The sequence below is a fragment of the Dermacentor albipictus genome, chromosome 2 (genome assembly GCF_038994185.2).
Source record: "Dermacentor albipictus isolate Rhodes 1998 colony chromosome 2, USDA_Dalb.pri_finalv2, whole genome shotgun sequence".
Taxonomy (NCBI): Eukaryota; Metazoa; Arthropoda; class Arachnida; order Ixodida; family Ixodidae; genus Dermacentor; species Dermacentor albipictus.
Genome location: NC_091822.1, coordinates 18,212,706 through 18,340,966, shown reverse-complemented (window position 1 = coordinate 18,340,966; position 128,261 = coordinate 18,212,706). Strand labels below are relative to the sequence as shown.

At 46.4% G+C, this 128,261-nt stretch overlaps 1 protein-coding gene across 2 annotated transcripts; it reads left to right on the top strand.

Annotated features, from left to right (window-relative positions):
• The first annotated feature begins 28,893 nt into the window (after positions 1-28,893).
• On the top strand, positions 28,894-101,843 carry LOC135918435 (uncharacterized). Of its 2 annotated transcripts, XM_065452077.2 has the most exons (7): positions 28,894-29,044; positions 45,725-45,960; positions 74,523-74,703; positions 95,432-95,569; positions 97,101-97,210; positions 99,711-99,869; positions 101,368-101,843. In XM_065452077.2, exons 1-7 carry the CDS (start codon positions 28,933-28,935, stop codon positions 101,452-101,454), a joined length of 1,023 nt encoding a protein of 340 aa, XP_065308149.2. In that variant the 5' UTR covers positions 28,894-28,932; the 3' UTR covers positions 101,455-101,843. The 2 variants fall into 2 exon arrangements, with proteins under 2 accessions (XP_065308149.2, XP_065308150.1); XM_065452078.2 differs by lacking the exon at positions 95,432-95,569.
• Positions 101,844-128,261: the final 26,418 nt, after the last annotated feature.

The following is a 128,261-nucleotide window of genomic DNA, read 5'->3' as shown; positions in this document are numbered from 1 at the left end:
AGCCTGCAGACTTTTACGCTCCACTTCCGTTTGATATTTAGGGGGTTCATCGCTGTATCTGCAATTATGCCTGCAGGCGACATAGTGCACCGGCGACCAAGTCACGCCTACTTGAGGCGCGCCCACCTTTGGGCGAGTGGAGCAAGGAGGCACCAAGCCACTAGTGGCGAGGGCGCGCTTCAGATGCTTTGCGCTTCACCTTGGCTGTGACTTGACAGAGAAATGTTTGCAAGTTAAAAAAAAAAAGAAACCGTCGTTTTTGTTTCGGTCGTGAGGCGCCCTTAAAATTGGTCAGAGGGTTGCTTGTTGCAACCGAATGTAGGGAAAACATGTTTTGCTATTACCACTTATATCTTTGCAACCGCACTATCCACGCGTCCTACTTTTATGTCGTCGTGTAGGGCAAAAACAATGCCGCGAAATGTATCTCGCTATGACTGTTGATGGTAATGCAATTAGCGTTCCAGCATTGTAGCGATGCACCGTATTTCTCAAGTCCTGCTTGTTAACATATGTGGTGGTAATTGTATTGAGACTTCCGTTGTCTCGGCCACGTGTGACATAATCTAAGATCTGTGCTTTGCTGTAGCAGTCGCTTGCTAAGTTCTCCTATGATCACGGCCGCGTGACGATGCTTGGATGACTACACGACTGACCACTCAGCCTCAGCGCCCTCCCTCATCCGCGCAGTTGTGCGGCAAGAATCTCGACTGTCCTGCTCTGTCTCCCGACCTGGTGCCACACCAGTGTCGACAGCCGTGCCCGGCAGGTACCTGTATTCTCCCCGATTACGCAACCCTGCTGAGAGGAGAACTGCTCACGACAAGCAGATGTGTTTACTTAGCCACCAAATTGGCCATGTAGCTCGCTACGGCGGCACCTCCAGGACGTCCGCGTGCTCGAGCTACTTGCGCCCCCTGCTCAACCTTATGCCGATACTCACCACTACTCGCCTCGCCCGATGTCTCCTGCCTCTGGCGTTCCTGTAGATGGCACTCGTCCCACTTATTCGCCGTAACATCAGCACCGTCGGTCCCCGTCGCTCCAGGCACGTGCTATTCGTCACCGACCATTTATGGACCTTCCCAGAGGAAAAACTAGACCGTGCAGCTTCCGGGGGTGGCGCTGCATTATATTATTTTCATCGCGCCAAAATCCTCGATTCACGCTCCCCACAAAAACAGAATTTACTTGATGTTCACGTACGGTGCTCCTTCGACGGCGTTAATTGATACCGCCGCCCAGCTGTCTATAATGAGTGCTAACCTTCGTCGTCGACTGCAGAAGGTTCTCACGCCTTCTACTACACAAGCAGTACGCATCGACGATGAAAGCAGTGTTGCCGTAATGTGTACTACCCGTATAAGCATCGCCGGCCACAATGTTCCCGCTAAAGTATTGATCAATTCCTCCCACGATCTTATCCTCGGACTAGACTTTCTTACGGTGCATTCCGCTCTGATCGACCATTCTGCTGGTACCCTTTGTATCGAACTCCCTAATCCCTCACATATTCGTGCCGAACCCCCGAACAATTTTACAAACGACCTTCGTCGGCCTGCCGCCTAAAACCTTGGCTTTCGTCAATTTACTGTCAGCTTTCCCTGTGCCCAATGGAGATCATGTCGTCAGACCTGTTCCTGGAGTCCTTTTGATGCGCATTATCACTGTACCAGCGGCACCCATGCATTACCAGTGGCACCCACGACGATAATGGAAGAGAGAATAATCTAGAGGAATTTGAAATCCCACAAGTAACGCCGGAAGAAGCAAAGAAAGCCTTGGGACCTATGCAATGGGGGAAGACAGCTGAGGAGGATCAGGTAAAAGCAGATTTGTTGAAGGATGGCGGGCAGATTGTTCTAGAAAACCGGTCACCCTGTATATACAACGCCTCATGACCTCGGGCCTACTGGAATCATGGAAGAACGCTAACATAATCCTAATCCATAAGAAAGGGGATGCCAAAGACTTGAAACACTGTAGACTGATCAGCTTACTGTCCGTTACCTACCAAGTATTTACTAAGGTAATCGCAAATAGAATCAGGAACACCTTAGACTTCTGTCAACCAAAGGACCAGGCAGGATTCCGTAAAGGTTACTCAACAATAGCCCATATTGACACTATCAATCAAGTGATAAAGAAAAGTGCGGAATATAAGTAGTCCTTATATACAGCTTTATTGATTACGAGAAAGCGTTTGACTCTGTCGAAACCTCAGCAGTCATGGCGGCATTACGGAATCAGGGTGAAGACGAGCCATATGTAAAAATACTGAATGATATCTATAGCGGCTCCACAGGCACCGCAGTCTTCGATAAAAAAAGCAACAAAATCCCAATAAGGAAAGGCGTCAGGCTGGGAGATACAATCTCTCCAATGCTATTCACAGCGTGTTTACAGGAGGTATTTGGAGACCTGGATTGGTAAGAATTTGGGATAAGAGTTAATGGAGAATACCTTAGTAACTTGCGATTCGCTGATGATATTGCCTTGCTTAGTAACCCAGGGGACCAATTACAATGCATGTTCACTGACCTGTAGAGGAAAAGCAGAAAGGTGGGTCTCAAAATTAATCTGCACAAAACTAAAGTAATGTTTAATAGTCTAGGGAGAGAACAGTATAGTTTACGATAGGTAGCGAGGCACAGGAAGTGGTAAGGGATTACATCTACTTAGGGCCTTTGCCACCGCAGATCCGGATCATGAGACTGAAGTAATCAGAAGAATAGGAATTGGCTCGGTTGCGTTTGGCAGGCATTCTGAGATCATGAACAGCAGGTTGCCATTATCCCTCAAGAGAAAAGTGTATAACAGCTGTGTCTTACTAGTGCTCACGTACGGGACAGAAACCTGGAAGCTTACGAAAGGGCTTCTACTTAAATTGAGGACGACGCAACGACCTACGGAAAGAAGAATGATGGGTGTAACGTCAAGGGATAAGAAAAGAACAGATTGGGTGAGGGAACAAACGCGAGTTAATGACATCTTAGTTGAATTCAAGAAAAAGAAATAGGCATGGGCAGGACATATAATGTAAGGAGGGATGATAGCCGATGGGCATTAACATTTACGGACTGGATTCCAAGGGAAATGAAGCGTAGCAAGGGGCGGCAGAAAGTTAGGTGGGCGGATGAGATTAAGAAGTTTGCAGGTACAACATGGCCACAATTAGTACATGACCGGGATAGTTGGAGAAGTACGAGAGAGGCCTTTGCCTTGTAGTGGGCGTAACCAGGCTGATGATGATGATGATCACTGTGTGCCACTCTGCCGTACCCGTTGCCGATAACCGGACATGTCACCCCGTCGTCGATTTTGGCCTGACAAAGTGAGTTCCACCCTAATTCATATCGGTTGCCACGCTGCGTGCTATAGCATATGAATACGTCACGCCTTTTTCAGTAGACATCCGCTCCTAGTTTTCAGCTCGTCCACAGGACACAATCTGCCTCGATGCAACATTTATTCCCGTGATTGCTGCGGACCTGTTACCTAAACAAGCAGCAGCTCTGCGCCGCCTTCTGGTTTGCTACCGCGAGATTCTCGACCTCAACAATCGACAATTTATTCAGAGTACAATTGTTTAGCATTAAATAAATACTGGTGATGATAGACCCATTAATCCCCGACCATATGGAGTTTCTGCATCTGAGCGTAAGGGTATTCAAATCATTGTTGAAACAAAGGCATTGTGGAACCCTCGTGGGGCCCTTGGCCGTCGCCCGTTCTGCTTGTTAAAAAGAAAGATGGCACATCACCTTTTCGACTAGGTTATCGTCATCTCAACCGAATTACGAAAAAGGACGTCTGCCCCTTGCCTCGCATTGACAAAACCCTCAATTGTCTCCACGGGGCGAATTACTTTGCATGACTAGCCCTTCGGTCTGGTTATGGGCAGATTTCTAGGGATGAAAAGGACCGAGAGAAGTCCGCGTTCATCACCGCTGATGGTCTTTATCAATCAGTGTTATGCCATTCGGTCTATGCAATGCCCCAGCAACATTTGAACGTGTGATGGACTGTTTGCGTCAACGATTCAAAGGGTCAACATGCCTTTGCTACCTAGAGGGGGTGCTCGTAGATTTCCATACATTTAAAAGAAACCTTGAACGCTTATCAGTTGTTCTTCATGTATTCCGCAAGGCGATGCTCCAATCACATTAACTGAGGTGTCACTTCGGTCGCTGGCAGATTACAGTGGTGGGCCACCTCGTCGACGCTTCCGGTATTGATCCAGACCGGGGCAAAATTTGTGGTTTCACGTCTTTTCCTACGCCTCATTCTGTCACAGATGTCCGAAGTTTTGTAGGCCTGTGCTCCTAATTGGGAAGGTTCCCCAAAGACTTCGCGCTATCACCCCACCACTTAATGACCTTATGAAGAAGGATGTGTCGTTTATGTGGGGCCCCGCTCAATCTGTCGCTTTGGCCCACCTCACCACCATTCTCACTACGCCACCTATACTGGCCCACTTTGAGCCACCATCTTCTAAAGAAATCCCTACAGATGTCAGTGGTCACGGGATCGGAGCCATCTTAGCCCAACGCCAACGGGGACAAGGGGTGCTATACCGTAAAAATATTCCAGCCTGTTTTTATTCCAATCTCCTAAAGTCATATTTGCGTAAACACTGACGCAAGCATCAGGCGCTAACCCCCATCGTTATTTGAAAAGCCCACTCAAACGCGGTCCTCGTGCATAGGAGGTCACTTTATTTTGCTTTCAAAGCAAATGGCATTGATTACACTGAGAAAATTTTCTGGTCGAATTGGGTTACAAGAGGCGAGGAGCATGCTCAAGTAGAGAAGGTTTCGACAGGGCCTAGCCAGCACAGTGAAAGTAGGTAAGCGGATGCAGAGGGTGGTGCCGCCGTCTGCAATTGGTCCGCTTTCCCTTACTTAGCTTGCGGTGGCTGGTCGAAGATCGCGATGGCGTGCAACGGAAGGTGAAAAATGCCACCAGAACGGATCCTCAGCAAACAATAGTTGGCAGAGAGATGTTGTTCTAATGCCGAAATGGCTTCATAACTAGGCACTGCCACACAAAAATTTCTATTACATGCAAATAGTCCACGCTCCCCCGCAGCTTCCAGTAGCCACTACTAGAACATTGGGCGGGCTGTCATCTTCTATATCTTTCGGAATGCGGTAGCCTCCGGCTATTAAAAAAATCACTTTTGTTCGGCATAATAATTTGTCTTTAACGCGTACACGTCACTTTGACGCGGTGAGTTTTCATGGTTTGTGACGTCACGTGACATACAGACGAAGTGGACGCAGCCCGAAATCGTTTCACCAATAGTATATAGGCTAAATGTCGAAAAAGAGGTCGAATTACAAATATAGATTTTTTTCCCGTTTGGTCTAACCATGCATGATCAGTGTACACACACCATATCAGATGAGGCGTTCTCGCAGTTGTGACGTCGCGTGACAGTCAGGCTAAGTGGGGGCGGCACGAATACATTTTGACCAATCGGGGCGGGCTTATAGCAGAAATGGAATAGAAAAGTTTGGAATAGCTTCACATTGCAGCTACCAAGGGCGCTATAACGTAGATCTGTTCCAAACTTTCTTATTCCAAATCCGCAATCAGCCCTCCGCTGTTGGTGGAAAACTTTTTTGGACCACCCGGAGTTCGCCTGTCTGTCACGCGACGTCGCGAAAACCGCGGTAGCTCCCCGTCTCTTATACCGTGTACACGCTGATTATGCATGATCGGACCGAACAAAAGAGAAATAGTTATTTCTCAATCGTCGCCTTTTTGCCATTAGCCCTCGGCCATTGGTCAAAAGATTTTGGGCTGCACCCACTTCACCTGGTTGTCACGTGACATCACAAAACCGCGAAAACTGACCGCGTCAAAGTGAATTTTCTTTATGAATAGCCGCAGGTCGCCCCATTCCGAGAAGAATAAAAGATGGTGCCACCGATCGCTCAGAAGCTGGCTATTTGCGCCTGCCAGAGAGAATGAATTTATTAGTGTATAATAACATTTTCTGCGTGGCCATGTAACGTTTTCGAGCACTTTCGGCGTCTTTGCGACTTCGCTTTGCGAACTCTTCCTTGCTAAGGATCCGTTTTAGCTGCATTCTTAACCTTCCGTTGCACGCCCCCGCGAATTTCGCCCAGCCACCGCAAGGTAAGTAAGGGAAAGCGGATGAATCGCCGGCGCCAGCGCCACCCTATTCATCCGGTTATCTACTTTCGGTGCGCTGGCCCGGCCCCATCGACACCGTCTCCACTGGAACGTGCTCCTCGCCTCCTGGCAGGCAATTAGAAACGAAAAACCACTCAATGTAGGCAATGTTACCCGTTTTGAAAGCAAAGAAAAGCGACCTATAAAATTAGAGAGCGTTTGATTTTGCTAATGAGGCAACGCTGCAGGTCACCGCCCGATGCTTGCGTCAGCCGCTACGCAAATTTGACGTCAGGAGATTGGAATAAAAACATATTGGAATAGTTTTGCATTATAGGGCTCCAAGAACGTGTTATCGTCTGCGCTAGCCGCCTCATCACGGGAGCGGACGTAACTACACAGCGCGAATGCCTGGCTCTCATTTGGGCAGTTTCTAAATTGTGCTCGCATTTGTATGAGATGCGCTTCTTGGTAATCACTGATCATCCCGCACTCTGCTGGCTTTCGTACCTCAAGGATCCTACCGGCCGGCTTGGTCGCTGGGCTCTGTGGTTGCAAGACTATTCCTATATAGAAGAGCAAAAGTCAGGCCGCCTACATCAAGGCACAGACTGTTTATCAGTTTATCCAGCGGACGAACCACCTGCCATTACACTGACACCGATACCGACGCTTGCGTTTTCTCGCCTTCTCAACTGCTCCCGGTCGACTACGAGTGCTTTGTTTCCGCACTCGCCGTGTCTAAGCCGCCACTAGCACTCTACTTTCCTCGTCACCCTTTCGACATACAGTTAAACCTGGATATAAGGAAGTCGGTATCCAATTTCTTCATCACCCTTTGGATATGCGGTTAAACCTCGATATAAGGAAGGGGTTAAAATCGGCAGTCTGGTGGAAATTTTGCATGGAATCGAACTTTTATGCAAACAAATACAGTCGCCGATTTATTTTTCTTACACGGAAAGGGGCCGCAGAATTCTCCAAATTATCGGGAAGTCGAAAAAACAAACTTGAGTGAGTAAACAATAAGTTTTGATAAAGTTGGCGACGAATGATACGGTTTCATGTCACGTACGCCAAACATATCTTCACAACAGCGGTGGGAATTAAGCGAAGCCAGCCCCGCTTTCACGTGCACTCTGCCCCCGCGGCTGATAGCACTGCGACGACGCTATCGGGCAGAGCGCCGGCAGCGGGGAGCAAGTGTTTCGTCTGCCTATCACTCCAATGGGTCACTAAAACTCGAGATTACGCAACCTGAAATATTAACTGCGCGGGAGACAGCTTAGAAGGTGCCACGCCTTCCGGCACGCCCACTCATTGCACACGCAGCAGATTTCCTCCAAAGGAGAGTGCGCGGCTGCGTATGCACTCAGCCGCGCTTCCAGCCATGCGCAGCCACGGCCAAGACGCGCGCCAACTTACACCCCTTACTTCAGTGCCTTGCAAGTGCGGGACACCCGCATGATCATGTTCTGAGGTTTCTTCGGAAAATTCTCGCGAATGTCATTCCAGTACACCTCTATCACCGTGTCAGCTAGGGGCTTCACTTGCCGCAATTTGGCCGTTCTCGCGAAGTCGCTGCTTTTTTGAAGGCAAACCACCCGGAGCCAGTCGTGCCAATGTCTGACCTACGTCCAATGCTACGGCTTCAGGATCGGACACACCCTCTTCCAATGGCCTGTTACCAGCTGCCAATGCTGCGATGTCTGTAGATATTGAGGAACTGTTCTATTATATCCCACACGATGACCTGTGTACAGCTGTACGGGATCTGATTGAAGAAAGAGGGGAAGTAGCTTTTATGAATGCATCCGCTTTGTCACTTGAGCCTTTTAAGGAACTTCTCACGTTTCGCCTGTCAACCACTGTAGTTTTCTTCAACAAGGATGTCTTCATTCACAGAAAGGGCATGTGCATCGGATCTAAGGTTGCTCCTGTACTATGTCCCATTTTTTAAATACAAGTTTGACAGTAATGCAATTCACAGGCTGCAGGACAAACGTATTGTGCGAAGTTTTAGGTCTGTTGATGATTTTTTAGTGCTTTTAAAGTTAAATTCTGATGATAGCCTTGTATCAAACGCGAGAAGAATTTTAACGTGTTTCGAGGAGTCCTCCCGGGACCTAAGGTTCACGTTCGAACTTTGCAAAGAAAACCTGACCATACCTTTAGATTTGAAAGTTAAATTTAAAAGTGAGAGTCATGCGTGTGGACGTTATTGCCCTAGGTTGAAACAATCGCTCCACGCGTACGAATCGACCCACTCCAATTTAATAAAACGTGGCATAGTTTCGTTGTGCTTGACGAATGCTCTTAACAAAAGTTGCATCCACTCATTGCGGGAGAGTTTTGAAGCCCGAGAAGGTTAGATTAATGTCGGCAGGGCACCCGGTCTTACTTTTGATGGCTGTGGCTGAATCCATGTTTAGAAAGTTCACAAAAAAGAAACCCCTGGAAACCGCGGACGTCAATGAGTCTTCAAAAAGAAGAAAGATCGTAGTGATGTCGCATTTGCATGGCTTGTCTCATAATCTTTAAAGGGGGACCACCAGGAATGGCGTCACACTAGTGTTTTCGGTGATGAGCAAACTGGTTAGGTTATGCAAAGGCATCACAGGGAAGAATAAAGATGGAAAAAAGCACACCACTTTTTTTTCACAAAAAGGGTGCATCTTCGGTCGTATATTGCATACCTCTCTTATGCGGACTGTCCAATATTGCGCAGACAAGTCTTGCTAATTTGCTAGCTACAGGTACGGGAGGGAACTTGCCATGGCATTGCAGAAAGCATGATTGCCAACCGATTTTTGATAGTGTATTGATTAGACCGTATTAGTTACATGTACGCAGAGACTTCACGCACGTAAACGTGAAAGCTCCACGTACCATACACGCACCGAGCCTGAAGCGCTTTTAGCTTGCGCACGCTAAAAGCGACCATGTATCGCCATCTATCGCCAGGTATAAACACTGCTGCAGCCATTGATATCCAAGACAAATCAAAACCAAGCCAATCGAGTTGGATTGGCGCGCAAAACACGTAAAAGTGTGTTCTCGCACCGATCGGAGCTTCGCAATGCCTAGAAGTTCTATACCGGATGTTGTCCTCGAAGGGGTGGTACTCCCTTACGTCTCGCAACAAATCCAAGTCGCTTTCAGAAAAACGAAGGCGCGGAGCTACCTTGTCGGGGTGTTCGGCTGCCATCTTGCAATGATGGTCTCGCTTGTTCGAGATCTCGCGAGACCGCCACGCGGGCCTGTCTACGTGCGCAACGAAAGCACGCAAACGTTTGCGTTAGTCTCACGTACGTCCATGAGCCTCATGCAAACACTTTGTGTTCTGCGCAGACGCACTGCTCACACGTAAGAGCTCTACGTACGCAAAGCCTTTACGTACGTGCAACTAAAACTGTCAATTGTAGGGAGAGAGCGCAGTAAACTGCAAAGAGAAATAAGCGAAGCATTCCACATCAAAAAGATAGGCGCGCATACATGTGTGAGCAAACCTTTCGTTCATACAAATGATAAAGAACTTCAATATTTAAATCATCATCATCATCAGCCTGGTTACGCCCACTGTAGGGCAGAGGCCTCTGCTATACTTCTCCAACTATACCCCGGTCATGTACTTTTTTTATTATAGAGCTTTACGTGCCAAAACCACTTTATGATTATGAGGCACGTCGTAGAGGAGGACTCCGGAAATTTTGACTACCTGGGGTTCTTTAACGCGCACCTAAATCTAAGTACACGGGTGTTTTCGCATTTCGCCCCCATCGAAATGCGGCCACCGTGGCGGGATTTGATCCCGCGACCTCGTGCTCAGCAGCCCAACACCATTGCCACTGAGCAACCACGGTGGGTCCGATAATGTACTAATTGTGGTAATGTTGTTCCTGCGAACTTCTTAATCTCATCCGCCCGCATAACTTTCTGCCGCCCCCTGCTACGCTTGCCTTCCCTTGGAATCCACTCCGTAACCGTTAATGACCAACGGTTATCTTCCCTTCTCATTACAAGTCCTGCCCATGCCCATTTCTTTTTCTTGATTTCAACTAAGATGTCATTAACTCGCGTTTGTTCCCTCACCCAATCTGCTCTTTTCTTATCCCTTAATGTTACACCCATCATTCTTCTTTCCATAGCTCGCTGCGTCGTCCCCAATTTAAGGAGAACCCTTTTCGTAAGCCTCCAGGTTTCTGCCCCGTACGTGAGTACTGGTAAGAAACAGCTTTTATACACTTTTCTCCTGAGAGATAATGGCAACTTGCTGTTCATGATCTGACAATGCCTGCCAAACGCACCCCAGCCCATTCTTAGGCTTATGATTATTTCAATCTCATGATCCGGATCGGCGGTCACCACCTGTCCGATGTAGATGTATTCCCTTACCACTTCGAGTGGCTCGCTACCAATTGTAAACTGCTCTTCTATTCCGACGCTGTTAAACATCACTTTAGTTTTCTGCAGATAAATTTTTATAGTCGCCCTTCTGCTTTGCCTCTCCAGGTCAGTGAGCATGCATTGCAATTGGCCCCCTGAGTTACTAAGGAAGGCAATGTCATCAGCGAATCGCAAGTCACTAAGGTATTCTCAATTAGCTTTTATCCCCAAATTTTCCGAATCCAGGTCTCTGAATACCTCCTGTAAAGACGCTGTGAATAGCATTGGAGGGATCGTATCTCTCTGCCTGACGCCTTTCTTTATTAGGATTTCGTTGCTTTCTTTATGGAGGACTACGCTGGCTGTGGAGCCACTATAGATATCTTTCAGTATTTTTACATACGGCTCGTCTACACCCTGATTCCGTAATACCTCCATGAATGCTGAGGTTCTCACTGAATCAAACGCTTGCTCGTAATCAATGAAAGCTATATATAAGGGTTGGTTATATTCCACACATTTTTCTATCACCTGATTGATAGTGTGAATATGGTCTATTGTTGAGTAGCCTTTACGGAATCCTGCCTGTTCCTTTAGTTGAGAAAAGTCTAAGGTGTTCTTGATTCTATTTGCGATTACCGTAGTAAGTATTGTGTAGGCAACGGACAGTAAGCTCATTGGTCTATAATCTTCCAAGCCTTTGGAACCCCCTTTCTTATCGATTAGGATTATGTTAGCGTTCTTCCATGATTCTGGCACGCTCGAAGTCATGAGTCATTGCGTATACAGGGCGGCCAGTTTTTCTAAAAGAATCTGTCCATCATCCTTCAACAAATCTGCTGTTACCTGATCCTCCCCAGCTGCCTTCCCCCTTTGCATATCTACCAAGGCTTTTTTTACTTCTTCCGGCGCTACTTGTGGGATTTCAAGTTCCTCCAGTATATTGTCCCTTCCATTATCGTCGTGGGTGCCACTGGTACTGTATAAATCTCTGTAGAACTCCTCAGCCACTTGAACTACCTAATCCGTATTAGTAATTATATTGCCGGCTTTGTCTTTTTACGCATACATCTCATACTTGTCAATTGCTAGTTTCTTCTTCACTGCTTTTAGGCTTCCTCCGTTCCTGAGAGCATGTTCAATTCTATCCATATTATGCTTCCTTATGTCATCTGTCTTGCGCTTGTTGATTAACTTGGAAAGTTCTGCCAGTTCTATTTTAGCTGTACGGTTAGAGTCTTTCATGCATTGGCGTTTCTTCATCAGATCTTTCGTCATTAAGGAGTGTGCAATGGAAATCGGTGGTAACTCCGTTAGACAGGATGATAGGAAGCAATAGCTTACTGGTATCCTGTCTAATGGAGTTACCACCGATTTCCATTGCGCACTCCTTAATGATGCCCATAAAATTGTAGTTCATGTCTTCAACACTGAGGTCCTCTTCCTGAGTTGAATCCGAATACCTGTTCTGTAGCTTGATCCTGAATTCCTCTATTTTCCCACTTACCGCTAATGAATTGATCGGCTTCTTATGTAGCAATTTCTGCCATTCCCTCCTCAAGTCTAGGCTTATTCGAGTTCTTACCATCCTATGGTCACTGCAGCGCACCTTGCCGAGCACGTCCACATCTTGTATGATGCCAGGGCTAGCGCAGAGTATAAAGTCTATTTCATTTCTAGTCTCGCCCTTCGGGCTATTCCACGTCCAGTTTCGGCTATCCCGCTTGCGGAAAAAGGTAGGAATTATCCGCACACTATTCTGTTCTGCAAACTCTACTAATAAATCTCCCCTGTTATTCCTAGAGCCTATGCCATATTCCCCACTGACTTGTCTTCAGCCTGCTTCTTGCCTATCCTGGCATTGAAGTCGCCCCTCAGTGTAGTGTATTTTGTTTTTAATTTACCCATTGCCGGTTCCACATCTTCATAGAAGCTTTGGACTTGCTGGTCATCATGACCGGATGTAGGGGCATAGACCTGTTTGACCTTCAATGTGTACCTCTTATTAGGTTTCACTACAAGACCTGCCACCCTCTCGTTAAAGCTCTAGAATTCCTGTATGTTACCAGCTATATCCTTATTAATCAGGAATCCGACTCCTAGTTCTCATCTCTCCGCTAAGCCCCGGTAGCACAGGACGTGCCCGCTTTTTAGCACTGTATATGCTTCTTTTGGCCTTCTAACTTGACTGAGCCCTATTATATCCCACTTACTGCCCTCCAATTCCTCCATTAGCACTGCTAGACTCGCCTCACTGGATAATATTCTAGCATTAAACTTTGCCAGTTTCAGATTCCAATGGCGGCCTGTCCGGAACCAGGGATTCTTATTACCCTCTGCTTCGTCGCCGGTCTGACCCCCGCCGTAGTCAGTTGCTTCGCAGCTGCTGGGGACTGAAGGCCGGGGTTCATATAGGAGGTTGTGGCCAAGTATTACACCAGGGTGGCCACTCGTGCTCTGGTGAGGGAGTGCGTTACCGGTTTTGGTCACCGGGATCAGGCCGCATTCCAGGCGTGTTTATGCAATTTTATGAATACGCGGGTTCTTTTAATCCGGTGGAAAATCGCGTTGCCCGGCATCGGGATTCGAACCACGGTCCTCCTGCACGCGAGGCGGATGCTCTACCCCTAAGTCACAGCTGCACTCCATCAATATTTAAATGGATCATCTTAATTCTACTGTTGTTGCCCTTGTCAGGAAGGGGTGTGACTTGGCTTTTGTGTACGCGTTCTTTTGTTGATATTTGACTACAAATCTTGGTATTGTTCTTGGGTGTATACGCGTGCGTGGCGGCGATTTGTGGAGTGTATTCCCAATAAACTTCAGTTGTAAGGCCAACGTTGTCCTGCCCGTTTCTTCTTACTTGTGCTTGCGTCCGTACTTGCTGGAAACCCTTATACGTTCACGAGGTTATGAAAACTGAATTACTTCGTAACAAAAATAATTATCAGAATATATCAAAAAGGATGCAATAAGGTCGCTTCGCATTTTGTAGCAGTTTAATCTAATAGACTGCGAATAAGTGACATTACTTCTTTGTCTTTTACATTCTGCTTGTTCTTTAACGAGTTCATCTCGCGGTGCTGTTCTCTTTATGTACACCCGGCCACAAAAGTTTACGAACCATGGGGCGTCAGAAAACGTTTAATTCCCGAACACCCTGTAGTAGTAGTCATTAAAACTGTATACTACACTGACGTTACCATATTCTTGTGGAAGCCCCGAATGCAAATACCAGGCTGCGTTGTGAAGTTGCCTAAATCTTCAGCTTTTTCTAAGATTTCATGTTCCGTAATATTTTGTGGCCTGGTGTACACTTGTATAAGCTTTTGTGGACTCCTTGCTTCCTGTGTAATGGGCGACCGTTACTCCAGTGTGATTTTCAGTGCTGGACGCCACAGATGGCACAGTCTTCGTATCCTTTAATTTCGTCTGTGTAGCGTGCTTTGCAATGTTTTCTACCCCTTCCTTTGCCTTTGTTATTGTTGCTTGCATAACAAATTCGAGATTTCGGGATAGCCAGCTCTGCTGTAACCTACCTTCCAATGTTCCTTTATCTAAAAGAAAGAAGGCATTGCATTTTAATAGAACAAACTCTGTTTCACTGTTTACAGTGACAAGGTCTCGGCATTCGTTGGTTTCTCCCCTTTAGCTGCCCTTAATTCAACTTCGTCGGTCCATCTGCCACTGCACTGGCTACTATACTTTCACTCCTCTCGAAAAAAAAAAAGAAAGCAACAAATTCAGTTCAGGAGCTCTGCGGGGCACTATTATTGCTTTTTCTACTTTGCTTAATCTGCGAGAAACTCAGTTCAGTGTTGCGTAACATGCACTTTGGCGTTCTCCGCAAAGCGGAGTTATAAATTAGAGTTTACCCTAAGTTTAACATCTCTGTTAGGATAGCAGCCGAGTGCAGGCACTGAAAGAACGTCTGAAATAAGACGCCTTCTATGTTTCGAACCTACGTGATTGCAAGAGAAGGACAAGGTTGAAACAGGTAATTTTTGAAATTCTGTCACACGAAAGGCTGCTGAACAAATAATATACAAAAGGTAAGTATTTTTCTGCATGATGATCCAGCGCACCATAATTACGGTAGCAAGTGCTTTTATGCTAAGCGGGTACACATTTGCACTATTGTAATCAAGGAGCCGTAAAAGTACCCTAACGAATAATGACGAATGTTTTTTGAGGAATAACAAGTATTTATTTATATCGTCGGCAACACAATTTCAAGCGCCCATTTTAGCCATTTAGCGCTAATTATGGGTGCGGTGGAGCAGCAGCCGTGCAGTCACTCAGAACCCCGATCCCGCTTTTTGTGCAGTTTATCGCTAGGTCTAGCACGTAGCCACAACGTATGGATCCAGCGATTACCGGCTGTCCATCACCAGCCTTGATGACGGTCCCGATCTTCAATAATGCGTCCTCATGTCATCAGTCCTGCTTTAACGGTGGCATCGCATCCATGGTGAGCAGGTCGACACTACAGCTGGTGACTGCGGGGATGCAGGAGGATATAAAGGCTCTGCAAATCCTACGCCCCTTCAATGGGCACGGTGGAGTGGCAGCCATGCAGTCGCACAAAAAACCTATCTTGGTTTTTGTGTAGGTTAGTAAAAACCCTCTTTCTATTGCAAGCGGACTAGAAACGTCTGCCTGCTGCTCCTACCGTGCCCAAGTGTGCTCTTTCAGTGCTTGTGCGAATGCGTATTTGTTCAAAGCCCTTATTGTGTTGCGGTGACATTGAAGTAAACCCTGCTCCTATTAACAAAGAAATACTAGATGCTAGCCCTAAAGATTCTGAAAAAGTTGACCACCGCCACCTTGAAGTCATAAAAGCTGTCGACGGCCTGAAGACAAAGCAAGAGGCCTTAGTACAAACCGTCGCTAACCTAACAGTAAGGTTATCCGCGGTTGAATCCTTCGTCGAATCATTCGACGGTTCTGCAGTTCTCCATGCTGCACCACGTCTAATCACCGAAGCTGTCAGAATGAAAGCCAGCTGCTCAGTTCTCGACTGGACGATCTTGAAGACAGGTCCATACGAGATAATCGATGGTTCTTTGCAATACCGGACTGCCCGACTAAAACAGGCTCAGTCAGAAGGCCTTCTTCAAGATGTTCTGCCTGTTCACCTTAAGATAAAAGTTTCCAACTTGGAAGTTTCTCGAGCGCGCAGGTTAGGGTTCTGCGCCGATAAAAAGAATCGACCAATTATCATCAAGTTTTCGTCGTCTAAAGTCAGGGAGGCAGTCTGGGCGCCGAAATATAAGCTGAAAAGGAGTGGTGTATCAGCTAGCGAAGATTATTGCAGAGCTACGCGAAACTCAAGAAGGAAACTAACAAAATTCGCAAAGGTAGCCGGGAAGCCGTACTCTCTTCGCATGAATAAAGTGATCATGGATAAGAAAACATACGTTTACTGCGCAGTAACTGAGAGGGTACGCGAGATTGCTTCACCGTGATTGGCACATACGCATGATAGCGTGGGCACTGTCACTCCACGTGCTGGCACTTCCAGTGCATTATAGCTGTCTCCGCCCAGACCCTGCGCCAAAGACGCCTCTATTTTTCTTTCAAATATATGGAGTATTCTGAATAAACGCGGTGAATTGTCTTCCGCTATTGATTCCTGCTCTGCTGATATTGTTGGTCTGACGGAGACTTGGCTTTCTGCAAAAATTAAAAATGAAGAAATTTTAGACTGTGAAAAGTGCTACAAATTTTACCGATGTGATCGTGATTACCGGTAAGCATCTTCACAGAAGACCACCAGGCGGTGCTCGGTTCTCCCGGCATCGCTACATAAAGGCCACCTTCATCTGCTGTCGACCAGTCTTGGCAGCAGCGGCAGTGCTTGCGCATCTGCTCACGCATTCGTTTCTACTTCTACAGGTTGGTTACGACAGCATCTGTCGTTTTTGTTATTCTCCTGTTACTGACGCTGCTGCCAAGAACTGTTTTATGCTACTTGTATCTTTGCATTAGGTTTTTCAGTGTTTTTTTTTAGTGTTGTTAGACATGCCCACCTGTGCTGAGCTCGCTAAAAGAATCGATGAACTGGAAACAAGACTTCTTAATCAATCGGATCATATGACTGATCGCATTGTTGAGAAGATTTTCGTTCACATGAAGACATCTGGCGTTGACGTGCTGGAGCTAAAAAAGCACGTGGACAGCCTTGAGTCTAGTGTTAAGTTTCTGAACGATCTGGTTGACAAGCTGCACGGTGAAAAGGCCTCACTCGTGGCAGAAAATAAAGCCCTCAAAATAGAAAACTGTTCACTTTCCCGCCGGGTCTCCGAGCTTGACCAGTACTCTCGCATTAACAACATCGAGATCAGGGGTATCCCTTGTACACAGGGCGAGGACTGTGTGGCAGTTTTGGAGACAGTGGGCAGGAAAATTGGTTGTCCCGTAACTTCTGCTGATATCGATGTTGTTCACCGAGTCGCTACTAAAGATAAGGGTAAGAAAAACTTAATTCCAAGATTCTGTTCTCGAACGAAAAAGAATGAGTTTATCGGCAAGGCACGAAAGGCAAGGCTCTGCCTGAATGACATCGGCAAATATGACAACAACTTTCCCATATTTGTTAATGACCACTTGTCACCACAAAATAAGGCACTCTTTTCCAAAGCACTAGTGCTAAAGAAAGCCAATAACTGGAAGCACCTGTGGACGGATAATTGTCAGATTAAGGCCAGAAAGACAAATGAAAGCCGTGTTTGTCGCATTGCTGATGAGTCCGACCTTTCTGTTTTCAACTAACTGCCTGTATTCTGACTCTTAATATCATTACCATCCACCATGGATTCTTACCTGTCAGCATCTGCGCTGAATAAATTCATGTCACGCGACTACCATTCAATTATTCACTTCAATGCTAGAAGTCTCCGCAAGCATTTTCATGATTTTGAGAACCTGTTTTCGACACTTAACAATACCTTTTCAATAATATGTGTGTCTGAAACCTGGCTTAGTAATGATGACAAGGACCTATTCTGCTTTAACTCATACACTTCTGAGTATTCTCACAGAGAAACTAGTAATCACGGTGGTTCAGCTATATTTGTCTCATCTAACATTCCATATAAACGACGGCCAGATTTGGAGTTGAATATTACTAACTGTGAATCTGTGTTTATTGAATTTGATTCCCCCGTCTTCAGTATAGGCAACAAGAACTTAGTGTTTGGCTGCATTTATCGCTCACCTTCTTCTTTAGTTACTCACTTCTGCAGCGCGCTTGATCTAACCATGGAAAAAATATCATACGCTAATTGTAATGCAATAATCATGGGCGATATCAACATTAACCTCTTAGATACCAATTCATCTAATTCTTCTAGTTATTCAAGCATCTTCCACAGTTTTGGATATGAATGTTTAATTTCCCTCCCTACTCGTTGTCCTAACGTTGCTGATGGTACCTTAATTGATCATGCATTATCGAACTTAACAGATCCACCTGAGGCTGGAATTGTTACCATCGATATTACCGATCACTATCCTATCGTTCTACGCCTGCGCAATCACTCAGCCTTATCTAACACGTCATTCTACAAAGTTATACTTGACAAAGAGATGTTTCTTGCAAGCGTAACTGAAACTGACTGGTCAGAAGTTATGTCGTCTAATGAACCTCAAAAATGTTTTTCGCAATTTTTAACCACACTTTCATCGCATTTCAACTCCCACTCTCATAAAATAAAATGCAGAAAAAAAGTATCATTGCCACAAAATCCATGGCTTACAGAGAGCCTTCTGAAAGCTATGCGGTCTCGTGAAAATTTATATAAAAAAACAAAGAAGCAACCTTTCAACACTAAACTACTTGCCCGTTACAAAAAATTTTCTAACTCTCTTTCTGCAAAGCTTAGAAATGCGAAGAGGAACTATAACGAACAAAAAATTATAGAATGTGGTAACAACAATAGGAAAAAGTGGGAAATAGTCAACACCTTTTTAAACCATAACTCTCAGAAAGTCATTTCGAGCATCATTCACAATGACATGGAATACATTAATCCGCTTGATATTGCAAATGCATTTTGTGATGCTTTCTTCAATAGCACTTCTGATTCTGATTCACGCTGCAACATGTCCTTTAAGCGCTTACCTCACTGATTTTTCCTTTTTCCAACAACACCTGATGAAGTAATCTTAGTAATTAAAACCCTTAAAGCCACTAGTGCTGGCCTAGATAATATTAATGCTTACCACATTAAAATGATCGCGGAACATATCGCTAACGTCCTCTCAGCTATCATTAACCTAATTTTTAAAACCGGTGTTTTTCCACGTGAACTCAAACGTGGTCGAGTCATTCCCATTTTCAAAAAAGGTGATCGCACGCTTACACGGAATTATAGACCCATTTGCATTCTTCCATTTTTTAATAAAGTTATTGAAAAACTTATCGAAAAACGTTTAACAAAATATTTAGACAAATTTAGTATTCTTTCCCCTTTTCAGTTCGGCTTTCGTTCAGGCTTTTCAACTAATCTGGCACTTATATCTCTTACTGATTATCTCAAAAAAGCAATTGATGAAGGTAAATTTGCAGCCTCTATATTCGTTGACCTATCCAAGGCCTTCGACTCAATTAATCACACAATTCTTTGTGCTAAACTTGAAGCCATCGGAATAACTGGTCCGCCTATACTTCTAATCCGCAGCTACTTACTAGATAGAAAACAAGTCGTTAATATTTCTGGGTACTACTCTAAAGAAGCTACTACTAACATTGGAGTACCACAGGGGTCCATATTAGGTCCTCTACTTTTCCTAATTTATATTAATGATCTGCCCAGTTGCCTCTCCTCATCGAAGTGTATTCTGTACGCAGACGATACTACTATATTTAGCTCTAACAATTGTATATCAACACTAACACGCGAGCTCAATGAAGATCTCGTGAAAATTTCCACATGGTGTGAACTTAATAATCTACAGATTAACCATAATAAGACCAATTTTGTCGTTTTTGCCTCACATCAGCGATCGCCGGAGCTCCTTCAGTCTATTTCAATCAACAATCACCTAATCAATGCAGTTGATCATTGCACCTATTTAGGTGTGGAATTTGACCGGCATCTCAAGTTTCACCTTCACATTGCTAATGTTAAAAAGAAAATGGCATACGGGATACGCGTTTTAATCAAAGCACGACCATATTTCTCATTTTCTACTCTCATGTCGCTTTATTATGCTTTTGTTCATTCTCATATTAACTATAACATTGAATCATGGGGAAACACTTATAACAGTCACCTAACTTCGTTGCAAGTCATTCAGAATCGAGCTATTCGGCTAATAACATTTTCACCTCGTAGCATTAGCGCAACTCGGCTGTTACATGCACATTATATTTTGAATGTGACTGACCTTGTTAAATATAACCTGGCCATATTTATTTTTAGGGCATTAAACAATGATATTCCAGTAACCATCATACCGAAGACATCCCTTACTAATACTAATAATACTAGATTTGCTGAAGATATTAACTTCATTTTGCCCTTATTTCGCACCAACTATGGTAAGCAATCACTACACTTTTCAGCATTATCTCTGTGGAATACATTACCATTCCCTTTAAAATTGTTCAAAGCTCACAGATTTCGTACTGAACTTAAGCATTTTCTTTTAACTTCCTCTGACTTTCCCATTTGAGTATAGTATGAGTTGTATTATTAACTTTCTCTTTGTCTCTTGATTTCCTTCCGGCTTATATATATGTGTATATATATATTATTTCACTTTCTTTCTTTTAGCTATTTTTTTCGCCTTTCGTTGACTAAGTCGAAGCCTTGTTTTTTGCTTAATACTTACATATGCTGCTTTTCTGTTCATTTATGCCTTGTCTCTTAAAACCTTTGTTTGTAAATTTTTCATGTTGCCATTGTTGTATGTATTATTAATTCTAGTCATCTTGCACAGGAGGTCCCATTTCAGTTTCTAACTACGGGACCTCCTTCTGTATATACATATGTTGTAATTATCATCATTTTGTCATGAATAAAAACTGATTCTGATTCTGATTCTGACCGGTCTTATGGTGGCATTCTGGTGGCGGTTGCCGATAGTCTTGCAGCGCATGTCATTCCAACTGAATCCTCAATTGAGCTTGTGTGTGTGCGCGTGCTCATTCATTCTCGCTAAATAACTGTTTGTGTCTGTTATCGGCCACCAACTGCATCGATGTCCATCCGTAATAAACTGCACGATGTTGTTAATCAGCTGTTCGTCATATACCCAAAATCGCGCCTCTTCATACTTGGCGGCTTCAATTTTTCTGACATCAGGTTGGAACGAGACTCGGTTTCCTTAAAGTAAGCTGAAAGCAAGAAATTTTTTACTTTTTGTCAGGACTTCAACTTAACTCAGCTCGTTCACCTTCCCACTCACATAACTGCCGCTTCCGCTAATATTCTAGACTTAATACTTACCACTACACCAGACTTAGCTTCCGACTTAACTCATTCGCCGGGAATTAGCGACCACCCTACTGTTTGCTTCACTCTGCACGCAGAGGTTTCCAACAAGAAAAATACTAGGGTCATCCAAGACTACGGTAAAGCAGACGTTTCTGGAATGAATAGGGAATTGCAGGTGTTGATCGATTTTTCGCTGGTTTAAAGCAGCGATCGGTTGAGGACAACTGCTTGCTTTATAAAAACAAACTCTTGTCTCATATCGGTCATTTTGTACCCAAAAGAAGTTTTATCAAGTGCTCGCTTTCCGTGGTATAGTAACACGTTAAAGCGCATGCGCAACATTAAAGAAGCGGATATTTCGACGCGCAAAACTAACAGGCAGAACAGGCCACTGGTCTTGCTATAAAAAATTTAACCGAGAATTCTGTACTGCGCTTTCAATAGCCAAGAAAGGCTTTTTTGACAATACTGTTCCTTTGCTACTACGTTCTAACCCCAGTAAATTGTGAAGCATAATTTCCACGTGGTAGTGACGGCTTTCGACAAAGCAACAAAACTGTGAATGGCGAAACTAACTTTCTTGGGCGAACCTGTGCCCAGCAAAAACAGGCTACACTCAATGCTCAACGAAAACAGTCAACGCAATCGACGATCGTAGAAAATCTGATTAGCGGGTCAATCGCGTCGGCTTTTATACATCAGTCGTGGAATGTTCTAGATTAATCCCTGAACCACACGTCTTCCAAAAAGTTCTACACTATTAACGGAACAGCGTTAAGGAGCTCGTGTCGCAGAAAAGCCGGTGTCATCGGTGTCGGCGGCGTTGGCCATTAGCGAAAAATCCCGGAAAGCAATCCACAAATAAAAAGAACTTGCAAGATGGGCTGGGTGGGAACCGAACAAGCGTCTGCGGAGTGTGAGACGGAGACGCTACCACTCAGCCATGAGATCAATGGTTCAAAGCGCGACAAAAGCGCCTCTAGTGAATGCGGTGTTGCCTTAGAAACGTGCCGTAGAAAGTTATACTACGGTGTATATCGGTAATTATGAGCATGTAAATTGCAGAAGTCGCCGTTAAACGAGTAGCGAAGTACGTTTCCGCTACATTTCTTCTGAGCTTGGCGCACACGCAGAGCCATCTTGCGGCAAACATAGAAGACCCCTCCTCGCTATGTACGGCGATGCCCCGACAGGTGGCGCGCCACTCACCCGCTTCTCCCCTTCGTCTCGTTTGAGCGCATTAGGGCCGTGCGGGGACCGGTGCGAGGATGACATAATACCCTTGTGTTTAATAAGTTTTCTCGCTCTCTCCCCTTCCAACTTCCAGCGTGCGTCACTCAAATCCTCGTGTTGAGGCGATGCGGCTCCTCTTACCGCTCACAGCGTGATTCCTAGGTGCAGGGTCCGATGGGCGATGCCTCTGACGTGATCGCTGCGCCCTAGTGCGTCTGGTGGGAAAGCGTCCCCTGCGATGTGTGCCGCGCTGCTGGCGGGAAGTCATGCATCTGCGTGGTGCTCCCAAGCGAGAAACAGGACGATCCTATCGAGGCATGAGCCCCATGATCGCGTCCGCCTTCAAGGCACTGCGCGGCTGCCCGTGCCGATCACGACGTTTGGCTCGCGTAGATTGTTTCTCCCTCCGAGACACCGAGTTGTTTGGTTCGTTCCGCTTGCTCAGGCGCCCGTATCGTCTTTGTGTGACTCAAGAGCATGCCGAGCAAATGAGTGGGCGGAGCGAACGGGTACGATAATGCTATCGCGTTCCACTCTCGAAGGCGAAGCTTAGGCCTCCTCCAATTTTTCTCGTCGTGCACACATACAATCAAATTACACAAGGTTCGGTGACAGACATCGGATGGAACCATCGATAACATTCCAGAAGCTTCCGATGCACGCAGGCGCTTCCTGCGCTGTGCTTTAACATTTGTTAGGCGCTGACACGTGGTCGCACGATAAAGATAGGCAAGTACACGTATCATGATTAAAGGTACTGAAAAGAGACACATTCAATTAATCCAACCTAATGTTCCAGAAGTTCAAAGTGAATGCTGCAATTTTCTTAACAATGTTTCTTACTCCTTTTCTTAGGAGCACCCCCACAGTATTTCCGCATATACCGAAAACCAATTTCTTACCAATGAATTCCGTCGCTATTGATGCAGTTGGTGTCGAAAAGCTGATTGTCAACTTAAACGTCTCTTCATCGGCTGGTCCAGATTGTATCTAATCAAGAATGCCGAAGTTCACAAAGTTTATTTTTCATTGATATTGTGAAAGCTTTTTGAACAGCCACAACAGATGCCTACACTCCCTTCGGATCCGAAGATAGGAAAGATGGTTCCTGCGCATAAATCTGGTGATGTACATTCCCCCAATAATTACCATCCCATATCATTGACACCCATTCCAGTAAAAATTCTACAACATATATTATACTCGCGCCTCATTGAATTCGGTTAGTCCAATCCCTTCTTCAGCATTTATCAGCATGGCTTCCGTAAAGCAGTTTCGTGCGAAACGCAATTGCTACGTTTTACCAACGACTTGTTAATTAAAGCGGATCAAGACTTTGATACTGATTCCATATATTTAGATTTTGCTAAAGCTTTTGACTCCATCTCACACGATCTACTTATGGTCAAGCTTAATCAACTTAACAAACACCCAAATGTACGTGTATGGATTAAGGAATTTCCCCCTAACCGTAATCAGAATGGTATGGCTAATTACTTTTCTTCATCTAATTCTGTCGTAACATCTGGTGTCCCGCAAGGGTTCATTTTGGCCCCTCTGCTTTTCTTGATTTATATAATGATCTTCCTACTTACCTTTCTTCCTTAACTGTCCGACTGTTTGCAGGTAACTGTGTAGTTTACTGGAAAATGACTAACCATGCCTAATATCTAAACCTGCATTGTGTTCTAGATAGCGTATTTGAATGGTGCAGTAAATGGCTCATGACATTTAATACAACTAAATATAAAAGTATGCAAGTTTCTCGCCACAGCACTAATCATTATCCGCGTGCTTACTCCGTCAACCATATTCCATTACCATCTGTTACCATCTCTAAATACCTTGGTATTCACATTTCTACTAATCTTTCGTATAATACGCGTGTCGAATATGTATCTAACAACACCACTCGAATCCTTGCTTATCTTCGTCGAAACATTTTTGATGTCCCATCGTTCCTGAAGTTAACATTTTACAAAACCTTGGTACGTTCTATATTAGAGTACGCATGTGCCATATGGTATCCTACTCAGACTACACACATTCAAACTCTTGAAGCCATTCAGAATCGCGCAGCACGCTTCAGCTTATGGAATCATTCACCTCATTCCAGTGTCACATCTATGAAGAAAACCCTAAACTTGCTTGACCTTAAGTCGCTCAGAAAGTCATTTCGCCTTAACTTTTTTCATAAAATGTATCATAACAACGATGATAAAGTCGTTCTGTTTCATCCACCTCATGATATATATTGAAGGACCGATCATCGCTTCAAGGTGGGTGCGACCTTTTTGTCGCACAAAACTGTGTAATGACTCTTTTGTTCCTAGAACAAGTGTCGCATGGAACCACCTTCCCTCCACAATCGCCAGCATAACTGATGACCACAAGTTCAAGATCAATGTACAAGATGCCGTGTAATATTTCTTTAATTTGTCTTGTTGGCTACACGTGTTGTCATTCCCCCCCCCCCTCCTTTCTGTAGTGCCTTTGGACCCTGAAAGTGTTTTAGTAAATAAGTAAATAAATAAGTAAATAAATAAATAAATAAGTAAATAAATAAATAAATAAATAAATAAATTATTGAGTGATGCTTGGCATAGCGTGGCAATTTGTTCAACCCTTAAGTATGAGTTCTTCCTGTATATTTCACTCTTAGGAATTTCCTGAGCTCAGGACGCAAGATAAGCGAGACATCAAAGTAAGTGTGGCAGTTACACACATATATTGTATTTGAGCCTCGAATAAAGGTTAGCGCTATTAAAGTTTGCTCGCGAGTTGCAGTTCATTCAACATCGGTCTTTCGACATGTCAGAACTATGAAACTTGCCATACTGCTGGTATTTGTCATGGCCATCAACGTTAACTGACCATAAATACAAGTGGATGTTATCGCCGCCTAATTATCACTTGTTAAAAAGAAAGAAAGTGATCCTAGCATTGGACACCAAGTTGTGCGTGAACATCTGCTCACCTTGAGGACGTTCGGGCTGACGACGCGAAGTGGAAATGACGTTCTTCGGGCGCCCTTCAGCGCTGCGTATAAGCCTTGAGTGGGGGTGCGTTTCAGTTGATAAAAAAGGGAAAAAATGTAGTTAGTGATGTGGAAGATAAGCACTTGGCTGGGGATTGTAAACTTTGCCCACAAATGCATATTTCTTTCCTACAGATCATGCGTGTCTGATGCGTGCAAGTGATAAGTGGCTATGCTGCACACAGAACAAAGTGCGCTTTTCAAGAACTTTTCACGAGAACTCATCCTCAAGCCTGTTTGCGGGGACGTAATTAATGTGAAGTGCTCATGTAGGCGCACTTAGTGTAGTACACGTGGACAATGTTACCGCTTGTCGTGGGCCGCCGTGCATAATCGTCCATTCAATTAGTCGGGAACGAGATGAAATGCAGATGTGATGATGACAAAGCATTATTACACCAGCGAAGTCGTTACGAGCGATATGAACACAATGCATTTAGGGTAGCAGTTCTCGAGGACCGGTTCATTGATGATATCGTGAACGTAAAAAAGGGGCCAAAATGCCTTGGCAGAACGTCAAGCAAACGTTACATAAAAAAGGATAACGTAGTCCCCCGTGCTGCAGAGCACCCTCGTCCTCCGGAACACTGTAAGCACTACCTTAGCTCGCCCGAGTGGTATTTATCGGTATCAACGGACGCCATCGCGAGCTATGCACTCAGCCCTAACGGCCTCGCATACCCCATTGATCGCCTATCCAGAGTTGACAGTCAGAAGCAGGCCTTACGACCCGCGCCCACAGCTAATTTGCCTCATCTGTGATAGCCACGTACAAGCTTTGCCTTTTAGCGAGCTGCCGTGAAGGAACACTAAAACACTGTACTTAATCACTAAAGGCTAATTTTAAATAAGGCAAGACTGGTACGCCTCTGCTACACTTTTGAATGAAGCACAGGAAGTGTTTTGGGGAAAAAGATCATTGGCAGGGGACAGAGAGAGTGAAGCACATTTTCGCTTGTGTCACTATTGTTGCCGCCCAAGTCAAGGCAGCGATGACGTTAACGCTGTGTGATCAGGAACTTGGTTACTGGTTTTGAATTTGAATCTTGTTCCTGCAGAGAAAGAAAATAATTGAATCATTTTACGTTCAGCAGTTCTCTTTCTCTCCTGAATTTAGCACAACTTTTTGCCTTTGATGAGCCGTAATGAGCCACGACCACATGTTTTCGAATGTGAGTGCCATCTGTGGAGCTATAACCCACACGATAGATGCTTTCGTTGCATGTAACAAGCTATCTATGGACCATTTAAAAGGGCACTTGACCTTTGTTATGGCTCGGAGCAACCTTTGGGTTGTAAAAGAAAAATCGACTCTGCAAAGTGAATGTCATGTTTTCGTGCAAATGAGCGCCAGGAGAGCGTTCATTCTTCCCTTATTCCGTCCTGTCCTCTTGCACAGCAAAGTGTGTGCCGCTAGTACTCATTGTTGCCCAATGACAAAGGAGTGGGTCTACAATAATTCTCCAGCAGCCCGCAGTTCACCGTCGGCAGTAGAGACGCGGCGTCTCGTCCGGTGGACTCGCCACACGGCGCCATGGCTACGGCGTCCAGCTGAGCGCACGCGTCACTCGCCTTCACATGGCGCCTGGCCCCGCTGGCGTCTCTGCACGCAGGGGCGAAGGACCTCGGCGAAACATCGCGGGATTGCTTTTCATTTACTTGCTTATTTCGTAGTAGCGCGGTGGGGTATTGATTCACTGAATGTTTTATTCCAGCCAACAGCGACTAGGAGCTGCAGTCCTCATGTTTTGTTCTTCGGTGGTGTTGCTCAGGGTTAAATGACATCCTGAAGATAGACATAAATGACTGTTTATTTGACAGAAAATACAAAGGAGCTACGTCTGAGAGGATGACAAAAGTTAGGAATACCTAAGTGCCAGTCCCCTTTCTCAGTACACAAAAGATGAAAGCAAACACTGTAAGCAAACTAGATAAAGTGAATACATGCACCGTAAATTAATTGGAAGGTGCATGTAATAACGGAAATGTTGAATGCTATGTGCAGCTCCAAAGTGAACAATAATTTTGGAAGTGACAACAAATACATGTTAACTTCTTTTTAACGATTCCTAGAGATGGTGATTCGTTTACAATAGTGTGCATGGCAGCATGATGATTGAGAAAATCTGCAACTATGAATGACTGCTTTTACATGCTGTAATTTGTCCGTATTGTGGTAGATTATGTGTCTCGTGTTATATTTGTGTCCTTTCGGAAGGTACTATCTTACAAGGTGACTTCGTTAAGCCTGATATCTCCAAATATTGTAATGGCTGTTTCCTTTCTTTGTTAATAAGATTTTGTACCCTTAATATGGTATTCTTATGAAAATAGAGGAGCAGAGTGACTTCCATAGGGCACCTTTTAAACTATACGTATCATGCATATCTTAAGGGTTAGTAACCGACCGACATTTCGATAGCCGTCTATCGATGTACTTGCCAAATGAAGTCCAATGTATTCGTTCACGTGGGACGACCTTGCAGTGGTCTACATCCGCTCATCGAAAACCTCTGTAGAGGTCAGAGCACGCCCAGGAAGGTGCTCTAGCTGTGTCTGTTGTGGTCTGACTAGCCATTGGTGACCAGTCATGTACGTGTGTGTGCGTGCTTTTGCTTGTACCGGGTTATGTCGGATAATACTCGTCGTGTTTGCAAATGATGATGGTGATGATCTCAAACTAACGGTGCACAAGGATATTCGCCAAGAATAGAGCGGCGCTGGCCACTCTAATTAGTTGAGTGTGCTTTTAAAGCTCAGTAAATAAAACGAAGCAGACAACAAAATAAGGAATATGATTGACGCCGACGTTAGTTGGCCGTAGGATTTGCCTTATTCCTTTGGGCAAATCGGAAAAGATGATCACAGCAGGATTCTGCACACAGTGCCTGTGTTAATTTCACACGTAATAAGAACATCACAAGTGAGAAGTGACTTACGCGCAGTTTCAGGTTCTACACTTTTGTATGAAGCTGGAATAAACTGACTGATCGATGGACACGGATAGTTGCGTACAGTGTCTCGCTTTGTCGTTTGATTTATTATCGATTTTGGGGAACCTGAAGGGTCTAGTGTATGGCGCAAAAATTATACTCTCCTAAGTTTGGATTACTCGATGAGCAACGAACCCCGCCCTTTCGCCAACGCCTTTGCTTGCACTGCTGCAAGATATATTGCGCCGTTGAGGCTCATGCACCAAACATGCCGTTAAGTGTGTTCACTTATTTTACCCTCAAGCAGCACATACCCACGATTGGTAAAAACATAGGCCATAAAGAATACAAACAGAAATAAACGGTAATAAAAAAGAAAAGAAATGCACAAATAATAGCAGAACTTGAGTGGTACGCAAGCAGAACGTCCTGCAATATGCCTAATAGGATGATTACAATGTTATGTTTTTTCGCATCATAGCTGAGATTTTGTTTCATTACTAATTGTTTTCCAGATGGGGAATCTGACTGCAATTACCGGATTCTCACTAGCTGTCTTGAACCTTTATTTCTTTAATTAATATTCAGTCTAAGGCACTCCCAATCGTGCCTTCTTCCCCACACGCTTTGCTCCCTCCGAATGACCGACATGTGATCTGCCCCACAAGGTGGGTGTGTGCGAACATGTCACTATCACCATCATTTACTCCTCGGAGCGAAGAAGAAGGCCCGACTGGGGACCGAGCAGTTCGCTATGATTTCGCCTCCTCGAGGGCGTTTTCTGCTTCATGTCGTCGTGGTGGTCTTGGTACCGAGCCCGGGCAACGGACAGCTGCATCCGAAAAATCCGACGATCTACAAGATGGGTGAGACGATGAACCCTTGAGTTATCCGTTTTGCACGGAACTTCTTAGGGTGCGATGAACAGCTCCAATAAATGAAGCGCTGGTCGTAGGAATTCAAGTTCCCTTTGGCTTTAGCTTTAGTTTTTGATGCCGAAAATGAGAAGGCTGCCGCAATTGTCACATTAAGGTGATGGATGACGTAGAGTGTGGCATTCTCGGTGTCTGAGGTTATGTGGCGTCTGTGGTTCCTCGCGGCGAGTGTCCCTGTATATGTTCCCAAAGGGCGCCGAGTAACTCACGCTTCCGGCATTTCGCTCCCACGCTAAGGACTAAAGTCACTCATTGGAATCGCAGTAGCCGAGTGTGGAACAGCGTCTATATGTTTCTGGTGCCATGCTATACTAATGTGAAGCGTTTTTGAGCACTTTAGGCACATTGAACCTCCCTGCCTGCCTGCCTTTGCCGAGGCTTGCGTTGCCTAGCCGAAAACGCCACGCTGTCAACCCGAAGACTGGGTTTTATTTCTCAGTGGCGCGCACTTAATCTTACATTTTCATGGTCCAGCTGTTGAACGACCGTGAACCGTGCATAGTTTGCTCCTCTCCCCAGAGAAAAGCGCAGTTGGCTGGGACAATAATACCGGCGCAATTTGGTGACATTCGCAATGTCGGTAGTTCTACGTAGGGGTATCACGGATGGGTAAATCTAGTAATACACTGCGGACGGTCTGCAGCTTATTTTGTAAGGTCTTTCGTTCATTGCAAAGAGCTTTCCTTGGTTTGGATTCCACAGTGCCTCGTAGAGAACCAAGTCACCAATTCGGTGTTCCCTTGATAGAAACTTTTTCTCGTATATGACCTTGTTCTTTCTGTGGTATGCGAGGCAATGACCAACTGCAGCCTCTCTTGCTTCTTCCAGATTTACGGGCTCGCTGTATACCATTAGTGGATAAGAAGGTATTCTATACAATAGAACAGAAGGTGAATGTCTCGTCACTCCTTGTGGCATGCCGTTGTATTCGTAAACGACCTGCTCTGGCGCTCTTTGGCCTTACCTGGCGCCACTAAACAACACATGTTCTTTCATGACCTCCGGAAAATGTTGAATTCATAGTTTTCGAGGCTCTTCAATAATTTTGCATTTCAGTCGAGTCACTATAGTTTTAGAATAGATAGCTGTTAGGCTAGTTGGTTTGACATGAGTTTTGCAAAGGAGAGCGCAAAAGCGTTCCTGAAGGAGACGAGGAGAGAAGAGATACTGTCTCCTGAGCGTCTTTCCTGTCTACGTCTCCTTTTTCCGCAGCTCTTCTCCGCTGTAGTTCATACCGTGTGTTCGTTCATACCGTTGCACGGTGGGTGCTAAGATAATGGTGCTGTGTTTGAAAAATTGTGTGAATTCGCCTGCACTGAATCCTGTTCCACGCTCAGAGTCAAATTTCTTCGGCTTTCCAGCAGCGAAGATGTTTGTCAGGCACAATATTATTATGACACAATTGACAGACGTTTAAGAGACGAGCCACCGCGAGAAGGATATTCTAGTGTCTCGGCTTTTGGCGTGAGCTAGTGTCTGGCTGCAGTGGTCGGCCTCCAGTGTAAATAGCGTGTAGAGGGTCTCTTTAGTCCGTGTCTTTTCACACGTCACATTTTCGTGGATGTTTGCGCTCCCCGTCCTCAGCACGGAGCTCCGTAGCGATCGGCACACCGAACTTGTCAACGTGCCTCCCGGTGACGAGAGCACATCAGCAATGGCTGACGCTCTGCTCCAATCATCACGGTTACCCATCATCGTGACCCTGGTGTGTTGTCTGCCCAGGATGGACATGGCGTGTACGAACGGATCGAGATAACAGGTGGAACCGAATTATTATGCTCGCGAATGTCTTTTATCTCTGTGACACCCCAAGCGTGTGGCTCCAAATGCATGAACACGAGATAACCAGCAGGGATATGCTGCAAGAAAAGCTACGCGAACTGTTCGGCAACTCCTTTGGGTGCAAGGCTGCCGCAAGACAGGTTATTGCGACTCGTGTTCAGACGCCTACCGAGCCCTACGTTTCATACATCCAAGATGTCTTGGCTTTTTGCCGCAAAGCTGCCGCCACCATGTCTGAATCAGTTAAACTGGCAACTCTATTAACAAACTTGCGGATTATGCTTTCACTTTGCTTGTTTTCAGCAATGTCTCCAATGTCGACGCCATCATAACGAAGTGCCGTCGCCCTGAACAAGCTAGCAGCCGCAGCAGCACACACCGCATAACACGACTACCAAATAATGCCGCTATGTCGACATGGGAAGGTCGCCCGCGCCGGCCCACCACCTGTGACGAGGTAACCCGCATTGTTTGGCGCGAGCTCGAGGCCGTCTGTTCGCCAACCTTCTACGCGAGGTCTCTTGACGCGCCAGCAGCCACAAGTGGGATGATTCCTGTTAGACAGAAATTTGAGAACATGGCTCTCAACTCCGTGTGTTCGTCGACTCAGCTCAGCGGTCCTCCGGCAGTCCTTTTCCGCCACATATCGTCACCCGTCCGAACGGTGTAACCAGATGACATGCTCACCTGCTTCCACTGGTGTTGCATCGGCAACGTCGCTCGTAATTGCCGCAACTGATAGTCACCACCACCTCAGATGTGCGCCGGCACTTATTTTTGCACCTTTTGACCTATTGCTCCCACGCCACCCACCATGAACTCACTGCTGCTGATGCCACAGCTCCAAACCTTTGTTACGGCAGCTCGCCTTTACCTCGACGCCATCAGTTTCGTTCGCCCCAGCCCCGTCGCTTCTCTTCGCCGCCAACCTCCGCCCACACCCCGCCGAAAAACTAGTCATTGCAGCTTCTTGAGGTGAAGCTGCGTTGTCGACATTGTCCTCAAAAGCTCTGCACACATTACCTAAACACCAACACCTTGTGGACGTTCACGTTGACGGCTATCCTGTCACTGCAAAGATCGATACAGGAGCACATCTTTGTTTTATGAGTGCTGCCTTGCGACGACGAATCAGAAAGCTCCTAAACCCCGCGTCAGCACGAGTCGTCCGCGTTGCGGATGACGGCTGCTGTCCCTATCGTCGGTATTTGTACGGCACCTGTCAGCATCGCCGGCCGCCACACTCCTGTCTTTTTCATCATGGTTGCTCATTGCCTCCACGACCTAATTCTCGCACTGCACTTTCTATCCGCGCATTCTGCTCTTATTGACGGCTCTGCTATTACCCTTCGCCTTGAGTGGCCAATTCTCGCAGTACCTTCCAACGCACCCCCGTGCCACTTTCGCCCCACCGGCTCTATTCACCGCTTATACGGGACTGACGCCTTCCCCACCTCTTCCTGATGGTGCGTACCTCGTCACCTCTCTGTCCACCCGCCGTGGTTACTTAGTAGTTATGGCGTTGGGCTGCTAAGCCCGAGGTCATGGGATCGAATCTCGGCCACGACGGACGCATTTCGATGGGGGCTAAATGTGAAGACAACTGTGCACTTAGATTTAGGAGCATGTCAAAGAACCCCAGCTGGTACAAATTTCTTGAGTCCTCCGCTACGGCGTGCCTCATAGTGAGATCGTGGTTTTGGCACGTAAAACCCCATAAATAATGAATCAACCCATATGCACGACATTTCATTGCAATATGACGTCACCGTGCCTCCCAGTGTTCTTACTCTTGCTGCTAAGCAGACTCGCATGACTATTTTTAACTTTAGATTCGCAAAGCAAATTATATCTCAAGGTATTGGCCTTACCAACGCTGAGTCGCTCGGCGACCGTCAAGTGGCGGCTTTATCAACCGATGACTCTTTCGAGCTTAGCAGACTCCTCACGCCAGCCGCGGGCGCCGATCCCAACATAAGGAAAATTGTTGCGGCTAACCTGTCCTCTGCGCAGGCTGAGGACCTTTGCCAAGTTTTACCGTCCTACCAAGACATTTTCGAATTAGACGACCGACCTTTTGGCCAGACGCTCGCGCTCAAGCAATGTATATATATTGCGACGCTACGCCTATCTACCGACGACCATATCAACTTTCTGCGTCGGAACGCTTCAATGTTAAGTGGACAAAATGCTCTATAAAACATAATTGAGCCTACTTTGAGTCACTGGGCGTCACCTGTGGTGTTAAGTATAGCACGTGGCACTTATGTGTACACTACCAACGTCTGAAATTACAAAGACGTCTACCCCCTCCCATGGGAAGACGTTCCTTCTCGTCAACGAGATGAGAAGGAACGTCTCGTTGACGAAGTGAAAACGCGCAAAATGCTTTTCTTTAACTGTTGATTCGACTCCACACCTTACTCACGTTGATCAGCTGTAAGTTGTTTTACGATACTATTTAAATGGGAAAGTCTACAAACGCTTTCTTGGAGTTGTTCCAATTGAATCGCATGCCGGCTTGTATCTTTTCGATACCGTGATGTCCCTCTTGACGACAAATGGCATATCACTTGATGATTGTAGGGGCCAAGCTTATGATAATTCGAGCAATATGTCAGGAAAATATAAAGACTGCAAGCTCAAATCAAACGCCTGATCGAATTGGCAGTCTGCATCCCATGTGCTGGTCATTCACTGAACTTACTTGGCACGTGTAGCGTTGACAGTTGCCTTGAGGCAGTCAAATTTTTCACTGTAATTCAGAGGCTGAATGTGTTTTTTGCTGCCTCACCTAAGCGATGGAGGTATCTTTTGTACAGCATGGGCGACACTGGCCAGCAGCTTGTTTCGAAAAGTCTCTCTGAGACCAGGTGGTCAATACACGCCGAATCATGTAAGGCCATTCTGAAAAATTTCAATGCAGTCTTGTGTTACCTTAAAGCTACATCAAAGAACGAGGAAGAAAACGGTGACACTAGTAACGAAGCTCACTCTCCCTTCAAGAAAATGACAAAATTAGAGACTGCATTCATGGTGATTTTCTAGAGAGAAATCTTGGAGCGCTTTGCCGAAACGAGCGTAGCACTTCAGAAACCAGGCCTAGACATGTCAACTGTTGCAGACCTGCTGAGCTCTCTAGAAGGCTTCGCTAACTCTTTGCGACCTCTATTTGATACCTTTGAAGAGAGAGCACGCACGCTAAGTACCAGCCAGTGTTATCAGGACGAGGGCAAACGCATCGGTTTGTGTAAGCACCCGGACGGAAAAAGCGAGAGTGCGCTACAAGGTAGAAAAACGTTTATCGTAGAGCTACAATGTTGTACTTGACAGTCTAGGCTTTGCTTTGCGAGTGTGAAAGGCAGCCTACAGTGAACTCTGCGAAAGATTCGGATTCTTAAAATTGCTGACAGTAGTTGGAAGTGAGGCCTCTCTTGCACAGCAGGCTAAGAAGTTGGTGAAAACCTACAAAAATCATTTGGAGCCAGCATTTTCCGCTGAAATCGATCAGTTTGCGAACTTTCTGCACAACTCTGTGTGCCAGGACATGAGTCCCCTGGGAATAAGGAAGTTGCTGCACGAAAGAAAGCTTATTGATGTGTTTCCAAACCTTTCTATTGCTTTTCGAATGTCCTTAAACATACCTGTGGCAAACTGTGAGACCAAACGATTGTTTTCCAAGTTGTCGCTGATAAAAAATCGCCTTCGTTCGAGCCTCCTTGACAACAAGGTGAAGTCGCTTGTTATCATGTCCATTGAAAGTGACCTCTTCCGTGATCTATCCTTCGAACAGACTCTATGTGATTTTGCCAAAGCAAAGGCGCGAAAGATGCCATTTTAAAAGAGGACTGTTTGCGCTATAGATGAATAGGTCCAATAAGTTCGTTGTGTCGCCTGCCAGCCTCCACGTTGCCAATAAAACGCGGAGCAGTGTAATTCAATATATTCGAATCTTCGTTGTTCGTCTCTTGTTTGTTATTCTTGTGATATTTAGCGTGCTTATAAAGAACTGTGTTTTTGTGGTTTTTGATAGTTCCACGTTTATTTGGTGTCGTCCTTGCTTTTCCTACCTTTAACGAAAATATTTTGAAATAATGTTTTGTAATTACAGTTGGTAATTTTCATCTGTATTCCAGAGCATTTTTATGGTGTTTGTATTGCCCTATATATTGTATATAGCTATTGCAAATTTGTAGAGTAACGCGTATAACGATTACTGCAGTCTGATGCTTGAATTTTAATAAAGAATGTTTTAGACACAACCATGCGTCTCCTCACGGGATTAAACTTAGAGATGCAAGCAAAGCCTAGCTTCAGAAGGATCGACATGCGAGCTGTGTTGTCTTTTCTAAGTTCTTGTTTGTCTTGAGTGCACTAAAATTTTCTTAAAGCCTAGCTTTTGCTGAAAGCAGAATGGAGAATAATCACAAAGTGAATATATGTGTTGGTGTTTACAACAGCACGCTTTTCAAGCAAGTTTTGTAGTTTTTCTTATAGTAATAACAACAATAATAATCCCGTTGATCACACTTCGTTCTTTTTTTTTTGGTGGAATTAAAATTAAACATGGCCAATTGCCAAAAGCGTAGCAGGCGAAAGGGGGGGATGGTCACTATAGGAAAAGGGGGCCGGCATGCGCATTAGCCGAGGGCCCCCATTTTCCTTAATCCGGCCCTGGCCTTGATACGAAGTCATGCTGTTGAGGTTCAAGGAGAGTTTGAAAAAGCGGCCGTTATCAAATACAAGTAACACTTTCGTTTGTTTGCCACGCAGCACGCGTACTTGGACTTTCTTGAAGTTTCCTATTTGTAGTTCTATTTTCACGCCACCCAAAGTTCCTGTTGATGAAGTCACTTGTTAAACAGCGATGCATTAAATTTTTTTAGGAATGACAGTTTTAGGTCCTTGGACATAGTCCCGTTGATGCAGGTGGTGGTAACTATTTTATTTTATTTATTTATTTACTCATACATACTACACCCCCTTTATGGGGCTATTGGAGGAGTTATGGGGCTATTGCAAGACAAAAAGAAGTTACACAAAAAAAACAAGTGAACAATAAGATATTAAAAATTCACAAGAAATAATACAGATGACACAAATGAAACTCAGAGTCGCGCTCATGCTCACAGTATTCGCGTTCACTGGTGCATCAATCTGTACCAACATAGCTTTGCTTCGCTCTCCTCGTTTTCCTGGCCCGCGGCAATGGCGAAAAAACTTTCACACAATGGCATTCCTTGTGCAAGTGAAGCTGCCACCTCAGTCCAGCTGAGACACAGTGTGGGGACTCACCTGGGTGCCTGTGTGGCGATACTGCAGAGTCATGTCGCTTCGCAACAGGATTACACTATGCCTTGCCCGCCTTGCTGAGCTGTGAATCTCGACGCGTTGCAAAGACGACTTTGCTCCTAGTGCAATGGCAAGCCACATCATGGCATTGAGAATGTCTTCGTAGCAAGATGCAAGTCCATTTCTGGAGGTACACTGTCAGTCAAGCCTGAAACGATGAGCGCGTCCTTGAAGTCGGCGAGGAGGCCCAATTGTGCTTTTTCTTGGTAACACTGCTTAATTGGTTGCCCTCTCTTTATTATACATTGTACTATCCGGTGGAACGGATCGCCAATGGGCACAGCGAAGCGTTCAGGCATGCTTTCTTTGATTCGTTCGTGTCGAAAACCTCGGTCCAATACCAGCGGAAGGGGTTACTATGGTGGCAAGATTGGGGAGGGGACGCCAACCCTTATGCGCTCCTCTATTTCAAGCCGGGCGTAGGTGGCGCTGTTGGCCGTATTGCGATGTTCGGTAGGTGCGGCTGGCCTTGGACTTGCCGTGCGCGCAACGCGGGGCCTTTTCAGTTATGCTGCCTCATGTGATGGTTTAGCTGATTAAATGCTAACTGAGCGCGACAATAATACAATGCAATTTTAACCACCGAACGCAATTGGTTGCCTGTCCGAGACTTCACCTGCGTGGAATTTCGGTGTGACTAAATATTTTATTGGTGGATCCTTCCAGTGTTTTTGAGTACAAGGCATCAGCTTACTTCCCACTAAGAAGTGGCTGGAGTTCTGAACAAGCAAATGAAATCATAGTAAACGTTTTTCGCACACCATATTATTAGTGAGGGTAGCTTAGCAGGAGTCTTTCAGGAATAATCAGACGTTGTTTGCGATGTTATTGGCCTTAGTGGGATTAGAAGAACTGGTGAGGCTTATACATTGCTAAATAACGGACACGGGGCACTATAACGTAAAACTATTCTAAACTTTTCTGTTGCAATTCTGCAATGAGCCCTCTGCGATTGGTGAAAATTTTTTTTGGACCACTCCCATTTCACCTGTCTGTCACGATACGTCTATCTGATATGACCTGTACACGCTAATGATGCGTGATTGGACCGAACAAAAGAAAAATAGTTATTTCTGATTCGAGGCCTTTTCGTAATTAGCCCTCGGCTATTGCTCAAAAATTTTTGGTCTACACCAACTTCACCTGCATGTCACGCGACATGACAAAACCAAACATCTCACCGCGTCAAAGTGACGTGTACACGTTAAAGATGCATTAATATGCCGAACAAAACTGAATTTTCTTCTGAATAGCCAACAGGCGGCACCGTTCCGAAAGGAGTAAAAGATGGCTGTCGCCGATCGCTGAGGCACTAGCTAATCGCACCTGCCGGAAAGCATGGGTTTATTTGCGTGTAATAAAACTTTTTGCGTGGCAATGTAACGTTTTCGCGCACTTACGACACGTTTACGACCTCGTTCTGCCAACTTTTCTTTGCTTCGGATCCGTTTTTGCGTCATTCTTAAGCTTCCGTTGCAATCCGCCGGGATCGTTAACGAGCCATCGTAAGCTAAGTAAGAGAAAGCGGACCAACCACAGTCGCCGACACCACCCTCTTCATCCGGTTCTCGAATTTCAGTGCAGTGGCTCGGCCCCATCGAATCCATCTCCCCTTGAGCGTGCTTCTCGTCTCTTGTGAGCCAATTAGATCACACAATCCGTTAAGTGTAGGCAATGTTGTTCGTTTTTCAAGCAAACAAAAGTGACCTCCTATGAACAAGGAGAGCGTTTGATTGGTATGTTGAGACAACCCTGCGGGTGACCGCCCGATGATTGCGTCTGCGGTTACGCAGATTTGACGTGAATAGAGTGAAGCAAAAGTATATTGGAATAGTTTTACGTTATAGGCCCATGTCTTCTGCTATAGAGGTATCCCTGATAAGAATAAATACCAGCTAGGATTCCTAATTCATAAGGACATAGCGGGCAACATTAACGAATTTTACAGCATTAGTCGTGATCAAACTTAATAAGAGGTACAGATTAAAATTAGTACAAGCCTGCGCTCCAACATCCAGTCACGACGATGAGGAAGTCGATCAGCTTTATGAAGATGTTGAATTAGCGTTGAGAAAAGTGGAAACTCGGAATACCGTAGTAATTGGCTACTTCAGTGCAAAAGTGGGGGAAAAGCAGGCGGCTGTACAGACAATTGGCAACTACGGCGTCGATTCGAGAAACGCTAGAGCAAAGATGCTGGTAGAATTCGCAGAAAGGAATAAGCTGAGAATAATGGACAACTTTTTCAGAAAACGTACTAACAGAAAATGGACCTGGAAATGCCCTAATGGTGAAACTGATTGCATAATTTCTGCCAATCCCAGCATAACGCAGGATGTAGAAGTAATAGGTAGGGTAAAGTGCAGGGATCATTGCTTAGTGAGGGCGGGAATTCACCTCAATTTGAACAGAGAAAGAGTGAAATTGGTCAAGAAGAAACAGGTCAACTTAGAGGCAGTAAAAGTAAACGCAGACAAATTTAGGCTGGTACTTGCAAACAAATGTGCAGCCTTAGAACAGAGAGATGCTGATGATGACATAGAGGTAATGAATGAAAGCTAACGAGGCTGGCTTCAGAGGCAGAAATTAAAGTGGGAGGAAAGGCACCAAGGCAACCCGTAGGCAAGCTCTCCAAAGTAACAAAGGACCTAATAAAGAAACGACAAAGAATAAAAGTGTCCAACTCAAGAGATAAGATAGAATTCGCGGAAGTGTCAAAACTGATCAACAAGGCGAAAATAGGTCATTTTCAAAATTATAACATGAGAAAGACTGAATAAGCCGTAAAAGAAGGACGTAGCCTGAAACGAGTGAGAAGGAAATTTGGCGTATGACAAACCAAGAAGTATGCACTGAAACATAAGCAGGGTAATATAATCAGCAATCTCTAAGGTGTAATAAAAGCAGCGGAAGAGTCCTGAACTGACCTGTACAGTACCCTGAATACCCGGGAGTGCTCCATTCGAAACAATAATGAACTGGAGACAAAAACTCCTCCTCCAATTAGAAAGGAGGTCAGAAGGGCCTTGCAAGACATGAAACGGGGAAAACCGGCAGAAGAAAATTGAATAAAAGTAGATTTAATAAAGGATAGGAGAGACATATTGCTTGAAAAACTGGCGGCTCTCTACACAAAGTGCCTATCGACTGCAAGGGTCCCAGAAAACTGGAGTACCAACATTACACTAATCAACAAAATGACGTTACAGAGCTGAACAATTATACGTCCATTAGCTTACTCTAGGTATTATATAAGATATTTGCCATAATAATCCCCTATAGAATAAGGGCAGCACTGAACTTTAGTCAACGAAAGGAACCGGCTGACTTCAGGAAGGGATACTCTACAGTGCATCACATCCACGTCATTAATCAGGTTATAGAGAAATCCGCAGAGTACAATAAGCCTTCTGTATGGCTTTCATAGATTACGAAAAAGCATTTGATTGAGTAGAGATACCAGCACGCATAGAGGCACAGCGTAATCAAGAAGTACAGACCGCTTACGTAAATACCCTGGAAAATAACTACATAGATTCCACAGTCGCCTTAATTCTACACATGAAAAGTAGGAAGATACTTATAAAGAAAGGGGTCAGACAAAGAGACACAATGTCTCCTATGTTATTCACTCCGTGCTTGGAAGAAGTGTTCAAGCTATTAAACTGGGAATGTTTAGGAGTAAGGATCGACGGCGAATACCTCAGCAACCTTCGGTTTGCCGTTGACATTGTTCTATTCACCAACTCTGCAGAGGAGTTGCAACAAATGATTGAGGACCTTAATAGGGACAGTGTAAGAGTGGGGTTGAAGATAATTATGCAGGAGGCAAAGATATTGCTGAGCTACCGGGCGAGGGAACAAAACTTCAGGATCGCAAGTCAGCCTCTGGAGTCTGGGAAGGAGTACGTTTATGTACGTCAACTAATCACAGGGAACCCTTGAGCATGAGACGGAAATTCACAGAAAAATAAAAATGGGTTGGATCGCACACGGCACACATCGTGAGCGCCTGACTGGAAGCTAACCGTTATCATAGAAAAGGAAGGTAAACAATCAGTACATTTTACGTGTGCTGACATATAGGGCAGAGACTTGGATATTGACAAAGAAGCTTGAGAACAAGTTAAGGACCGCGCAAAGAGCGATGGAACGATGAATGCTAGGCATAACTTTAAGAGACAGAAAGAGAGCGGTTTGGATCAGAGATTAAACGGGTATAAACGATATTGTAAATGACATTGAGAGAAAGAAATGGCGCTTGGCAGGTCATGTAATGCGCGGATTAGATAACCGTTGGACCATTAGGGTGACCGAATGGGCACCAAGAGAAGGGAAGCGCAGTAGAGGATGACCGAAGAGTAAGTGGTGCGACGAAATGAGGAAATTGACGGGTGGCAGTTGGAATCGGATGGCGCAGGATAGGGTTAATAGGAGTTGACAGGGAGAGGCCTTCGCCCTGCAGTAGACATAACATTGGCTGATAATGATGATGATGATGAATGCACATTTTAAATTCAGGGTAATTAAATAAAAAAAGACATCACGTTTACACATGTTCGCGTCTAATTAGAAAGACAAAAAATAAAACATTGCACACCCACAGTGCATCGCTAGCCACTAATAAATGGGGAAGCAGAGATATGACTTTCCACTAAATAAAAAAAATTGAAGCGATCGAGCTTGAAGTTACAGTATGGAACATAGAGCACCCGTCTGAGTTTTAACAATGTCATTCTTTCTTGCTTCGTACTTCGCTTGCAGTTCTGGCCATTGACATGAAAGTGGAGCCTAGTAAATACATCAGAGTAAAAAATTTTTTTTTGAAGGACCTACTGTGGCCAGGGAAGCTAAGCAGGTTAAGCTTTCTTAACTGCAGGAAGTAAACCGAATCCATGATGCTGTCACTTTTGACTTCTCTCACTCTAAAGCAGAGAGTGAAAGTGTTTTCAAGAGCGGTCACGAGTTCATTGAGCTTGGCTGGTGGGTACAGTCAGCTTCCTGGCTTAACAGCAGCAATGAGGGATGCTACAGCTAGAACTGATTTTTTCTCGCCTTGTAGGAGCTGCTTGTTGCACTCTACAGAATTGGTACTTGCAATGAACTTGCAATGTAGCCAGCCATGACTGTGTAATCCCTAGCTTGCACCACCATGGCAGCATGCTGGATGGTGCAGTCTTAACTATTTCGCCGTTTGTCACGTGCGTGAAACAACGCTCAATAAACTGCTCGTCGAAATGACGCTCACATAGAGGCGAGTTCGTGTGCAAAGATTTGTCGGCACGGGGTACGGCTCGACACCAAGCTTCATATTGCGCTGGGTCCTTGGGCACAGAAAAGAGAAACACACGCTGACCCTGCGGCCTCGACGACACAAAGCCGGTCGTGAAGCAGGGAGCGAGGCATGACGCTGCTTCGTATTCTTTGCGCTGGAGTTCATCTGGCCGGCTGAGGTCAGCACTTACGTGTCAGCAGCGAACCACATCTTGTCATAAAGGAGACAGCACGCTGGCAGCCACGATCAGAAGGAACCACTGTCCAGATGACGCGGGAAACTGCACACGATTTCAGATGCTTCTAACCGCGAGCCAGAAAGCGCGCGCCGCCACGTCATTATCACGTGATCGCACCGACAAGCTTACAGCAGCGCCGTGGCGGCATTCGCTACAGCGCTTGCAACAGACTATCACGCTTTCTTGGCGGATATGCGGGTGCTGACGTCCCCATCCCCTTCTAGCCACCATAGCCTCACCTTTTAAATGATCGCTGCAGTGGTTGAACTTGTCTCGCTCCAGTCATACTGTGGCTTGCACCTTTGCTTCAAAGAAGCATAGCTATTTCTCCAAAGGGAAGTTTTCTTCTCCTGTGTACTTCGGGATGTTGATCCCCTTTCTGTACGTGCTCATAGTGCGGCTCAGGTTAATCCTATCAACTTAATGGGATCAAAAGGTCGTGGTGTGAAAGCGAACATTGGGATTAATTTCCTAGTCGCGCGCACTTTATTTCCTTCTTCACGGTCATCCTGCTGAATGACCATGAACCGTCACAGCTTCATATTCCATTCAGATTTTAGTCACAACACATACAACGCTGTCTTGAATGCTCCCCCTGACATGCGAGCTCTAAACAAACAGCTTGTCGAAGACCAGGAGTGCCGGTAATGGGCAGTAGTGACAATTAGGGAAGTTTTAACAACATGCACATGCACACGGGTAAGTATACGTACTGTACAATGCCATAGTACAAGTAATAGTGCTATAAACCGCAGTAATAACATATACATAGCACTCCAATATATACTCCAATAAGATCATACAATACCCATAACAATATACAAGTATTAATTAATTATACGGTTTTACGTGCCAAAACCACTTTCTGATTATGAGGCACGCCGTAGGTGAGGACTCCGGAAATTTTGACTACCTGGGGTTCTTTAACGTGCACCTAAATCTAAGTACACGGGTGTTTTCGCATTTCGCCCCCATCGAAATGCGGCCGCCGTGGCCGGGATTCGATCCCGCGACCTCGTGCTCAGTAGCCCAACACCATAGCCACTGAGCAACCATGGCGGGTAATATACAAGTATGTATGTAATACTATAACAAATAGATGCATTGCATCGCCAACATGTATTAAAAAGAATGATCGCGCAATCCCCCAGGGGAAGCCACTACACGTTTATTCAAGCATTTTCAAGTTTATGAGGATTAGTGCATTGCACTCTGCACACCCCAAAAAAAGATTGATCTGAGGCACGTCACCAAGAACCTCAAACGGTCCTTTCTCTGGCGATTACTAGAATGCCAGAATAGGGCGTTCGTTTGGGTACCCATCTTAGTACTTGTCAAACTTTACAGCCGACGTGATTGTTTCGTGAAAGATGACACAAATTACATGACATGTATTTTATCATATTAGTTTTGTAACTTGATTTACATCACGTCATGTGATAGCTCAAGAACGAGACGCTCGAGGACATCTTAAGGACCCGTCAAAGGGCGACGGAACAAGATATGTTAGGCGTAACTTTAAGTGACAGGAAGAGAACAGTGTGGATCAGGGAGAAAACGGTGATAGCCGATGTTCTATTTTACTATAAGAGAAGAAAGGGATCTGGGTGGGTGATAGTAGACTGTAGCGAACACAGCCGGTGGACCATTGGACCATTAGAGTTACAGACTTTGTTTGTTGGCTTCTCATGATGTGAATAATAAAAATTGGTACCCTTGGTTAATCCCCTTCCTTCTCGTTCCTTACATAACGAGGGTCTTGAATCCGGCAACATTGATACCTTCAGGTAGCGTGTGTAGATTTATTGACCAGTTGCTTTAAGAGAAAGCTTTAGCTTGGGCCGAACACAGACGCGGCCTATTCAAATACATGTAAAAAGGAAAAACGCTTTTCTGAGATAACCCCTGCTCCGATTTTAATGAAATTTCTTGCATTTGAGAAAGGAAGTCAAATCGCAGTGAGTGTTGGAAGCGGAATTTCAATTTAGAGCCTGTATTTTGTTAGAAATATTTTCAATAATACGGAAGTTTGAGAAAAATACAAGCACGAAGTTTACAAATTAATAACTCTGCATCAAGCAAAGGTATCATGGTTCTGTAAGTGGCACCCATTGGAGCATTCAAAACGTACAAATTAAACATGTCATTTTATATCTTAGGTGAATTTGTTACGTTGTCTACAAAGGTTCTGCAAAATAATATTTCCGTATTACCGAATTTCTTAAAATTCATATGTAACATATCAATTTTGTCCGCTTTAGATGTACTATCACACGCAATTCACATAATTTTGATATGATTTTTGATTGCTGAGTTACAGAGTTGTAACAGAGTTGTAAATGTGATGGTTTTGTTTCCTGAAAATTTTCAATTTTTGCCAATTTTAATAAAAAATTGAAGACCTAAATAAAAAATTCGAAACCAACAGTCACTAGATTTTATGTATTTTTTCTAAACGCAACAACCCTCCCCAAATTTGGTGCGGTGGTTGCCGAGAAAAACGAATTCTCCTTTTAGGTGTATTTAGATAAGAGAAAGCGAGCGAAAGCTACCTCCTAACCCAAAAAGATCACGCACTCAGGACGCCTACGGCAGAAAGGATGTTCCACATCCGCCGCCTAGGTTTGTTAGTGGTGGCGCTGGCTAACACTCCCACGGTTAGTTGTAGTAGTAAACATAAATACCCAAGAAAGCGGATGGGGAAACGGCGACGCGGTAGCTCAAGTGGACAGAGTATCGCACGCGTAATGCGAAGGCTTCAGATCGTTCCCCATCTGCGGCAATTTGTTTTTTCATCCCCTTTCATTGCTAGTAATTTATCATTTATGTAGTTCAGTTAGTAAGTGCAAGTAATTCCCCCTTGTTGTCCGTGGCGTCTTTGTTTATTGGATTCTCATGATATAAATAATAAAAATCGGGCCCCTCGGTTAATCTTCTCCTAGCTCATTACATTTCATGTCATTTATGTAATATCACTCATCCTAGTATGTCATCCGTATCACGTCATTTATGTCATGATATGTCTAGCGGGCATGTCATTCATGTCACGTCAAGCTACTCATGACATTGCACGCCATTGATGTTATGCCGAGAGTGTTGCGGAAGCACTGAAATGCGGTGTTCATAGAAGGTAATGAAAAATTGGCGTCAGCTTGGTGAAGGTGGCTTCTCTGCAAGGCGATGAAACATTTGACGCCATTCTAAAACATGTGATGGCACTTGGAGAATGGTATAAGTCGACGGTATGCGCGACTCCGATCCCCTTGGGAGCAGATAATGGGATTCTACTTACGGCTGCGTGCGGTGCACTGGCAGATCTCGGAGGCGGGACTGGCGTCTTATGTGCTCGCCATCAGATGCACATCTCAGCCGCTCATGTGCCATTTGAAAGCTTCCAGTAAGAAAAACAGACAACTGCCATGCTTTATTAACAACAGCGCGACAGAAAGAGAACGCACAAGAACGAAGTGATCACACCAATCACTATTAATAGTGAATCAACACCAACTCACTCGACTTCCACTTCCTATGCCAGAAAATAGCATTCCTGTCGCTTTGTCAAGATTGCTTCAAGAATCTATAGTGCTGATTTATAATCAATTTAGGCTAATGTGAAATTTCGTTGCATTTGGCATTTAATGACTGATTGATGTGATAGTGCGCATGATTGATAAAGGCACTGTATTTGGGCTTGTAAAGCGTTCGATACATGTCATACTGTCTTAAAGTACTGTCTAAATGACCTTTTCAGTAAGCCGACAGAAGCTTCATTATATTTATGAACCTGCTCTGAGTGTTGGTTTTCTTTCGCCCAGTGGAAAGCGCCATCAGATATAACTCCAAACTCACACGCTCCATTTTATTGCGGGCCGTTACTGAATGTGACAAAGGTGTATTCGATGAAAGTGGGGAGCCTTAGGGGCCGGATGCCAATAAGGTCCCCGTAATCCCTTCCTGGGCGCAGTGTCGCTCAACCAGAACTGTGGCACGCGGTTCGGCAACGGGTCGCTGAACAACGCCACCGAGCCGCTCTCGTCGGCCATCGTGACGGCGACGCAGTTCCGCGACCGCCGGGCGGCCACCACCGACGGTTGCAGCACGGAGATCGGGGCCTCGTCCAGCGAGAGCATGATCGTCTCCCTCGTCGAGATGAACCTGCGACAGGGACTGCTCAACGACTCCTGCATAGACTACGTCAACGTAAGCGACCGTGGGTTCGGAGTGGACTGCGTACCTGCACGAATGTGCCGCCCTTGTTTACTGCCTGTCTCGTTTGCTGCTTGTCCAATAGCTCGCGCGAGCGTAATTCGTTCAGACCGACGAGAATGTTCCTCGAAGCTCGCCTGTTTCAAGTTTTCTTTTTCGAATTTCAACATATTCAACACAACGTTAACGTTGGTGCTGTAATTCTCACGCACGATCTTTTCACATGTTGCGTAAAACTGGCGATAAACTAGTTGTTTTTCTAAAAAAATGATTCGGGGGTTTCTCCTACTTAAGCGCAGTCCGGTTATGGTCAGAGGCCTGATCGGGAAACTCCGTATCAACTTTCATACCACATGGGGTTCTTTGAACCTTCTTTGAACAGGTTAAAGCGCGTTAAAATTACTTTCCGCTGTCACGTTGCAAACGTATTTGATTATAAAGGGTCAAAATTACGACGGTTGTGATGCTTCAACGCTTTCTTATTTTGTGAGCCTATGCGAGTTCTGACGAAAGTACAGTATTCCGGCCTATATAGTTGCAGGCGTTACGTTGCACCCAGTTCGCTCGATGGTGAAAACCATAATGCTTCAGCGTGTTAGGATGGTAACACATCTGACTGTGCCCGAACGTGCCTTTACCGTGTTTTCTTTTGTAGTTTAAACATTTTCACAACACTTAAGTTACCGATCCTACGCTGAATGGAGAGGGGTGGCATAAAAAGCACAGAAAGCCGTCCGTTTGATCGGTAGTGACGATCGGTCTTTAAAATCAGTTTATGAATTAGAGTTTCCGCAGTCGCCAGCAGCAGCCGAATAAGAGAGAGCGTGGGAGTGAACGCTTGGACGAGGAGGCGCCCATGAAAATAGGTCCCTTTGTCGAAAAGTTGGCATGAATTATTGACCACGACTGTTGATCGCTTTTAATGTCTCCATCTTCCTGCAATCCTCTTTGTTGTTTGCAGTTTAGTCAGGACAATTACATTCGGCTTAATGTTCACAAGAACCTGCTTCAGCAAATGACTGTATTTATGCTGAATTGTTAAAGTTGTTATAAGGTCCATTTATATATTTTGAAAAACGCGTAATACACTGCTTTGAGACTTCTCACCAGTAAAACGAATGCAGATAAAAAAGCAAGCAAAGAAGCAAGCAGACCCGCCGCGGTGGCTTAGTGATGATGATGGTCATGGGTTCGATCCCGGTTGCAGCATTTGCAAGGCGGCCAAAGGCGAGGACGCCCGTGTGATTTGATTTCGGCGTGCGCTCCATGCGGCCGAAACTGATCCGGAGTCCAGCACTATATGGCATGGCTCACAGCATGATCATGAATTTTAAAGTTTATAATTCAGCATTATCATCAAAGCAAACGGAAAGACGCTAAATTATTATACTGCCACAGATGCACTCCTTTAAGTCTTGTTGGTGACTGGTTACGAATGATCGCTGCTTATCACTTGATCACTTTCGCGTAAGACACGCCTACTAGATCCAAACCTTTGTGAACTTTCTTGCCAATTTGATGGCGAGATATGCGCATCTAAAACGATTGGCCCGCCCGACGCGAATAGCGTGGTAAAATTTGTTGTCTACACGAGTACGAGCCAAGAATCTCGGAAGTAGGGAGGTGTATCTATAGAAGCCTTGTAAACACAGCCTTCAACTTTGGGCGCTTATAAATTGGAGTCAGTTAAAAGTACTTTGCTTTTATTTTGATGGCTACAAGTACCCCTGCTTAGATATATTTTTCACTCATTGTTGCTATAGTGTTGCTGTCTCACTACCTACACTTTATTGCTTGACACCTGGGCAAGTACACGTTCAAGCTGGCGAAGCGCTGGCAGTGGCCATGCTCGAAGTCAGGCCAGTTAGATGCTAAATGGGCATACTTTTTTATTTATTCTGTATCTATACTTTATATATTTTCAGCTAGAAGCGTTGATCTTTACGTGGTATACTTAAAAAAGTAACCTCCTGGATTCTCTTCTGGACCTTGAAAGGTGCCGTTTATTGTGCAGTACGTAGCATTACCAAAAACCGTAGAAAACTTTGCGCTCTTTCGAGGCTGTCTCGTCCCAATACTTTCCTCTGTTTTGCGTGGCTTGCGGTTTTTCTAACGCTGTGCTAACGGCAATTTCAAGGTCACGAGCCGAACGTCGCGAGTCGCGTGCCAAAGGGTTCCCGAAAACGAAGTAGCGAGCGCAGATGATTAAAGAAAGTAAATGCACACACGAACGACGAGCATTACTTGGGGGAAGCGGCCGTGGTGGCTTAGCGGCTGTGGTGCTGCGCTGCGAAGCACGAGACCGCGGAATCGAATCCCGGCCACGGCGGCCGCATTTCGAACGGGCAAAAATTGGAGGACGCTTAAGCTTCGCCTTCAAGAGTGGAACGCGACAGCGTTCCTGTCGACCCGCCAATGGGTGTAAGACAATGGGCCACAGGGCAGCCATCACTTACGAGGCGCCCTGCATCGGACGCGGTGAGCGTCGAGCCATATGGTCGAGCAACGTGGCGTGCGGCGCAGCAACGAAAAGTGTGCCTGAGCAAGCGGAACGAACCAAAGAACTCGGTATCTCGGAGGGGGAAATGATGCACGCCAGCCAAACGTTGTGATCGGCACGGCCAGAGAGATAGACAGATAGTGATCTAAAGAAAGGAAGGACGCTTGATTCTGTAGAGGGAGCAAGGCGAAGCGTTGTCAGGGGAGATAGAGTCCGGGAGCGACCCGCCTCGCACAGCTCCAATGCGCGCGTGGCGCGCCATCTGTCGGGGCAGCGCCGTACATGGAGAGGTGGGGGTCTTCTGTGTTTGCCGCAAGATGGCTCTGCGTGTGCGGAAAGCGCAGAAGAAATGCAGCGGAAACGCACTTCGCTACTCGTGTAATTGCGACTTCTGTAAGTTACATGTTCATAATTACCGATATACACCACAGTATAACCTTCCACGGCTTGTTTCGAAGGCAACACCACATTCACTAAAGGCGCGTTTGTACTGCTTGGAAGCATCGAACTCGTGGCTGAGTGGTAGCGTCTCCGTCTCACACTCCGGAGACCCTGGCTCGATTCCCACCCAGCCCATCTTGGAAGTTGCTTTTTATTTATGACGTGCCTGCCGTGATTTATCGCTCACGGTCAACGCCGCAAACGCCGACACCGACGCCGACGACACCGGCTTTTCTGCGACACGAGCTCCTTAACGCTGTCGCGTTAAAATGCAAACTCGCCCGTGTTCCATGCATTGAGGCCAGGTTAAAGAAACCCATTTGGTAACATGATTCGGGAGTTGCGCACTACAGCGTGCCTCATAATCATATTGTGGTTTCGATACGTACAACCCCAGAATCTAGTCTAAATTATTTGGGCACAAGCACGGGGCCTCATTCACGCCCCGTCACAGACAGTGCCGGCGCGGTGCTTTACGTAGGCTGTTCAGCGAAGTGTCGATGCTTTTTATTTCGCAGTGACAAGGCAAAATGAAAAAAAAAGGAAATTGCAGGACGCTTAAGCTTCGCCTTTAAGAGCAAGCTTTAGCTATGGCCCAACTCCGACGCGGCCTATTCAAATAAGTGTAAAACGCAAAAACATTTTTTCTGAGGTAGCATTTGCACCGATTTTAATAAAATTTGTTGCATTTGAGAGAGAAAGTTAGATTCTAGTGACTATTGCAAGCGGAATTTCGATTTAGGGCCTGAATTCCGTTACAAGTATTTTCAACAATTCGAAAATTTCTAGAAGCACAAAGTTTACAAATTTATAATTTAAATTAAACTATGGGGTTCTACGTGCCAAAACCACTCTTTGATATTATGAGGCACGCCGTAGTGGAGGTCCCCGGAAATTTCGACCCCCTGGGGTTCATTAATGTTCACCTAAATCTAAATACACGGGTATTTTCGCATTTCGCCCCCATCGAAATGCGGCCGCCGCGGCCGGGAGTCGACCCCGCGATTTCGTGCTCAGCAGCCCAACACGATAGGCACTGAGCAACAACGGCGGGTTAAAAATTCATAGCTCTGCATCAAGAACATATGTCGCGCTTATGTGAACGGCATCCATTGGATGAGTGAAAGTGGACAAATTTGATATGCCATTTTATATGTTACGTAAATTTGTTACGCTGCTTACAAGGGTTCTGCAAAAGCTATGTTTCCATGTTACCAATATTATTCAGATTAATGTGTGGCATATCAATTTCGTCTGCTTTAGATGTACTATTACTTCAATTCAGAGAATCGCATTATCATTTTTCGTTGCTGAGTTACGGAGTTGTAAACTTGATAGCTTCTCTTTTGAAAATTGTTTATTTTGCCGATTTTTAATAGAATATTGACAACATAAAAAAAATTCAACACGAACAGTCACTATATATCTAGTATTTCTTTTAAATGCAACAAACCTCGTCAAATGTGGCACAGTGGTTGCCAAGGAAAACGAATTCTCCTTTTACATGTATTTAGGTAGGAGCACCCGAATTAAAGCTTCGAGTGGAACGCGACATCATTCAAACGTTCCCGGCAAGTGCAGCGTATGCATCCGCAACGTTTACCGGGAAAGGCTCGCGGCGAACGCTATGCAGGAAGGCATAGCGTTCGTGTCGAAACGTAGCTTCTTGCATGGGCCGCCGTGCGGTAAAATCCATTAGGCTTCCAAACGCAGCGCCATTCTTAGAAATTTCCGCCGCCCCGCTCTCCTCGGCGTTTCCCACGCCTGCAGTGGCCCAAGCCTCCTCCGCTCCCCCATTGGCCAATCTGTGTCACGTGGAAGCACGCGACACGCTTTTGTATTTTTTTCCTTCCAGCGTACTCCGACCGCCATCGCCGACCCAGTGCGACAAAAGTACGCGCAGACGGATTGATCGCGAGTGGTCGCGCAACTCGCGGCCGTTTCGATGGGGGCGATATGCTAAAACACCGGTGTCCCGTGCATTGAGAGCATGTTGAAGAAGCCCAGCTGGTCAAATTTAATCTGGAGTCCCCCATTACGGCGTGCCTTATATCGTGGTTCTGGCACTTAAAACCTAAAGTTCCTCCGTACACTTTTCCAAAAGCGGTGGTGTCGCGTGGATAGAGGGGCTTTAGTAAAACCCAAGTATCATATTTTTTTCTCTGTTTTGTGTTCCTTGAGCGTTCCAGTTAAAGGAACCCTGCTTCCTTTCAAAACATTACAATACAAAAATACAGACGCACGTAGTATACAGATGTAAAATTAGATCTTCAACAAAAGTGTTGAGGGGGGTGGATAATTATTTTCGGAACCTCTGTCCAGCTGTCCCATTAATTTCGTTCTTGCTATCAAATTCCAACCACTCGCACTACCAAAAAACTAAAAAAAACTATTTATTGTCATGGTACGTTGTTCAAATTATCGATACTGTCTACGCGTGAGTGAGTGAGTAAAGACTTTATATGAAAACAAGGTATTGACGGGTGACCTTGTTTTCAGGCAGCCATGAGCCCCTGGGCCCGGGCGGCTTCTTCAGCTCTCTTGATGACCTTGGCCTGCAGGTCAGGGACGGAGCTGAGCAACACGGCCTCCAACTGCTCAGTATTACTTATTTCGTGATTTGTGTGATTTTTCTGCTGGGCACGACCAGATGATATGGAACAGATCCGCATTTTTCTTACAATGGTTACATGTATTAGGGTATTGGTCCGCGTAGTAGTGGTGGCAGGCTACGGGGTTGGGGTATGTTTGTGTGAAGTCATCTCCAAGCTGCTTCGTGTCGCTTGTTAAGCGATTTGTGTGCCGGCGGGTACACTGCCCTGGCTAACCTGTAGTGCTGAGTTATTTCCTGGTAACTGACCATGCGTTCCCTCTCTGATCGTAGCGTGAGCCGTCCGGGTGCTCGGTTGGCGAGTCCTCGAGCAGCGGTGTGGGTGGCATCGTTGCCGGGTGTAGGGAGCAGTGTGCTGGTACCCAAATGATCTGAATTGGTCGGGGATGTTGGTTGGTGTCTAGCATGTGTTTTACGGGAGCCGAGATGCCACCTTTCGCAATATTGCGTACTGCTGCTCTGGAATCGCTAAGAATGGAATGACAATGTGTGGAGGCTATTGCTAGAGCGATAGCCGCCTCTTCCGCTGTTTCAGAGCTTCTGGTGCGGATTGAACCACCTGCGCGTATTTGACCTGAGGAGTCCACCACTGCAAGGGACACACAGTTAAAACGTTGCTCATGGCTGTCACATCCCATGCATGAGCAAAAGGCGCGGAGCATAAGCGATCCTGCTGGTAGGCATTGCTGGCCCCACAAAGTTGGAATCGCTCATGCGCCAAACAAAAGTATCCTGCAGGTACGTAAACGAACGTACGGAACCACGTGCGCGTACTTTCACGCAGTTAAAACCTGGAACTGAGGTAATTACGCGCTTGTTTGAGCACACCGTGTGCATGCTTCGTGTTTCAGCAACACGAACTCTCAACGTGTGGGCGCTTTACACCTTAAATAATGGTCCTTCTCTAATTTTTTTGCGCAATTACAACACATTATTAAGGCCAATTACCGACTGGCGAAGCGAAATTTCACCTCAAAAACTGTTCCGCAGGGCTCGAACGAACTTTTCTGCGGATTTTCTCCGGTAGCGTGTTAGCTGTCGTCAGATGCAGCAGGACCAGCATAGGCGGCACCACTGTCGAGGCCGCGCCGAGCGTGGGAGTGGAGCGGAGGAGTACGGAAGTGGTTAGCGCTATCTTTGGAGATTGAAGGGTGCTTTGCGATGCGGTGAAGCCCCTAAAACTTCGTAAAGTAGCCAGATGCTTTGAAGAATGCCGCTTCCGCCTCGGGCGTTCTGGACGAGGCCGACGCCGCGTCGCTATTGGCCTAATAGCATCACGTGGGCTCTCGTGCCGTGCATCAACGCCACGTTTGCTCGACAAGCGTCTATGGAGTGGCGAGGAGCGTATGATGACGCCATTGCTACGCTCGAGCAGTGTAGGCGGCGCCACATTTGAGGAGGGAGCGTGAAAGAGAGGATAAACTAGGAGGAGGGAAGGCGGAGGAAGAGAGTGTTGCTACTTTACGAAGTTTAAGGGGCTTTTTGATGTGGCGGAGGTGAGAGCCATCTGGAAGTATTGGAGGGATGGATGTTATGAGCGTCCCCTTTGGAGGGGGGTGGTGGGTTGCGCCACCAAGCTCTTGCTATTATGCTGCCTAATGTCCTACCTAGGTTAAACAATAAAAAAGAAAAAAAAGCACTATGAAATTTCACAACCAAATTTTCTCATCCCCTATTGCGAACTGTGCTTTTGTACGTCTCCGTTTTTTTGTCGTTTCCCTACTGTTATTCCACCAATCCTCCAGTCGCCTCTTACTAATTCCTAGTGTGGACGTTTACTTTTCCACTGCTCTGGCTGAACCCAAGGGCTTCAAGGAGACCATTGGTGTCTAAATCGACCACTGGGTAGACGTCTTCACATCCTAATAATATATGCGCCATAGTTTCCCTTGCTTTACCGCAGCAAGCAAATGCTTCTTTTTTGTTCTTATATCTCGATTTACAGGTGCGTGTTCTAAGGCATACCGATCTCGCTTCGAAAAGTAATAAGCTTCCCTTTGAATTATCATAAATTGTTTTTTTCCCCATTTCGTTCTTTCCTCTTAAGTAGTTACTACTGATGGCAAGTTTCCTTTCCATTGCCGCCACCCATGAGATTATTTCGGCCGCTCTGACTTTCCGATTGACGTTCTTTGTTGCTGTGTTGCCCTCCCTACAGGCGGCATACTTGCTGGTCAGCTTTCTAGTCATTTTCTTTCACTGTGAATCCGTTTTTCCTCTACAGATACCTGAACACTCTCCCAGCCCATTTACTTTCTTCCATATTTCTCAGTCGTTCTTCATACTCAATTTTACAGCGAGCTTCCCTCACTTGAAAACTTGTCCAGTCCATATTACACTGCACAGCTTCATTTGCAGTCTTCCCGTGAGCGCCGAATGCGAGGTGACCCACTGACCTTTGGTTCACATCAAGTCCTGCTTGTAGCGCTAATTTAAAGCAAACAACCACATTGTCAAAAGTAAGTCCTAGAGCTATTACACCTTGCCACTACCTCGGAGCACCTCATACCTATTGTATCCCCTTAGCGCTCTGTGCTTTATTATGGCTGCATTTCTCTTCCCCTTCACTGTTATTGTTTTTTCTGTGTTTCCATAGATCCATTGCTTGGTTTATCCATATACCGAGGCATTTATATTGTGTTACCCGAGGTATTTCCTGGCCCTATATCGCCACTGTCTGTTCACTGTTTTCATCGAATATACCATAACACCTGATTTTCTAACACTAAATTTCAAACCTAAATTGTTGCCTTCCTGTCCACAGATATTAGCCAGACGTTGCAAATCACTCTGCTTGTTTGCGAGCAACACAATGTCGTCTTCATAAAATAAACCTGGGAGTTGCTGCTCTATTACTGTACCTGCCTGTTTGTATGAGAGATTAAACCCTATATTACTTCCTTCTAGCGCCCTCTCCATCCTCACCATGTACATCATAAACAGCAGCGGGGATAAAGGGCACCCTTGCCTCAGTCCCTTGTTGATATGAACTTTCTCCTCACTCCTCACCCCTTCCCATTCAACGCAAACAGTATTTTCTAGGTAAACCTTTCTCAAAATTTGTAGACAATCGTTACGTAAGCCTTCCCCTTCCAGGATATCCCACAATATGTTGCGGCCCACGTTGTCGTGGGCTCCTGTAATGTCTAAAAAGGCCACATACAACGGTCTGCTTTCTGCTTTTGATATTTCAATACACTGAGTAAAAACATATAAGTTATCTAAACGTCTACCTATTCTGAAGCCATTCTGATGTTCTCCCAAAATGCCACTATTCTCTGCCCATGCTTGAAGCTTTAATTTGATTACCTGCAATGCTAGCCTGCATTTTACCGATGCGAGCATTCAACCGTCTATGCGAGCGAATTTCAACTTTGTCCCCAGTACCTTTAGAAATTTAATTAATTCTACTTTGTCGCCAACTGTCTGGTATTCGTCTATCTTTTAGAGGTTTTTCCCCTGCTTTCGCCAGAGCTTCCTTTCTTTTTCGTCCTAGTTCATTAATCAGCCTAACGGGAACCTCGTCTAGCCCCGTGGCTGTGCGCTTAGGAATTTTCTCTTCCGCTTTCTTCCAGTTTAAATTTGTCAGCACCAGCTCCTTTTCCACTTGGGTTTCTTTCATGCTATTTTTTCCTCAAGTACAACCTCGTCATTGCCTTGGAAGGATTCAGCTGTTGCGTTTCGGATGTAATTTATTGCCGCTTCTCCTTCCAGTCTGTTTTCATCTTCGTCTAGGATATGTTGTTGTATTGTTGCTGACTTCCTGTCTAATAATTTTATGTGATTCCAAAATATTCTAGGTGCGGCCTTCTTTTTCTCACGCATTTCTGACAACCAACGTTCACTTTCACCTTTTAATTTTGCTTGCACCAGTATTTGAACCATAGACTTTTTCTCCCGGTATATTTCCCATTTACTGGTTACTTCACCCTGTGGCAGCTGCGCCTTCTTTGCCTGCCTGTGCTCTCGAGATGCTTTCTGTCGTTCGGCGATCGCTTCTCGCATCTGCCTGTTCCACCAGCTTTTCGGTTTCTTTTTTCCTTGCAAACGAACATGTTGTTTCTCTTTCGTATTTCTGTCATTACCAAGCTTAGAAACTCACTATATTCCCACTCTTTATTTGACCATTTTCTAAGTTCTTCCTCAACTGTAGTGACTATATTTGTTATTTTTTGAGCGTGCAAATTTGGACTGGCCATTTTGCACTCCTTGCTCTCTTTCCGAACTACATATCCCATTTTCAAAATGATACGTTTATGGTCCCTCCCTATGCTGCTCATCAATGGCCATTTCTTTCAACTTATCATTAATTCTTCCTGTCATCAGACAGTAATCAATGGTTGATTGCCGGTTTCCTACATCCCAACGTGATCTGCCCTTCACACTTAGGCCCTGCATTCACGATAACGAGGTTATGTTGCTCACAAAGGTCCAGCATTGACTTCCCGTTATTGTCGGTATAGCCCTCTAAATCCTGTATGTGGGCATTCATGTCACCTAATAGGATAATTTAAGCACCATTCCCGAAACCCCTAATATCAGCGCTTATGCGATCCACTAACTTTTCCTTCTTCTCTGTGCAATTATTTCCGGTCGACAAATACGTAACACCTAGCCACGTTTTTTCCCCACTGATTGTACCTGATAACCAAAGATGCTCTTGAGATTTTGAATTTACTTTCTTCCATTTGGCTCCCCTATCGATGAACATTCCGATTCCCCCTCCCTTTCTTTCCGACTTTGTTCTATTGCACCCTTCCCAAACATAATTTTCAATCACTGGCGGCTCTTCTGAATCTCTGAGGTCCGTTTCTGTCATCGCATACACTCCTATTTGTTCTCTGTGTAACTGCTCCTCAATCTCTGCCCTCTTTTCCTTTCTTCTGCCGCCCTGCATATTTATGCATCCTATTGCATGGCGAGCTCTCTTTCTTGCTTTCCTCCTTTTTCTGTCATCGACGGTGATGCTCTTCTGAGGTTCCCCTCTTTACTACCTACTCTTGCCTCCTGAGCGCCCGTGGGCCCCCAAAAGAAGCAACAGCGCGACCACCAAGTCGCCAGCCCACTTCTCGTGCCAGCCTGTAATTGAAGTGGATCCCGTCTCGTTTAAAACTTCAACGCCTTCTCACTTCCCTGTTTACGTTGAAAACCTCGAAGTTTTCTCTCGGGTTATTTTCCATATCGCCTCATCAGCAGCCAGTACGGTTCTTTGTATGTGACTGTCACGTACAGGCACCTCCGGCACCGTGCACACCACGATCTGTACCTGAGGGAATAGCTCGCGCAAGTCGTCCACCCCTTTCGCCAAGCGCTGGGCTAGTCCTGGCCCTTTCCTGCTTAGGACGTCATTTAGCCCACTTGCTACTACGACAAGGTCGCGGACGTGGGCTAATTCCGCGAGCTTTTCTTTTTGCTCGCTCCATGACAGACTCCACTGTCCGCCCCAGAAATGTTCCTACCGCCACTCTTTTATCGCCTTTCACCCTCTGCACAATCCGCCTGTTTCCCGGCGCGACGGCGCATGTGTCCTGCCCTAGCGGATTAGTCGCAAGATGTTTTGGAAGGAACGCGCGCGCGCGGCCGCGGGGCCAGATATCGGGGCAAAGTACCCCGAAAAAAAAAGAAAGCTCTTGGACGCGTGCTGTTGCAAGCACTCCTACCATGTACTTCGTTGAAACTACTGGTAGCTCGACGTCGGTGCGGTGCCGGAAACGTGCGTAAGACTGTAACTCCACTTTAAAACAGAAAAGGGCCAGCGCTTCATCCGGACTGCACCGTGAACCACGTAGTTGCCGCCTTGCATTAACGGCTGCCAAATTTATCGATAAACCCCTGCGTTATACTTGGGCGACACTAGAAAAACACGTTGCCGACGCAGTCTTCGTGCAGCGTCGGCCCGCTGCTGCTGGTGGTGGCAGTGCGCGCCTGACCATGTACTATTTTGAGGCGTGGTAACAATTGGTCTATACAAGACCGACAAGACGCTAACGCCGACAATTGGCCGACTGTTCTGCACTGTCATTGAGACCATTTGATTGTAATAGGCCGACAACGACGCAACCGACGGGTGCAAGTTGTCATATAGCGCGACGGGCTTTCGTGTCGACAGCACCGACAAAAAAGCGTGACGACCGTGATAGCTTGACCGAACTCTACGGGATCAGCCGTCGAACCAACATCGTGATAGCTGCAGCTCATTCACTCGCAAATATAATTATTCGCGCTCAAAATGCGTCGACATGCCTTCGAAGTTGAAATGCACTAGCTTCAATCCTCTCAAGCCATGCACGTGAAGTCTGAGTCAATGTTGATCCTGTTTGGCGAAGTTTCGGTTAGGCCTGACCCCGTCTAGTTCGTGCACCCGGTACCGATGGAGCTGGACTTAAAAAATAAGCAATCAGGACGAAGGAAACAGCTGTTATAGTTAGGTTGCGGCCCTATAGCGCTTTGATAACTACTCTTCACTTCGCATGGCAGGTAAAGAATAAGCGGCAAGCGGCGACACATCGCTGTGCCAACATTTTGTACTTTGGTCACCGTACCCGAAGTTGCCGGTCGCATTCCCGTAGATGGTGGGTTTGTGTGTGTTATGCTGACATTTCTTAACTCCAATAAAGCATTGTTTGCCTCTGCGTCAAACAGGACAGGAGAGACAGCGCATTCGATACAGCAGCGTAAACTCGCTCTGTTGCCAACGGTGTCAGCAATAGCATCCGCCTTTTTGCGAGAGAACTACACGGCATATATATGAATTACATGGCATATTTAAGTATACATAAGCCCGTAGTATATTTGTGTCTGGATCACAGTCGCAGTTTTTTAAGGGAGTCGGCCGCTCATACTGACTCGTCCGTGTATTTTGCTACGTTTTGAGATTATTTCATATCAGCGATGCACCGTTTCTACAATCCCGAAGCTTACAGCGATATGAAGCTGTAGAGGTAAACAAATGCACCGCTTTGGCAAATCCCACGTGGAAGGCTGTGCTCGAAGGCTTCTTGAATATGTAAAAGGAATACAAACAGCGATGTGCAATCGCAGACAGCGACAACGAACTCAAGGCAGCCGCGTCGGCAGACGGAACTCGGCGTGCCTTTATCGGCCGCGCTGTTACCACAGCAGCGCACTCAGGCCTGTTTGCCCACTATACTCGTTGGGTGAACGACATGCTGCCCCGGGGAAACCATTAATAATTAATCGCGATCCACGAACCGCACACAACCGACGTACCCTCAACAAGGGCACAGGTACACAAATCAACCAGCGAAATCCCCCACACCCTTCCAAAACGTTTCCAGCGGCATGCGTCAGAGGGCAGCACAGGAACATGAAAGAGGCGGATTGCTTCTGCGCACCCAGCCAGGTGTGAGTCGCCGGCGATAATCACTCTTTCACTCTCTCCTACCTCTCCCTGCTTCTCTTTGTCCTTTTCCGTGTGATTGGGACTCGATAAGGGGCACATTCCCTTGTGCCCCTGTTTTTTCCGCGTGGCAGCCTCAAGGTAGGTGCCGCTCTTTCCAGCTAACCCTTCACCACGTTGCACGCATTCCCCATACTTTGCTAGCCCTTCCCCTCCTGTCACGTCGGGGGACTGCCTTCCATTGTCACGCACGTTCTCGTTCACATGACGGCCCTGTTCAGCTTTTACTCGGCTGCTTCAAGTCTTTTTTCAACTACCTTCCGTGCATCACGCTCCCTGTTTAGCTCTTTGAGCTCTTCCACCTGTTTGACAAGGTCTTCCTGGAAGGTCTCCATTCTCTGCAGCCTAGTATTGACATCACAGTGGGTGCCGGTTTACTCGATTCCCTCTCCACTCTCATCCGTGCCCTCATCTGCCTTGAGAGACCCCCGCGCACTGCCTGCTTTCCCGACTTTCTTTACATGTACTGCACGGATTTTTCTGATGCAAATACTATAATAACATAATAATGCAGAGCACGTGCCTTTTAGTAAAAAACCGATACGCACACGGTTCAAATCCTCAAAATGTGTTTCAAAGAAACGGGCGCGCCGCACTGTGGACTCAGAGATATTGCTACGCAACAGCCGCCACAGTGTGGCTGCACTGAGGAGAAAGAAGACGACGTGGCCCCGCTTGATATAGCGTCGCCATCTTTGCCACCGTTGGTCTACGTGTAAATATATTGTAAATAGACTTGTACATCAGCTACACGTAACACTAATTTGGTGGAGGTGGACGTTCCCCGTATCCGTCATGGAGCTTCGCAGCGGTCGCAACGGCGTCAGTGCATCTTCGGCTCCTGCTGGCGTCACTTCATCTACGCAACCGTCTCGACCTGCAGCCCCGACCTACGTCGCCGTTTCCCCCCCTCGGGATCCTGGTGTTTTCAACGGAGTCGGCAGTCCTGATGTTGACGACTGGCTCCGCTTATACGAACGTGTCAGTACCAGTCACAGGTGGGATTCGACTATTATGCTTGCGAACGTTCTTTTCTACCTCGACGGAGCTCCACTTGCATTGTTCCACCCTGACGAAGAGGAGATCTCGAGCTGGGATCTCTTCAAAGAGAACCTTCGCGACCTCTTTGGCAATCCCTTCGGTCGTCAAGTCAATGCAAAGAAAGCCCTCGCCACACGTGTACAGACGTCGACCGAGTCCTACGTGTCCTACATTCTCGACGTCTTGGCCATTTGTGCCAAGGCTGACCCGACCATGTCTGAGGACGATAAGGTTAAACACGTCCTCAAAGGCATTGCTGACGACGCCTTCATTTTACTGGTGTTTACCAACGTCACCAGCATCGATACGATCCTCAAGGAGTGCCGCCGTCTTGAGCATGCTAAAAGCCGCCGGGTATCCCAGCACATGAACGCGACTTCCCAACACAGCTGCTACGTCATCCTGTGACGACCTCTTCCACCAGCAGTCGCGATGTGACAACTTGACCCGCATCATTCGTCGTGAGGTCGAAGCGGCACAACCGGCGGCCCCTTCATTCCCGTCACCTGATCATTCTCCGGTGACAATCTCCTTGATCCAGGCAGTCGTCCGCCAAGGGTTGTCCAACGTCGGCCTGCAATCCATTCGTTCCTTAGGCTCGGAACCTTTCTCCACGCAGTTCCCCACCGCGCCCTTCTTACTTCTCTTATGGACAGCGCAAACCCTCAGAATGGCGAACCGTGGACGACAAGCCGATCTGTTTTACCTGCCGACGCATAGGACATGTCGCTCGCCACTGCCGCAGCCGCTGGACTTCTCCGGTGCGCTATTCTCCTGATTACCACCCTCGCCCCTCTAGCGCGTCCTTTCCCTTCGCCCCTTCTATGCCCGCTCCATTATCTGACCCTGCGACACCTTTGACACGACCCCGCTACTCCCGCTCGCCTTCTCCTTCGCGTCGTGAATGTCGTTTGCCCCCGTCATGCCATGCTCCTTCTCCGACCTACTCGCCGCACCCCCGGCCGGAAAACTAGACAGTGCAGCTTCTGGAGCTGAAGCTGCAAAGACGACATTGGCACGAAATCCTCGCTTCACCTTACCCACGAACAAGAATCTTTTGGACGTTCTCGTCGACAATGTTCCTGTGTGCGCATTGATTGACACCGGGGCGCATGTGTCCATTATGAGTGCTTCTCTTCGCCGTCAGCTCAAGAAAGTTCTGACGCCCGCGCCGGACCGAGTTGTACAAGTCGCCGACGGAGGGACTGTCGCTATTGTTGGCATGTGCTCTGCCCGCCTCATCATTGCTGAGAGACAAACCGTCGTTCTCTTCACCGTCATCGAGCATTACCCTCACGAACTCATTCTCGGTCTGGATTTCCTCGCCCATCATTCTGCCCTCATTGACTATTCGGCCGGCTCACTTCGGCTTGACTTGCCTCTTCTTGCCGACCATGTGGACCCGCCTCCAAGCCGTTTGAGCTGCATGGATTTTATTCGCCTACCGCCTCAATCTGTGACACACGTCGACTTGTTGTCCTCACCAGCTATACCTGACGGTAATTACGTGGTCGCACCAATTCCGGCAGTTATACTTATACATGGTGTTACCGTGCCACACACTGTGCGGACAATTGCTGGTAACCACACCTGCCTTCCCCTTGTCAATTTCACGCTAACTGCGCAAGTTCTGCCTCAGGGGATTTCATTGGCTATAATTAGCGCTTTGCAGGATGGTGAGATCGAGCCATTCACAGTGGAAGATCGTCACAGCTCAGCCCATACCACGACGTCATCGCACGGTACTGACGTCGACATTGAGAAAATGGTTTCCTCTGACCTTACACCTGTTCAAGCTGAAGCCCTTTGCCACGTTCTTGACGGCTATCGCGACATTTTTGACTTGGACAATCGACCTTTAGCTCAAACGTTCGTCGTGGCCCATTGCATAAACACTGGCGATGCGAACCCTATTCACCGACGTCCATATCGTGTTTCGGTGTCCGAACGAGCTGTTATCCAACAGGAAGTCAAAAAGATGCTTGCAAAGGACATTATCGAGCCTTCTTGTAGTCCCTGGGCTTTTCCCGTCGTACTTGTCAAAAAGAAGGATGGCATGTGCCGTTTTTGTGTTGATTATCGCCACCTGAACAAAATCACAAAAAAGGACGTGTACCCTCTGCCACGTATTGATGACGTTCTCGACTGCCTGTACGGTGCCACCTATTTTTCTTCTATCGACTTACGGTCCGGCTACTGGCAAATATCCGTCGACGACATGGCCCGAGAGAAGATGGCATTTATTACCCCTGAAGGCCTTTATCAGTTCAAGGTGATGCCTTTCGGTCTCTGTAACGCGCCCGACACCTTCAAACGAATGATGGACAATTTGCTTCAGTGGTTCAAGTGGCCCACCTGTTTGTTCTATCTGGACGTCATCGTTTATTCACCCACATTTGACACGTATCTAGACCGTCTTTCAGCGATCCTTGACGTGTTCCGCCGCGCCGGTCTCCAGTTGAACTCGTCAAAATGTCACTTCGCTTCCGCCAAATCACCGTCCTTGGACACCTCATGGGCGCCAGAGGCGTGCGGCCTGATCCGGACAAAATTCGGGCCTTACGAACTTTCCTGTTCCGAAGTCTACCTAGGACGTTCGTAGTTTCGCAGGGCTGTGCTCTTATTTCCGACGTTTTGTGAAGGATTTTGCGACCATCGCCCGTCCCCTTACCGACTTCTTGAAGAAAGACGCCCTATTTTCTTGGGGACCTAGCCATGTCGCGTCTTTTTCGCAGCTCACTATTCTCCTTACCACGCCCCCAATTCTGGCCCATTTCGACCCATCTGCCTCAACGGAAGTTCGAACTGATGCCAGTGGTCATGGCATAGGAGCAGTGTTAGCACAGCGCCAGCGTGGAGATGATCGCGTTATAGCCTATGCCAGCCGACTTCTATCACCCGCTGAGCGCAAATATTCAATCAGAGAGCGCGAGTGCCTGGCTCTTGTGTGGGCTGTTGCGAAGTTTCGTCCATACTTGTACGGACGCACCTTCTGTGTCATCACTGATCACCACGCGCTCTGCTGGCTATCCTCGCTCAAGGACCCCACGGGACGTCTAGCTCGCTGGGCGTTACGCCTGCAAGAATATACCTTCTCCGTGGTATATAAGAAGGGACGCTTGCACCAGGATGCCGATTGTTTGTCCCGCTACGCCGTCGACGAACCGCCTGATGCGGACACCATGGCTTGCGTTTTCTCTGTGTCCCAGTTGCTTGAAATCGGCAACGAGCAACGCCGCGATCCTTCATTACGAGTCCTCATCGACCATTTGGAGTCAACGCCTGGCGACGCCTCTCTCCGGATGTTTCTCCTTAAGGAGGGGACATTATACCGCTGCAATCTCGATCCACACGGCCTTTACCTTCTGCTCGTAATTCCATCACACCTGCGTTCGACTGTCCTCCAACAAATTCACAACGTTCCCTTGGCTGGACACATGGGCGTCTCGTGCACATACGACCGTGTACGCCGTCGATTCTTTTGGCCGGGTCTCGCCAGCTCGGTGCGCCGCTACGTTGCCGCTTGTGAGCCCTGTCAACGCCGGAAGAAGCCCTCCACACCTCCAGCTGGATGTCTCCAGCCGATCGACATCCCACCGGAACCTTTTTTCCGTGTTGATCTAGACCTTCTTGGACCGTTTCCTCTCTCGGGCTCCGGAAATAAATGGGTCGCCGTCGCTACTGATTATGCTACGCGGTACGCAATCACCAGAGCCCTCCCGACAAGTTGCGCTACTGACGTTGCTGACTTTCTGCTCTATGACATCATTGCACGGTGCTCCGCGCCAATTACTCACTGACCGTGGCCGCAGCTTTCTATCGGCAGTCGTCGAGGACATCCTCCGCTCCTGCTCGACTAAGCACAAGTTCAGCACATCCTACCACCCACAGACCAATGGCCTCACGGAGCGCCTCAACCGGACCATCACCGATATGCTTTCGAAGTACGTCACGACCGACCACCACGACTGGGATCTTCACTTACCATATGTGACGTTCGCGTTTAATTCATCGTGTCACGACACCGCCGGCTATTCACCCTTCTATCTCCTATATGGCCGAGAACCCGCGTTGCCCTTAGACACTTTGTTGCCCTCGGCCACACGTTCAGCCACTGAATACGCCTGCGACGCGATCGCACTCGCCGACCACGCGCGCCTGCTCGCCCGCACCCGTCTCGAGGCCTCGCAGGAGCATCGGAGACGCCTCTATGGTTGCCACCATCACGACGTACAATTTAATCCGGGTTCTCTGGTGCTTCTCTGGTCACCCATTTGACGTGTGGACCTTTCCGAAAAGCTGCTGTCGCGCTACACTGGCCCATACCGTGTGGTGCGACAAGTGACCGATGTCACGTATGAAGTCATCCCCGCCAACCTCTCAGCGCCATCGTCGGCTGCAAGTGACATCGTTGACGTGGCGAGACTGAAGCCATACCACACACCTTTCGCCGCGGATGCGTAGATTAAGCACCGGGACGGTGCTTCTACTGCCGGGGGTGATGCTACGGAACAGCCGCCACAGTGTGGCTGCACTGAGGACAAAAAAGACGACCTGGCCCCGCTTGATATAGAGTCGCCATCTTTGCCACCGTTGGTCTACGTGTAAATATATTGTAAATATACTTGCACATCAGCTACACGTAACAATATTTAAGCGCCGGCGTGCGCAAATGGCGGATGCCGTGTCCAATCTGTGCATCATAGAAACGCTGGAAAAGGGGATTCTTGGAGGTTTAGCGTAAAAGAATGACGTTTTCTCGCATATTCAAATTACAGTGCGAGAGCTATCTTGTCTGCAGGATGTGTGGAAGTCGCCGTTTACGATTTTTCTACCTAATTTAGCTTGAGAAATCCAGTTAGTTCAGTGAATACCCTGCGTCACAAGAACGGCCTGGGTATGTGTGACTCGAAAATCTTTTTGCCGAGACGACGTCCGACAGCAGATTTTCCGCGACAAGCGCTCCTGTACGACATGGCGTTAAACATACAACTGTGGCGTTGCATACAAACACTGCAGTAGCGTGTATTGCGATCGCAGATATACCGCAGAGGCGCTCTCTCAACTATCGCCGCCAAGGTCAATCCAAACAGGTTGCGAAGCTTCGGGCGAAAAGCAGTGCAGAACATATTGTTACCGACATCAACAAGCGTGGTTATGGGAGCAGCAATTGAAGCGCGACTATGTTTGGAGGGAACAAACATTAGGAAAAAAGCAGTTTTAATTAAAGCGGGACGCCGTTAGATTCACTAAACGAAAATAACATATCCAATCAATTATATATATATATATATATATATATATATATATATATATATATATATATATATATATATATATATATATATATATATGTCACGAGTAAAGGAAAGACAAGTCTGTTATTATTATCAATAGATACCTTTCGTCAGCGCCCACCGTAAGACGATGTCACGTTGACGCCGCTAAGACTTGCAATGCAATGCAGCTCTTGAAGTGTGCAGAAAGGCGCGCTCGGAAAGTTCACCTGTTAGAATACGCCCCCTCACTCGTTGTGCTATTTTGCTTGTCGACGTTTGTCTAAACAGGTTCAAAGCCTCGTCGCTTCTGAACCTGTTCAGTCAAAAGTAGGGTGTTACGACCGCCAGATAATTATTTATTTTCGCCCGCTGACGCAGATGAAAATAACGACTGCGTCAGCAGGCGTTTGGTGTTTGCGACACCAGGTACAGGGGCACACAAGGGTTAGACACCGCCGCGTATAACCATGCGTGGCTTAGCCGTGTCTGGGGAAAGGGGGATCCTGGGGGCTGAGCCGATGCCGGGTGTTCGGATCTTTTAGACCCCCTGGTGGAGGTAAAACACCTCTTCGGCCTCTGCTTCACATAGACGGCACGGATGTGCACGGCAACCCCCGCACTGACCCACCCGGGGGGAATCGGTAGTTGCCTTTTCCTGTCTCGCTCTCTCTCTCTCTACAACCTTCGTCTTTCTCTCACTTTCCACCTTTTCTGTCTTCTCCTGGCTTGCCTGTACTTCCAATTTTTCCAGGCAGCAATGGTTAACCTTGTGTGAAAAGCCAACCTAGGTTATTTCATATTCGGTTATAGAGTTAACGTACAGCTGGCGTTTGCAGGATTTCTTTTTACAGTCCGTGAAGCATCCCCTTGTTGCGCTCCATGGTGGGTGGCTGGCAGCATTACCGAAAACTACACATTCGTCTATGGATAGCTGCTTCCTTCCACTCCCTGATCGCTGTCAGAAAAGAGGGCGCACCGATGAAGTTTTCCCGTTTTTTGGTCGCCAGAAAGAATCCTTACCCCGTTTCCATGTCATACATTCTGAAAAATCAGATAAACCCGTTCGAAGAATTTCTGCCTTCCTTGTTGCGAAGTAATTGACTGAAGTGTTTGATGTAATTGACTGAAGTAGTCCAGGTTATGGCCAGCGGTGATCTCCTCTTGGAGCTCCGCGATCAGAAGCAGTATGAGAAATCGCCAAAACTAGTATCATTTGGGGAAGCCCAACTAATTGTAACGCCGCACCAATGGATGAACACAACCCGGGGCGTTGTGTCGGACCATGACTTGCTGGAGTTCACTGAGGCTGAACTTTTGGAGTGCTTCAGCGACCAGAATGTTATAAACGTCAAATGAATTAAGATGACGCGCGACAGCAAAGAAATCAAAACCAAGCACCTGATACTGGCATTCGGCTCAAGTGTTCTGCCAGGGTTTGTAGAGGCCGGGTACATCAAGCTTCGTCTTAGGCCATATGTGCCAAATCCCCTAAGATGTTTCTAATGCCAACGTTTCGGCCACGGTTTACAGAGATGCCGTGACCGCCAAACCTGTGCCAAATGCAGTACCTATGAACATACCTCTGAATCTTGCGAGAACACTCTCCACTGTGTAAACTGTAATGGAGAGCACGCCGCGTACTCACGGTCGTGCCAGTCCTGGAAAAAAGAAAAAAGAAGTTGTCACAATCAAAGTAAACGAAAACGGTTCTCTCAAGGCTCCCGTGGGGGAGCCGAAACGTAAATAACTCTTTTGAGCCATTTTTGGTCGTTGTCCAGACCTCTTCCTTTTAAGTATCCTATCGATATTCCTCGATATGGAGAACGCGTATGACACAGCATGGCGTTACGGGATCTTGCGAGACATGTCAGGAATGGGGATCTGTGGAAATATGTTGTAAATAATTGAAAGCTATTTGTCGAATCGTATCTTCTGCGTGAAAATTGGCAACGTATTATTGCGACCTTTTATATGAGAAACCGATGTACCCCAGGTAGGCGTACTCAGTTGCACACTCTTTATCGTTAAGAGGAACACACTTAATGCTTCTCTACCACCAGCCATTTTTTATTCCGTCAACGTAGACGATATACAAATAGGTTGCAGATCGTGCAACCTTACAGTGTGTGAGAGCCAGGTACAGCAGGGCCTGAACAAGGTGTCCAACTGAGCAGACCACAATGAATTGAAAATCAACCCCCCAAAAAGCTCTGGTGTTCTCTTTACAAGAAAGAGAGGCCTGTTTCCTGATCCTTATGTAGAACTGGGCAGACAACAAATTTCCTTCAAGAAAGAGCACGAATTTCTAAGTGTTATACTTGAATCCAGGCTTACCTTCATTTCACACATCAAATGTCTGAAAGCAAAATGTCTAAAAACTGTGAATTTACTCAAAATCCTATCCCACACAACATAGGGTAGCGACAGGAAGTGTTTACTGAATCTTTACAGGAGCCTTGTTCGATCAAGATTAGATTATGGTGCCGTAGTATATCACTATGCCGCACCGAGTGCGCTAAAGATGTTAGACCCCATTCATCATCTGGGTATCCACCTGGCCACTGGCGCATTTAAAACAAGCCCTGTCGAAAGTCTATATGTAGAGTCATATGAGTGACCACTCCATTTTCAAAGAACATACATCAGCTTCACCTATCTTTTTTTTTTTTCAAAGTGTGCTCTAATAAAGAGCATCCGCGTTTGACAACAGTTAACGACTTGACGTGTGAAACAACTTTTCGTAATAGACCCTCTATGAGACTTCCTTTGCGACTGCGTACAAGAGAACTTAGCGAAGAAATGGATGTGCCAGTTCTCGAGCATCGCCTAATGCCTCCAGCTAAGCTATTACCGCCCTGGGAATGGCAGGTGATAGACGGCGATGTGTCCTTTGTAGAGGTCAGAAAGCAACGCACCTGACCTCGAAATCGCTATGCATTTCCGTGAACTTCACTCGAAGTACTCCTGCTCCGAATTCTACACAGGCGAGTCAAATCCACATGCTGGTCTACCTTATGCTGCTGGTGGTCCGTCTTTTTCTAAATCTGACGTACTGCACCCGCTAACAAGTATCTTCACTGCAGAAGCCTATGCAGTACTATCTGCAGTAAAACATATCAAGAAACTAAAACTTGACAGAGCAATCATATTCACAGACTCGTTAAGATTTGTAAAAGCACTCATTTCTTTACAAACGCATACAAATCCTGTCTTCGATGAACTCTACTCACTCTTGCACAATATTTATCTATCACATAGACATGTAGTAATGTGCTGGGTACCTGGCCATAGAGGCATCGAAGGTAATGTACTAGCTGATAAAATGGCCAAATCACTTACATCACTAACCGTTGTTCTTACGGCTGCTGTCCCTGTCACGGATCTGCAGCCTTTCTTGCGAAAGAAACTGCGAAAACACTGGCAGCGCAAGTGGAACGCAGAAATAATCAACTGCAGGTTATGAAGCCACAGTTAGGTTTTTGGCCCTCCCCAACAAAATCACGGTGAACAGATGTCCTATCTGTCGTCTCAGAATAAGGCACACATTTAGTACCCACAATTTTCTCCTTACTGGAAATGAACCTCCAACCTGTGGTCGATGTGGTGAGAGGCTGACCATCCTAGACGTCCTCTTGAAGTGTCCGAAAGCCGAATCTGAGGAAAAGAAACATTTTCCTCTTGTATATCAATATTGCGTTCCTCTTCATCCAGCTATGTTTCTTGGTAAAGAACCGTTTTTTTTAACAGAAAAGCAGCCCTCAATTTTACATGATGTTTTGATAAGCCCATTATGATAAGCCCATTAAATTCGTAGCGCATCTTCTTTCCAGAGGATGCCGCTGTGATACTTGATTTGTTTAGCACATGCCTCCAGGCCCTTGTGTGTCAAGGGCTCTAACAAGGCAGTGGTGCTCTAGTGAAATTTAGCGACGTGCATATCTTATTGTGAGGCTTATAGCGCGTGAAAAAGACAAGAAAGTGAGACGTGACACACACAGGCGCTAACTTGCAACAATCTTTATTTCGAGCAAGGGACCCATACATATATACAACTTTTTGGCGTACATCATACATGCGCAGTTTGCAAAAAAAAAAACCTTTACACTCCATTGCGCAGGTACGATAACTCTTTGCGGGAAAGGGCAATCGATGGTGTTGACACACAGTTATCCCCAAGCCTTTCAATCATTTCTGCTTCTATAATTTCGCGAGTTATCCTACCTCGGGCTCTTCCCACAAAGGAGCAGTCTCTGTACGCTGGAGCACATGTCGAGTGGTCACCATCATCCACCCCGGCAACAGTGCACCTGCAATGCCTGCAGTGGGCGTCAAGGAACCCACCCCGCTTTTCTGCTACATTATCCCGATGTTCCTTTAAACGCTCGTTGAGGCGCCTTCCGCTTTGCCCCACGTAGTTCTCCCCACACTTTAAAGGAAGGTTGTAAACAACTGCTTCCACACATTCAACAAACGGTTTCCGGTGTTTGTTTTTGCACGTGTGCTTATCAGAGAGGCCTGGTGTGATAAGTCTGCACAGACATTGCAATTTTGTAGAAGCTGAAAACACAACCGTAACATTCGCACGTTGACCTATCTTCGTTAAACGGTGCGATAGGCCATGGATATATGGCCGTGGATATATGGCCGTGGATTTTCTTTAAACGGTGCGATAGGCCGTGGAAATAAAATATATCAACGTGCGAATGTTAGGGTTGTGTTTTCAGGTTCTACAAAATTGCAATGTCTGTGCAGACTAACCACACCAGGCCTCTCTGATAAGCCCACGTGCAAAAAGAAACACCAGAATCCGTTTCTTGAATGTGTGGAAGCAGTTGTTTACAGCCTTCCTTTAAAGTGTCGGGAGAACTACGTGGGGCAAAGCGGAAGGCGCCTCAACGAGCGTTTAAAGGAACATCGGGATAATGTAGCAGAAAAGCGGGGTGGGTTCCTTGACGCCCACTGCAGGCATTGCAGGTGCACTGTTGCCGGGGTGGATGATGGTGACCACTCGACATGTGCTCCAGCGTACAGAGACTGCTCCTTTGTGGGAAGAGCCCGAGGTAGGATAACTCGCGAAATTATAGAAGCAGAAATGATTGAAAGGCTTGGGGATAACTGTGTGTCAACACCATCGATTGCCCTTTCCCGCAAAGAGTTATCGTACCTGCGCAATGGAGTGTAAAGATTTTTTTTTGCAAACTGCGCATGTATGATGTACGCCAAAAAGTTGTATATATGTATGGGTCCCTTGCTCGAAATAAAGATGGTTGCAAGTTAGCGTCTGTGTGTGTCACGTCTAACTTTCGTCCTTATCTTTTTCACGCGCTATAAGCCTCATGATGTCTTACTAACAAGCCCAAATCACTGCTTTTCCATATCTTATATTTCGTATCATTACTACGTAATGAACGCTAATGCTCCTATAACACGTCATTTGTCATCGCCTTAATCTTATTAGACGTACATTTTACGTACTTTACAGTGACTGTTTTTAGGCCCCTTTACAATCACGTCACATCAACTTCATAGAATCCATCACTCCACTGCGAAATCGCTAACACTTGCTGGGCGTACTTTGGCCATACCTGGTCCTTGCGCCAATAAAAAACATCACATTCATTCATTTGTGCAACTGACTGCGCCAGGCGACGGGCTTGGCGTCCGGCGATAGCACCAGAACTCTGCACTCAAAGCTTTAGTCGGCCTCCAAAGAAAGTAGGTTCCGTGCAAGGATGCGATTTCAACACCCGTATGGCTGGACTTTTCCTGCATCGCTTTCCGCGCTGAAAGTTTGAAATGCCCATCAAGTTGAATGGCGGGGCACTTGAATATAGAGCTCTAATTGCAGGCCACCAAAACAAATTTCGCGCCTTAAAGAACAAAGTGGCGTCGCTTCTCTTTTAACGAAAATGGCGTTGCATCATTTTTTCTTCCCCCGGAAGTGTTCCCTGGTTACACGGATGGCCCTAAGCCCCATGAACCACCAATGAACCACCCTGGTTTGAACGTATGGGCTCCTACGGAAGCATCGCTACGAGGTATATTTACCTTGTCGCCACTCCGTCAAAAGCAGGATGCCACACAGGACAGATGTAGGTAAGATAGCATGCTTTGTCCGCCTGCGCTCAATTTGATCACGCGCAGACGTGTTGGCAATACAGTCGCCAGTTTTCGCTTGACTGTTGGGGCACTTCGCTGTTAAAGTATTTTCAGCGCGCCGTTGCAGGCTATCGGTACTACACCGAAGCACTACCCTCTAGGTAGACGGCCATGTTTTTATCACAGGTCTTCGATTTAATCAGGCGTGGACATAGTTTCTAGAACACTTCTGAGTTTTCTGCAGTGCTACCACGTGACCCAATTAACTGTCAAGAACAGTGTGGGAACACTCCCACACTGGATACGGTGCCTCGTCACATACCAACAAACTAAACATTCTTGTCAGAGTTGTGTGACGCAATCAATCTGCAGCTTTTGTTGAACTTGTCCAATGGCCGCGAAAGTCATTTTACTGCGGCGCAGCGAGAGCAGCAGTGAACACTGGACACACGGAATGGCAGTTTGCTTTCATTCGTTGTTCGGTGTCCTTTTCGGCTCGTGCACTATCAGTATCGGAGACTTCAGAATTTTAACCAAGTCATTCGTGTCTCTCTACCTTTAGGTGTGCCTTATGTTGAGAAGAATCAAATCCCGGCCACAGCGGCTACATTTCGATGGGGGCGAAATGCGAAAACTCCCGTATGCTTAGATTTAGGTACACGGTAAGGAACCCCAGGTGGTCCAAACTATTACTGAATCGCTCGCTATGATGTGCCTAATGATCACGTCGTGGTGTTGGCACGTATAACCCCTGATTTAACTTTACGTTGAAGAGAAGGCCCTCAGATTTCTAAAGGGTGCTATCTTTCTGTACTCGTTTTTTTGCATGCTACTGCAATATAGAACTCGCAACGGTGAGTCAGCGCACTTGTTTCCTTTAGCTCCTTATTCTGTATCACGAAGAGATGCTAGCTTGTAAATTTAGTTGATTAGCTAAAAGAGCCACCCATAAATCTTCTGCCGCTTGGTACCGGTGGTTGGCAGCGCACTCATGACAATGCAAAGGACGTCCAGAATGGATCTGCCATTAAGTAAACCATGCGTCAAGTGCCTTGATGTCCGTTGTTTAGCTTGTATCCCTCCGTTAGCCGCGTAAAACGATGTATGGCGAACGAACGCAGGCTTTGTATTCGCTTTGTGTCGTGTCATCTTGTACGCACTTACACATATTTATACACTAACAATATGTGCTTAAAATATCGCTCGTGGAGGTGGGTGCTTGAGCGGCTGTGCGTAATGCTAGTATCTCGAATCGCAGGCTTACTGCCGCGTCGTTTCTCTTGAATATTCGTGCAACGCCAGCTTTGGCAACGTGCTCTTGACACCGGAGCACAGAACTGTAGCCCACTAAGTTGGGAACATTCATAGACAGATCCATTCCGCGAATAAACGTAATGGGAAAGACATCCGCCCGAATTAGCGGCTACATGCGTCACAGTAAAACGCAGCAACGGCAAAAATTGCCTGAACATGTTTTTCCCCACTCAATTCCACTGTGAGAGACACAGCCAGGCGTTGTCACGTGATCCTACCCATATCGTGGCAATAGCAGTGCTAGTCTCTCCAGCGGAAGAGCTTGGAGCAAATGTCAACAAGTTTGCTTAATGTTGTTAGAAGTGTGGACTCGATGTGACAGGCTTGTGCAAAAATTTTCAGAACATGAATCTATTTTTGCGTGCCTAACGATAGATGTTCACTGAACAGAGTACAAACCGACGCCTCACAGGAAAACTGAGAGAGCCTCAAAAGGTTGTGCAGTTGAATGCGATATGAGCTGCTTTCTTTCTTTGGATTTTCGCACTTTTTTACCATATAAACACAACATTCTCCGCATTTTTTTCAGAATATGGCACGTTACAGACGGATGTTAGAAATCCACGACAACGATAGCTAGCTTTATTAGTGCCAGTTTTGATAGAAAGGTCAAGCACTTACACCGATAGCAAGGTATTAAACCTTATAAGGTATTAGATACTATTTAAAGTGCAGAGTTTTATAGGTTGTGTAACTTGTTGTATACATGCGCTTAGCGAGTAAACAAACTTCGTGCCATGCGACCAAAGACACACAGAGTTCGCTCGATGACCCTGAGCACTCGAGTGGTGAGGAGTGGCGGCAGCGGTGGTTGCGCATGCTTTTGTCCCAAAGCAAGGTTCCCGGGCTGCCACTCCTTTGACCATTTCAATTGCACCCGCCGTGGTTGCTCAGTGGCTGGTGTGTCGGGTGGCTGAGCACGAGGTCGCGGGATCAGAACGGCGGACCTCAATATCAGATCGTGGTTTTGGCATGTAAAACCCAATATTCTAATTTTTAAAGCCCCGAATTCACTCGCAATTACACTTCGCGTCGCAACATCGTGCCGTCGCTTGTGGCCATGCTCCGATTCACACAATGGCAGCAGTGCCATCCGCCGTACCTCGCGACATGCAGACACAGTTATCTGAAAAAAAAGCACCATACATTTGCTACAGTGACAGCTTAAATAATTTTCACAAGAAAAACCGAGCGATTGAGAGCTTACCATAGGAATTCGCGTATACGATTGCTACTTTCAAATATAAAGCAAATTTGGATAGCTGGGACACAGTTTTAGCTCGAGTTCAGTCATTTATACGGTGTTCATAGTCACATGAACTCGTGTGTCACACGACCTCGTGTAATGACACCAGTGGCATACGGAGCCCCTTTCTTTGGTCCTTGAGAAATTAATTTTTATCTAACTCATGTAAAAATAAAAAAAACACGCGCTTAGTTTTTTGAGTTGGTATTCATCATCAGTTTCTTCTATCGGCTGGCGCAGTCGACTATCAGAAAAGCTTTGAATTGGCGCGTGATACAGGAAACATCTTTTGAGGAGTAGGATGCTAAATAATATCGACACGAGTGTTCGCAGAGTGTCAGTCGCGCACTTTCGTTGATGCCATACAACTGTTCGTCAATTAGCCGCGACTTCTTGCTTCATTTAGCCGCCTATTTTCAAATTGGAACTCTGACAAAAACACAAATAAAAAGCTTCTCTCCCTTCGTTACGAGTGCCCACTGCGTGTTGAAGTCAAGAGTTCTTGGAGGGAACACATAGGTTAATTATGCAAGCGAGCGCATTATTGCTTGCACCTTATTGTGGCTTCGCAAGGAGAGCTTGAAAGCCTATTCCCGTGTTCGCAGATCATCACGCGGTTTACCAGCGCCAACGATCCGGACCAGCAGTGTGGGCGCATCCGGGAGAGCGAGAACAAGGCATTCAGCACCTCGTACACCCTGAGCATCAAACTCTTCTCGAGGACACCGCTGTCGTATTTCTTCGACGGAAACATACTCGCCGTCGTTGTCACCGCCGCGAATGAACGTGAGCCGAGCCTACGTAATTTTGTCTTCTCGCTGTTAGCACTTTCATGCTCAAAGCATAGAATTTAGAAACAAGAATTAAGAACTCACCCTTCGTAGAATTAATAAACAGATGGCGCAGCTTTTTGTTGTTCTCCTAAAGAGTGGGGAAAGTTATTGTTGGCCAACGAGTAAGGTGTTTTTGTTGCAACAAGGTGTAAAAGTTGTGAACCTTCGCACTGCATGTGAGGACGACCTTCGTCTGTAGCCTTTTTGTGCAGGAAATAACGTAAATAATTGCGAATGGAGTAGCAAGGAGGTAGTGCTTCTTAGAGCGCAGCTCTCCCGTTCCTGGGTTGACCGGCGGCGTGCCGCGACGCAACCGAGCGAAGGAGCACAGGACGAAAGCCAGCGCGGAGCGCAGTGGTAGAGGGCGCTCGAGGAGGAAAGTGGAGCACAAGGAAACGGCTTGCGCATGTGCCGAGTCGCCGGCAGCCACGGCATCCGCCACAGCGTGGGCCATCTCATCAACGCTTCCGAGGGAGGGGGGGCAGGGTGTCATGAGGTGTCAGCTGAGGCCAGTCCGCGGTACCAGCGTGTGACGTGTATAGCCTGTTTCACATGATGCGATTTTCGTCGCACCGGAAGTGCGATTTCCGTTGTTTGCGATGCAAATCGCAGTTGCAGTGCCGATCCGCCTATTTTCGGCTGCGACCAACAGGTTGGTCGCACAATCGCACCGTCGCAGCGATCGCTGCGATTTTCCGTCGAAATGGCGCGGAGAGCTATCGCGGAGCTATTTCGCCGCTGTGTTTTGAAGAATGGCGTCTCGTACAACAAGTCCCATGCGCGGAGACGTGGATTGCCGAACTCGGTACGTACGGGAAGGGAGAATAAAAAACTTGTACTGCAGATTCCATTCTCCCGTTTCTAAGCGGTTGATGACACGCTACGCAGCAAATGAAGTGCATTTTCACGTTTGCTTCGTACGCCTTTGCGAGTTGTCAGTACTAAGAGGTCTTCGATCCCCACCAGACGATGAGGTCGTCACAATTTTCTTTTCAGTAGCATGGAGAAATCACGCTATCGGAGCAGCTTGAATTATTTCAACCTAGGTAAGGGCAAATGACAAGACAGCAAAGTACGCGAAGTTTCAACGTTGTGCTGAACGCGGTACCGTTCAGTTGCATTTTCTTGTCGGTTTTCAAGCGTTAATTTTCCTATGGATCTTGAAAACTTATCTTACCTCTTATTAAATATGACAGAGCAGAAGTGTAGGCTATCGCAATGAATTTGCTACGATAGCATTAAATGCGTGGCTTCAATAAAATATTACATGCACATTAAGTTGCACCTCTTCTCTGGATAATTTTTTTTCTTGCACAGAAACCAATAAACATTGACTATGTTGCGCACTTTCTATCCTTATTGCATCTGTATTAACGTTTGCTTTGAAAGGTAATTAACTCTACAGCTAGTAGATTAGGGAAATTACTTGCTTGCTATAGTGGCACAGTGACAACGTACCCTCCTGCATCGTCATGTAAAACTCGTGCAACAATGCGAAAAGCAGGCAAACGGCCTGTTCTTGTGGGGATAAAACAGTAGAAAACGACACGCTGAAGAAAAGTAAATCAAAAATGTGCAGTGAAGTCAGTCACTTCAGCCAGTACAAGCAATTCTTGCACGTTCACAGCTGATCAAGTGTGGAGAAACATTCATGCCTTACATGTTTCTAATAAGTTCGTGATCACATATATTAGTGTCTAAACGAATATAACGCTACCTGCTGTGATTACTCTTTATAAATAATGAAATACCATGCTACTTGCAAGAACACATCACCCGAGGATTTTAGAACAAATTTCTGTATTTCAATTATAGACAATATGTGCTTTATTCAATATAGGACCCGCAAACTGGGCTTTTTTTCATTGACAAATTTATTCCAAATTTTACTTACATACAGGCAATAAGAAAAATCTATAGGGAAAAATATTGTTCCTCAATTTATTCAACTGTCACTGTGGCTATAGAATTGTGCTGATAACACAATACGAGGGGTTGATTTGCCAGCCATGGAAGTCGCATTTCGATGGGAGTCATAGGTAAAAAAAAGCTCTTGCACTTAAATTTAGTTCATCACCTTTTATTGAACCCTTAAACTTAAAAATACTATTGCATAGGGAGCCATGCTTACACAAAATCTAACACCAATAGAAAGCACAGGGCAGAAATGTAAAACAACCATCTTTCGTTATAATTCGAGTGTGTAAATATTCATTGCATCAACATGTATTGTTCAACAGTACTGCGCAAGTAAGCATACTCAGATATAGCAAGTACTCTGTCAGGAAGCTGGTTATACAGATGTATAAATGTCAAGGCATGAATGCTCATACTACATCGCACACATAGCACAAAGCAAACCTTTTTCAAGAGTTGTCCCTTCTGGCAGATATGAGTGGGCCACCAGCAGCAGCAACTTTATTGCAGGACATTGTGTAATACTGCTCATGAAAGAAGGAAGAGAGTGAGGAGGCTTTTAGCAGCAGTACCTCATGCAACTCTAATAAGAGGAACAATGAGCAAAAACATTTCTGGTAGAGCATTTAAACAGTAACTTTCTCAAAGACAGAAAATTCCAGGTGAGAGTTGGAGGTACATTTGGCCCACCCACCAACAACACAGGCATACTACAAGAGACACTACAGCCTATGGTGTATTACAGTCTATGGGAAAGCTATCTTATACAGAAATCAAGAATGATGCAACAAGCCCTCGACAACACTGCAAACTTTCTTGGCGAGCCTGGCTTCTCGCTTTCTGATAAGTTGGCTTACATCGTCGTAGAAAAAAAGTATAGGATCAAGAACTGCTCCAGATTGCACATTGGGCTCCCAATAGCTGGAGAAACGTACCCGTAAGTCAACATCTCCAAATCCTCAGCTAGTGTAAGACCATGACAGCAGAGCCAGCATGTGGGTGAAACAATTATGCCATGCCTGGACGAAAATTCTACACCTGGTGAAAAGAATAATCTTGAAATCATGGGGGTGGACGAGTGGATACTATAGAAAATCGCAGATGCTGTGCTTGTGTCCAAGGTATGGTACGGTATGAATTACCAGCAGCACACAAAAAAGACAACTCATCGAATACAGGCATCGGGTAGTAATAACAGGTCTTTCCAACTGTACCATGCTTGAAGACCTCTGTGAGAAAGAATAAACGAACAAGCACCTAGACAGAGTAGAGTTGCAGCCTGCAGCACAAATTCTTTGCCTCAAGTGCTCAGAACCCAAGATACTATGCCAGCTAGCACATAAGATGCAAGGATGACCACCCCTCCCTTGAGAAACAACCTCGGGAGCAGCTCAACTTGAAACACAACAGGCCCATACCATGAAATATGGGGGCAAAAAATTAGGCCAGGAGACTATGCTACTGCCAAACACACAGAGGAGGTTGCTAATCACGAATATGCAAGCAAACATCAGGCGCACATAGTACACTGATGTGGCAATAGCAGTGTAACAGTATTATGACACTACATAAAACTAAACCCCATATATGTGAGTACCATTCCAGGTAATCCTAAATCTAGAAAAGCTGAACTGAAAGCAATCAAAGCAGCACTTGTAGTGGAGATCACACTTTGCACAACACCCTGCATGTATTTACCAGAGACTGTCTGGGCCTGCACATCACAAAGATTGTCAGGAAAATCAGGAGATTAACACGCGAGTTGTACGCACATTGCCAAAAATTAGATTACAGGATACATAGCCATGCAGATGTTCCAGGACACAAGCGGGCTTATAAGCCCGACATAATAACTGAAAACTGGATGAGTTTGTGCGTATTAACTAAGGTGCAACAGATAGACAACAGACAAGAAGGAAGCGCTCTGTGTGTTCACTTCATTCATGTCCTTCGTATTTCTGTTGCACTATAGTTAATGAATTCATAAAGCTGCATAGGAGAAGAATTATACCTCTGCCCAAGGGCCCGATTTCACATCCAAATCCACGCTTGCACACACACACACACCATCAGCCTGGTTACGCCCATTGCAGGGCAAAGGCCTCTCGCATACTTCAACAACCACGGTCATTTGATTGTTGTGTACATATAGGAGGTCGTCGTGGCCAAGTACTGCACCAGGGTGGTCAATCCTGCTCTTGTGAGGGAGTGCGCGCGTTACCGGTTCTGGTCACCGGGATCAGGCCACACTCCAGGCCTGTTTATGCATTTTTATCAACACGCGGAGTTCTTTGTTTAATCCGCTGGAAAATTGCGCGGCAGCGGGATTCGAACCATGGACCTCTTGCACGCGAGGCGGGTGTTCTACCTCTACGCCACCGCTGCACCCACCCACCCACACACACACACACACTGGTTATGGATGAGGATTAGGATGGAGGGATGGATGAGGATGGATGAGGATTAACTTTCAACTGAGGTTCATTTGTAAAAATGTAGTGAGTTATACAACACACACACACACACACACACACACACACACACACACACACACACACACACACACACACACACACACACACACACACAAACACACACACACACACACACAATAAAAAATTTGCAAGAGTGCACAGCATGAAGCAGTATCGACAGGATGATACTTGAGATGGATGAGGATTAACTTTCAACTGAGGTTCATTTGTAAAAATGTAGTGAGTTATACAAATTACCAGAAAAGAAGGAGAATGAGCAAAACGAGAAAGTGGTGAAAGCAGGAGCCAACGTTTCGACAAGCGGACTTGTCTTCTTCAAGGTCCAGTTGTGGAAACGTTGACTCCTACTTTCACCTTGTTCTCGTGTTGCTCATTGTTTTGAACTTCCATCTCCCGTCTTCCCCCTGTTTTCCCGAGAAAAAGAAAGACATTTTTGAAGGATAGATAAAAATTGGTGCTTGATGGAGCCAAACAAATAAAAATGCTACACAAAGAAAATACTACAAAAATTCCAAGTGCAGGAAAAGAATCATTACAATTGCCAATCCTGCATGCCAGCACCTTTCAAGAAACACTTGTTATTCCAATAGACGAAGTGACTGCTTGCTTATGCAAGCACATTCTTCCAGTTCCATGACATTGGAAAAAAAATGAGTTTCCTGGAAGGTAGCCACTTGCACACTTGATGACAATGTTCTTTCCCTGGACTTGTATATCTATATGTATTTTCTCCCTTTCCTGCTTTTATGTTTGGTTTCGTCAAGCACTAGTCTTTATCAGGTTTTATTGCTGTACTACTTTCTGGTAACGTTTATAGATCACTGCATTTTCACAATAAACCTTTTCATTAGATGTTAGCGTACCCTGTTCTTAATGCTTCACACTATACATTATTGCTACTTTGGCCAAATAAAAGATTTTATAAGGTACAAAGAAGCCCCATAAGGGCCATTGTAGTGACTTGTAGCAGTCTAAAAAAATAATGAATAGCCTGGCTGCAAATGGCACCAGAGAACACATAGGACGAACAAGAAAATCCAGATCATCTAACAACCAAAAGTTTAATGTGCACACCAAGTAAATGCTCGCTGACAAGCAATAGACCGAACATACACAAAAAGGAGAAGCGAAAATTCATGTGCGCTTCCTGACAGGAAATGCACCCATTTCTAACGGAGGCCGTGCTGAAAAGATTCTCCCAGCATTTTTAGATCTATAGCTTCTGTAATTTATCTAGGCAGCCGATCTGCACAGAATGCTAGCTTCTTCCTCTACAATGCACGCTCAGATGTGGAGAGTGCATTGTAGAGGAAGAACCTAGCATTCTGTGGAGATCGGCTGCCTAGAGAAATTATGGACGCTGTAGATGCAAAGACACTGGGAGAATCTTGTCAGCATGGCCTCTGTTACGCTTTCAGAGATGAATGCGCTTTCTCTGTGGATCTGCATGGACACACATCAGTTTTTGCTTCTGCTTTTTGTGTAACTTCGATTTATTGCTTGTCAACCAGCATTTACTCGGCATGATCAATAAACTTTCATTTGTTAGTACGCCTTGGTCTCTAGCAGAAAGGTGTTCATTCTTTTTACAGTGAAGCTGTATATGCCTAGGCATAACACTCATGGTCGGATCCCAAAAACCTAGTGTAGGGGTGTGAGCCATTGCATTCGTCTTGCACGATGGACGGAGAAATTTCTTGTTGGGTCGACATAGAAATGCTTATGAATTTCAAACATACATTTATCAACGTATTATTGCAGGGAAGGAACACAGAGGGGGACGGGGTTGAGACAAGATCATGATGTCATTATTATCTCGCAGCAAAGGTGTGGTGGGCTATTGGCTAGACCGATAGTGACGTTGTTTCTCTCTAGCAACAGAGCGTGCGTGCAGCAGTCTCTCTCCGACTTCCCAATAGGTTCGATAATGTGTCCGCGGCATTTAATTAAATGAAATATGCTGCCCCGATGTGTCACTTGGTAACTATAGTGCATAACCGAGTCATAAACATTATGATTAACACATTACTGAACATAAATGCGTAACATAATTCAGAAAGACTTTGCTGGAACCGCTGGAATTACACAATGAGCCACTCATTGCACTTTCCATGATGGTGATCTTGCAAAGTGCAATGTGTGGCATTCCAAATAAACAATGAGATAAACCCAGCCAAATGTGTGCATAACCTCATTAAGAGACACAGACATAACCAATTATATAGAAAGACTTCAATAAACCATTGGAATTAACCCAGTGATAAACACCGGTGCCGCAAATTTTTGCTTCGCTGGTTTGCCATCTGTACAGGGTGCATGGGCAGTAATTTTTTCTGTTATTGTTTGTTATGTATTGTATAATGTTGTGCCAGTAAAACACGTTGGGCTAGTTGGTGCAATGTATTGGTACTGCTTTTTTTGCTGTTTTTTTCTTAATGTTGTGCCCTTATTCCTTTAGTAACAACTTTTTATTCCCCCTCGCATTATACTCCAACCTTGCAGCCTGCGAGGTATATAAATAAATAAGTACATGAGCACGTCATTCATCCATCTGCATACACCTCACACCATTCCTTGCTCAACAAACGTTACTGTGTTGGTCTCGCAGCGTGCATATAAATTAAGTGCAGTTTGCGTTTCGGTATAGTTTGTAAACAGTGTAATGCATAAAAATTACATGACATTAAGGTTGTGACCTATGTGGTGCTTAAGCAAATCTAACCTTCCAAAGATGACATGTTGGATTGTTGAAAATAAGACAAATTGTATATATCGCAGTTACTTTACCAGTATTTAATTGACGACTTGACAAAAACTTGACTTCGAATAGATCCTAACAGGTACACTGAATCTGCAGTATCTTGTTTTCTTGCTTATTAATGTAGTCGTTACTGATGGGCGACTTCAAGGCCAAGGTAGGCAAGAATCAGGCTGGAGACAAGGCAGTGGGGGAATATGGCATAGGCACTAGGAATATCAGGGGAGAGTTATTAGTAGAGTTTGCGGAACAGAATAATATGAGGATAGTGAATACCTTCTTCCGCAAGCGGGATAGCCGAACGTGGACGTGGAGGAGCCCGAACGGCGAGACTAGAAATAATATAGACTTCATACTCTGCGCTAACCCTGGCATCATACAATATGTGGACGTGCTCAGCAAGGTGCGCTGCAGTGACCATAGCATGGTAAGAACTCGAATTAGCCTAGACCTGAGGAGGGCCGGCTGAGGAGGGAGATATGCAAAGGGGGAAGGCAGCTGGGGAGGATCAGGTAACAGCAGATTTGTTGAAGGATGGTGGACAGACTGTTCTAGAAAAACTGGCCACCCTGTATACGCAATGCCTGATGACCTCGACCATACCGGAATCTTGGAAAAACGCTAACATAATCCTAATTCATAAGAAAGGAGGTGCCAAAGACTTGAAAAATTATAGACCGATCAGCTTACTGTCCGTTGCCTACAAACTATTTACGAAAGTAATCGCAAATAGAATCAGGAACACCTTAGACTTCCGTCAACCACAGGACCAGGCAGGATTCCGTAAAGGCTACTCAACAATAGACCATATTCACGCTATCAGGTGACAGAAAAATGTGCGGAATATAACCAACCTTTGTAGGCAGCTTTCATTGATTACGAGCAAGCGTTTAATTATGTCGAAACCCCAGCAGCCATGGAGGCATTGCGGAATCAGGGTGTAGACAAGCCGTATATAAATATACTGAAAGATATCTATAGCGGCTCCACAGCCACCGTAGTCCTCCACAAAGAAAGCAACAAAATCCCAATAAAGAAAGGCGTCAGGCAGGGAGATACGATCTCTCCATTGCTATTCACGGCGTCTTTACAGGAGGTATTCAGAGACCTGGATTCGGAAAAATTGGGGATAAAAGTTGATTGAGAATACCTTAGTGACTTGCGATTTGCTGATGACATTCCCTTGCTTAGTAACTCAGGGGGCCAATTGCAATGCATGCTCACTGACCTGGAGAGGCAAAGCAGAAGAGTGACTCTAAACATTTATCTGCAGAAAACTGAAGTAATCTTTAACAGTGTCGGAATAGAAGAGCAGTTTACGATTGGTAGCGAGCCACCGGAAGTGGTAAGGGAATACATGTACTTCGGACAGGTGGTGACCGCCGATCCAGATCATGAGACTGAAATAATCAGAAGAATAAGAATGGGCTAGGGTGCGTTTGGCAGGCATTCTCAGATTATGAACAGCAGTTTGCCATTATCCCTAAATAGAAATGTGTATAACAGCTGCGTCTTACCAGTACTCACGTAAGGGGCGGAAACCTGGAGGCTTACGAAAAGGGTTCTACTTAAATTGAGGACGACGCAACGAGCTATGGAAAGAATAATGATAGGTGTAACGTTAAGGGATAAGAAAAGAGCAGATTTGGTGAGGGAACAAACGCGAGTTAATGATACCTTAATTGAAATCAAGAAAAAGAAATGGGCATGGGCAGGACACGTAATGAGGAGGGAAGATAACCGATGGTCATTAAAAGTTACGGAATGGATTCCAAGGAAAGGGAAGCGTAGCAGAGGGCAGCAGAAAGTTAGGTGGGCGGATGAGATTAAGAAGTTTGCAGGGACAACATGGCCACAATAAGTACATGACCGGGGTAGTTGGAGAAGTATGGGAGAGGCCTTTGCCCTGCAGTGGGCATAACCAGGCTGATGATGATGATGATGATGATGAGTGCCCAGGCTTTCACGTTTATCCTCTTTAACACACGCTAAAGTGCTTGTCAACTTTTTCTGGATACGTAAGCGATAGAACGGTCATAAGTTTGAGTGTGAATTGGGGTGCAAGCGTGCAGATAACGTGCGAGAAAGTTCCTATTTATTCCCTTTGCCACTGTGTTACCAGCGGTACGCACTCGTTGATGACGTTCCAGTATTCAAGTCCTTTCTTTGGATGCTAGCAATACAACGCTGACGGAATAGAGAATTTTGTTATCCTCAAGAAAAGCCATGCATCATGAAGGAACGGGCACACAGACGGTTCTTATGTACCATGGGTCTGTGAAATAACAACACGCAGTCATTCCACGAATTCCTTAATACGCAAATCACTATTTTTGCAGCCAAATACTTACTGCCTGCGCCATTCCTCTACCACTCCACCTTTTGCAGCGTGAATCGAGGACAGTGCGTTAGTGAACACCCAATTGCATTTCTGCCAGCTGATAGCATTGCAGCTGGGCAGAAGCGGTAAGGATTTCGTATTCGGGTGCTGTTGCTGAGTCAGCATGCGGATGAATGGGTGCTATGCGCGTCTGCTTTGAAAGGGGGCTGTGGGTTCCGCCTCCAAGCTCGTGTTCTTTTGTCGCATAAAGGCTTACGTCTGTTAAAAAAAAAAAACCGGACATACTCAAAGGATTCCCGCCAGCAGAGTTTCTGAGCCACTACTAGGAACTTTGTTTTTATACGCCTCCGTTGCTTGTGGTCTGCCCACTTTTCTGCCGCCAATCTTCCAATCATTTCTTGCTAATTGCCGTCGTGTTCACTTTCCTCCTGCTATCCCTGCACCCAACAGAGGCCAGAGGAGCCTAAACCGACAGCTCAGTAGACATCTTCATATTCTAATAAAACGTGCTCCATCGTTTCCCTAGCTTTACCAGAGCAAAAACATGCTTCTTGTTCTTTGGTGTACCTCGCTTTATAGCTACGCATTGTAAAGCATCCTGACCTCGCTTGGAAAAGTGAAGAACATTCCTTTGACTCACATTAAATTGTTTTTTTTACTGATTTTGTTTTTCCTCTAAGGTAGTAACTCATAACGGGTTTCTTTTCCATTGCCGCCACTCGTGAGCTTGTCTTAGTCTCTCTCACTTTGCATTTTACGTTCTTTGTCGCCATGTTGCTTACTAAACCGGTCGCACACTTGCTGGTATGGTTCATAGTTCTTCCACTACGAGTCAGTGTTTTTCCTTTACCAATGCCTGAACACTCTCGCAACTCATTTACTTTCTTATTGCTCAGGCCCTCTTTAGCATCAATTTTACTTTAGGCTTCACTCACCTCAAAAGTTGTCCAGCCCATATCAGCCTGCACAGCTTCATTTGTAGTCTTCCCGTGAACGTCCCATGCGAGGCGCCCCACTCATCTTTGGTTGCATTCGAGTCCTCATTGCAGCGTTGACTGAACAACCACATTTCCAAATACAAGTCGTGGAATCATTACACCTTTGCACACACCCCGGAGTACCTCGTACCTATTGGATCCCCATAGCGCTGTTGTGTTTTTATATGGCCGCATTTCTGTACCGCTTTACTATTATTGTTTCTTTCCTGTGTTTCCAGATATCCATTGCCTTCGTTAACCCACACACGAAGGTATTTGTATTTATTGAATCTATGTGACACAACGCCGAAAGCGCAATCTCCTTCCCCTAGAGAAGCTGCTGTGGAGGAACGACGATTTAACGGCAGCCCCTTTGACACGGGGCGGCGACAAACGGTCACCCAGCCTGCTTGAAATATTGAGCTTTACTATATACATGCTTTTTTATTCTAGCATATTTGGAAGTATCTCCTTAATGTTTTTTCTCTGACTGAAATCTTTTCTGTCTACCTTGATTGTAGCGCCACCTATGCCTTTAACGGATCCGGTTGTATAGATCTGTCGACTGTTTTTTTTTCTCCACCAGTAGTCTAATCGTCTCTTGCTTATATCGAGTGCTGAGCGATTGATATTTGCGTCCACTTTAAGTCCAAGTATTTCTTGAAGGTGTAAGTTAGTTACGGGTCTCATTGGGTGAATCCCTTCGCATGCCATGATGATTTTCTGAATGATCTACGGCTTTTTGCTGCAGCATACACATGCCTGATCATGTTGCAAAAGTTTGCCCCGGTATGTTTCTTGTGCTTAGGCAACGAGCTCGCCTCTAATAGCGAGGCACTGCTCTTCGTGTTATCGCGCAGATCTCCCCTTCTCATTTCTTTCTTCTCATTCTTCTAAAAGACCATGGTCTGTTTTCATTTCCATTTTTTACAGCCTATTATCTCTCTCTGTTTCTCTCACTTTCTTTCTGATGAATCCTGGTTGTCTAGTTACACTTGGAATTATCCTGTACTTGGCTGCCAACTTTCTTGACCTCTTCCTCCATTAGATGCCCACGCTTTTGAAGTACATATACTTGTTCACTTTAGCTAGCCATTTATTTTGAGCCGTGTTCCTGAGCCTTTCTTCAAAACAAATTTTGCGCTGCAGTTCTCTGATTTCGAAGAACGCCCAACCTATGTCACCCTTTAATGCTTCAATAGTGGTTTTACCTTCGGCCTCCACAGCCTACCGGCCTACTGATCTTTGGAAATTCCCATCATGAAAGATTATCCCATTTTAAGCACAGAATGGCATTTGCGAACGTGATCGCTCGCACCATTACTCCTTTCAATATTCCACGCACCACGTCATATGTATTGTAACCTCAAGGTGCTGGAGTTTCATTATTGCTGCATTCCGCTTTCCTTTTATTTTCAGATTGTCTTGGCGGGTGCTTGAGTAAATCTTTCCTTCGTTTGTGTATACGCTGATGTACTTATATTACTTGACTATGGGTATCACTTGCCGTTCAATTGATACCACGTAATTACTCGTCTCCTCAGTAAAGATCATAATTCCCGATTTCCTTGTAATAAATTTAAGGTTTACATTTGCCATTGCGTTGCCACACATATTGGCCAGTTTCTGCGAATTATTCTTGCATTGCCCACTGGTACCACTAGTTCATCCGCATACATCAGTGCGGGAACCTATTGTATATCAAGTGCAGCCTCGGCAGCACGCCAGTTATGGGCAACGGTCATTTACGACGCTTGTTCTTTGCGCAGCTCCTGTTCCTGAGATTTCCGATCGCACTTCACAGCGAGCTGTTCGATGCGGCTGATATGAAGCCGTTCGTTCCGATACGACTCACCTCCGTCGCCCATGTCCCCCGGACACAGGACGTTTCGGCTTCTACGGATCGTCTAACCCACACCCCTGGCTACTGCCCAGCCCTTCCCCGCCGTGGAGGATCAACCCTTCAACCCTTCCCTTCAACCTTTCCCCGCCGCGTCTATTCATCGGTCACGTGCCACCAATACAGCTCTACGCCACATCGCCTCGATAAAATGCTCTGCGCTATCAACACGCTCTTCAGTGAGCTCGGCAGCGCGCCAGCCATGGCCAACCGCAATTTACAGTGCTTGTTCTTTGAGCAGGTAAAAAAAAATTGTTCCTGTTGATTTGCGAAACGTTCCCCTTATGCTGCCTTGCTAGTGCTGTCGTGCCCAAGCTGTCTTGTTGATATTGCACATTGCTGTTACTCGGTCACATTAAAACTAGTATTGTTCTCTGCTGATGTGGAAGAAAACCCCGGGCCTACACCACGCTCTGCTTCGTCACAAACGTCTTGAAATATCATGCCTATGCTATAAGCGATACGTTGTTCCCAGGAAACCATACTACACGAAATGAAATCGATTCGCTCTAAGCTGCCCCAAAACAACACGGCCTTCGACGACGTACGTCATTTCATGGTTAACAAATCAACAAACCAGGCTGTTGACGTTCAGACGCTCGCCATGTTCAACTCCACTACAAATGAAACTTTAGCCGACAGGATAGAGAACCGTGAGGCGGCCCTATCGACATGGGACGAATTCCGACGGCAGCTAATCGGCACTTACGCCTGCCTCGATCGCAAGGAGCGAGCTGAATCTGCAATTCATTCGAGAATACAGCAGCCGAACGAAAGCGTCGCAATGTTTGTCGAGGATACGTGCCGACGTTTCCGACGCGCCGATCCATCCTTGCCGGAAGAAAAGAAGCTCAGGAACTTGATGTGCGGTGTCAAGCAAGAGTTATTCGGTGGACTAATACGCAACCCACCAAAGACCGTCGCAGAGTTTCTCGTAGAAACCACATCAATGGAAAAGGCACTGCAGCAGCGAACACGGCAGTACAACCATGACCTGTCAGCCCTAACGCGTGATCCTCTCGCTATGTCCTTGGAGAATACCGGCGCCTTGCGGGAGCTCATTAGGCTTGTTGTTCAAGAAGAGCTCCAAAAGCTTCAGGTGGCTCCAGCATCGGTACAGCGACTTGCCCTGGCTGAGGTCGTCCGGGAGGAAATCAGGCAGGCAGTCCAAGTCTCAGAGCGAAGTGAGACACCCCAGCACGAGGTACGGCAGCCACAACCTCTCATGTCGTATGCGGAAGCAGCGCGAAGTTCGTTGTCCCCGGTTTTTTGCGATGTGAGCGACCTCCCGAACTTTCATGGTGTGCGCGCCGTTGAACAAGCAACTGGTGACTTCAGGCCTCGCCGCACCACATTCATGGCTGAAACACGACTAACCCGCAAGAGCGACGTATGGTGCACCGCAGACTGGAGGCCCTTGTGTTTTCCTTGTGGTGAAGCCGATCACCTCTGCAGGGCGTGTCCTTACCGCCGAGCTGGGCTCAGTGGATTTTCAGTGAATGCGCCATGCCCGCGCAATGGTGAACGCTCCCTGGAGATTGAAGCATACCTCGCGGACGCCAGGACCTCGTTTGCCGCACGATTCCGTGAAACCCGGTCACCGTCGCCCACACGAAACAGGTCTTCGAGCCCCCTCTTCAGGCCGAGAGCAACGAGGCGTCGCTCACTCAGCCCTACCTCCCGGGAAAACTGAGTCCAGCGACCTGCGGAGGTGAGGTCACTCAGGTTGCGAACGCTGAAGATCCTCCACTACGACGACCGCGATATGACGTAATCGAGACGCCAAGAAAGCAGTGTGATTCGGTGTCAGTATCTTGCGACGTACCAGTTACCATAGATGACCACGAAGTCACGGCGCTAATCGACATGGGTGCGGGCACGTCTGCTATGAGCCAGAATCTGGCGCGCACACTGAACAAAGTTTCGACGCAATGGACCGGAACTCAAATTCGTATATCAGGAGAGCACCTCATAACTACAATGGGCCGGTGCACAGCACGAGTCAACATTCAGGGCTTCACGTACATCGGCGTCTCCGTCATTCTTCCTGAATGTTCAAAGTACCTTATACTCGGCATGGATTTCGTTCAGGTGAACGGTGCGATCATCGACCTGCAAGAGTCTAGAGTCAGCTTCGCTACTACGCAAGCCATAGCGAACAGTAATGACAACGATCATAACGTCGCGCTTCGCGTAGCTGAAATCACGTCACGTTGCCAACCAAGAGCAGCGTGCTTACCCTAGTCGGATGGGACATGGAGAACGACGCCGAAGGTGAAGATGCTGAGGTGAAGGTGAAGATGCCCCTGCTTCTTGAGCGCCACATTTGTATAGCCAGAGGGCTTCCTCAGGTGCGAAACAAATGTTCAGTCGTCTTGCCAGAGTCTGCCAGTCGCTCTGCCAGACCCAGAAACATCGTCTATGGAGTCTCGTGACTGAATTTGCGGACTGTTTTTCAACGCCATCCAAAGTGCGATGCACGTCCATCACAAAGCCGCGCGTCATTACGGACGAATCCGCACGTCCTGTTTGTCAGCATCCCTACAGAGTGTCTCCAGTGGAAAGGGAAGCTATCAAGCATCAGGTGAAAAATATGCTCCAAGATGACGTGATTCAGCCATCCACCAGCCCGTGGGCCTCCCCGTAGTGTTAGTCAGAAAGAAAGACAACACACTACGCTTCTGTGTAGATTACCGAAAGTTGAACCGTGTCAGCAAGCGCGATGTTTATCCATTGCCTCGCATCGACGACGCACTGGATCGTCTACAACATGCCAAGTTTTTTTCTTTGTTGGATCTTAAATCGAAGTTGATGAAAAGAGTCGTGAAAAAACAGCGTTTGTGACACCTGAAGGGCTTGTGAGTTCAAAGTTCTCGCCTTCGGTCTCTGTTCCGCACCTGCCACCTTTCAGCGGATGATGGATACCGTGCTTGCTGAACTCAAATGGCAAAGCTGTCTCGTATACTTGGACGACGTCGTCGTGTTCTCTAGCACGTTTGAGAAACATCTCGCACGACTCGAGAGTGTCTTCGCTGCGATCCATACTGCCGGCTTCACCATCAAGCCTGAAAATGCTACTTCAGGTTCCAAGAGCTCAAATTTCTTGGCGACGTCGTTGGTCCTCAAGGCGTCCGACCAGACCCCGATAAATTAACTGCCATCGCCGAGTTTTCACCACCCACAAACAAGAAGGCTGTCCAACGCTTCCTTGGTTTGTACTCATATTATAGGCGCTTCGACGAGGGATTCTCGAGAATGGCTGAGCCTCTGACACGGCTTACACGCGACGATGTGCCTTTCATTTGGGCGTATGAGCAGCAGCTGTCGTTTAATGAATTGCGAAAGCGTTTGCAAGAGGCCCCAATACTTGCTCAATTCGACGAAGACGCCGACACTGAAATTCATGCTGACGCCAGGAATTCTGGCATAGGCGCAGTTCTTGTGCAGTGGCAAGCCGGTGCGGAACGCCCCATTGCTTATGCAAGCCGCAGTCTCACCAAGGATGAGACATACTACTCAACCACTGAAAAAGAATGCTTAGTGGTTGTGTGCGCAATCGGTAAATGCCGACCCTACCTGTACGGTAGACCCTTTAAGGCAGTCAGTGGCCACCACGCGCTGTGCTGGATTGCCAACCTCAAGGATCCTTCAGGCAGACTAGCATGTTGGAGCCTGCGCCTACAAGAGCGCGACATTACAGTTGTCTACCGATCTGGAAGGAAACACACTGACACTGACTGTTTGTCACGCGAACCATTCCCTACGACGTAATCGGACCCTGATCATGACTTGCCCTTTGTCGACGTTATTGACACCATAAGGATGGCTGAGCACCTGTGCGCTGACCCTGAGCTGCTGCCGCTGATCGAGCATTTTCAAGAAGTTGAAGTTGTTTTACTCCGCTTGCTCGTGCGCGGCTTATCGCCATACTACTTGCACAACAACGTCCTTTACAGGAAAAACTGCGCAAGCGGTCCCAATACGTACCTCCTTGTCGTGCCGTCGGCGCTGCGCCAAGACATTTTGCAAGCCTGCCATGATGAGCCATGCACGGGACACCTGGGATTCGCTAAGACATTAGCAAGGATACGACAGAAGTATTACTGGCCCCAGCTTTATTTTTCTGTACACCGGTACGTGAAGACCTGCCGCGATTGTCAGCGCCGCAAGAAACCACCAATCAAACCGGCCGGCTTTCTCCATCCTGTAGATCCTCCTCAAGCACCGTTCCAACAAATAGGAATACATTTACTTGGGCCATTCCCTTTGAGGTCTTCGCGCAACAGAGGGATAGTCGTCGCTACCGACTACTTACCCCGGTACGCCGAAACCGAAGGTATCCCTCAAGCAAATTCGTATGAAGTTGCCAAGTTTTTGGTACGCCACATCGCACTAGGACATGGTGCACCCTCTGTTGTCATCACCGACCACGGTACAGCATTTACAGCGGAACTTATGCAGGACGTTCTCCAGCTGACGCATAGCCCTCACCGTAAGAGTTCAGCATATCACCCTCAAACTAATCGTATAACGGAACGTATGAACAGAACGCTGGCTGATATGCTCTCCATGTATGTCGACGTAGAGCACAAGACGTGGGACCAGATTTTACCCTGTGAGACTTTCGCGTATAACACTGCTGTACAGGAGACTACACAGTTTACGGCGTTCGAACTTGCATACGGGCGCCACGTCACGTCAACACTTGACGCCATGCTACCTCTGGCTGACCAGCGAACACGCTGAAGGGTTTGTACAAAGAGCCGAAGAAGCACGCCAGCTTGCTCGGCATCGTATCCGAAGCCAACAGCATACCGACACCAAAAGGACTTCTTCTTGGGCAAGTTGGTGCTTAGATTTCCTAGGTATACTTTTTGGCGCAAAATACATTTTTTTTAAAAGGGACAGAAGAAAGGAAGACAGTGAAGACAGTTCACTGTCTTCCTTTCTTCTGTCGCTTTAAAGAAAATGTGTTTTGCGCCACAAAGTATACCTAGCACACCGACACCCTTCGATACAACCAGGGTCGACGCGACGTCCATTACAATACCGGCGCCTGCGTGTAGGTCTGGACGCCCGTCCGTCGCCGTGGACTCTCGGAAAATTTGATACGCCGGTATTTTGGTCTCTACAAGGTTACACGCCGCTTCAGTGACGTGGCCTACGAGGTCGTCCCCTACAGTTCTGACCCCGGTTCGCTCCGTCGTTGGCCTCGCGCTGAAGTTGTTCATGTAGCGCGCATGAAACCGTACTATGCGCGTACTTGAACGCCGAGATGCACCTGAGGAGCTCCATTTCATTTGTTTCTGAAAGAACTGTGTGGCGCGGCCGAGACGGTCGCTTTTCGCATGGGGGCAATTGACACAATGCTGTGGGGCTCCCGCACCGCGGGACGGTGCGCGCAGAGGTCGGTGACATGAAAGACGATGAAGCGCGTAAGCTTTACGCTCTTCTTCTGTCCCGCCATTAAAGAGAAACGTCTATTTTGTAACATTCCGTCTCCAGTCTACACTACATTATGATTTAGGTGTTGTCGCTTTGTCCACCACTAGATCTATAACTAAATATGGAAAGCAACGTTTACATCACCAAATCGCAACCCTATGTAAAACGCACCCATCGATTATGGAAATAGCTGTAGAAAATACTAGTTTATCGATGTTTAAGAAAAAAGTTCAGATGCTTTTTCCTTCTGTATAATTTTGAAACATATCAATTGGCATCAATTGATTTGTTTTGTCTTTACTGATTTACTAATGTTTCTTTCGCCGCAGCGTTTTGTGTTTTTTGTTTACTGCTAAATATTTTGTGGAGTTCGTTGTGATTTTTCTTAGTGTACATTTTGTTGTCTTTTTGTTGCATTAATTTTAGTGAGCAGCACTCCTGGGAATTATGTGATTTGCCTGTTCGCCATCAATGCCACAACTTGTCATCCGGGGATAAGGCCTGGTCAGGAGGCGTGATTTCTCTGCCTCCTTTTGCCTCTACTCGGGGGCATATTGTATGTTATGGCCGAAATAAAATACTACTACGACTACTACGTTAGGAATTCTATTAGACTTGCTAAGAAGTGGAAAATCTGTAATCTGTTGGCAGCAGGTCGTCTGTATACTGTTGCAAACATAGTATGGGGTATGGCTACGACCATACATTCAACATTTGGAGTTACGATTGACAAATCTTCTATTACACTAAGTGTGTAGGAACTTTAACATATACTGCAACATCACCGCCTCTGCCACTCCGCCTAACCAGACCATTATAATTTTAATCAGGGAGGGGAACGTGATCATCATTAGTATTCAACCAAGTCTCTGTAAATAGAATACTATCAAAGTATACTTTTAATGATTGAAAAAACTAATTCAGGCAATCTCCCTTATTCTTCATGCGACAGACATTGAGCTGAATTGCATAAAACCTAGCTCTGTCCGAGCAATAATTGAGGTGACTATCATTATTATAATATTGACATATCATAGATGTGAAAAACAATAATTACAAAGATTAGTTACACCAAAACAGAAAGGAACATGCGTAAAAGATGTCTTCCCTTTGTATGAGATATGTTCCAGACCACTCTTAATTTATAAACAGTGATCTTTACGTTTCAATGGGAAGTCGAGGCTTCGACACGCGTTCCATTGGAATTGCATTTGATAGCAAAGTCTCCATGGGACGTCAGTCTTCACGGCACTAAAATCGCTGCGGAACTTCCTTTACGAATTTCAGTATAAAAGGAGGATAAGAGACAGCTTCGCGAAAGCAAAAAAATAAATAAATTATGGGGTTTTACATGCCAAAACCACTTTCTGATTATGAGGCACGCCGTAGTGGGGGACTCCGGAAATTTCGACAGCCTGGGTTTCTTTAACGTGCACCTAAATCTAAGTACACAGGTGTTTTCGCCCCCATCGAAATGCGGCCGCCGTGGCCGGGATTCAATCTCGCAACCTCGTGCTCAGCAGCCCAACACCATAGCCACTGAGCAACCACGGCGGGTCGTCGCGAAAGCAGTCGGGGTTAATCTATACTTTAGGATAACTTTCTACGGCGATGAAGCATTCTCGTCCCGAATCGCGTATGTGGGGCAAAAGAAAACAAAACACCTTGTTCACAGCAGCAAAAAAAGAAAAGAAAAACTACTCCACTCACTATAAAGGTATGCTCATTTTGCTGCTTTTCTATTTTCGTTTGGCATATGCGAAACCGTCCCAACTACATTGAAATGACCTGGTTGGTTCATAGCTAAGTCGAGTTCGAGCAGTTGAACTGAGAGAAGAGGCAAAGGGAGACAAACAAGGATGCCAATGAACAATCAACAAACTTTGAGTTTTGCGCGTGCCGCTAGATATTCTATCGCAGTGCGCATGCCAAAACTTCGAAAGCAATGCACAGTGTCTGCGCCTCGTATTGGCTAAGCAAGTGTAACCGATACGCTACCGAAACAGCGCTGACACATGTACTTGCCTTTTCATATATCTCAATGACTTCAAGCATTTACCGCTTTTGCTTCTTGCTGCTTTTACAACGGCTCTGTGGTATCCAGAAGCGTTGGCATAAGGGCAGTGTAATCATAAGATGAGCAGAACATGCAAGGACGGCGCAGTAGATTTTATCAAAAACTAGTATGACGAGTTTGTCAGTTGTTACGCCGCCCCCCCCCCCCGCGTCTTGGAATCCATATACAAAAGTTACAAAAAAGCTGTTAGATGGCAATGACATACTGCTCCGATTGCTACCTGATAGAAATTTAATAATGGTCGAGGAAAACCTGCTATACCAACAGGATACAGATGAGATAGTCTTAGCACATAGCTACAGAGATGAACAAAGGCAGCCGCCGTGGTTGCTCAGTGGCTATGGTATTGGGCTGCTGAGCACGAGGTCGTGCACGAGCACGAAATGCAGCCAGGGCGGCTGCATTTCGTTGGGGGCGAAATGCGAAAGCACACGTATGCTTAGATTTAGGTACACGTTAAGGAAACCCAGGTGGTCTACATTTCCGGAGTCCTCCACAACGGCGTGCCTCATAATCACAAAGTGGTTTTGGCACGTACATCCCCATAATTTAATTCTGGAGATGTCCAAATTCTTGGACTATAGAAAAAAAAGAATTCGACAGTCGTGTTTTGCATTTGAAAATCAGGCTTAAAAGATGACCTTCAGTTACGCGTATTAAAAAAATGCAAGCATTTTTCGGTGTTTCCAAAATAACCTGCCTCGTAGCACACACACAAAAGAATCGCGCGCCACGAGCACTGCAGCGTGAGTTCCGTGCTGCACGCCCCAGCTGTCAATGGACGGTGCTCCCCGAACCAGTTCCTGTGCGTCGCTGAAAATAAGTGCATCTACGAGGGCTACCGGTGCGATAACATCAACAACTGCGGCGACAACAGCGACGAATACAAGCTGGGCACATCGACATGCTGTGAGTGTAGATCGCCCGGTTCCATTTTCACTGAAGATAACCAACGCCGCTGACTTAGCTTATTTTGGCGGTGCCCGCGTTTCAACTTATATTCCGGTTTTTAGGCAATGCTTGCATAGCTCAATTCTTGCAGTGCATTGTTGCAATGCAGTAATGCATTTAAAGAAGAGTGCATTGAATTGTTGGCGGCTCTCTGGGGTCGGCCGGCCGAATGTATACATAATGGTGGAGCTTGTGTAGCGCACGAAAATAGCATAGGAACTAGGGTGGTAGCTTGGGATAGTTGGTAATTCATGGTAAAAAATGACGTGCAGCGCGAAGGACAAGGACTGCGAGAGAGGACATACACAGCGCAGTGTATGTCGTCTCTCGCAGTCCTTGTCCTTCGCGCTGTACGTCATTTTTTATAGGAAAGGAAGGACGGATACGAGTTAAGAGCGCCAACCACGACCGACTCTACCGGGATGTATACAACATAATCAACATGCAATTAAAACCCGAAAATGAGTCTAAAATAGATGTTGAACCACCATATAAAGGAAGCATTCATGAAATCCGACACTCCTGTTAAACTGTGTAATCCAAAGGGCCATCTTCTTATCTATTGACGGTGTCATTGCATTGCGCGTGACTTGTCTGTGCGTTTCTAAAATCAAGGAAGGGGCGGAATATCACTTCGAGGTACAAAGGCTGTCGACAGTGCCTCAGAAAGACTGGCCAGCCTTTCTGAGGCACCTTATCCCCGTTCATGGCCTTTATACCTTCTCTGTGTGCTGTCGCTCGTCGGTTCTTCCCAAGTTTTGGCCCGCTCAGTGGCGGGGTGCATCGATCGAACAAGTTATTTTATAAAGATCCGAGGCTGACAGTTTTTGGAGGTCACTTGCCATATTCGTTTCAACCCTTGTCATTGTTTGGGGTTTCATTTGTAAAACTTGTTTGAGCGAGCTGACTCCCCGGTGCGACATATAGCACGCCATTCACTCATGCACTCTGCACTGAGTACGAATAACGTTTTCGTAACAGTTACTTCGTCTCGAGGGCGTTCGAATAGATCAGGATAATTAAGCGTGATCCTATGAAAGGCTACGTCAATACATAATCACATTGTCACCTTCAGTGCGGAGATGAAGCACAATACATCTCTACTTCCTCACAATGGTTGCGAATGGAATATAATACCAGCAGTGTCAGCATTTTGAAACATACTATCTTGTACAAAATCTGCGCAATGCCCGAATGACTGCTTAAGTTTCAGTGCTTTACGCCAAGTGTATTATGACGCTGTTTGAAGTCTTCCAGTGTAAAACTGAAAAAGCCATTGACTTGTTACAATTTGTAGTGGCATCATCTAGCGATAGAAAATCTCATAGTCGTACCGCTGTCCCCAAAAGTAGGTGCAGTTCTCGCAGTATTATATATACTTTCAACACATAGCCCTAAATAAATGCTTGGCTCAATGTAACCAAAAACAGCATCAAAGAATTACATAAATATACGTGTACACCCCCCCCCCTACTCTTTGTTCTTTCAGTCATGCCGCAGAGCTCTCTCCTGCTAATCTCATTCGGCGTAATCAACCTCATCATCACGTGGCTGTCTGTGTTTTACTGCTGCGTGAAAAGCGCCTTGTCTAGAAAGAAGGTGAGTTGACGTTCGACTTTCACCGCTCCTGTGCTAGATTATATAAAATTCTGAGTCACGGGTGAGACTGCCTGGACAGCTGTTGATCTTAATTATTGAGACGGGGTGAGACATGGTGAGATATAGTATCTAACCTCCCCAATGCGGGCTGTGATGCGCGACCGGCGAATGTTCGGACGAAACCTGGCTGAGCTTGTTTTCGCGATCGTGAGCTATGCACAAGTGCACAAAATGCACTCTAACAACAGTGCTTAGATCAGTTGGGGCGTATTTGTTAAGAATGATATATGACACACTTAAAACACGCATGCCGTTCGCGACGTGGAAGTACTCGTCTTGCAGCTGTCCAGAAAAAAAAAGCGTGAAAGATTGATTATGATTACTGTTCGAAAGCAAGATAAGCGCCAAAGGGCGCAAACTTTTCTTGTGTATTCCCTATAACGAACAAATTACACGCGGCGTCTCCTGTGCAAGTTGTATAAATGATGCTTAATCATTTACTAGTAATCCCCTGCTGCTTTCTCGTCGTGTGCTGCTGTGCTCGATTTAATTGCGAGGAAGCAGCGCGAAAGATTCGCGAAACCTAGAAGCGCGATTGCAGCACCCAAATGTTAACTGAGACGACAAAGAGGCGAGTAGGGGCTTTGTTCACTCATCTCATTTGATCGTGTGTTTGGATAATGCCAGTGCTTTGTGAAAGAGGAGCACTGGCTGACGCTTGCTGTAGTAGGGGACGTAATTGAACACTGCCACGGCTGTTAGACCTCGTGGCGGGTCGTGACGCTGCCTCCTCGGGATGCAAACCATCACCAACTGTGATCACTCTCAAAACGGCGGCGGCTCAGTACGGCGCGGCCGCGCGGGCGTCATCTGGAAAGCTATCTTCGACGGGGGCAGAGTGTTCCGAATGCTGATAGCTTCGTGTGCGCTGTGCTCTCGTCACTCAGCTGGCGTCGAAGCGAGAGGCAGCACGGCGGTCAATTCACTCGCTGCAGCGGGCCTATCTTGAAAGCGATCGCCTTACGTTGCGGAGGGACGGATGGATGGACGGGTTTCCTCGTTGGGCAGGCATAGAAATGCTTGCGCATTTAAAACTGGCAGTTTCGTGTGAAGGCTTGAGCATTCACAGCGATAGCAAGCTTCTGTGTAGGGCTTGGACTCCTCGCACAGGGCTGAAATTGTACACGGATGCGGCAGCATGGCACCACGTAGCATTTCAAGCCGTGGAAAGGCGCAACAGCGCCGTGCCAGCTACGAAATGTCTGACAATGGAGGCGTTGCCAGTAGAGTTGCAGGCCTCGCCCCTGGACGACGGTGCACGAGGTGCGACCGACGAGAAACCATAGGCGTTGAGAAAATGCACCCTCCGCGTTGGCTTGCATTCAGGAAATTCCTAGGAAGTTCAATTTTCTGCCTTTTAAAATATGCGTGCGAGACGCAGACACGTGCTTCTCTGCTGGCGTTAGCGTGATTGAATCCCTCCAATATGTATCTATGTCGTCACAACAGCTTCAAATCGTGTGTAGTGTCCGTATAATGGCACTCTATCGCAATAAATAAAATTGGGATCAGAGGCAAAATTGCAAAGCGTGGAGGGCACGCGAAGGAAAAAACGAGTCAACTTGGGCTCCTACTGAACTGAAGTGGCACAAAGGACATATACCTTTCATTGAAATTAAAAGGCTATAAACTAAATACGTTCCATTTGAACTGCACGTGACTGTATTTACACTGCGCCCCTACTCCCATTCATCCCAAATTCCTGCGCCAAGAAATTAGAATCCTTAGCCGCCGTGCGCGTTTGTCATTAGCTGTAAGTGTACAATTTTCTAGAAGAAGGTGCGGCTAGCCCAAACCAACTTGCTCAGCTTGACAAAAAGGCAAAAGTGTGTTTTTATCATTTTGGTATGTTTACCGACTGTCATATAAGGATGTTAGGGAAGGGAAGTTTGTTAGGGAAGTCTTTTGTGCGGGAAGTTCTGTATAATGTTCCGACGCAAATAGATGCAGCAAAGATCTGTCGCTTTCTTTGATAAAGTTTCCGAAATGATGAATATACCCACAAGTTTCCCAAATGTAGTTCCTAGTTATTCTGGCATTTCACTCAGCGGTTCCTCCGAAATTTACCTGCCAGTGGGAGTGCTTGTTTATTTATTTTATTATATAGCATCGGCAGCCCGAGTGGAAGGCTGTGGCCTCCCCGATACGGAACACCAACAACATAACTTGGAATTGGACTTTGCGCTTGGACTAGGACGCTCAGCTGTATGTCATCTCGTTGAAAACAACAATGTCCAGGGAGGCGATAGCCAATAGAGCTTGTGTATTATAACTTGTTTGAATTGTTAAATTTGTAGTTGGTTCATCGACAGATCAATCCGTTGAATCTTGAGCAGAAGTAGACTATTTGATGGCATGGCAGCTGTCAACGTTAGGAAAATGAGGCAAGAAAGTTTTTCGTCTGCCCCAGATGACCCACCTTTTGTGTGTTGTTCAACAGGCCCTGCGGGACGACCGCTTCGGCTCGGCCACGCCACCCATGGGCACCGGCTCAGTCAGCGGTGGTGACGGTGCCACGGCGCAGGACGTGTCCGCCGATGACGACGGCTCGCCAGACATGATGACCTCGGGGCCTCTGAGATCAGAGGGAGCCAGCAGGGTAAGATGACGGCTGCGTAGCCTCTTCCAGCAGCGCCTTTCGGTAGATTAGGTGCCAGTGTTGCCACGCGGACCGTGTTCTTGGCTGCTTGAAAATGATGAGTGCGCAGTGAAGACATGCGTTTAAAATAGGCTGATGATGATGATGATGATGATGATTATTTCTTACAAAAATTGCCAGGAATGTGCAATGAACAAAAGCACAAACTTCACCGATCCAAAACTAAGTACAAAAAAGATATCGTAGCATTGTAAATTAAATCTGTTACAGTGGCTGAAGCAAACAAATGTGATGCATGAGTGGACATTAGCCTTGAAAACGTAAGGGTCCCAAATTAGTGGTGTAATACAGAATGGTGAGCATTGTAAGGTTTTTTCCGCATGCTATGCGCCGCAGCTATGCGCATGGTATGTGCACGGTGTCGTTTACGAAATGGCGATATTTTAACTGCCTAGTTATAGTGTTGTACACTTGGTAGTTTAGTTTTTTAGGGATTGTGCTATTTTCAAGAAGTTCAAAAAGATATGGCCTTTCTTAAACGTCTATTTCCTATAGTTGCTATGTTTTATTCATTAAGGACAACAAACGTTATTAATATCGGTGCTGTAGATGCCGAAAATATTTCTTCGCTCGCATGTACCGCCCTTTTCTTACTATATAGTCCACGCCCGCACTTTATGGCCTTCAGGAAAGAACAGGGAGGATTAAAGTTATCGTGACCGAAACCAGTACACAGTATGTAAGCATAGATATTGCTTCACAAATTTTGCACATACCTAATAATAGGTTTCTAAAAGAAAGCTACTCAAAAGTTAAGCCGCCTCCTTAATGAACATTTTTCAAGCATTGATCACAGCCACAGTTCCATTATTCAAGAAGAAAGTCAGTGCATCTAAAAGAAGCACAGAAAATTGAAGTTGTGTAATAAATTAATTTAGAAACTCTCCTTGAACAATGTAAAAAATTTATATCTGACATCCTAACAATTTAGACATATGTGAAAATGTCTGCGAAATATTAGGCGCATCAAAAGAGCAGAGTGAATAAACACATGCTGGAAAACTTGAACTTGTTTCAACAAAAGAAAGTTACGAGGTCAGAGACAACCATTGCAGAATGCGTTGGTCGACTGCTCATCCTATTTCGAGACTGCTGATCCTTTCTCCGTGTATAGTTAACATCCATAGATAATTCGCATACAGCAATATTTGAACTTTTCAACTTGTGTAGTCCAGTGACAGTAGTAAAAGTAGTAGGGTATTTATAAAAGCTCCCGAGGTAAAGTAAGTCAAGATCACTCGAGCGCATGTTGTTCGTTTACATTCGTTTTCTGTGCACATGAACCAGCAACATGCGCCCGAGTGATTTTTTTGTTTTCCTGTGCGCCTTGAGCCTTCGTACGAAAGCAAGCACAGTCACTGCGAGTTCAGTAGAGAGCTCGCGTTTGGTAGCGCAACGGCGTTGCCACTGGCTGCTAACTGCGCTTCCACATCGACAGGCCGGCGGCAGCTCTATCCGAGACCCCCTTGTGGCGTCGGTCAAGAAGAGGGACCGTGACGACACTTCCTCGGTGGGCGCCAACTGACGTACACCTGCCGGGCCCAGAACGCAGCGCCGGCTATTCACCCGCCCCGGCCACCTGGTGCTTGAAATGAACTGCCGCCGCCTTTGAGCTTGTGCGAGACATTTGCCTTACGTCAGCTTTTTCTTTCTACCCGCGCGTTCATTGGTCACATTAAGCATCCATCCCTGTGTTAGCTGCGCTAAATGTGGGGCATGGTCAATGGTCGCAACCAAATGATTTTTTATTGCGTGTATTCGATTAACGACATTTCCCTTTTCTTACTTAACACGAACGTTTCTGGTTATACACAGAGTACTTCACTATAGCATACAGTGTTTCTGGTTATTGAGCTGTTAAGCGAAGGGCGATAAAAGCAAGAACAAAGACCGGGCGTACGTTTTGGGTGATTAGATGGTACAGTACGTGTTGGCCTTTTTGCGTCGTGCTAAACGTTTACTGTGCCAGACGACGTCATAACAAGTGAGTCAAAGTCACCTCATCGAGCGAAAACGCGTTGCCAGCACATATGTCTGGAGTGGCTTCAGTGTTGCCGCATATGCCCTTCAGTAAAGAAACAATTGAGAGTTTGCCCTTGTGTCGTCCATTTGTTCCTTCTAGTTCATGTGGGATTTGTGCAACCTAGAGTGTTAATCGATACAAACTTGCCCTGCTTTCAGTTTTCCCCATGTCTTGGAGAACGATACACGATACTGAGTTCGCATTAATTTCAATTAGGATATGTTGCATGTGGTATGTGGAGAATGTTTAATGGGCAACTCCGGCATTATTGTTAACCATATAAGGATATTGTCATTTACAAATGGCATTGACAGTCCTGCCACCAGCAGGGTGGTTTAATTTGCTTAAAAATTGGTCAAAAATTTTAAATCACCACTAACCGAGATACCGAAACCGAGAAGGGTAGCTGCTTCGCGTGAGGTCACGATGAGTTGATGACGTCAGATCCTGGACTACCATTACGTAAACAGGCAGAACGCGTGCTCAACACGCAGTACACGTGGCTCAGATATCAAAGAAGCGGAGCTGGTGATGTCTCCTGATGACACAGGGAGCTTTTAGAGATCTTCAGCTAAAGACAGCGGCGATGTCAGCGACAGCGCTGGTGTAATCTCTTTCGTCACAGACATAGGGTGGCTACTAAAAATTCATAAGTCATGAACGCAACCAATATTAAAATTCATTTTCAGGAATCTTAAATGACTTGCAGCCATATTATTTCGCGCAGGTAATCAGAGTGCAAAAAAGAGCGTGTATTCAAAATTTTAAGATCAATCAGTGTGCATCGAAATATCGCCGGAGTTGCCCTTTAACGTTCTTGCTTTCCAAATATTTACTGAATACTAATCTCCCCTATTTGCGTATGTCACACAAGGCGCATCGTATATTTGGCGAATATTCTCAGTGAACTGAACGAGGCACCTCGTTTATATTTGTAGAAAATATTGGGCAGACGATGGCCGTCTGCAGTGATTTACTATGGAAGGACTGCGGAGCTGGATGCGCATGGTTACGAACGCCCTTGAACTTAGCTAGCTGTAATGCAAAAGGTATAGCAGTCACCGAAATAAAATTTTGTGTTAACTGAGCTAACGTCATGACTGAAGTCAAAAGTGTCCACATTATCGGGGATAGAGCTTTCTTATTCGTGAACTGGAGGTAGATGCAGGACAAGATTAGAGGCTCCGCTTGGACATTCAAGTACAGCTTCAATTGTGTCGCTAGTACTCCACCATTCGCAATAATAAAAGAGCCTTACACGGTGTCATAAAAAGAAAAAAAAATGCTGCTTGTCCAGTTTTAGAAAAAGGAAATGAATGGCGTTACTCTTGGCAACGACGCGGTCGATCAAAAGGTTTAGCTTTCTACACTCTGCGCCGCCGGTGCTCTTGCGTTTTAGTGCTTATCACGCCTAGTGCTTTCGCTGGCTCGCGAAACTCGCCCACTGCGAGAAGCGGCGTGTGCCCTGCGGCGTCTCGACCAAGGAGCCGCGCTTCGGCGTTCTGCGCAGAGAACCCCAGCGCCGCTTGTCGCGCGCCCTTTTATTCGCCGACGGCACTGAAAGGGCGCCGATGCATCCTCCACGTTCGGGGACGGGTGATCTGAATGGCGCTTTAGGTATTCGCACTTCGGATGCAGTTTCCTCGTAAACGAGGTCTTTTCTTGGCTCGAAGCAAGCACTGCAAGGTTTCTTGAATGGAATTTAAACCGTCCACGTCGACTTAGTATTTGCCTTTAGTGTCCTTTTAAGCATGTGCTCCAAAGTGTTATATGTGGGTGACGCTTTTAACAGGTAGGTCTTCGGGTGTGCAGTCAACATCTTACTGCATGTCAACATCTTACTGCATGTCAACATCTTACTGCATGTTGACTGCATGTCAACAGACATGTAGTCAACATCTTGGAGAATGTGAGTTAATTCTAGGCAAGTCACGTTCCTAATGACACTTGTCAGGACGGCTTCAATTAAAATAGTGTTCGAGTCTGCAAGATCGCTCGGTTTTGTGTGTGTGTGCGAAAAGGAACAGGGAGGCCCTTTCGTAGAGCCTATTAAGAGAAATAAGAAGTGATGCTTTAATTTATGCACTGTGCCTCTCTTCGCTAAAGTCAAGTGCGGCGCATCTCTTCTAGTGAAACCAGATACAGAGAGCGAGCAGCAGGGATTGGCAACTGTGAACGGCGGAAACTACGGCGGCCAGGCGCACTGAAACGTATTACGAATCAAGCGAATTATACAACTGGCTTGGGCGTGTTTCTTGCGCATTAAGCGTGAATACCTAAATGAAAACCGGCACAGAGTGGGGTCACAGGTAGTTAACTTCCAAAGCGTTCAACGTCAGGCTACTTTTCATTATTTGTCTTTCTTCCGTGTGTTTTTCACTGAATAAAACTTTTCATAGTGTACGCTTGTGCGGGGTGCCTCACTGCGTATGCTCTTGTTTGCTGTGCTATAGTGAGGGACTAGTGCCAGTAAATTGTTTTTGCTCGGGCCTGTCGTAGGTATAATGACCATGGCTGTTGCGATCATGTTTTATCCTTGTTCCACAGGATTCGAGTCCGAGTGCATAGCTGTCCTCGTCATCGGTTCTTCGTCGTGCGGAGGCACTTGCTAGTGCACTTGTTGCATTTCTAGGCGCCACTTAACCGCTTCAGGCACGGCATGATTCGGTGGATTTGACATCTTTGTTTATTTCAGGAGCACTGCCGGCGTATCACATATGGCCTTAGGCAGGCGTGGGTCATGGAAAATATCGAAAAAAAGCAAACGCGGTAATACAACCGTAAAACTCGCACAACGCAAGTCCACAGAAGCAGACGTTATGAGAACTCATCACCGAATACAGTGCAATAAAGTTTAACATTTTGAATCTACAGAACAATTGTAGCTGAAACGGTAGTATTTATGCATTTCATCTCGTTCGCGTATACACACCGAATAACGAAAGGAGCATCAGGGTATGGACAAGAACAAACATCTCATAGTGGAGCAATATGTTGCTCAACCTTGCAATATACAAAGCCTTCTACATGAAGTGTAATGCGATGGACGCCATTGAAATCTTTCAAGCGTATATAAAATAACAAGAAAGTGAAACATTAATTGGAATGTAGTACGCATGCGGCATGTGAGGCCAAATGATGGAAGGAAAAAAGAATAAAAGAGGGAAATTGAGTGTATTTTCTTTCGCTGTTTTGTCATAAATGATTTGACATTTGTACAGTATACAAGGTCCGCAGACAGAGAATTTTATATCAGTGACACTGCGAGGAAAACATTAATTTTTGAAAGCTTGTGTGTTGCAGGAATAGTCTCTCAATTGTTTCGTATGCTCGGATTGCTTTGTTCGGCGGTGAAATGCTTCGATGTACGCGTTCTTATGTATGTGCAGCTTATCGTAATAGCATAAGAACATCAATTTCAATCGCTCTTGTCTGCAATGTGTTCAAGTTAGCGTTTTTCAGAAATATACTGGGAGATGTAAATGAACTGTAGCGATTGTTAAAGAATCGTATTGCTTTGGTTGAATCATTTCAAGTTTTTTAATATTTACTTGGGTGTGGGGATCCTACACCACCGGTGAGTACTCGAGGATTGCACGCATGGAAGTTTCAATTTCGGGGCGGACATACTCAAGCACCTTCTTAGGAATCCTATTTTCTGCACAGCTCTCTTTTCAATGTAAGTAACATAATTACTCCACTTAAAATATGCGCTGAATACAGCACCCAAGTATTTATAGGCATGACAATGATAGTTTATGGCCATTGATTGAGTATTCATACCGTAAAGGTAGTCGTTTACGTGTTACAGTCATAGCCACCGTTTTCTTTTCGTTAGGCTTCACTGGCCAGGTTGCACACCAAGAAGATATTTTCGTTAAAGCTGTATTTAAAAGAGCCTCGTCACATGGCTAAGTATTTCTAGGTAAAGAATTCAGTCATTTGCAAATAACCTTGCGGTAACCGGAACATCATGGGTGATGTCAATAAAAATTAAGAAAGAGAGGGGCCCATGCACTGAACCTTGAGGAATTCCCGACTTACCGGCTCTGAATCAGAGCATACGTTATCGATAGACACCATTAAATTTCGGTAAGAAAGGTAAGCCAGATTTCATAAAGTGAGAGCATAATTTTTCAGTATAGGTTTAAGTTTCGCAACACGTTTTGGATGCGATCTGCGATCAGATGCTTTTTCAGTCTAGGAATATTGCTACGTGGTAGTATTCCCAATGACAAAGAGCCGCGCAGGAAGAAGACGAAGACGACGATTGGAAGCTAGCGCGGGCTGTTGCCTCTTGGTCAACTGCGGCGTATTGCCTTGTAAATATACTTGTAAATAGCTTTTCGTCGGTGTCTTCCTACGTAACATATTTGGTGGAGGTGGACGTTCCCTCTACCTCGTCACGGAGCTTCGCAGTGGACGGTACGTCGAGCCTACCTTCTTGGCTCCCGGCGACGCCAACCCGACTCCACCGGCTCCGACACCTGCTGCCCCTTCGACGACCTACATCACACTCTCCGCTCCCCGTGATCCTGGCGTATTCTCGGCAAAAGATGGGGAAGACGTCGAGGACTGGATCAGCCTTTACGAACACGTCAGCCGCAATAACCGGTGGGACCCAACTATCATGCTCGCCAACGTCGTCTTTTACCTCGGCGGCACACCTCGAGTTTGGTATCGGACGCACGAAGATGAGCTGACCAGTTGGGATTCGCTTAAGCAAAAGCTTCGAGACTTGTTCGGCAACCCCTACGGTCACCAACTTGCCGCGCAGAAGGCGCTTTCCGGTCGTGTGCAGACGTCAACGGAGCCCTACGTCACGTACATTCAGGACGTCTTGGCTCTATGCCGCAAAGTTGACGCACACATGACTGAGTCCGACAAGGTCTCCCACATCCTCAAAGGCATTGCCGATGACGCTTTCAACTTGCTCGTATTTAACAACGTCGCGACGGTGGATGCAGTTATAACAGAGTGCCGCCGCCTGGAATTCGCTAAAAGCCGACGTATCGACCAACAGTTTGCCCGTCTGCCCAACACCCCAGCGACATCTTCCTGTGCCGACGCTCCTCGTCCCAACAACACTGGCGATGTTACCAGGATTGTCCGGCGTGAGATCGAGGCCGCCTATCCGGCTGCGTTCGACTCCAGCCCCTCCAATGCACCCGCAGTCACTGTTTTCCTGATCCAGGCAGTTGTCCGCCAGGAGTTCGCCAACATGGGTATTCACACCATCTGCTCGGCCCATCGCCCTGATCCCCACCCGGCATCTTTGATTCCACCCCGTCCCGCACCTTCTTACCCACCACGTTTCCGCAACCCCTCTGAATGGCGCACTGCAGACGACAAGCCAATTTGTTTTCACTGCCATCGAATTGGGCACATTTCTCGGCACTGCCGCAGTCGCTGGAGTTCCCTGAACCAGTCTACATATACTGCCTACTCTCGCCCCCCAGGTGGCCTTTCTCGTCCCTATGCTGCCCGCTCAGATAATGCCGCCACCGATTCTCCTGCACCGAACCGCCCCTATTCTCGTTCGCCTTCGCCCCAACGACGACAATCTCGCTCTCCCCAGCCCCGTCGTTCCTATTCGCCGACTCCCTTCGGACGCCGCTCCCAGCCGGAAAACTAGACGATGCAGCGCCTCGAGGTGACGCTGCATTGCTCCCTACGCCGCGAAATCCTCTCCTGACGTTGCCCACTCATCTGAACCTTCTTGACGTGCAAGTCGACGGTCTTCCTGTATCAGCTCTCATAGACACTGGGGCGCATTTGTCGGTAATGAGCGCGGATCTTCGTAACCGGCTGAGGAAAATAATCACGCCCGCCACGACGCCTGTTGTCCATGTCGCCGATGGCGGAACAGCCCCCGTAATTGGTATGTGTGCCGCCCGCGTCTCCTTCGCCGATCGCTCCACTACGGTGCTATTCACAGTCATCGCTCACTGTCCGCACGACATCATCCTCGGCCTCGACTTCCCCTCCGCACATTCTGCTCTCATCGACTGCTCCGCCAGTACTCTCCGTCTCGACCTGCCTGTTCTGGACCCCGCTGAAGAACACCTTCCGCGCCTCAGTTCCGTCGACTTCGTTCGCTTGCCACCTTCGGCACTGACTTACGTTGACTTCGTGTCATCCCCACCAGTGCCCGACGGTCACTACATCGCGGCTCCTATGCAAGACGTCCTCCTTACACACGGGATCACACTACCTCATACTATTTTATCTATTACGGCGAATTGCGTCTGCCTGCCAGTGGTCAATTTTGCCTTGACGACACAAGTGCTGCCACGCGGGATGTCTCTGGCCCAACTTTGCTCATTCGAGGATCACTCAGTAGCATCCATTGCAGTAGACGACACTTCATCCGATCCTCCTCTACCATCGCAGTCGGCAACTTGTACCATCGCCAACTTACAGAAACTGATTGCACCCGACATGCCCTCCGAGCACGCTCGTGCGCTCTACCGCGTTCTGATTTCCTACCAAGATATTTTTGACTTTAACGATCGTCCTTTGGCCCAAACAACAGCTGCTAAACATCGCATTAATACCGGCGATGCTCCTCCTATTCATCGCCGCCCGTATCGAGTATCACCGGCTGAGCGTCAAGTGATTCACACCGAAGTTCGCAAAATGCTTGCCAAGAACATTATTGAACCGTCATGTAGTCCATGGGCGTCACCGGTTGTGCTGGTAAAAAAGAAGGATGGCTCATGGCGCTTTTGCGTGGATTATCGGCACCTTAACAGGGTTACCAAAAAGGACGTGTATCCCCTACCTCGGATTGATGACGCCCTTGACTGCCTCCACGGTGCTCGCTATTTCTCCTCTATTGACCTTCGCTCCGGCTATTGGCAGATTGCCGTGGACGATCTCGACCGCGAGAAGACTGCCTTTGTAACACCCGACGGTCTTTATCAATTCAAGGTGATGCCGTTCGGCCTATGTAACACTCCTGCCACTTTTGAACGCATGATGGACTCCCTTCTTCACGGTTTCAAATGGTCCACGTGCCTGTGCTACTTGGACGACGTTATAGTATTCTCCCCAACATTCGCTACGCACCTCGAGCGCCTCTCAGCAGTCCTGGACGTTTTTCGGCGAGCCGGTCTGCAACTCAACGCATCGAAGTGCCAATTCGGCCGTCGCCAGATTACCGTCCTTGGACATCTCGTTGACGCGAACGGAGTGCAACCGGACCCTGGCAAGATCCATGCTGTTACGCACTTCCCTGTTCCGAAGTGTGTCAAGGATGTGCGCAGCTTCATCGGCCTTTGCTCGTACTTTCGCCGTTTCGTCAAAAATTTCGCGGCCATAGCACGACCACTAACCGAGCTTTTGAAAAAAGACGCCCCTTTCCAGTGGGGCGATAACGAGGCCTCTGCATTCTCGCTTCTCATCGATCTTCTCACAACGCCTCCCGTTCTGGCCCATTTCGATCCTTCTGCGCCTACCGAAGTCCGTACTGATGCCAGCGGTCACGGAATTGGCGCAGTACTGGCACAACGCCAGCGTGGCCACGACCGTGTTATCGCTTACGCCAGCAGGCTCCTCTCGCCCGCGGAGCGCAACTATTCCATCACTGAGCGTGAGTGCCTGGCCCTAGTTTGGGCGGTTGCGAAATTCCGCCCATACTTATATGGCCGACCCTTTTCCGTTATCACAGACCATCACGCGCTTTGTTGGTTATGCTCCTTGAAAGACCCTTCAGGAAGACTTGGTCGCTGGGCCTTACGCCTCCAAGAATATTCGTTCTCTGTCACCTACAAATCTGGCCGACTACACAAGGACGCTGACTGCCTGTCTCGCTACCCGGTAGACGAGCCTGACGACGCCGACAGTAGTACCACCGACGGCATTTTCTCTGTGTCTGCCTTCGCTAACATCGCCGATGAGCAGTACCGAGACCTATCGCTGCGAGTACTCATCGAGCGTCTGCGCTCTACACCTACCGACGCATCCGTTCGCCGATATGTCCTCCAGGGCGGCATTCTGTACCGAAGGAGCTTCCTCCCTGATGGCCCTGATCTTCTTCTCGTCGTACCAAAACATCTACGACAAACTGTGCTCTTTCAGATGCATGACGCACCCACTGCAGGACATCTTGGCGTAACCCGCACGTACGACCGCGTCCGCCGCCGCTTCTATTGGCCTGGTCTTGCTCGCTCCGTCCGACGCTATGTTGCTGCCTGTGATCCCTGCCAGCGTCGGAAAACACCTCAGGTGCTACCTTCCGGTCATCTCCAGCCGATCACCGTCCCTGTGGAACCGTTTTTTCGTGTTGGATTAGACCTCCTCGGTCCCTTTCCCACGTCATCCTCTGAGAACAAATGGGTAGCCGTCGCAACTGATTACGCCACCCGATACGCTATCACGCGGGCTCTACCTACCAGTTGCGCCACTGACGTCGCCGACTTTCTCTTGCCTGACATTATCTTAGTGCATGGCGCCCCGCGACAGCTGCTTACTGACCGTGGTCGTAACTTCCTCTCGAAAGTTATCACCGACATTGTGCGTTCCTGCTCTATTTAACACAAGCTGACTACCTCATACCATCCTCAAACCAATGGCCTGACAGAGCGCTTAAACCGTACTCTTACCGACATGCTGTCCAAGTACGTTTCGCAGGACCACCACGACTGGGACGTTGCCCTTCCTTACGTCACCTTTGCTTACAATTCTTCCCGGCACGACACCGCCGGATTTTCCCCATTTTATCTACTCTACGGTCGCGAACAGACCTTGCCCCTTGACACGGTACTTCCTCCTGCTGCGACCTCAACAACTGAGTATGCGCGCGACGCCATCGCCCTCGCCGATCATGCACGCCAGCTTGCCCGTGCTCGACTGACGGACTCGCAAACCACGCAGCAGCGTCGGTACAACGCCCGCCACCGTGACGTACAGTTTTCGCCTGGTGCACTCGTGCTCCTGTGGTCGCCCTGTCGTCACGTTGGACTTTCCGAAAAGCTCCTTTCGCGGTACACAGGGCCCTACCGCGTGCTGCGCCAGGTGACGCCTATGACTTATCAAATTGCTCCTGTGAGCTCAACCTCGTCATCTACTCTGGCGTCTAGTGATGTTGTGCACGTCAGTAGGCTCAAGAGCTGCTACACTGCTTCAGAGTCCAGCCTTTAGTCGCTCCGGGACGGCGCTTTTGCCGTCGGGGGTAGTGCTACGGGGTAGTATTCCCAATGACAAAGAGCCGCGCAGGAAGAAGACGAAGACGACGATTGGAAGCTAGCGCGGGCTGTTGCCTCTTGTTCAACTGCGGCGTATTGCCTTGTAAATATACTTGTAAATAGCTTTTCGTCGGTGTCTTCCTACGTAACAATATTATGCCAATTTTGCCGTGTTTATCTAGAATAGTTGTAATATCATGAACAGTTTTCAGAAAGTGTGTAACAGTAGATAATTATTTACAGAAGCCGTGCTGCCGGTCTTTGAATAAATTGTGTTCCGCGAGGAGAACTGATACGTGCTTGAATGCATCAATAGGAAGAAATGAGGGAAGAGTCAGATACTTTTGCAATAGAAATAAAATAACGTTAACAGACAGAAAGAGAGCGGTTTGGATCAGAGAGAAAGTGGGCATAGCCGATATTCTAATTGACATTAAGAGAAAAAAAATGGCTGTGGCTTAGGTAAGGTTAAGCCCAGGATGCGAAGCATACTAGCCTTTATTTTAGTTGTTGAACCACTGTTTAGCCTGGTGAACTGCTGTTGCTTGGCTATATTTGGTTCGGCTAGACGAAGAAACAACTCATGCATTACTTCTTCGCCTTCAAGAGTGGAACGCGACAGCGTTCCCGTCGACCCGCCAAGGGGTGTAAGACAATGGGCTACAGGGCAGCGACTACGCGCCCCGCATTGGACGCGGTGAGCGTCGAGCAAAGCAGCGTTCGGCGCGGCAACGAAATGTGCGCCTGAGCAAGAGACGCACGCCTTAGAAACAGCGCGTTTCTAAGGCAACACCGCATTCACTAGAGGCGCTTTTGTACCGCTTTGAAGCGTTGTACTCGTGGCTCAGTGGTAGCGTCTCCGTCCCACACTCCGGAGACCCTGGTTCGATTCCCACCCAGCCCGTCTTGCAAGAGTTGAGCCAAAGCCACTTCTCCTCTGTCGTGACGTCACGGTGTCACGTGATTTCATGGTCACCGCCGCGCCTGAGGAGCTGGGTTGAGCCCTCGTAATATGCTTCGCATAAAAATCGCGCTGGGCGGGCCATGCAATGCGCAGGTTAGATAACCGTAGGACCATTAAGGCTGAACCAGATGTACGCGTCCCAATGCGTCCGCGCACGCCGCGTTGACTCGACGTCGCGTCGCGCTCGACGGAGGAAGAGGGCGCGCACCCAAACGATGCACGAGTTGCCGCGCGTAGCCGCGCGTCTCGTCGCGGCGGCGCAGTGTTGCTAGCTTGCCATGTTCAAGGCAGTCTGGCCTTCGCTTAACGGCCACGTCAAGCAATGTGTTACATATTGCCATATTGCAAGAAAACACAATAATTCTAGCTTAAAATTGGTTTTTATATTTCAGAAACATATTTTACGACTCCTTGTGGGTCATTCAGCTCAACTGCGACCTAATATGAGTATTGTGAGCCCGGCGAAACCTGCAGCAGCATCGGCATAGCATCACCAGGTACTGAAGCAGCTTGCCAGGGCTTGCCTGAACGTCGCGCGAAGATGATGATGATGTGTAGTGTTTTGTGGCGCAAGGGCCAGGCTTGGCCAAAGAGCGCCATGACAAGTGGTGATGTTGACGATGTATTGTGGAAGATGTGGCTTGGCTGTAAAGTGGCCTAAAAATAGTCGCTGCAGAGTGCGTAAAATCTACTTGCTATAAAATTATGGCGATGACAGATGACGAATACTATGAACATTAAAATCCATCGTAAAAGAATGTGTGCAGAATAGAAAATATATGAGATGGTTAAAATGCCTGGAGCACTGTTGCCTCGCCAGAGCCCTTGAAATACAAGGGCCTAGAGGCACGTGCTACACGAAAGAACTATCACAGCGCCATCCTCTGAAGAGAGGAGACGCTACGAACATGTGGGGCTAACAACATGCAACACAACATCTTTCAGATAACTTAGGACTGCATTAGTGTCGAAGAGGGGTTCTGGGCCGAGTAACATTACAGGATGAAGGGGAATATGCTGCCGGTATGCTAACGGAAAATGTTTTTTTCTGTCAGATTCGGCTTTCCGACACTCCAGGAGGACATGGAGGACGGTCAGCCTCTCTCCGCATCTCCCACAGGTTGGGGGCTCATTTCCAGTGAGTAAAAAATTGTGGGTGCCAGATGTGTGTCCTATTCTTAGACGACAGAATAGGACATCTGTTCGGCGTGATTTTGTAGCAGAGGGCCAGAGTCCTAACTGTGGCTTAATTAGATGGAGCTTATTATCTGTTTCCGCGTCCCACATGCGTTGCCAGTGGCCGCGCATCCTTTTTCGCAAGAAAGGCCTGAGATCTGTCACAGGCACCTCAGCGGTAGGGTTAACGGCTTGCGATGCGATAGACGTGGCCATCTCGTCCGCCAGAACGTTGCCCTCGATGCTCCTATGGCCAGGCACCCAGCATATAATGATATGCTGGTTAGATACGTACGCTTTACACAAGACGGTGTAGAGTTCATTAAATACGGGATTTTTATGTTTGCTGAGTGACATTAAGGCCTTCACGACGCTGAGAGAGTCTGTATAGATCGCTGCTTTCGGAAATTTCGATTTTCTTATGTGCTTTACAGCAGAGAGTAGTGCGTAGGCCTCGGCCGTAAAGATACTTGTTTCCGGATGCAGTACATCGGATTCCGAAAACGATGTGCCGACGGCTACATAGGATACCCCGGCATTTGACTTCGAGGCGTCTGTGTAGAACTCTGCGCAGGAGTGCTTGTGCTGGAGTTCTAGGAAGTGCATTCGGATTTCGGCCTCAGGAGCGTGCTTTGAAACTTTTATAAAGGATATGTCACATTGTATCACCTGCCACTCCCAAGGAGGTAAGAGCTTGGTTAGGTGCATTAAGCGATGCTCGAGGAGCGGGACATGCATTTCATCGCTAAGCTGCTTCACACGCAGCGAGAAAGGCTGTCTTAAGGAGGGACGATTGCTGAAAAGTGTAGCGCACGTCATATCGGTAACGTTATGAAAGCATGGATGTTCAGGATTGGAGCGTACTTTAAGGAAATATGTAAAGCTAACATATGATCTCTGTAGGTGGAGAGACCATTCATTCGATTCGGCATATAAACTTTCAATCGGGCTTGTTCTGAAAGCGCCCGTGGCTAAGCGGATACCTAGATGGTGAACAGGGTCAAGCATCTTTAGTGCGCTCGGGGCGGCAGAGTTATATACCACGGCACCATAATCTAATCGTGACCGGATGAGGCTCTTATAGAGATTCATTAGGCACTTCCTGTCACTACCCCACGTAGTCTGCGACAGAAGTTTCATTAGGTTCATTGTTTTCAGACACTTTTCTTTAAGATGTTTAATGTGTGGGACGAAAGTAAGTTTATTGTCGAGTATAACACCTAGAAATTTGTGCTCTTTGTTTACAGGTATCTGATGTCCACACATTTCCAAGCAAGGATCCGGAACCAGGCCTCTCTTCCTTGTAAACAGCACGCAAGAACTCTTTTGAGGATTGATTTTAAAACCATTTTTCTCTGCCCACCCTGACACCTTGTTCAATCCATGCTGTACCTGTCTCTCGCATACTGCGAGGTTACAGGATTTGAAGCCTATTTGAATGTCGTCCACATAGACGGAATACAAAATGGCCGGTGGTAAGGAAGCACGAAGCGTTGTCATCTTAACAATAAAAAGTGTGCAGCTGAGCACGCCTCCCTGGGGTACACCAGTTTCTTGTGTAAAAGGACGTGACAGCACATTGCCGACTTTCACCCGGAAGGTACGATCGGACAAGTAGCTTTTTATTACGTTGAAGATATTACCATGAATGCCCAATTCCGATAAGTCTCGCGAGATGCCGTAGCGCCAGGTCGTATCGTACGCCTTCTCCATATCGAGGAATATGGATAAGAAGAACTGTTTGTGTACAAACGCGTCACGAATGTGTCCTTCAATACGTACAAGATGGTCGGTTGTGCAGCGCCCTTCTCGGAAGCCACACTGAAAGGGATCAAGCTTTTCGTTTTGTTCAAGGAAATGGATGAGTCGCCGATTTATCATATTTTCAAATACCTTACACATGCAGCTTGTGAGGGCTATCGGGTGGTAACTTGCCACTGAAGAAGGGTCTTTCCCTTGTTTCAAAACAGGGATCACAATGGCTTCTTTCCATGCCGTTGGAAGGTACCCTGCGTCCCAGATTGTGTTGAACAGTGTAAGTAGTGTTACTTGCGTGTCATTGTGTAAGTTTTTGAGCATTTCATACATGATTCTATCGGATCCCGGTGCAGAGGTCTTGCATGCGCTCAAGGCAGCTTTCAACTCGGCAGCACTAAAAGGGCAATTGTACGGTTCATTCTGTCGGCATTTATTGATGAGTGGCTTGCATTCTTCTATTAGTTTATATTTTAGGAAGGATTGTGAATAATGATTTGAGCTTGATACACTCTGAAAGTGTTCCCCCAGTGAGTCGGCCTGATCTTTCAGTGTATCGCCCTGTGTATTTACTAGAGGGAGTGAATATGTTTGCCGCCCTCTAATTCTATTTACGCGGTTCCAGACTTTCGCCTCATCTGTAAACGAGTTAATACTTGATAAAAAGTTCTGCCAACTTTCTCTTCTGGCCTGCCTACGGGTTCTCCTGCCTTGAGATTTTACTTTCTTAAAGTTGATAAGATTCTCTGCAGTGGGGGAAGTGCGTAGCAACCCCCACGCTTTGTTCTGTTTCTTACGAGCAATCCTACATTCGTCGTTCCACCACGGGACGCGCCGTCTGCATGCCAAACCACTTCCTTCAGATATGCATTTAGATGCGGCATCTATTATGAACGCTGTGAGATACACCACAGCGGCATCGATTTCTAGAGAAGGCATATCAGTCCATGAGATTCTAGATAGATTTCGAAATTTCTCCCAGTCGGCTGTATCTATCTTCCACCTAGGAACTTGTGGGGGAAATTCATTTTCTTTAGATGTTCTTAGCAGTACGGGGAAGTGATCGCTCCCGTAAGGTTTGCTCGTAACTTCCCATTTGAGTTCAGGCAGTATAGATGCGGAAACAATACTAAGATCTATTGACGAAAAGGATCTGTTCGCAAGAGAGTAATATGTGGGTTCTTTCTTATTTAGAAGGCACGCTCCAGAAGAAAAAAGGAACTCTTCAACGAGACGACCTCGCGCATCGATGCGAGAGTCTCCCCACAAGGTGCTATGCGCATTGAAATCGCCAAGAACAACATAAGGTTCTGGCAATTGATCTACATAGGATTGAAATTCATGTTTCGTTAATTTGTAATGTGGGGGTATGTAAAGAGAGCTAATGGTGATGAGTTTGTTTAAGAGAACAGCTCGAACCGCCACTGCTTCGAGATGCGTTTGTAGCTGTAAACGTTGACACGCAATGCTCTTATGGATAGCAATGGCGACACCGCCCGATGATGCGACAGCATCATCGCGATCTTTGCGATAAGTTATGTACTGTCGGAGAAAGTTTGTATGTTTGGATTTTAGGTGTGTTTCCTGTAAACACAGCACTTTGGGATTGTGTTTTTGGATGAGTTCCTGCATGTCATCTAGGTTTCTAAGAAGACCTCTGATGTTCCATTGAATTATTTGTGTATCCATATTGGAAGTGAATAGGTGCTGTGTGTAAGGAAACAGATGTTATTTCTTAGATTACAGAGCTCTTTCGAGGCCCTGTAATCGGGGTTTTGCCCTTTCTGGAGCGTTCGAGGGAGCCTCGCCGCTCCTTAGGCGCGTGGCGCGCCGTGAGGACATGTGAAGTGTCCATTGCCTCTTGCGAGGCGCCGGACACATGCTCTTGCGAGCGAGAAGTTTTCTGTGAGGGTCCTGCCTCGGAAGGCAAGACCCCTGCACCCACCAGCCCGGAGGTCGGTGGGGCTCCCTGAGGGATCTGGCTGCGCCGGTTGTTGCCAGCGCTGGACGGGGCCGGGGAGGTTGGGGTAGCCTCGTCTGCGCCCACCTTCGTGGTCGTTGGCCCCGCCTGCTGTGGTGGCGTAGCAGCGTTAGCTGCAGTCGCCGAGGGGGCGGATGGCGTCACTGCCGCCTCACTGGGTGTGGGACGGACAGCCGCCGGAGGCCGTTGTGGCGCTGCCCCCTGACGCGCCACTTCGGCAAAGGTGTGCTTTGGCAGGAAAGATACCCGCCTGCGTGCTTCTTTGAAACTTATGTTTTCTTTTACTTTAATCGTAACTATTTCCTTTTCTTTCTTCCAAGACGGGCACGACCGCGAGTACGCGGCGTGCTCGCCTTCACAGTTTACACAATGGGGAGAGTGTTCACAAGATTCAGAGGTGTGCTCATGAGCACTGCATTTCGCGCAGGTTTGGCGGCCTCGGCATCTCTGTGAGCTGTGACCGAAACGCTGGCATTTAAAACAACGCAGGGGATTGGGAACATACGGGCGAACTCGGAGCTTGATATACCCGGCCTCGATAGACTCGGGCAGAACACTTGTGCCAAAAGTAAGTATCAGATGTTTGGTCTGTATTTCCTTATTATCACGCCTCATCTTAATTCGCTTAACATTTATGACATTCTGCTCACTGAAGCCGTCCAAGAGCTCAGCCTCAGTCAGCTCCAAGAGATCATCATCAGAGACTACGCCACGAGTGGTATTCATGGTGCGATGAGGAGTTACGGTTACTTTGGCGTCACCAAATGAAACTAGATTGGGTAGCTTTTCATATTGTTTCTGGTTGCGGAGTTCCAAGAGGAGATCACCGCTTGCCATCCTGGATGCTTTATAACCTGTACCAAAAACTTGGGTAAGAGACTTGGACACTAGGAATGGTGACATTGCTCGCACGGGTTTGTCTGGTGTTTCGGAGTGCACTACATGGAAACGAGGAAAAGTTTCTTTTTGACGGGCGAAAAATTCGAAGACATCATCGGTGCGCCCCCTCTTGAGGGAGCGATCAGGTAAGGGGGGAAAAGAAGAAGCCATAAGAGATTGTAATTTCGGCAGTAACGCCAGCCACCCACCGTGGAGTCCTACAAGGGGGACGTTGCAGGACCTGTGAAACACGGCCTGCAAACGCCAGCTGTACATTACCACTATAACCAAATATGATATAACCTAGGCTGGCTATTCACACAAGGTTAACCCTTGCTGCCTGGAAAAATCGGAAGTAAGCGGAAGCTGGGAAAAGACAGGAAAGATGAAAAGTGAGGGAAAGACGAAGACTAGAGGAAGAGAGAGACAGGAAAAGGCAACTACCGATTTCCCCCGGGTGGGTCAGTCCGGGGGTGCCGTCTACGTGAAGCAGAGGCCAAAGAGGTGTGTTGCCTCCGCCGGGGGGCCTTAAAGGTCCGAGCACCCGGCATCGGCTCAACCTCCAAGATCCCCCTTTCCCCGGACACGGCTAAGCCGCGCACGGCTACACGCGGGAGGGTCCAACCCTCATGTACTCGGGTCCGTGGTGTCGCAACGCACCAAACGACTGCTGACGCAGACGCCCCTGCGGGAGTCGCGCGAAGAGTCGTTCCGGAAGTGACGTTGGCTTGCCGTGGTCATGTGAGGTGCGTCATGCTACTGAGGCGAGCGGCAGCTTCCGGCGCGGGCGCAAAAATCCCAGCGGTTGTAGGTCTCCACGCCGCCGCGCGCCGACACGCGAAACAGCCTCCGCGCCTGACGCCGTACGCGCCCAGGCGGGGTGCGGCGCGTGCGGGCGCATTGGAACGCGTACGTCTGGTTACGGAATGGGCACGATAGAAAGGAAGCGCAGTCGAGGACTGCAGAAGGCTAGGTGGGGCGATGAAATTTGGAAATTTGCGGCTGCAAGTTGGAATCGTTTGGCGCAGGACAGGGGTAATTGGAGACTGCAAGAAGAGGTCTTCGTCCTGCAGGGAACATAAAATGGCGTGATGGTGATGATGATGTTATAGGAATATTTTTTGCAAACTTCCAGTCGTTTGGAAGCTAGCTCTGTGACCATGATTTCTTAACAACAATGCACAAGAACTTCGAGCACCATTTAGCATATCTCTGAATAAAAACGTTGGTAGGCCGCCAGCACCAACAGCTATTTACTGTCAAAACCTAGAACGAATTATGGTAAATTGACTACTAATTTTTCAGCCACACTACTTTGGAACTCATCACCGTGTCATATTAAGATATTCTCATTTTTAAACATTCAAATCAAACCTTCGTAAATTTTTGCACTCAGCATAACAATTTGATCATTATCATTATATTAATAAGTGCTTTGTGTAGTTAAATCTTTTACAGCGTAAGCTAGTGACTAACTTAATATGTTGACTTTTGTGTTTCGATATAGCTGCTGTGTATTTACATATCCTACTCATTTGTAATGGGAGGTCCCCTGTACAGTCTGTTGACTATAGGACCTCCCTCTGTATGTATGTACAATCCCCATTTGTAACCGTATTATTATGCACAATAAAAAACTCCCAAAGAAATGTAAAAAAAAGTACCAGATGGCTTTCTTGGATCAATATTAAGGAGCAGTGACAAGATCACTTCGTGAGATCACGGCCGGACTCGACTCTCCTCCGCGGTCCCTTACGGCCTTCGCAACGCGACGGAAACTCACGGAACTTTTCTTGACGAGTAGCTCGATGGCTCGCCGCACGAGGTAGCCACCACTTCACCGTGTCCGCGGCACAAAGGCACGCGCGGTGGTTCTGCACATCATTTTCTTGAATAGCTCCTGTCCAGAGTGGTGACTTTCTTCTGCATACAACGTTCGTCCGACTTGTCCGCTGATGCCCACGATGTGAGCCTTGGCTTCCTCCCTGCAACCCTGGTCTGCTTTTGTGGGCTCAGTCATCTCACCACTTCTGCGCTTGACGGCGGCGTCTGAAGCAGCATGCTTATGCCGCCGATCCCTCGTATTCTGCCTGTTGTGTGCCACTTGTTGCAGCTGAATTTGTGAGCTTTCTCCGTGGGTGCGTTGCAAGCGTGAAAGCGTTTTCTTCCTGCTGCCTGAAACGCTATCACTGCAGCCACCGTGCACTGTTACGTGCCATTCTGCAAATCTCAGCAGGGGAAGGCGCCCGGCGTTTCCTTTCACGAATTTCCTAGCGATGCGGAACTGTGTTCGAAGTGGCGAAAAAACATTTCCCATGAAAATCTCGTCATCAACGACAAGTCCGCATCAACTGTAGTGTGTAGAAAACATTTCAATGAAAGCGATTATGTTCCCGGATGCTGAATACGGAAGTTTCTTGCGGGAGCTTTACGAACCATCTGTGGACTCTATCCGTCCTTCATGGCGCGAGCTGCAAAGAGACCGCTTAAGGACTATGCGTGTCGTCACTCCCAAGCTCCGCGGAATTCATCGAAGGGAAAAGCATTATCGCCGTTGCCTATTCATGAAGATTTTGGCGCAGAGAAGGAGGTAAGAGAAGAGAGACAAAGTGAGAGACCGTTGCCGACAAGCACGTCGGCAATGGTCACAGGAGGCGCACAGCTGGTGTGATTGCTGACAAGTCTGTCCGACTACTTCTAGTTAATTACACAAGTATAGTAACGGGAAAAATTAGAAACCAGTTGCTTATGTACAAAAGCCATTCAGAAAATATTTTAGGCTTTAATGTACATTATGTGAAGGTTGTTGGTACCAAAATGTACAAGAGTGCACTGCATTGATCAGGAAATAAATACTTTGTACCTGTAAATGTTTTATTTTAGTTGTAGCCTGGCAGTATTCGTACCACTCTTATAAATGGAAGTGCGCGTACTGAAAAAATTATTTGCCCTAAGTGACTACATGTGTATACATCAATTGTGGGTGTTGGTTTAACCTTCCTCTTTATTATTTCCAGCGTGGTCAGCTACAGGCTTGCGGCTTCAAGCGGAAGCTGTACACCATTTCATCCACATCATATGAAGCTACGCTGTTGACTACTCGCACTGAAAATAAAAATTAAGCTCAAACATTCGAGATAACTTGCGTCCGGCAGCCGACGTCACGCAGATGTTGCTCGTATGCTGCCAGAGCGCATCTGTGAATTCAATTTGTGGAGGCGGCAACGGTTAGCAATGGTGGGCTAAGAGCGCCACCACAGAGCTGCGGCGACAGGCGGCAGCATCCATCATTGCAAATGGCACAAGGGAGTACGGAGGAGCGAGGGAGTACAGTCCGGCCGTGGTTACATATCCAGATGTCACTTATTGGTAGAGCATAATGAGCTGTTTGTGTGCATGGTTTTCTACCATCATCATTGGTAAACACGGAGCAGAAGACCGTATTAAATGATCCTGCAGTTGCTTTTCTGTTAGTAACAATAAACGCATTTAGAGACATATTAAAGAAACACTTATTCCAGTGGTAAAATGCTGCCAGAATTTCACTGAGGACGAAAGTTAGAAGTTTTCCAAAGTAACGCTTTAATTGTAATCTTTTGCCTTTTTCAATAGTGTATTTCAACTGTTTGCGCACGACCTGGGTTTTATGCTTGTTTAGTCAAAGATGAGTTCTTGCGATCCCGTGTTCTTGTCTTCTTCGCCTTTCGTACCAAGCGAACCTTAGTAATCCTTAGTAATCCTTAGAAGCCTTAGTAATCCACGGGCTTCAATTTTTTATTACTTTTACTTTTGCCGGCATGTAATCATGAACGCACCGCAATACAAGATTCTTGAAGAAACGCCAAAACCATCAACAGAGCATTCGTTAGATTCAGAGTGTATGGTAAATCAAGAAAAATATGTCAAATGTGTCTAGTATTTTGACGTCATGGCCGCGCGAGAAGACAGAGATCACGCGTTCTCCCTTCTTGCATTTTGATACCTCGTTAGGGTAAAGATCACGGAATAAATATTTACGGTTAGATATTCCATCAAATACATAGGTGTCCCACACTCGAGGTAACAGGCTCTTGCTCACAAAAAAAAAAAGATCCCGGGTTGAAGCAGTGCTATTCTGGATGTGGTCGGGTTACTTAACTAGTTGGGTTAGAGACTGAAAAAGGACTTTAATATGAACTGAGCGTTTAGCTGCATTTCATTAGGGTACAGGAAAGTCGGCGTTCCATGTAACTGAAGGGACATTAACATCACCGCCTAATAATCAATACAATTCAATTCACCTTCATTCAACTTCTGCCAGATGTCTGGAGCACGGACACAACGCCTTAAAAGGCTTCACCGGGTCCGTGCACCACAGCATGGCACAAAGTGGCACAATTCCGTACAAGTAGAGGAGAAAATGAATTTGCAGGAAATGCAAGAACTTCAGAAAATAGAAAAATAATGCAAACAGCAAGCAAATATGTCCATAAACGAAATCCATGAATATAAACAATACCATCGTGGGAAATTAATTCGATCCGAAACGAGAAAAAAAGTACAGAAAATACAAGTAGTGTAGCAACAAAAAATAAAAATATGGAGACTTTACATATATCTTGCGTAGCTGATTCAAAGAGATCACTTCTATATCCGTACCATTTTGGTAATGCATACTTTAACATTTGCTCACCGTAGGTGATGCGGCATATATCAACTTTCCGTGTTTCGGATAGCGTGTGTTGTATGCAGGAAAACTCGCCAGTGGTTTTAGAAGGTTCCCCGCTCATGTTGTCGAAGTCATCTGAAATTGCACATACACTGTACGTTAACGAGCTTCAGCTTGTTGAACATGTCTTTTGTGTGGCTTAGGTAAGGAGCTTTAGCAAGAAGGCATAGTGCACGCTTCTGAATTAGTGAAAGAAGTTTATTCATATTTTCTTTAATTGTTGTTCCCCAAACTAGTGCCACATAGTTTAGCGTGGAAGAAAATAAAGCATTGTACAAAATATTGTTAATAGAAAGAGGGAACGTAAGGCAATGTCCACGCATGAGGCCAATTACTTAGGACAGTTTTTTTTGTTAGGCAATTGATGTGAGCATCACAGGAAAATTATTGGAGGAAATCACGCCAAGCGTTTTAAAACTTTCAACAACTTCTATTTCGAAATCGTTTAGCAGTAGTCGGAGGATTTCGCAGAATACGTTTCGTGGGTGAAACAAAACCACCTTGGGTTTACTAATGTTTAGTTTTATTTCATCATTTGTAGCCCACAAGTGCACGCGATGAATGTGTTTCATTTGCGCGAAAAGCTGGCATGCGACATTCGAGTCGGTAGAAAATAGGCTAGTGTCGTCAGCGTATATAATATACTTGGCGGTATGATCATTGTTAACAATATTGTTAATCTAAAGAACAGAGAAAAGGACCCAATATGCTTGCCTGCGGAATACAAAAATTAACTGGTTTGACTAAAAAGGAGTCAGAATTTATCATGACAAACTGCGACAGGTGTTGTAGGTACGACAAAATAAGTGACAAAGCTTTCGTTCAAATGCCATAATGCTCCAATTTTTTCACAAGTATGTTGTGATTAATATGATCGAATGCTTTTTGGACATCCATAAAGGTACCAAGGACAAAGCTCTGACTTTCAAACATTTCAAGTATTATTTCTTTTTGCATGAGCAATGCCAGCACGATAGATTTATCTTTTCTGAAGCCGTACTGCTAATCAGTTAGCATGTTGCACACATCAAAAATTGAAATTAAACGCGTTAAAATTATTTTTTCATGACCTTTTGAAAACACTGGTAGAATAGAGATTGGACGGCAGTTCGTAAGATCATTCCTATCAGCTTTTTTGTAGATTGCTTTAATTGTTGCTCGCTGCATTTTACGAGGAAATACTGCACATGAAAGGCAAGTGTTAATTATATGCGTTAAGCAATGTGCGATGGCTGTGGCTGTGCTGTTGTTTATACTCGCATACGTTGCAATAACTTGCGGTTCAGATTCTGGCCGCAGAAAGATTTTGTGCTCGCAGCGCGGCTACACCTAAGACAGGCTGTCACCTCCAGGGGATGATGGCAGATTAGAAAGGAGTCATGAAATGCGTTTGCTACATCTGCTCTGGAAATTTCCGCGTTGTCCTTCAGCATCTTTGTAATAGGTTCAGTACTTTTGCCATATATCGTATTTAGTTTGCACCACATCTCCTCAGAGCGTTGGCTCGCAGGAATTAGGTGGTTATAATGGTGCTTGTTTTTAGCACTATGAAGTTCTCCGGTCACATAATTTCTATGCTTTTTAAAAGCACTAAGCATATGATAGGACATCTAGTTTGATTGAATGTTTTGTATAGCTGCTCTCGTTTTGTTATCCATGGCTTACGAGCTTTGTTTGGTTGGGTAAACGTGTTTTTTTGTGGAAAGCATGTATTGTAGATAGACGCAAACTTTGCTATGAACCTGTTGTAGGCGATTTCCGGACTACGTTCACTCAAAACATCATACCAGCTGACCTGGGCGTAAGCTGGTATGATGAAATATATATATATATATATATATATATATATATATATATATATATATATATATATATATATTCATGAAAAGTGTTTGATGTGAGAGATTCAATCGATTTGTAAGAAATCTGTACTACTGGTGTAGAGTGATCAATAATTTTAGAAGATTCATTTTATGACAACAGAGTGCACACGGCGCAAATCAATATTTGTAATGGAGAGATCAAGAAGAGTTTGTGTTGTTGTGGTCAGCCTCGTTGGTGAAGTTATTACATTTTGAAAGTTGTGTATATTTAAGAGAGACTCAATGGGAGCTTTATTATGGTTTTCTGTAACTAAGTTAATATTAATATCGCCACCTAAGCTTGTTTGATATCTATAACAATTAGGAATTCCGGGAGTGAGTCTAAAAATCTAGAAAAGGAGGAAACGACACCGCGAGGTGGGCGACAGCAGGCACGGAATAAAAATTTTCGTGATCTGAGAACAAGTGTTTCATAATTAGGAGTAGAACACCAATATTCAGACAGTAGCGCGCAATGCAGTTCATTTTGGGGAGAAAATGAACACGCCTCCACCGAGCTCCTGGTAGCGGTTTACAAAGTAAGACTTATATTCGTGCATTTGAAACACATCTTCGTAAGTAAACCCTGTTTCCGTAATCATCCCATTATCAAAGATAATTGTAACCTCGATAAAGAAACATTCAACGTCATCGTACTTATTGCGACTGGATCCCAAGTTGAAATGGACGCAGTTAAAGCATTGCTGAAATTCAGTCACCGTTAAGTCACTTAGTTGCATCAGTTTTGCACCCTAATTTGTCGACGAAGCCATCACAGACGAGAAAAGCAACACTTTTGGTCTAGCATTTCCTCAATGAAAACACATAAGGACCAGAATGTCCGGGTGACTATTAACGCACATGAGCGACCACGCCATGTCTGCCTTTTCATGAAAAAGGTTATCTGCATTTTCCTCACTGAAACTATAAAGAACATCGGATTATATATGACTTCACAGTGTGCGGACCCTCTCAGTGCATTGATTGTACCCGATATTAACAACCATACAGCTTGTTAAATTGTCATCGTGTTTGAATGCATCCATGATAAGAGTATTTGCCAAGTGCCAATATCATATCCATTAGAGAATGTTTCTACAAATGAAAAGGTAAAAAATATTGCGAGGTTTACGTCTCGGTCTGCGCCTTCGTGTTTTATTTAGTACGGCTTGACTGGTTTCAATAGTTTGTGTAATAACTGTGCTTTTGTTACCAATGTTTTGCCGTAATCCGTTGTATTCGTATTGCTTCATTTTGAAGTGTACTTGATAAGTATGCAGAGCTGTTCATTGCATCTTTTCCAGATAATGCTCCTGCCTTATGGCAAATGTCTCTGATCAGTCCTACTTTTTCGCAAAGATCTTCCCATTACGGCACCATACCTATTTCCACCAATTTCCGCGCTTTTTAAAACAAGCCATTCCGAGGAGACGTTTTAGTGTTGGACATACGTGTTCATTCACGTAGACAGGCGACTATGGTTCATTGCCAAAGTCACTGTTCTTAAGACGCAGTTTTTGTGCCTTCTCAAGCAGGGCACCGCGCTGCTGTTTTCGCATGAACTGTACTATAATGCAGCCTGGCTTACTTGTAGTATGAACACGGTGACAAGCCTCAATGTCATCTGGTGCAGCGCTCACCCCTGAAAGCTGTCCAAGTTTGCAAACAGCAGCAGCCAAGTCCTCGTTGTGGCTTTCCGCGATATCTAAAATTTCGATATTTTTGTTCCTCGAATATTGTTCGGAGTGTTGTAAACGAGACTTCGCGTTGCAAGGCGTTTCTTGGTTCAGAGCGTAGTGTTCAGAGCGTAGTGTACTATCTTCATCTTTCATATCAGCGTTTTTCTCCTTGATGGCGCCGTAATTCTGTCGAATGTCTTCGAACCCGCCATTCATGTGATCTATACTGCGAACTTCATCACGAAGTTCTGTTCGCAGTGCTTTAATCTGCGCGTGGAGGGTCCTTTCTGCAGCCTCACGGACTGTCTTCAGCTCCTGCCGTAGTTCATCTCTTAAATCATTGATTGACTTCTGCGTGACTCAAGAAAGTATCAGCACACACAAAAAACACGCGCCAAAGAAAGGTGCAAAGTAAGAACTAAGCAAGGGCAGCAGTGACAGCCACTGAGTAAAAAGAAACAACAATGACCAAGAAAGGCGCCCGTGCACAATACACTAACCTGTAAAATAGGCAATGTAGATGCGTGAGATGCTTTGACCACTACGCTGCCACTATTGCGAAAGTATTGCTAGAGTAACCGTGGACGGAAAAAACAAATTCATCAATCTTATCAAACAATGCTTCATCTCTGTCTGGGGTAGGTAAAATTTGCTGACTCTAAACTTAAGATCACCTGAGTCTGTTTTTACGATAACGCATTCAAGACATGGTATTTCAGCAAATCTTTCAACTCGTAATTTTTCCTTAAAAATTATATCAACTCCGTTGCCTCGAGAAATTCTATCCTTGCGGAAGATTCGGTAATCCTAAGGCGCGGTGTCATCGTCGCCAATGTCGTTGTGGAGCCAGGTTTCAGTAATTATAAGTAGATAAGTTAGATATGTTAGCACGACACTGTCTAAATCGTCACTTTTTGCTAGAATGCTACGAGCGTTAAGATTTATGCATCGAAAAGGCCTGTTCTTGTCGTTCCATTTATATGAATTTTAATGGTAATTGGTGCGCGGGCAAAGACGATTTCATGCTGATCTCCATGTGGCGTTAGTGATTTATCGCCAAACTTAATTTTATCATGTACACGCTTCCGCGGTGCTGTTCCAAAGTAGCTTCCTCACGTGCCTAGAGACTGCGGGAAAATCCTCTGAGATAGAGATTCTCTTCCCTTTCAGTTTGTAGCAATTTTGAAGTCGTTAACTTTTTCCCTGTGATTGAAGAACTTCACAATCACTGGTTGCCTTTTACCATGCTGCGTTCTGCCCATTCTATGAATCCGTTCGAATGAGCTTACGCTCACATCTAAAGTATGCCTGAACACATTGTCTACAACGCTATTCATGAAGTCTTCAGAGGCGTCGTCATTCTTTTGCGGTATGCCAAACACAACAAGGTTGTTGCGCCTACTCGGATCCCCTAAACCAATGAGCTTACTTTCTAAGCTACGGACGGTCTTTTCGATACTAATAAATTTATCGCTGAATCATTTAATTAACACAGAAGATTCCTCGACAGTTTTTCGTTTGAACTCGATGCCATCAAGCCATTTTTGAATATTGTTCTCACCTACAATCAACTGCGTCAACAATTCCATTCCAAAATGGAGGGCCCTGGGTTGGATAGAACGTCCCCTCACAACAAAAGTAGGGATAGAAATACTTGTTGAATGGTACAATGAAAGGTATACAGACTACGTCGGCACGTCAGCTGGATTACTAGCTTTAACGGATGATACGTTGTTACTAACCTGCACGTAAACAGAAGCGGCTTGGGCATGGTGCCACAGGAGTACCAGCTGACGTGCCCACTGAAAGAATCCGGGGATGGCAGGCGTCTTTCATCCACTTGAGGTGAGGTTGAGGGCGTTGGAAGCATCGTTATTCAGCCTTTGTTGATGACGTGGAGACACCAGTAAAGTTATGCTTTGCGGTGACATATGCAGTCACAACTTTATGTACGCTGGCCTCTGCTGTCGCACCAGGCAGGAAAATCTGCTCGTAAAAAAGAGACGGCTTCAATATGGTGCTCCAGAAGGACCAGCCGATGCGCCCACAGCATTCAGTTTCGCCACCTTCCTCGCATCTGCAGGGTCGTGAAAAGCGCACAGCGGCAAAGCGTATCA

What these genes read in the sequence shown, in the direction of transcription:
- LOC135918435 (XM_065452077.2), top strand. Translation starts at nt 28,933, where the DNA reads ATGATTTCGCCTCCTCGAGGGCGTTTTCTGCTTCATGTCGTCGTGGTG. An exon ending in TCCGACGATCTACAAGATGG is followed by an intron (nt 29,045 to 45,724) that starts GTGAGACGATGA and finishes TCCTGGGCGCAG; the next exon opens with TGTCGCTCAACCAGAACTGT. An exon ending in GATCAGAGGGAGCCAGCAGG is followed by an intron (nt 99,870 to 101,367) that starts GTAAGATGACGG and finishes CCACATCGACAG; the next exon opens with GCCGGCGGCAGCTCTATCCG.